The 118,421-nt window shown below is 26.6% G+C and overlaps 22 protein-coding genes and 1 long non-coding RNA gene across 56 annotated transcripts; 13 read left to right on the top strand and 10 right to left on the bottom strand.

The window, feature by feature from the left end:
- Positions 1-1,701: 1,701 nt before the first annotated feature.
- Positions 1,702-3,843, bottom strand: LOC107997898 (uncharacterized). Its single transcript, XM_062075585.1, is given in 6 exon segments — positions 1,702-1,891; positions 1,970-2,351; positions 2,354-2,550; positions 2,742-3,110; positions 3,261-3,570; positions 3,702-3,843. Coding segments are annotated over 6 exon segments (1,455 nt in total). The 3' UTR covers positions 1,702-1,836.
- Positions 3,844-3,926: 83 nt separating this feature from the next.
- Positions 3,927-21,369, bottom strand: LOC107997843 (steroid hormone receptor ERR1). Of its 12 annotated transcripts, none has more exons than XM_017056729.3 (9): positions 21,220-21,369; positions 10,124-10,270; positions 9,870-9,983; positions 9,673-9,802; positions 9,195-9,437; positions 9,055-9,090; positions 8,758-8,898; positions 8,462-8,664; positions 3,927-8,362 (listed from the first exon to the last, which is right to left on the bottom strand). In XM_017056729.3, the coding sequence occupies exons 1-9, from the start codon at positions 21,229-21,231 to the stop codon at positions 8,024-8,026; spliced, it is 1,365 nt and encodes a 454-aa protein (XP_016912218.1). In that variant the 5' UTR covers positions 21,232-21,369; the 3' UTR covers positions 3,927-8,023. The 12 variants fall into 12 exon arrangements, with proteins under 12 accessions (XP_016912218.1, XP_061931282.1, XP_061931281.1 ...); XM_062075298.1 differs by having other exon boundaries at positions 9,216-9,437; XM_062075297.1 differs by having other exon boundaries at positions 9,195-9,422; positions 21,220-21,367.
- Positions 21,370-21,444: 75 nt separating this feature from the next.
- Positions 21,445-29,309, bottom strand: LOC107997842 (DNA polymerase alpha subunit B). The gene is made up of 7 exons (XM_017056726.3): positions 28,769-29,309; positions 28,149-28,362; positions 27,986-28,034; positions 23,189-23,289; positions 22,320-23,114; positions 22,036-22,251; positions 21,445-21,973 (listed from the first exon to the last, which is right to left on the bottom strand). The coding sequence occupies exons 1-7, from the start codon at positions 28,842-28,844 to the stop codon at positions 21,655-21,657; spliced, it is 1,770 nt and encodes a 589-aa protein (XP_016912215.1). The 5' UTR covers positions 28,845-29,309; the 3' UTR covers positions 21,445-21,654.
- Positions 29,310-29,349: 40 nt separating this feature from the next.
- LOC107997841 (dipeptidyl peptidase 3) lies at positions 29,350-33,332 on the bottom strand. The gene is made up of 4 exons (XM_062075286.1): positions 32,051-33,332; positions 31,421-31,718; positions 29,604-31,356; positions 29,350-29,523 (listed from the first exon to the last, which is right to left on the bottom strand). Exons 1-4 carry the CDS (start codon positions 32,218-32,220, stop codon positions 29,375-29,377), a joined length of 2,370 nt encoding a protein of 789 aa, XP_061931270.1. The 5' UTR covers positions 32,221-33,332; the 3' UTR covers positions 29,350-29,374.
- LOC107997884 (DNA repair protein RAD51 homolog A) lies at positions 32,811-34,510 on the bottom strand. Of its 2 annotated transcripts, XM_017056813.3 has the most exons (3): positions 33,927-34,510; positions 33,516-33,771; positions 32,811-33,434 (listed from the first exon to the last, which is right to left on the bottom strand). In XM_017056813.3, exons 1-3 carry the CDS (start codon positions 34,014-34,016, stop codon positions 32,836-32,838), a joined length of 945 nt encoding a protein of 314 aa, XP_016912302.1. In that variant the 5' UTR covers positions 34,017-34,510; the 3' UTR covers positions 32,811-32,835. The 2 variants fall into 2 exon arrangements, with proteins under 2 accessions (XP_016912302.1, XP_016912301.1); XM_017056812.3 differs by having other exon boundaries at positions 32,811-33,771.
- Positions 34,511-35,322: 812 nt separating this feature from the next.
- LOC107997883 (neurochondrin homolog) lies at positions 35,323-38,791 on the top strand. Its single transcript, XM_028666694.2, has one exon. The coding sequence runs from the start codon at positions 35,938-35,940 to the stop codon at positions 38,173-38,175; it is 2,238 nt and encodes a 745-aa protein (XP_028522495.1). The 5' UTR covers positions 35,323-35,937; the 3' UTR covers positions 38,176-38,791.
- An 869-nt stretch (positions 38,792-39,660) lies between these two features.
- Positions 39,661-41,684, top strand: LOC107997786 (N-acylneuraminate-9-phosphatase). The gene is made up of 2 exons (XM_028666695.2): positions 39,661-39,901; positions 40,016-41,684. Exons 1-2 carry the CDS (start codon positions 39,661-39,663, stop codon positions 40,201-40,203), a joined length of 429 nt encoding a protein of 142 aa, XP_028522496.1. The 3' UTR covers positions 40,204-41,684.
- Positions 41,613-44,490, bottom strand: LOC107997787 (protein PFC0760c). 5 transcript variants are annotated; one of them, XM_062075294.1, is made up of 9 exons: positions 44,348-44,490; positions 43,987-44,123; positions 43,574-43,848; positions 43,145-43,430; positions 42,679-43,047; positions 42,510-42,596; positions 42,270-42,380; positions 42,085-42,192; positions 41,613-41,994 (listed from the first exon to the last, which is right to left on the bottom strand). In XM_062075294.1, exons 1-9 carry the CDS (start codon positions 44,388-44,390, stop codon positions 41,803-41,805), a joined length of 1,608 nt encoding a protein of 535 aa, XP_061931278.1. In that variant the 5' UTR covers positions 44,391-44,490; the 3' UTR covers positions 41,613-41,802. The 5 variants fall into 5 exon arrangements, with proteins under 5 accessions (XP_061931278.1, XP_061931279.1, XP_061931276.1 ...); XM_062075295.1 differs by having other exon boundaries at positions 43,574-43,806; XM_062075292.1 differs by having other exon boundaries at positions 43,987-44,222; positions 44,348-44,488.
- Positions 44,491-44,727: 237 nt separating this feature from the next.
- On the top strand, positions 44,728-46,280 carry LOC107997788 (solute carrier family 66 member 2). Its single transcript, XM_017056627.3, has 5 exons — positions 44,728-44,863; positions 44,948-45,269; positions 45,342-45,478; positions 45,602-45,818; positions 45,922-46,280. The coding sequence occupies exons 2-5, from the start codon at positions 45,073-45,075 to the stop codon at positions 46,112-46,114; spliced, it is 744 nt and encodes a 247-aa protein (XP_016912116.2). The 5' UTR covers positions 44,728-44,863; positions 44,948-45,072; the 3' UTR covers positions 46,115-46,280.
- Positions 46,281-46,451: 171 nt separating this feature from the next.
- Positions 46,452-49,839, top strand: LOC108002610 (mitochondrial uncoupling protein Bmcp). Of its 2 annotated transcripts, XM_017064383.3 has the most exons (8): positions 46,452-47,151; positions 47,246-47,393; positions 47,521-47,570; positions 47,658-47,800; positions 47,901-48,019; positions 49,183-49,243; positions 49,318-49,407; positions 49,523-49,839. In XM_017064383.3, exons 1-8 carry the CDS (start codon positions 47,079-47,081, stop codon positions 49,643-49,645), a joined length of 807 nt encoding a protein of 268 aa, XP_016919872.1. In that variant the 5' UTR covers positions 46,452-47,078; the 3' UTR covers positions 49,646-49,839. The 2 variants fall into 2 exon arrangements, with proteins under 2 accessions (XP_016919872.1, XP_016919871.1); XM_017064382.3 differs by having other exon boundaries at positions 47,521-47,800.
- Positions 49,840-50,366: 527 nt separating this feature from the next.
- Positions 50,367-55,121, bottom strand: LOC108002609 (protein FAN-like). Of its 2 annotated transcripts, XM_062075248.1 has the most exons (16): positions 54,862-55,121; positions 54,408-54,641; positions 54,136-54,334; positions 53,879-54,064; positions 53,740-53,811; positions 53,468-53,676; positions 53,235-53,397; positions 52,990-53,144; positions 52,560-52,738; positions 52,364-52,495; positions 51,943-52,146; positions 51,585-51,861; positions 51,217-51,447; positions 51,026-51,114; positions 50,669-50,920; positions 50,367-50,539 (listed from the first exon to the last, which is right to left on the bottom strand). In XM_062075248.1, the coding sequence occupies exons 1-16, from the start codon at positions 54,873-54,875 to the stop codon at positions 50,442-50,444; spliced, it is 2,694 nt and encodes an 897-aa protein (XP_061931232.1). In that variant the 5' UTR covers positions 54,876-55,121; the 3' UTR covers positions 50,367-50,441. The 2 variants fall into 2 exon arrangements, with proteins under 2 accessions (XP_061931232.1, XP_061931233.1); XM_062075249.1 differs by lacking the exons at positions 54,136-54,334; positions 54,862-55,121 and having other exon boundaries at positions 54,408-54,550.
- A 39-nt stretch (positions 55,122-55,160) lies between these two features.
- On the top strand, positions 55,161-59,217 carry LOC107997920 (ubiquitin carboxyl-terminal hydrolase 5). The gene is made up of 13 exons (XM_017056867.3): positions 55,161-55,594; positions 55,676-55,801; positions 55,981-56,157; positions 56,221-56,327; positions 56,402-56,929; positions 57,141-57,212; positions 57,267-57,459; positions 57,561-57,713; positions 57,780-57,961; positions 58,060-58,445; positions 58,575-58,787; positions 58,903-59,012; positions 59,080-59,217. Exons 1-13 carry the CDS (start codon positions 55,499-55,501, stop codon positions 59,143-59,145), a joined length of 2,409 nt encoding a protein of 802 aa, XP_016912356.1. The 5' UTR covers positions 55,161-55,498; the 3' UTR covers positions 59,146-59,217.
- On the bottom strand, positions 59,038-65,820 carry LOC107997915 (unconventional myosin ID). Of its 2 annotated transcripts, XM_017056857.3 has the most exons (15): positions 65,603-65,820; positions 64,376-64,482; positions 64,077-64,272; positions 63,707-63,926; positions 63,422-63,634; positions 63,147-63,350; positions 62,819-63,017; positions 62,588-62,757; positions 62,188-62,448; positions 61,878-62,122; positions 61,613-61,775; positions 61,193-61,525; positions 60,885-61,075; positions 60,541-60,789; positions 59,038-60,457 (listed from the first exon to the last, which is right to left on the bottom strand). In XM_017056857.3, exons 1-15 carry the CDS (start codon positions 65,689-65,691, stop codon positions 60,244-60,246), a joined length of 3,054 nt encoding a protein of 1,017 aa, XP_016912346.1. In that variant the 5' UTR covers positions 65,692-65,820; the 3' UTR covers positions 59,038-60,243. The 2 variants fall into 2 exon arrangements, with proteins under 2 accessions (XP_016912346.1, XP_061931231.1); XM_062075247.1 differs by lacking the exon at positions 64,376-64,482 and having other exon boundaries at positions 65,603-65,747.
- A 374-nt stretch (positions 65,821-66,194) lies between these two features.
- Positions 66,195-68,493, top strand: LOC107997803 (uncharacterized). Its single transcript, XM_017056649.3, has 3 exons — positions 66,195-66,541; positions 66,983-67,316; positions 67,462-68,493. Exons 1-3 carry the CDS (start codon positions 66,364-66,366, stop codon positions 67,544-67,546), a joined length of 597 nt encoding a protein of 198 aa, XP_016912138.1. The 5' UTR covers positions 66,195-66,363; the 3' UTR covers positions 67,547-68,493.
- Positions 68,494-68,781: 288 nt separating this feature from the next.
- Positions 68,782-73,577, top strand: LOC107997850 (tRNA endonuclease ANKZF1). The gene is made up of 13 exons (XM_017056745.3): positions 68,782-69,585; positions 69,711-69,856; positions 70,159-70,365; positions 70,451-70,767; positions 70,928-71,042; positions 71,114-71,259; positions 71,327-71,552; positions 71,624-71,893; positions 71,989-72,213; positions 72,276-72,552; positions 72,618-72,759; positions 72,845-73,018; positions 73,104-73,577. The coding sequence occupies exons 2-13, from the start codon at positions 69,754-69,756 to the stop codon at positions 73,278-73,280; spliced, it is 2,379 nt and encodes a 792-aa protein (XP_016912234.1). The 5' UTR covers positions 68,782-69,585; positions 69,711-69,753; the 3' UTR covers positions 73,281-73,577.
- A 520-nt stretch (positions 73,578-74,097) lies between these two features.
- On the bottom strand, positions 74,098-91,959 carry LOC107997851 (receptor-type guanylate cyclase gcy-17). Of its 10 annotated transcripts, none has more exons than XM_028666689.2 (16): positions 91,129-91,958; positions 90,215-90,450; positions 89,955-90,146; positions 86,453-86,720; positions 83,586-83,683; positions 82,662-82,814; positions 79,323-79,472; positions 78,691-78,930; positions 78,414-78,542; positions 78,218-78,347; positions 77,810-77,932; positions 77,656-77,745; positions 77,458-77,581; positions 77,165-77,383; positions 77,001-77,092; positions 74,098-76,939 (listed from the first exon to the last, which is right to left on the bottom strand). In XM_028666689.2, exons 3-16 carry the CDS (start codon positions 89,972-89,974, stop codon positions 76,799-76,801), a joined length of 1,977 nt encoding a protein of 658 aa, XP_028522490.1. In that variant the 5' UTR covers positions 89,975-90,146; positions 90,215-90,450; positions 91,129-91,958; the 3' UTR covers positions 74,098-76,798. The 10 variants fall into 10 exon arrangements, with proteins under 10 accessions (XP_028522490.1, XP_061931239.1, XP_061931237.1 ...); XM_062075255.1 differs by having other exon boundaries at positions 90,215-90,298; XM_062075253.1 differs by having other exon boundaries at positions 89,955-90,521.
- LOC133666118 (uncharacterized) lies at positions 78,770-85,904 on the top strand. 2 transcript variants are annotated; one of them, XR_009829789.1, is made up of 6 exons: positions 78,770-78,904; positions 80,269-80,716; positions 80,871-82,874; positions 82,999-83,045; positions 84,685-85,250; positions 85,313-85,904. It is a non-coding gene; the product is annotated as an uncharacterized LOC133666118 (long non-coding RNA). The 2 variants fall into 2 exon arrangements; XR_009829788.1 differs by lacking the exon at positions 82,999-83,045.
- Positions 91,960-92,248: 289 nt separating the features above from the next.
- LOC107997881 (ester hydrolase C11orf54 homolog) lies at positions 92,249-94,771 on the top strand. The gene is made up of 6 exons (XM_017056804.3): positions 92,249-93,193; positions 93,275-93,373; positions 93,456-93,634; positions 93,700-93,961; positions 94,043-94,209; positions 94,365-94,771. The coding sequence occupies exons 1-6, from the start codon at positions 93,115-93,117 to the stop codon at positions 94,536-94,538; spliced, it is 960 nt and encodes a 319-aa protein (XP_016912293.1). The 5' UTR covers positions 92,249-93,114; the 3' UTR covers positions 94,539-94,771.
- LOC107997879 (zinc finger protein 16) lies at positions 94,042-105,286 on the bottom strand. Of its 3 annotated transcripts, XM_017056802.3 has the most exons (8): positions 104,974-105,286; positions 103,646-104,011; positions 102,659-103,576; positions 102,369-102,491; positions 102,003-102,239; positions 101,605-101,932; positions 100,155-101,523; positions 94,042-95,275 (listed from the first exon to the last, which is right to left on the bottom strand). In XM_017056802.3, exons 2-7 carry the CDS (start codon positions 103,972-103,974, stop codon positions 100,183-100,185), a joined length of 3,276 nt encoding a protein of 1,091 aa, XP_016912291.1. In that variant the 5' UTR covers positions 103,975-104,011; positions 104,974-105,286; the 3' UTR covers positions 94,042-95,275; positions 100,155-100,182. The 3 variants fall into 3 exon arrangements, with proteins under 3 accessions (XP_016912291.1, XP_061931229.1, XP_061931230.1); XM_062075245.1 differs by lacking the exon at positions 94,042-95,275 and having other exon boundaries at positions 95,876-101,523; XM_062075246.1 differs by lacking the exons at positions 94,042-95,275; positions 104,974-105,286 and adding an exon at positions 104,738-104,895 and having other exon boundaries at positions 95,876-101,523.
- Positions 95,194-96,374, top strand: LOC107997880 (solute carrier family 35 member G1). Its single transcript, XM_017056803.2, has 3 exons — positions 95,194-95,505; positions 95,597-95,812; positions 95,881-96,374. Exons 1-3 carry the CDS (start codon positions 95,194-95,196, stop codon positions 96,361-96,363), a joined length of 1,011 nt encoding a protein of 336 aa, XP_016912292.1. The 3' UTR covers positions 96,364-96,374.
- Positions 105,287-105,435: 149 nt separating the features above from the next.
- On the top strand, positions 105,436-108,305 carry LOC114577548 (protein PFC0760c). 2 transcript variants are annotated; one of them, XR_009829787.1, is made up of 6 exons: positions 105,436-105,664; positions 105,729-105,810; positions 105,887-105,967; positions 106,050-106,127; positions 106,195-107,648; positions 108,167-108,305. XR_009829787.1 is itself a non-coding variant. In XM_028666734.2 (5 exons), the coding sequence occupies exons 1-5, from the start codon at positions 105,641-105,643 to the stop codon at positions 107,577-107,579; spliced, it is 1,650 nt and encodes a 549-aa protein (XP_028522535.1). In that variant the 5' UTR covers positions 105,436-105,640; the 3' UTR covers positions 107,580-107,849. The 2 variants fall into 2 exon arrangements, 1 of the variants encoding a protein (XP_028522535.1); XM_028666734.2 differs by lacking the exon at positions 108,167-108,305 and having other exon boundaries at positions 106,195-107,849.
- Positions 108,195-113,001, top strand: LOC107997925 (ARF GTPase-activating protein GIT2). 2 transcript variants are annotated; one of them, XM_062075251.1, is made up of 13 exons: positions 108,195-108,445; positions 108,836-108,969; positions 109,039-109,151; positions 109,243-109,429; positions 109,522-109,652; positions 109,740-109,929; positions 110,001-110,073; positions 110,579-110,776; positions 110,850-111,016; positions 111,430-111,600; positions 111,683-111,862; positions 111,957-112,187; positions 112,253-113,001. In XM_062075251.1, the coding sequence occupies exons 1-13, from the start codon at positions 108,388-108,390 to the stop codon at positions 112,448-112,450; spliced, it is 2,031 nt and encodes a 676-aa protein (XP_061931235.1). In that variant the 5' UTR covers positions 108,195-108,387; the 3' UTR covers positions 112,451-113,001. The 2 variants fall into 2 exon arrangements, with proteins under 2 accessions (XP_061931235.1, XP_061931234.1); XM_062075250.1 differs by having other exon boundaries at positions 110,841-111,016.
- Positions 113,002-114,079: 1,078 nt separating this feature from the next.
- Positions 114,080-117,809, top strand: LOC107997813 (nucleolysin TIAR). Its single transcript, XM_017056662.3, has 3 exons — positions 114,080-115,133; positions 115,281-115,577; positions 115,705-117,809. The coding sequence occupies exons 1-3, from the start codon at positions 114,546-114,548 to the stop codon at positions 115,996-115,998; spliced, it is 1,179 nt and encodes a 392-aa protein (XP_016912151.1). The 5' UTR covers positions 114,080-114,545; the 3' UTR covers positions 115,999-117,809.
- Positions 117,810-118,421: the final 612 nt, after the last annotated feature.

Here is a 118,421-nt window from a genome sequence, read left to right as displayed (position 1 = left end):
CCGCGCTTCCTCCGTGATCACGCTACTCTTTCCCCGGTTAAATGATTTCCGTGAACTTTCTGTCGGTCTGTACGTAGCAACCTCGACGTTGCTCTCGCTACCAGTCTATCGTCGCTACTCGAGAAGCTAAAGTAATCCTGACGAACGGTTCGAGCAACCAACATTCCCGTATTCTAGACACGAAGGCCGAAGGAGCAGCACAGAACCTCTTCAAGTTTCTCCGAAACGGCTAATTTGTTTCCATCCCCGTGGAACGATGTACGGATAATCCTTACTGGGCGAGTAATCGCGAAGAAATGATAAGTAATGAGCAAATTTGTTTCGGCTGAGTTGTACATTCGCTCGCTCGATTGATCGCCGCCATTTATCAATCCCCTCTTCCTCCCCTCAATGATTCCCTTAATTCGCTCGAGTTCCCCTCGAAGAAGGAAAAAAGAGAAGCGAACGTTTCGAAGCAGTTTATGAAGCGTGTCGATCTATCTAATACCGTCAAACGATATCCCGTAATACGAAGAGAAACATTGAATTTCCAAGCGGTTTGGTCGCAACTGTTAACGCAATTACGAACGAATCGCGTCAAAGCGCGACTGTTTATCAGCATGGACGTGAGAAATTGAGAAAAGCAGGTGCAAAGGGAAACCAGGAATGCTCCGCTCTCAACTGGAATCTTGGTGAAGCGAGGTAATTTGTTTCCTTGGAGGAAGGAGCGATGTACCGCTAATCCATTCTACAACGGGTAAAATTATTGAGTTTAATAAATATGGCTCGCTTTGTTTCTATAATTCTATAAAGAAAATAGCAATACACGTGTCACTCGATCTATCACTCGATGATTCTCGAATAAACGTAAATTTTACTAGACATATGAATAATAATACAAAGAGAAAATTTTTCGTTCGCTTTTTCTTTGTTAAAAGTTTCGATGTGTTTACAAAACATGTTTCTCGCACAGCATAAATAAAATTACATTCGATCCGATGATTCTCCGTACGTTTCGAATAATCAGTTGTACGCGTTACATTTATACAATATCGCGGGTCGTACATCGGCGGATGGATATTTTAACAAAAATATTGCGGAGTAATTTGGAACGACGCGGGGATGCTGATTGAACACACCTATTTGTTCACGTGCCTTGGACTGGTTATTAACCGCAACCCACTGATATGCTATCGTTGCAAATTAAACTGATCGGCTCTGCTATCTCGAAAAACCGTTATTAAACCATCGAGTCACGATAGTTTGCGTAAAGCCAATTATGAACTCATCGCGATCGTTTTCACTCCCTTCCCCCGCGAATAACGAGAACATTTTAAACAGTGCAAAACTGATCCCGTATCTTTTTTCCCCTCCCCTCCCCGCTACTTCGCGTGTAATTTCAACCGAATCGTAATCACATCCGAAACGCGATGCCCCATTCAACGTATCGCATCACAAACGATTCAACTGCTTACTGGACGATTCGAAAAATCTTGTGGATACGATAGAATAATGAGAGGACTGGACAGCTTGTAAAGCACGACGAGTGTTACCAGTTGAGTAGAGAATGTTACCTCGTGAATATCGGTCACCGGCACGGTGAATTTATGGACTGGACCCTGATAAGGTCGCCGATAAGAATCGGCAAATGTCCAGTCGTCGTACCACCTTATCCAATGTGCAAACGTGATATGATAAGGGAAATGAAGAAGTAGAGTCCAATTAAAGCGAGATTCGAACAATTTTATTATTAGGTAGGCAATGTTTGATTCGTTTCTTATTCTATTCGTTTTTTGTATTTTCGTAAAAAAAACTCTCCTGTTCGTTTCAGAAGAATAAAGTTGATAAGCTTATTTTCTACTCATTGTGTTTCTTCCCGTTGCGTTCGATATGAATACCTTGCCGATCATCACTGCGATTAAGAAATTATATTGAAAAATAATACGTAAAACAATATTAAAACGAGTACACGATTAAAAATATATCGTACCTGTGTTGTTCATCATCCTTCGTCGAACTTCCTTTAGATTTATTATCTGCATTTTTAATCTCCGATATTATCTTCGGTTCGAAAGGAGTAGTTAAACTAACATTTCGTGAAATTACAATGTATTTCCAAAAGTCGTTATCCAACGAAGGTTTTCTAAGTTTTTTATAAATCGGAGGTTTCTCCAGCTTATTCGAGAAATTCCATGGAATCTTTTCGAAGACTTGGAAGACGTCGTTTGTTTGACGATTCGAAGGACTTTGATTAAAACTTTCGCTCGAGTTAGTAGAGATTTTATTCGAATAAACGCGACTTTGCTCGCTGGTAGTTTTTACATCGAAAATCTCCAGACTATTTACATTTTCAATTCTCTCTAAATTGAACTTTGAACGACATAATCGTACGATACAGGAAAATCACTTCTATCGCTTATTTTTTTAGAATCACGTTCTTCCAGACCATCAGATTTCATCGTGCTAATTTTAGTGGTGAAAACTGATCTCGTCGTTCCTTCTCCCTTCGAATTTTTCATTATTGATTTTTGATTTGAATTAGAAATCGTTATTCCCGAAATATCTGTACAACTGTAGAAATTAAAAATTGGATTAAATCGGTTGCTAAATAATCTGTTAAATTCTATCGTTGAAAAATTAATATTCTTACCGGTAAAAGTGTCATCTTTATTTTTATTTAATCCTTTTTTTTTTTCTCTATAAATATTTGTACCACCTTGACCTTTTGTAAAATTATTCGCGAATTTCGATTGCGACGGATTCATTTGTTTTTCGATATTTCTGTGTAATTTTTTTTCTCGGTATTTATATCTGAAAAACCGGTAATATTTACCATCTTCTTTTTCTCATATCGTTCGGTTGTCGAGCGAAATACCATCCGATTATCAATAGATAAAAATTCGACGGTTGTCGAAGAATTATTACTACGTGTCGTATTGAAATTGTCATCTTTATTTTCTCTCGTTATATCCAAGCTCGTGGTTCGTTCGATTTTAATTGTGCCAATGGATTTTTTATCGTCAAAAAAAGTATTTGCAGTAAAATTTTTATTTATTTCTCCTAAATCGATTGTCGAGTTGTCGAATCTCTTCATTTCTTTTCTTTCGTATCTTTTCGTAGTGTTATTTACGCTTTCGAATTACAAAAGATGCGATTAGACTGTCGCGATATACGGATTTTATTTCGTAAAGTAAATAAAAAATAATAATAATAATAATAATAAATAAGTAAAAAAAAAAAAAAAACTTTACCGTTTAAAATTAGGTTTTATTATTACCAACCTGCTCAAAATTCCAGATTGAATAATATCGTAACGTTCTTCTATTTGGAAATAAGCGATCACCAAGATTCTGAAAAGACGACCTAGTTTCTTCGAGAGAATTGAATCCTTTGGTTGCGCTCTCTGCAGAAGCAGTAATCTTGCCCAGTCCGATTTCAAAGCACCAAAGGGCAAAGCTGCGACAGAACATTTGAAACCACCGATCATCATATCGATCGTCGGCACATTCTCAATATTCCGAGACAAGTAATCCTCGAGCTCAACCACATCGAATTCCAAACAATTGTCTCGCAGTACATACGAACTTGCTTCTGCGAGGGAATGGCTTTTTTCAATTTTGCTTTACATCGACATTACTCGTTATTTACGGTACAAATATTTACTTATGTATGTAAGTACGTATATATTTAAAAAAAATATATATATATATATATATACTTACTGGAGAAATTAACAAGAAAGACGATTAACAAATAAAGAAGCACACGTGAACATCCTTCCTCTCGCAACATGATTGCTGCGCCAACTGAGGCCACTGAGGCCAGGTATAGTATTCTATTTCGTTATAATCGGCATATTTTCATACGTAAATATTTTACGCGAATTTCTTTTCGACACTCGAAACTTCGAAGAGGAGCTCGTACATTCAAGATTTCAAGAATAAAAATCGAGCTTAATTCCTATTTTATTTTCGATCGACTTATTACCTAATGCTCACGCACACATACGTATCCTTTCTTTTTATATAAAAATTATAATTACATGTATCTGTACACATATTCTGTACACATATAGAGGTCGCAGAAGCAACGTTTCTTCGCAGCAGGTACAATTTACGACTGGTCTGGTGAGTCCGACGAACGAACGAGAAAAGGACTTTTCGAAGAACCACTTTATATTGTACTTTCGAAGAAGAAACAAATCGTAAACACTGCACGCTATGATATATGAAACATTTCAAATCCACGATCCATTTGTCATCTTTGTTGGCGCACGCACGTTTCGCTAGAAAAGCGGAAGCGTTTTCAAATTGTGCAATCGTATATACCGTGCCAAAAAAAATACAGGAAGTGGTTGAATTTATTGATGTAAATTTTCACGATACGAATAAACTATGTATGTACAAATCTTCTTCCTACCACAGGGAGAAAGATCATAAAGAAAAAGTGACATTAGAATTATATTTCTTTCGCACTGGATACATCCAGTATGCAAAACAAATGCGTAAATTTCGTGTTACAGAATATACAAGAAACCACGATATTGCGTTTCTTGTTTTTTTTATTATCATCATCGTTATCATCATTAATACTAATGTTAATATCCTTTATCATCATTATTATCATCATTATCATCCTCATTATTATTACTATCGTAATTATTATTATAATGTTTTGCTCCACAAATATACGCGCGCTTATTTATTTATATGTATCTAAATTTGTATCATTTGTTTATTTGTTGGTTGTTGGTTAAAACCCTGAGACTATGATTCTATCGCCACGGCGAATCGATGAACATGTTATAAAGAAAAATGCTTGTAAAATCCAACATCCAACGTTAAGTCTAATTCGTAAAAATATTTCCTAGCGGCTTTTTTCTTGATCGTGGCACGCATACCAAAGAATGAATCAAATCGTTGATTAAGATAAATTTGATTTAATGGCGAAGGATTGTATCCTATTGTATGGTATTTTCGATCATCGTATTTGTGTATGTATTAAAATCTTGAAAATTAAAAGAAAATTAATGTATGTGCCAAGATATTTTTAGGCCTGTTTGAAATTCATTCGAAACTTTCACTTTCCCAAAAATTTCATAAAGAGAATCACATCTCTCTCTCTCTCTCTCTCTCTCTCTCTCTCTCTCTCTCTCTCTCTCTCTCTCTCTCTCTCTCTCTCTCTCTCTCTCTCTCTCTCTCTCTCTCTCCCTCTCTCTCTCTCTCTCTCTCTCTCTCTCTCTCTCTCTCTCTCTCTCTCTGTCCGTCTCTCTCTCTCTCTCTCTCTCTCTCTCTCTCTCTCTCTGTGTGTGTGTGTGTGTGTGTGTGTGTGTGTGTGTGTGTGTGTGTGTGTGTGTGTGTGTGTGTGTGTGTGTGTGTGTGTGTGTGTGTGTGTGTGTGTGTGTGTGTGTGTGTGTGTGTGTGTGTGTGTGTGTGTGGCGCGTGTGCGCGTGTGTGACGGATAAAAAAAGTGGATCACAAATTGATAGCACGTGAAAATTTTACATTTTCTATTAAAATGTAAAAATATATATGGAGTTGAGTTAAACAATCAACACAGTTTCAAACACAATATTTCCAAAATATCCAACGGCTATAATAATTAAACAAAAAAATGTCGACAAATTTGACAGGAATAAATTTGAAATGTTTAAACTATCAAGCCTAATCGTTTCTATAGTACACGATCGTAACATCTTCTATTATGGACGGTACAAACAGTATTATCGTCTGATAACTAAATATTGATATTAAACAACTTTTTCTGGAAAAAAAAAACCGATACTATCAACAGGTGACAAACGCCATCGAAATATTGATTATTGGTTCCCTGATAAATATTCGCATAAACTAAAACAAACGTTTCGACAAATCATTTCTAACACATTTTAGAATCATATTCGATCAACATCATTTACTAATAAATTAACATTTGATTTTCTTCCAAAATTTACAACCTGAAAGGCAGTGTAGCAAATAACATGATTTCTTTTATTGCAATTCGTAGATGGGGAAAAAAATGCAATGAAAAAAAAAAAGAAAAAGGAGAAAAAAAAGAAATCATATTATTGAAAAAAAAGAAAGAAAATGAAACAAAAAAGACCGAAAAGATACATGGAACAAAAATTCGCCGTGGCTTAACAGCGATTTTCTTCTTTCTTTTTCCTCATCGCATTCGTTGCATTATCTGTTTTCATAATGAGGAATGAACCGTCGTGGATAATCGAGAAAAACTAATGGAGAAAGGACACGCAATACGTAAGCGTCTATCAACTAGTTGCATCGTGTATTTAAATGCAGGAGGTTTTAAACAAGGATTCAAACGTTAGAAGAACGAAGACGAAATATACAAATAAAGGAAACTTAAAAGGACGTCGCGATCAATTGACCAAAAGAAAAATGTAATCGCATGTCCTGATATTATTGCACTCTGAACGTCACATGATTACATCGCATTTTAAGATCACAAGGTTTCGAGCGACTCGATCCGCTTAACGCTTAACGAAATCTAATATTTATTTATAACTTTGAATAAAACAATTTCTTTCTTTCATTGATATCGAGTAATATCGTTAATATCGAGTAATCGCGAAATAACAAAAAGCTGATCCAAAAATCGATAGAAACCTTGCCTTTTGTTGCGTGTAATCGACAAAAAAAAAACTCCATTAATTTGTTATAAACGGTTTTCCCTCCTTTAAAAATGAACCTTTTATGTGAGTAGTAGCTCCTATACGATATTTTACGATTCTTCGCTTCGAAAAAAGCGATATTATGCGCAAGATCTATGCACAGATCTCGTAACAATAATAACTAGATAATAAAGATCCCTGAATACATATAATATAATATAATATAATAATATAATATAATATATATTCTCCTACGCTCTTCGTGTGGCACGCGCGAATAACATTTCGCAATCATTTCAACAATCGATTAAATTTTTTTCTGCTCTTCCTAAGAACCTGGCAACCTGGCCAAAGGTTCGTTCTCGAAACATTTTTTTTTTTTTTTCACAATATCTCGTAGAAAACAGCATGGCGCTAATTAGAGAACGATCCAGCCATTCTTTTGCTTTTCCTTGTTCACTGTTCACAGCTCTGTTCACGTAATTGGTTCGATTTGTACAATAGCACATACTAAATTCATTTGCTGAACTATAACTATGGATGTTCAATGCAGTACACACATCGATTTACATTTATCGATCTTTACACTTTATATTTAATAGTATTAAAATGTGCAGTTATTCTATGTAAAATGATATCATCTTTTTATCAACACTCTTAAAAATATAGAGTCTGCGTTCCTCTATTTTCAAATTGACTGGATTTTTTTTTTTTCAGAGAAAAGACATAACTAAAATAACGTTCGAATCGGAGCTACATATAATTTTGATTGAACTGGTAGTATTTGGTAACACGATGCTCTAACCCTATAACGTCAAACACCCACAGTTAGTACATTTGCATTTGATTTCTACGATCTCACCGGTTCGGTGTTACGATCTTACGTAAATGAAAACATTTTATTTATTTGGTAGGTTCTTCTGTCTGGCGACAGGTTTTCGTAAACTATCCTAAAATGAGAGCTCCAGAAAAAGCATCTCGCATCTTGTACTACGTATCCTATCTTGAAATAACATCGTATTTTTCTTTGTACCTGTAAATGGGGTACTCGAAAAGGAAAGTTTGGTTATTTCGACGAAACAATGTGCCTGCTATCTTAAGGTGTTTCGTGAGTTTCAACGACTGCTGGAATCACTGGCCAACGCTCCACGCTCCAACACTCTTGTGTTTGAAAAATAAAGCCTTTTCTTTTTTTTTTTTTATAAGTCTTTCTCTTACAGAAAATGAATAAAACTGTACAGTCTCCGTTTCTTTTTCTCATTTCACTATCACTCACTGTCTTCTGCTTATATCTTAGGAACACAACAAAATGCGTGCCTTTAAGTCATTCTTAATGTGCGAGTGTTACTTAATAACAGCGATTCTATGAAGTCCTCAATATAGATATTAATAAATCGAGTTCGAGTTGATATTTCATCGATAATAAGCAGCTTCTAACATTTCTACAAAGAGCTTATTCATTGGTACTTTTCCCGTTCGATACACACTAGACCAAAATCGTCTAACAATTCCATCGACCTGCCTGAGACTGGGTAACACTAGGAACATATTTTGAGTGGCACGAAGCGCTTGTCCTGGTCTTACTGCGGCCATACAGTCTGATAATGAATTTAAGATAGAATCTCGAAAGCGGTATAATGCCTGTGGTTCGTCTGATCTTGCGTCACTGTTTGCTAATATCAATGCCTTCAACACATAATATTCTTCTCTGGTTAATCCCAATCTTTGAAGCCTTTCTACTATTTGGATACACTGTTAAAAAGAATGATACATATATGCAAATATAAATACATAAAAAATTAAAGTTAACAAAACGTACGATGAATCAAAGTGTATTCAAATGATACTCACATGCGTGTATAACTCTGTACAATGACATTCGCGGGCAAGTCGTTCGTCTAAAGTAAAATCTTGTGCAAACCTTAATCTACCATTATTTGGCATGCTTCTCCACGCGAGACTAAACGTCAATATCTCAGCCCACGTACTTTGCAGAAGCCGCATTTGATCGTTTAAAGCTAAACTGCTGAATCCTGGAATCTGTTTTGCCCAGCCTTCGAACGAATAAAATTTTTAAACAATAAATTAATTAATCATTTTTATAGTAGAAAAATTTTTATTAGCACAAAAATTGCGTTATATATTACCAATTATTCCGACTAATTCCCGATCATATAAATCAGATAATTGTCCAAGTACTCTTTGATCTGTGTCAAGAGTATGAGAGATATTTGATACTTGCAGCATGTCGGGTTCACAGGCAGCCAAAGCTTCCAGCATTTTATTATCTACCAATAAATTAAAAAATTTACCGTTTGAACATCTATACGGTGAACATCTACATTAGATGTATGATGATTTCGTGTCAAGATGAAAAAATTTAGCAATGAATCAACGTATCCGACTCGAATAAAATAAAATGGAAGGAGGACCCGATAGCTTACTTATTATTTCGTTAGAAGCTCCTGTTGCTATGTTTGCTAGAAAGAATAAAATATCAGAGATTTAATCGTATCTGTCAAGATACGGAACTATGCGTTTTATAATGATACGATCGTGATCGAAACGTGATATTTATACTAACAAGGATTATTAAAGAAATCACCTTCCAAGGGAGCTGGTTTCACTGGCGTATAGGGATCGGTGGATCTTCTATATTTTTGTCTCCCTCCTCGAACACGATCCAATCGGACTCCCTCTTTTAACATGCCTTGTCTAAGACACTTTTGAAACCTACATGCCTGACACGCTTTTCTCCTGCGTTTATTTATTTCACATTCCCCATTTGCGGGACATGTATACTCGATATTACCTGTAAAATTACTCGCTATTTTATTGTAATATACATGGTTCTCATCCAGGTAGCACCAATATTATCATGAATATATATACTAATAATAAGTGAATAACGATGATTAAAATGTTCTCGCATTAAAAAATGACGAAGAAGCAAGAAAAATTTATACTAATAATATTTGTATTAATGCAATTACAGTACCACGGTGCTACCTGGAAAATTCTTCGAAAAGAAATATTTGTAAATGCGAAGGAACTTTTCTTACCTTGTATGGTTCTTTTGAAAAAAGCTTTACACGCTTCGCAAGATGCAACTCCATAATGAAATCCACTTGCAACGTCACCACAGACTAGGCAAAGCCTTCTAGGTATCATATCTTCCTCTTTAACGCCTTCCTAAATAAAAAGATTCATTGAATCTTATTTAAAAATTGAAAAATAACTTTTGAAAATTCTTGTATACCTCAGACGTTCCTAAAGGTTGCGTAGTTGACGAACAATGGTGCATTTCTGGACTTCCAGGACTACCTTCGCCTCCACCATAATCTGGCGGAACTTCTATTTTACTACAAATCACCTGAAATAAATAACAAAAAAAAAATCACTTGATATCATTCTTATTGTAAAAATACATATTTGTTTCAAATTATTTTACATTTTCGACAACTTTCACGAATCACAATGTTTTTGACCGTAAAAAGTACATGTCCAAAATACCTCTTGATGCTGAAGTGTAGTGGTCGGTGAACAAACTTGATAATTTTGCGTAGGCGTTGTAGGATTTTCAATTTCTTGTTTAATGTTCGCCATAGTCCTATTATTTCCAATCATATTTTCGGTGCCGCCACCGGGCATCATACAAACCTAAAACAATTAACAAAATATCTTGTAATTTTTCACTATACGCTGTTCCAGTTATTTATTTTCTATAAACGCCATAATTTGATTCGTTTTTAAACAAATTGTGGCAAATATCGAAAAGCAGAAGAGACAGTCTGCTTTGCAGTCAGCTGCACTTTTTTTCTGCTGCTATTTTTAAGCACGACCAACGCCTCAAGCATTTTTAGAATTGACTTCAGAAAATTCGCGATACATAGCATCGATGTTCTTGGAATATTAGTTCACAATTTTTTCGTTAATTCTATAATTATGCGGCTATCTCTTACTTCTCACCGTTCAATTTTTATTCTTATCCATTTTATACCATTTTTTTGATTTTCTTGCAACAATATCGTGAACAAAAATATAATTCGACAATCGGCAATTTATGAGAAAAAGTAAAAGTAGTCATATGAAGTTACTGAAAAGGAAGGTATCCTTAAAAGAACGTTGAGCAGAGCGATAGTGAATAAAGTAACGGTGAAAGGATTGCGTAAGCCTATTCCTCTGTCGCCCTCCTGCCCTCGGTATCGTATATTAAATGCACGCAGAAAGGGGATCGAGGGGAAGAAGAAGGAGTGCAGAGTATCTGGTTAGCCTTGAACTTGGCTTTTCTGCGAGATGCAGTTACGATCGTTCGCAAGAACTTAGGACGCGTGTCTGGAGATTTATGCTCTATCCAGGCACGATCTGTCTCTCAAAGACGTATCCTTATCATTGCAACGTAACCATTTTTTTTTTATAACGATACCATTGCTCAATTTTCAATCTTCGCAAATTGTCGTACAACCATTCGTCTCGACGGAATAACGAAGAAATGCGTTCGAATGCGAATTATCGATTTTATTAGAATTTCGATCGCACGCGTTCTAGTCAAAAACTCTTTCTGATCGTGCTCCATTTTAACCAGCCGTTTATTTCAATAGTAGAAATCGATAAACATCGAGAATTGTGAAATGTATGGTGATCGAGGGCAGACGGAAAAAAAGAGGAAAAACGATATCAAGGAATTAAAAAAGGAAAGAAAAGACAAGGCACCGAAGCAGCTGGTTAACCTCGAACTTGACTAGTCGTGCGAAGTGCTTCACGTGTACGTCTCCCACGTTTAGATTAATGAAATAAAAACCGACACGGTGCGCGGAACACTCGGCCACGATACATAATGACGACCATGACGAAACTATAACGATACAATTCCCCTCAAATCCCGAGCTCAAATTCGTCAGAAATGATGATATCCAAACAATAGGAAAAAGAATAAAATGGATATGGTCGAATAAAAGAAAGTTTAAGAAAAGATAGGGAAAAGAAGAGATTGCATAAGCGTAAGCATCTATTCGACTCGACTCGCTCCCGAGTCGTCCAGTATTTTTAATTTTCTCACTTTCTCCACATCCCTCCATAATCCGTTCAATTTACCAAAATGCAAACGGAAGGAAGAAATGGAATGGAAAAAGAAAGAAATAAGCGTATCGCGATATCTGGTTAGCCTTGAACTTGACTTTTCTGTGAGAGAAGCGGCCACGTTCGCGAAGGCCGCAGAACCGCGCCAACGCACAATTTTAGCCGCCGAACTTCGACGGAAACAGCCGACTCCGGCGACCTTGAATCCCTCTGTCTGATTCTCCTCTCTCTCTTCCTCTTTCTATCTCTCACTGTTTTTACTTGTACCAATAGTATACTAGCTCCTCACTCTCTTTCTCATCTCTCCCTTCTCCCTCTAGCTCTCTTTATCTTGTTCTGTTTCAGTTTCCTCGTGTTCAGATGCACCTCGTGTACGTCGATCCACTCGTCTCATTCCCTTCTACATTAGCACAACATCTGACAAGATTGGGCTTGTCCATCATTAAGAAAAAAATCCGAATCAAATCGAACTGGAGAAAACTTTGAAAATACAATACAATGTATTACGCGATGTCTTTAGTGATCATTCTACTTGATAAAATCAATGCTTTTCTTCATTGAATACTTAAGACCCGCATACCTTGAAACTTACGCGAAATCGTTGACTATATTACTTCATTTTGCGAAAGCGATCTTTGCGTATGTAACACGACAAAGAATCAAGGTCATTAGTTATTCTATTTGACAGAGAATTTCGTGCTATTTCACACATATATATATATATAGGCATATATATATATATATATATACACACACGCACACATATATATATATGCGACCCCAAAAAAAGAGAAGAGGAAAAGAAAATGAAGCTTTTAATCGAGCGTCCATTTTTAGAGGAAGCCATGACCTGAATATCGATTGCACTCTGGCTAGTCGTAATTTTATTTCTATCGCAATAACGCGGTTTAATTACGATCAAAGATGTCTTCTTAACAATTGCTATTCATTATTCAACGATGATTGACAACGATGGTTGATACGAAATATATCTTTTCATGCTCCCTATCGTACTAATTTTTAAATTTTAACAGAATAAATAAACAGAAGTATAATTCCAACATAATGGAAGTTTTATATTAGCAAACAACAACATTATAATGTCATTATAGTGCCGATTCAAAGTCGAAATTATATATTTATACATAAAAGGTATATAAAAATTTTTGAGATACACATGGGACGAGTTCAATCGAATCTTTCAAATCCATCAGTCGAAATTTTTTTATACAAATTAATTATGTAAATGAAAAAGATATTTAAATGATATATAGATATAAAGAAAAAGAAAAAGAAATCATCGCTTATTATATACATTTATTTGCAATTATTTTATTTCGAGACATTTTTTCTCGATCACAAATCTTTAAAAATTGGAATATCTCATTTGTGTTAGCGATAAAAAAAATGTCATTGCTCGATGTACACAAATCTAAAAATACACGTTTCGTCGTTTGCCTATGCAAATATACGAATCAATTCGAATCTTTAGAAACTAGAGTATATAACCGTTGAACACCGTCAAACTTGACAAAATGCTATAAACGTCAATCGAAACAAATAGATTATTAAAATTCAAATGAGTTTTACGTTTACGTTATACTATTTTTTTTCACGTAATATACGAAAACGAAACCATTGCAACATTTAATCAAAGTGATTCGATTGGAATAAATAGTTAATATAAATGAATCGATAATGAAAGAGGAATCTTTACCGATTAGCTAAATCACATTTAATTTTTTGAGAAATAACATGTAAGTAATCTCATCCAACGGAAATGTTCCTGGATTGTGCAATCTTCTTTTCGATAACTCGAGACTCTGGCACGAGATCGAAGACGATGAAAAGGAATCGGACACCATCTTATTTTCTCGAGTTACGACGAATGTTTATTTCCTTCGGATAAATTTCCGATAAAAGAAAAGCATTACGATGTGCATAGTATGTCTGCGATTTCGCAACAAGTCGATTGCGATGACCCTGAATTATTACAATGCTCACGGAGTAGCAATATTACAGCTATATACAGGTGGATACAGAATTAGAAGTTGAGAGAACGAATCGATATCCCGAGGATGAAGACCCTGGGTCGCGGTCAAGGCCAGAGCTTCGGTAACAACTATGTTCCGATTTTGCAGCAAGTTTACCTAATGAAAAAAAATAATATCATAACGAGTCAGCATAACAACATCGAGACTATCGCTATAAACTAATTTTAGAACGGCGCGACGCTCTTTCACTTTTTAAATCTTTTTACCTTCATCAACAATTCAACGCAAACCGCATTTTTTCCATTTTTATTTTTATTTTTCAACATTGATTTCTCTCTGAAATAAAGACTTGTAAACGTCCGATACTTAATACAATAATACTTCCAATCTTTTTCTCTATCCTTTTCAATACATATTATTAAAATCGTATATTTCGATGAACTTTACAATTCGCATTATTTCGTAAAGATTCTAAACGCATTAATTATTCACCAATTATCGCCCAATGTACTGCATAATCAACTTGGATTTCAACAGACAAGAGAAGGAAAAAAAATAATAACGGAAATCACGTTGTACGAACGTGTGCTTTTTTCAAGATAAAAATCACACATAAGAGAATTTATTTCGCGTATTGTCCAAGGTTATGGCTGGCCCAGCTTTGAGATGACGTCACCGACGTGTCTCGTAGCCTGAAAACTTCAATGCTCCCCACCCGAACCGAGTTCGGAAAGCCGATGATTATCCAAGCATGTTCCTTACCAAACCAGACAACGCATCATTGGCACAACCTGCACGACCAATCATCAAACACGCCTATCGACGAATACTCCATCGTTTCATCATTCGATAAGAAAACGATTTTTGCGAATAATTGCGATTCTATTATCAGATCGCCTCTACCAATGTCTTTCGCTTCATCTCGATACATCATCGAGCCATTTTTCTATCGATTTATGTAATTTTAATGCCCGTTTATGTAGATGAACTTATTTTGCGGAAATATACGTATACAAATAGAAATATACTTGTGTACTCTTGTGTATTCAATGAATCTTAAAATATATATTCTATCACAAAAGTCTATCATCATAATGCAAATTTTTTTTAATCAATATAATACTTTACTTATCTACAAAATATATACGAAACATCGATAAATGTACAAACATATGCAGATATCACACGTAATTTCATGTACAATGTATAATAAACAAGATGCAAAAAGAGAAAGAGAATTAAAGTAAAACAAATGTCATCTATATAGCAAGTGTGTTCATAGTACGTATAAACATCATTTTATAATCATGTTATTTGATCACAGAAACTTCTTAAACTTTTCTTTTTCTTTAAAATACATATTTTATATAGAAAATTATGATATAAAGAATTTATTTTGGTATGCAAATAAAAAACTCAGAAAAAAAATGCATTCGCTGAAAAAACAAACGCATCCTTATCATATTAAAGATTCATAAAAATCTAAAAGTCATATTTGGATCATCGATTTCAAAATGTTTTGAAAATTTCTCTAACATTAAATAAGAGTAAGGAAATCCGAAAATATCGACTGACACATTCTTGTAACGAATATTTTTTTTTTTAATTTTTTTATTAATTTTACAATAATCTTCTATCTATTAAACTTCTTACGTAGGAATCCACAATTTTATTTCCATTGAAGTAGCCTATCTCAATCCATTCGCTATGTGCGTCACATGTGATCGAATCTGAAATTTTGTGGGAAATTTTCTTTCGCAAACAGTACGAAATATTGATTAGCTAATACTTATTTTCAAAATAAATATTAATAAGAATATTAATAAGAATAAAAAAGAAACTATTTTTAACAAAATCAAAATTGAATAAATTCAAAATAGTATTAGTACAAACATATTTTAATTCATCCATTATAAAAAATGTTAAATATTAATAAATAATAAAATTAAAGATGAAATAAATATTCCATGTTTTCTTATGTTTTATTCATACAGAATTATATAAGATTTATATGATAATGTTATGTGATATAATTGTATGATCATTTTAATATATTTAAATTATTAAATATAATATTAAAAGATTAAATATATGTATATATATATATATATATATCATATATATAAATCACAAAAATATGCCATTATAAAATTATCATAGTTTTTATATATAAAAATAGTTAAATACAGGGGGGAAAAAAAGATGATTTTATAAAAATCATTCTTTTTGAAAAACTTTATACATGAAATATTTGTTTCTAATAAAAATTCTAAAAAAAATATGTATTATTGATAAATATACTCATACTTAATGATTAATAAAATATATCATCTTTGAATGAACATAAATTTCCTCCATTTTGATTAAAATTAACTTTGAAAAATTTGGAAAATTTCCATATGATTTAAATTTCTAAATAGATTGACGTAAAATTATTACATTCTTCTTATCATCAAAAATCATTTATATATATCGGAGTATACAAAAATTAATTATCGCAAAACAATTGAAATGATTTCAAAATAAATAATTGTTTTTAACAAAATAATTATTTATATATACTTACAAATATTTCATATGATAATCAAACGATATTATCTATATTTTTTTACGAAATATTATCTACATTACCTATATTTTTTTCCAAAAAAAGATATTAATGTCATAATTAGTATATTTTCTTCAAATTTTATCGATCGTTATCAATAAAATATATCTTTTAACAAAATTGCAAATAAAAAACAAAAATTAAAAGAAATTTTTAGGAACAAACAAGAAAAAAAACGTAGATGAAAAAGTATTGATAAAAGTTTCTAACTTAAGGTCGTTCGATTTAGTTGTTTCACAGTCATCAAAATAAACAACTTTTTCATGACAATGTTTGTATGTACATATATATACAAATGATGTAAAATATTTTAACTTATATTCAATATAGAATTTTAAATTTATTATCTATTTAATATCTTAAATTTATCATATTTATTCAAATATGATACATATTTTACGTATACATTAAACGTAAAATTTAATTCAAATCAATTGATTAACTTATCAATTAGCAGAAATAAAGATTACAAAATCGAAGTAATCATGAATCAACGGTAACGTTAAAAACCGACAGACGTGGAAAAATGATCAGTAAGTTACAGGATAGATTACCTAACAGACACGTCGTAACGTAATAACCGAGTCTGTTGTCGCTAAAGCTGACTGACGGTATGTACGCGACAAAGATAATACATATGTATTCTTATTGCATTGAAAAACAAGCAAGTTCGAACAACACAGATGTAATTAACATGATCTATGTAAGAAAAATCATTGAATTTGTTGCATATTAATAAAGAAAAAAAATACAAATTTTTGAAGATTACCAAAGCTAATTTTTTCATGAACTCCGGATTTGATCATATTATAATGATCAACACATGATCTGTTATAAAATAAATTTTTTATTTGATTATTCTTCAAAACGAACGTTAAATATTTTCATTTCGAGATAATCAAAACTTTGCTCGATATTCGATCAACGGATTAACGGAAAATAGCAAAGAACGCGCGCGCAGCAACGTAAACAAAGCCACGAGATGGAAAAGAAGAAAGAGGTTATGTATCGACAACACCTACCACATCGTACATCCATGAATCCATGATCGTCTCTTTTGTCCAAATGATATAAGAACACTGTATTCTTATTTTCCTATTATACTTTTCCTAGATGAAAAGCGAAAAAGACCACAATGTCAAGAATTGAAACACTCATGAAGACTACGAATAAAGCACACACACCAGTATGTATACACTATCCCCCTACCACGACGTTGACGGCGCGACGAGCCGTACGCGACTGACGGCAATTCTGAGGATACGGTAATACACGGAGATGGCCGATCCTAATACCAGGCGCCACAAATTCGCAAAATATATATTTCTTATGCTAATTACCTTATCGTTTAAGGAATTTAACCGAATTTTCAGACAAAATATGTCAAATATTTTATCTAATTGATCAACAGATATTCAATTTTTTATGATTATGATTTATATATCTACACATGATCTGTTATAAAATAATTTCTCATGAATAGATAAAAATTTCAACATTTATATAATGATTTATTATTATTATATATATATTGTTAATAAATTTATTATTATATAATATTTATAATATTATATATTTATTGTTGTATTAAATATAAATGTTATTAATAAATTTTTTTTATTATTAATAAATCTGATTTATTGTTATTATAAAAACATTCCAAAAATAATTTCTATTCCAATTAAATATAAACAAATAATGTTCTTGAGATTAAAAACATTATATTTTATATAATATTAATATTAATATTATAAACATATATTATATGTATGTATAGAATATAAGTAAATTTTTCAGAAACATTAATATCTTCAAGATATCTTACAACAGAGTGCATTTGCAACAGATTTGCATTTGCAAAGAATTAGATCGGTATTTATCGATGATGATAAAATCATCAACTTCAATTTAAAGCATAATAGTTACCACGTTGTATAAATATAAACGAAATTGATAAAATTACCGTGAACATTATCATGGTCATGACCAATCGGTCATTAACTCTTGGCCGTGAAGCTATTTTGAAGCAGGTCTTTCTATAAAGTGAACCTCTTTTTACTTCAGTATTCTAAACACGATGAAGAAACAGGAAAAGATGTTAATTGAATAAATGATTCTACGAAGTAGAAGAAAATAAATGTTATATGAATGGTTTTTTACACAGAATAAATATGATAAAAATACGTGAACAAAGAAACGTATAAAATGGCATTGAGTCCATATACAAGCCAATTGAATTTTCAGGCTAGCAGGTAGATCGATCGAGCTCCAAAACTCTCCCTTTACCCCCATAGTTGAAACAGGACCTAAATAGGACCTAAGTTGATACGTTACTGGCGTAATGCGTGCAACATATATATTGCTATGGAAGGGTGAGAATAAGAGGGAGGAGAGAAGTGGAAGATGGAAGGTGGGAGGTGGAAGATGGGAGGCGGGGGCGGAGGCTGTGGCTATATTGAAAGCACTGGCGGCGGCTAAGACAGTGGTGACGATGGTAGCGATGGTGTCGCAGCAGCAACAGTGGCACAGGAGGCGACCACTGCTCTGCCGACGAGGAGGGAAAGAAAAGTAACCGATGGTGGCCTTGAACTTGACTGTCGCCGTTTTTGCGTACAGCCTGCCCAAAACAGCCCACCAGCGTAGACACTTCAATTTTCATCTACCGTTAGTTATCTTTCTAAAATTCTGGCCTCTCATCAAAAGATTTTTATTCTTTAATTCAATTTTCATTTTATGATTTCCTGTTTTTAACGTTATGTGCATATATATATTATGTGTATAATGTATAAAATGATGTTTTTAAATCATCAATGTAATCATCAAAATATCAAGTACTTTAGTTGAAACAAAATTTTTATACTTAATGAGAATTATTCTTTATTTCTTTTTAATTCTTATGCACAGTAAAGAAGAAGAAAATTAAATAAATAACATGAGTAAATATAATCGCTTATGCGTATATCATTCTGATAAAACTATTTTTGTCAATTGTTTCTCAAAGGATTATAATAAAAATTATTATACAAATATACATTTTTGTTTGTTTCTTTCTTTCTCATTGCAATGATCACTAAAGATTTTTATCAATTATACATTAAAATTTTAACTAGTTTTTTATATAGTTTTTTTTATATATAGTTTAGTTTATTTTTTTATATATAGTTTTTTAATATGCAAAAAATTAAAAAATAAACGATAAAAGTAAATATATAATTGAAATATTGAAATATTAAAAATTATCGAAAATACACAAATTTAAAAAATAATATTTCCATATTTCATTTCAAAGATCAATTAAGAAATAAAAATAAAAATTATACCAATGAAAATAATAAATAAAAATAAAATTTAAGTTGAAGTAATCAATTGAATCGATGACACTCTTATTTTCTTATATTTGCGATACTGTATCATGTTCATATCTAATAAATACATTAGATATTCTATATGCAAATTCCTCAAAGTAATCATATTAATTTATATTAATTTATATTAATATAATCATAAGTAATTTATATTAATATTTTTATAAATATAAATTATATAAATATAAATTTATATAAATTTATAAAATTGTATCAAAAAATGTTAAATATATTTGCAACATCATTTTCAAATTCATTACTACTTTCAATACTATCTATGAATAATAAACATAAATTCTGAAACTATTCTAAAGATTATAATATATTAATATCTTTTAATCAACTTTTTTGAAAATGATTTCAAACTTATCATTTTTAACTTTTTTGAAAAATGTAATAAAATTTAATTTTTTGAAACATGCACATTTTTTTTATATATTCAATAAAACGCTATATCAAAAATATTTACAGAAATAATTCTTTTATTTTTTGCTATATATAATTAAACTAATATATTGTAATAATAATACAAATATTGTAATAATATATAGTTTTAAATATTCACAAATAAAATATATATCTATAATAACAACAATAATAACAACAACAATAATAATGCGAAAATTTTATCAAATATTTTGAAGAATGAAAAAATAAACAGTCGGTAATAAAGAAATTTCTAATTTCATCCGTCGATATCATTTTATCAACTATTTAAATCAATATCTTGCAATTTTATTCATATAACTTATATTTAAAAAATTAAATATACATTGCATATATAACACAATAAAATAATTAACAACATTAACTATAAAATTAAAAATCATCAATAAAATCATCAGTAAATTGATATAAATATTTTTAAGAATATACAAATTCTATACAATATAAAAGATACAGTAGAATTAAAAAATAATATAAAATGATGATATATTTTAAATTCATACATATTTTTCTTTAAATTTATTCATTCTTATAACATATCAACATTCAATAAAAATTACATATTCTTGTTGTTTGTTCAAAATATATATAATTTACTTTTGCAAAGGCATATAAAACATGTAAATATTTACTTAATAATTGAATTTTATATCTTAACAAGAAATAGATCACTATTGTTTTAAAAATAATAAAAAACTTACTTAAACAAAGCATCATATTCTTATATATATATATATATATATATATATATATATATATATTTATCATCACATGTCTAATTTCATAACTCGTTTTTTTGGACTAAAAAACCAAGGCCATAACAGTAATAGTAGAACTCGCGCAGTTAATTTGAAAATTTAAAAATAAATATTAAGAAAAATTTATTGAATTCTAATTTTTAATATATATAAAATTAATTATTTAAATGTAAATTTAAAATGCAAAACATAAAATAATTATAAAAAATATAACACATATAGTAAAATGTAAACGAATTTGTAACAAAGATGGCGGACTAAAATTTGGCAGATCGTTGATATTCAATTATCTTTACTTTTTTTCTAGAAATATATCACAAAAGAAATGACAAATGTAACAGGTAATTGAATAACTTACCTCGGTACTCATATACACTTTTGTATTTCCATCAGAGATTAAAAATTTTCAATCACAAGAAAAATATTGGAGCAATGGCCGATTCTACAACTCACTAGAAGCAGAAAACTCGATGGCTCCGATTGTTGTTCATGTGGCGCCATCATACGTTTACAATACAGACAAGAATTATAATCCTAAATACGATAAGTGCTAACCTCTAACGGAAAAATGAAAAAGTACTAATTTTAATAATCAATTTTTTTATTTATCCACTTAAAAAAATTATATGGGATACATGTATTATGTATGCAAAATTATGATAAGAAAAAATATAAATTATATAAAAATTCTTTTCATTATTCTATAACTTCGTATTTCAAATAATAAATATATAAACTTGTATTTTTTTATCTTTTTATGATTTATTTTGCAAAAAAATAAAAACGCTTATATTTATACTTTTGCAATTTCACAAGATATATTGTTTGGATCCCATTTCCTATTATTCACTGATCGTATATATAATTTAGCATAGATATACTTTCGCAATCGCTCTGGATTTAAAACGAGAGATTCATTTAATAATTTGCAATAATATTTCACATCGGAAGGTAAAATCAATATGTGTGGTTGCCGTTCAAAACAAGCGTATTTTGTCCAAAGTGTTGTATCAAGATTTAAACCAGAAAGAGGAGGATACAAAGGATAGAATGTAGTTTGAGACAATATATGATCAGCTAACCGACCGAGCCTATCCATTCCAGGTGTATTCCTAAAAGAACTTTCTGTTATAATAAAATTCATATCTTACTAAATAGATTCTGCTATACTTACGATACTTCTTGTTGTCCAAGATGTCTAAGAATATCAACTGATGTTATTCCTATATGTAAATTATCTACATTTATTATGCAAGGATCTGGCATGGAATAAAGATTCGCCGCATTTGATCCAATTTTATTTGTATTTATAATAAATTCTGGTGTCGGAAAAATTGAATCATGATGCGCATCGCGATTAGAAGATACTAATACAATACGTGTTGATTTCCTACATTATAAAAAATTGTTAATAATAATTTATTAAATATTAATAAAATATTATTAATCGATAATAACCCTTGTAAATATTGTAGAATCTTCATCAAAATTGCATCAAAAAAATCTTGATATGTCTCTTTCAAGGTACACTTTTTAATTTCAGGATGTGTATATTCTATAAAAGGTCCAATTAATATTAATATATTTGGTTCTTCTTCTACAACACGATTCATAAGATCCCATAATGGTTGATAATTTAAATTATCAGAAGGTGTAAATGGGCCAACCGCAACATAAATTTTTATATCTACTGATAATTTTGGTTCATCAAATAATTGTGCATATCCCTTAACAAATAACTGTTTTACTATTAGAGTATCTCCAGTAGTATTAAAACCTTCCACTGCAATTATTTGACCAGGAAACAATGAATAATGTTTAACTCCACTAAGATCCAAACGTATAACAGGAGCATTTTTTTCACCAACATTTGTTTTAGAACCTTCCAACATAACAATTTTATTGCCAGTAGAAGTATCATCCATTATAAATATTCTACCCCATGTTCTAAATGTTGTTTGACTTATACACATTATGTTTCTCACGTAACGCATGTTAGAATTCGAGGGTCCCATTTCGTTCCAAGTATAACATAGACGCTCACCAAAACTTTTACAACGACTGCTGAGAAAGACTCCTTGTTTGAAAAGCATTTCATACATATACACTGCATCTTTTGGTATATGAGGATTATCAGCTTGAACGATCGATACTTCGTGATCGTTTTGAGTTTTCCAATTCTGAATATTTGGACCAAAATGCAAAAGAATTTTAGCTTTAACTGTACTGCTCGGTGAACGAATAGGTACATTTCTGCAAAAATGATTGAAATTTGCTAATTCCAGTATCGAATTACAAAAATGTAAGTTATAATATAATTTGCTTACAAATTTGATGTATATATTGATGGTGGAAAAATTTGTTCTATTGCCCGTAATTTTGTATCATTCTCTAATTCTGCTGATGGACTCCTTGCTCTTTTAATTTGCTTAAAAAAAAAAAAAAATAAAATTTTATATAATAATAATATGTTCATCAAATTATTTTTACTGAAAATTAGAAATATATTATTTATATATATTTCGCATACACAACATTCTAAGAGTAAAACAGATTACCGTAGACGAGTATGTATCTAGTCACGAAATAAATCAAAACGTGCACCACATTCATACTCGCCTATGGAATTATCTGTTTTATATTATCTTAATTTATATGTGAATAAAAAACAGTTTTTAGTAATGAAAAATTGTTAAAATTCATATTCATACTTTAATATAGAAGAATTTTCATAATCACCAATAAAATTGTGATGTTTAGACCTGAACGTACTTAATGAGTGTGGATCTAGTCACAATTTCATTTTCTGTGCACTAGACCTTCACTCATTTGGCAAATTCAGGAAATTTTTTCATTTTCTTCTTTTTCTCTATCCTCTTCTTTCTCATATTGCATCATATAATGAGGCACGTTCCATTATTGATACTTAGAAAGCAAATTGTTTTCTAAATATCGAATATGAGAAACTGTTACGATTAAGAGAAAAAATTTAAATAAATAAAGAAAGGACAGAAACAATAAACATAATTATTTTATATTCATAATATTAAAATGATAAAAACTATATAGCATGATCTGTATTCAGAAGTCAACATAACGAGAAAGGTTAATTGTTATTAACCTGATCATTCTTGGCACTGTATTACGTATTGTTTCGATAAAGTTTAAACTATTTTTTGTACTTTGCGTTTAATGCTTTTAAATTTAATAACAATTTGCTTTTCTTGTAACTAATTAATACTAATAAGATATTTTCAATTCTTTAGGAATGGTTTTTTTAAAAAATCGTTTTTATATTTATATATACAATTTCATTAAAATATAAATTATATAAATTATAATTTATTTATAAATTAATAAAATAAAATTTACAAAAATTACAAAATATGTGCTAAATACATGCAATATTCAATCAAATATAAAAGAAATATGAGAGGAAATTTATTTGAATGATACTTGCTGTACCAGATCATGTAAAACTTTAGGTCGATCACCGAGCTGTCCTCTTTCCCCCTCTTTTCTGACGAATATGCACAGAGTCAGGAGACTATTTCTCCTTCTACCCCTCTCTCCACAACTATCCGCCCCTGGCAATCTTTTGCCCCACTATTCACAGAGATACCGTGGGAAATAACATGGTGCTTTTACCAGTTATATGCCATGCCATAAAAATCATTGGCATTTCTTTTATTTTTCAATAAAAATATCAAAATATATATTTTTTTTCCTCTTCATAAAAAATTTAAATTTTTTACTTATTTTATGTATAAAAAAAATTAAAGATTGAAGCATAAAAATAAAAAAGATTGGATTGTCAATTGTTGAACAATTATGCTTAATTAATAAATGTAAACAACTTCTTAAAAAAGATCTTTCAACAAAATACTTTCAAAAAAATTAAATTTTATTTATTAAACAATTTTCTATTTATTCAATTTAAAAATTTCAGATATTTCATTATTACTATAAATTTCATTTATTTATATAATTTTATTCAATTACTTTTTCATATTTTCATGTATAAAATGATATCATCAATGTTCGATACTTTTTTATTAAAAATTAATAAAAAAAAATTAAAACATACTAAATATCAAATAAAAAAATATAGAATTATTAGTTATATATAATTTTAACAAGCTAATATGTACAAACTATAATGTACATTTGGAGACATAAATGTATAATTTAAAAATTAAAAATGTTAAACAAAAAAGTTTATCATATAATACCTTTACTTATATAACCAGAGAAACCATTTTTCGTAGAGTATTTAAAAGATATAGAAACACTTTCAAAAAAGTGAGTATACTCAAAGAAACATGCAACATACTCGAAGCAACAGGTTGTAGCGACGCGACGCTTGGAACTCTCAACGAATGAACGGTCGACGACATTCGCGTATACGCACACTACTATAATCCACCTTTTTTCTCTCTCTCACATATAATACTATTTTCATTTCATACAATATATATGAACGCATATATATTAATATGAATAAGGTTATCCATAAACTTTTCTATTGTTAATTACATTTATCGCATATTTCTTATAACAACATCTAATAATAAATTCAATATGAGCAAACAACTTTACATATATATGAACAATTTTTTCATTTTTATATAGTTAATCTAACAAGTTTTCACGATAAACATAAAACTTTATCGTAGAAATTGATAAAAAAAGCAAAGAAAAATTGAATGAATTAGAACGTAGTAATAGCAATAGCAACAGGTCGTTACTTATAACGCGAATCGTTATACGATTGGCCGGAATGACTTTCGAGTATGAAATTCACTCAAACCGAATTCCGTAATGGCTGACGCGTTACTTGACCATTTCAATATGTAATATACACTGACACTCCCGCATATATGTGTATAATATTATTTTGCACGAATTATTTATTACTTCACAATATTTACACATAATTTACAATTTATATACTATATCCACAATTAACCGGTAAATCACTGATGATAATACACTTCGAATACGTGTAACTAACTGACAAGCAAACGGTAGCGTCTCAATTCGACGCCATCGAGATATTTGATTATAGCTACTGATTTTTAAAAAATATGAACTATAATTGCCTTGTACACAAACAAAACAATTACTTAGTAAAATAGTATTCGTAAATTTCAGTAGAATTTATGAATTAAAGCATAGAAGTACATAAAAAACACAACGTTTTGTTCGGAAAGCTGTAAGCGCGCGCGCACGCGCGCATCAGGATGATAATGGAGTCTGGGTCCTTGAAAACTGAAATCGTACCCTTTGAAGAAATCTGGTCAGCTCTCTTAGATGGAAGAAGAACCCCTCTCTCTACGATACGAGAATGCACACTATCCTTTTTCAACCAATAAGAATGAATCCAACATTCCCCTCCATAATAGAGTGTCCTTTGTGGGAGACTGAGAAAAAAGAAGAGGGGATAATGGCGGCGATCTACCTGAACGATTTTTGTGGCGGGAATTACGGTGTTTCAACAAGATCTTACAACACATCAGAACAAGAAACCACCTGCCGAAAAATAGTATTGGAATTTCTAGTACTCAATAACAATAATGTAAGCATAATATTAATATTATATTTTATATAATAATAATTGTTAATAATATCATTTTAAAATATTCTGTATTTATAATAAAAAAATATTACTTAAATTTAAAAAACAAAATTTAATTATTGCAGAATTTTATTAAAATATATATAATATATAATTTTGAAATATGTAAAACTTTGAAATATATATTTTGAATTTAAATTAAAGAAAATTGAAATATATAAAAAAAAAATCATAAAGAATATTTAACCTTTTTATTAAAATAAATATAAAATAAATAATTCAATTATATTCAAAACTTTATTTTGTTAATTATAAAGAAATTTCAAAATTAATTTATTCCATAATATATAATATATAATTAATTCTAATATTAAATGTAATAATAAAATTTAAAAATAATTAAATATATACCATTTAAACTATATTTTTTATATTTAATAAAAATTATTGTATAATATGTAATTTGTCATATTTTTAAATATAGATATATTTTTAAACATAAATTTGAAATTATAATTTACAAAAAATCAAATAATATATTAATGAATAAAAAAATATAAATAATATAAAAATAATTAAAAATTTTATCTTCGTATTTTGTTAGATACAATTTTGAATTTTTTTATGTAGAATCTTCAGGTAGAAATCTTACATCATTGTTACTGTACTGTAGACCATAGATCGACCATAAAGAATGCAAAGCAATGTTGCCAAATCGATGTAAATCATAGAATTGCCAAGTTGAGACAAAATTTAATATTCAATTTTAAATTATAATATTTTTAAAATATTTTGAAATATATTATATTTTAAAAATTATTGAATATTTTTTTATGCTTTTTAAAAATTATATATACATTTATGAACATTAATCTTAAAATTATTAATTTGATAAAATGTAATATATTTTACATAACTTGTGAAAATTTTAGTCTTATGTTAAAATAGTATATTATATAATATTATATATCAAACAGTATATAATAATATATTATATAAATATAAATATTTATTTTTAAATATATTTTTCATTGAATAAAATATTTATATATATATTAAAATATAATAAATTAGAAAAATTTTCTTGAAAATGCAAATTATAATTATGCAATAAACTTCGATTATATTATATATATATATACATATATATATATATAAATTTCAAATATCCATTTTATTAATGAAAAATAAAATTGATAAATCTGGCAACAATGTTAGAAGATCATTATAAGAGTAGAAATCTTTCCTCTTGAAAAAAAAGAATAATGAAAACTAACAGATTTTAAAATCAAAATAATCCATTAAAAAATTCAATGAATATTTTATGAAAAAAAAATAAAAAATCTTAATTTCAATCAATAAAAAAAATGCGATTTTTACAAAATAATTAGTAATGAAATAAATTAAAATATAGTATTAAATTTTTTTTACTAAAAATTATCATTTATTGATAAATAATAATTATATATATATATATATATATGTGTGTGTCAAAAATAAATAAATATATATGTTAAAATAAAGGATAATTAAAATAAAAACTTACCTTTGATGTGGAACATTCTCCAGTGTTATAAAGTTCCAAAACATTATTACTATAATTATATTAAAGGAATATGTAAGGATAATATATAAAAATATCATAAACACAAAAGAATAATAATAAGAATTTTCTAAATTTGATATATGACAAATATATAAAAGGATACATAATATCTTCTTTAGATTGAATATCGAGAGCATGTACATTTGACATGGTTTGTGTTATAACACATTTATTATTTTTTTTAAGTTCTTCATCCTCAAATTGAATAAGATTGTTTATTGTTGGATTAATATCTAATGAATGTGTAATAGTATATGCTACCCATAATTCTAAAAATTTTTCTTCATCTATATTATAAACATGACAAAATTGTACACCTAGACAAAAAAAAATTAATTAAAAATCTGTTAAATAAAAACAATATATTAATATATTTTATATATTACAAAAATGAATGCAAAATTAAAAATGTCAAAACAAAAGTCTAAACATATAAATACATTTTATTAAAATATAAATAATAGTTCATAATATATAAAACAAGTTTTCTAAGATAAGGTTAAAAAACAGATATATTATAATTTTTTAAATATATATATAATATTTAATAATATTTAATATTTAATAATTTAATAATTATTAAATATATAAAATGTATTTAAATTAAAATTGAGTTCTATTTCTTAAATAATAGTATTTAAATCAAGAATTAATCAAGAAGAATTCATATAGGTTAGAAATGAAATCTATTAATTTTAAAGTATAAACTTATAAATAACTTACATTTATCGATGATGGATTTATCGAAAATATCACAACCTAAATTATAGAAACATAAACTTAACGATTCTTTTGACATTTTAATATACTATACTTTTTAGTTTTTTCCCGCCAATAAATATAATAAAACAATATATGTACATGCGCAGAATCTTCATTCATATTCAGTGCTACAATGCTTTGTGAGTATATGCGTGTGCACGCGCACGCGCGTGACGTGTATGTTATTATAGAGAAATATTACATATTCAATGACGTAAAAAATCACAATGAATATAAATGTATATTGATGAACATATATATATCGATAATATTATTTTTATTATATATTATATATTATTATATAATATTATATATAAATAATATATATAATATATAATAAAAAAAATGTTTTTATATTTTTGAGAATATATTTTATTTTAAGATATATTTGTTAAATATTTGTAATAAATTTATTTTATACAAAATTCTTATTCAATAAAATATTTGTAAAAATAATAAATGGCATTGTTTTTTATGATTATGATTCTTATCCACATATACATATACAAATGTTACAGTATATATCAAAAAAACAAAAAATATTTTTGTAATACTTGTATTAAATAGTTAATCTTCGAATATAAAATGTTGTTTATCTTTTTCCATAATTTCAATAAGTGTTTGCGAAATATCTGTAGAAGGAAATCTTTCTATCCAAGATTGAATCAATCCAGCAAAATTGGGTTCATAGTTTTTCAATTGTACTTCATTTTCATCTATTTCCACAATAAACAAATTATTTAATAGTAGTATAATTGTAAAATTTTGTAATATATATTACTATTTAAATACAAACCATTAACGAATGTATTAGATTGTACAAATATCTTTCGGGGTTCTTTGTGAGCTAAAACTATATCCCTCCAACGTGCCCATGGATGTGGTTCTATGTCAGGTACTTCACTATATTTTTCATACATTTTTCTGGCTGCTTCAATATCACCTGTACTTTTATAAATTTGTAATTTAGTTAAAAAATCTCCAATTGCTTTTTTACCAACTGTTAAAATTTTTGTTCTATTAACAGTTAATAATAAATTCTTTCCAGGCTCAGATTCTACAACATTAACAAAATCATTGCCAGCTTCTAAACAAACTCTAAGTAAAACATATCTTGCTTGAGAATGAGCTTGTAACCATTTTCCAGTTGATGGTTGATACATTTCTAAAGCTTTTGCACAACCAGTCCATAATAGACATAACCAATTTACATATATTATATCATCTGCCTCAGAACCTTCATATCCAAATATATTTAATATATCTTTTTCTAAAGATAAATATAATCCAACTGCTTCTGCTCTGCATTCCTCATAAGATGATCCCAATGACCCAAATTTCGAATCATATGTTTCACCAGGTAAAAAATATTTATTTATTAATTCTCCAGTAAAAGGATTTTTTATTTTTCCAATATTGAAATTATATGAACCAGATTCTAATTGTTTCAATAGTTTACCTGTTCCATGACCAAGAAGTTCATGCAAAGCAACTTGTACTTCAAAGCTAGCTACTCTATAAGTATTCATCAAAGTTTGATCATGTTCAGATAAAAATGGTATTACATCTAATTTCATATTTGCAGGAATTACATTACCCAAAGAAACATTTTTAAATCCTTCTGATTGTCTAATTTCATCATAATTTGGAATATTTATACCTGCAGGAATACCAGATCCCGAAAATGTTAAAACATCCAATGAAGTAAAATCAGGTCTTAGAAATTCATCTTTTTCAAAATCTTTGCCCCAAGGGAGTTTTGGTATAAATTTTTCTGCATTAGTTACCAATGTAGCAAATTTTTTGGACATTTCCTTATTTACCATTGCTACAAATCCTTCAAATTCTCCTCTTTGACCTGCTGGATCTCTATAAGTTTCAATAAAACCTATATAAGTTTCTATAACTGGTCCTTTGTCTTTAATCCATAAACGAGAACCATCCTTGTGATCTTGTAAAGATCCAGTTTGAAAGTGTTCTATGTATTTATTTAACATATTTTTTTCAATTTCATTTACCGCATATTCTTTTGCTTTTTGAAGATTATGAACAACTGGAATCAAAAGTTTACTGTAATCTCCTTTTGTAATTCTAAATTTTGCATTTTTAAATACTTCTTCTGATAAAGTAATATTAGAATCATTATTGGTTTCCACAGAAGCTAATCTAATTTCATATGTATCAAATTTACAATCATTTTGATAATTTGCTATTTTAAAGCATCTTGTATTATAACATTCTAATCCTTTACTTTGCATAAAATCATTAACTAACTCTGCATCTTTTTCTGTGCAATTAGCAGAAAAATAAGTTGTAATTCCCTTTTCATTCAATCCTAGAGATTTTAATTTTCCTTTAATAGAATATATTATATTTTGAATTTTATTCCAAATTTCTTCAATGTTTTTGGGATTATTTTTATATGCTTTTGAAACTTTTATTATAGTTTCAAATTTATCCTTAGGTAAATTTGGAATTATTTTACTATCACCAAAAGATTTATAATTACCAGCATTTGCAAAAATTCCACATGAATACACTAAAAATGCCTAAAAATATGAAATATATGTTTAATATTTAAAAAATGAAATTACTATTTGATATAAAACTTACTGTAAATTCATCTTCATTAATATTAACATTAAATGCAGAATTTTTTAATTCATTTATTGTTTCAGATATAAAGATTTTATGTAGTAGAGCAAATATTAATGGTGATTCTGGAGAAGTTTGGACAAATACAATAAGACCACCATTCCATGCAGCTTGACTTAAATAATGTGCATATAATTTTTCATTTTTCGTTAAAGCATTAAATGCAGTATCACATTCTAATGCAATTATTGGTTGTTTATTTGGTAAAGTAAATAAAGAAATATCTTCACTCATATTCGTAGACAATAATTTTACACTAAAATACAATGTTATAATTTAATAAATTTATTAATTATATTTTAAGTTCTATATAAATTTGTATATAAACAATATTTGTATATAATGTATTTATATATAAACAATACGGTATTATTACGGTATTAAATTAATAAATTTAACAAAATATTTTTCATTATTATGACATTATTTAATTATTTTCATAATTATGACATTTTAGAAAAAATATTAAAAAATAAACGTAATAATAAAAATATATATATACATACACTAAAATATAAAAATAAATATATATATATATATATATATATATTCTATAAAGCAATGACAAATCAAACGCACATAACCCACCTTGAAATAAAATTATTTTCGAAATACTTAATTTTTTTATTTGTATTTAAAATTATAGATCCACTTTTTTTTATTTTAACAGTTATATTAAATGAAAAAGTCCGTATGAAATGTTGAATCTTAGTTTTCGAAACAATCTTCTGCCAATAAAATGGCCACGTGTACAACATATCTCCGCATTTATTAAATTATAATTTAAACATTACAATTTATCCAAAATAATCAAAAAATGTTAATAAAAATAACTAATTGTATTTTTATATATACATATGTACAAAATTAAACTTATTTATAATTAAATTATTACATAATAAATTATCATTTTTTAAATCTTTAAAGGACAATTATCAAAATTTCCTAGATAATCTAGTTCTTAAACTTATCAAAAGTTACAAGTGTTTAATAATGGATTTTAAATTATTTTTTTTAATTTAAATTTTCTAATTTTCCTTTACAATATATAAATATTTCATATAAAATTCAAATTTATTACTAAAAATATAAATAAGTTAAAGTTTCTCATATAATATGATAAATTATATTATATATTTAATATATTCTTTTTTTATATTTAATTTTTTTCATTACAATTTTGTATATACCACAATAGTTATTTAATAATAATGTAATTTATTCATTATTTTTATAAAATAAAACAAATTAGATAACTTTAAAGTTTAAAGTGTAATTATAGTAAATAAAAAAATTAAATTATTTTTCTTGGAAGGCATATTTTAAACATTTTTTTTACAAATATAGATTTTCATAGAAAAATAATAAATCTTTTATTCTTTAACATCTCCAATACCATCTGTATTTATTGCAAACATTGCTTCGCTTTCAGGCAAACAAGGTGAATCATAAATTTTACATATTCTAGTTTCACCTCTACCTTTACGTAGATATAATCTTGTAGTACTTGCATGAGCTATGATGTGACCTCCAATTGGTTTTTTTTGATCTCCTCCAAACATACTAGCTGCACCATCAACTTGTGCCACAACTTGATTGGTTATAACAACAGCAACACCATGTTCATCAGCTAATCTAAGTAACATTCTAAGAAATCTGCCTAAATGCATTTGTCTAGCAGCTAATTCTCCTCTTCCAGAGTATTCAGTTCTATATAAACCAGTTGCACTATCTACTATCAATAATGCATATCTAGATTCTGTCATCATAGCGCTAGCTTGAATTAATAGTTGAGTTTGATGATCTGTATTATAAGCTCTAGCACATGCTACATTATCTAATACAGAATCTCCTGCAATTTTATATCTTTCAGCAACAGCAATTAATCTTTCAGGTCTAAAAGTTCCTTCTGTATCTATATAAAGACATTTTCCTTCTGCACCTCCCATATCTATAGGTAATTGACAATTGACTGCAAGTGTATGACATAACTGAGTCTTTCCTGATCTAAATTCTCCAAATATTTCTGTAATAGAACCTGTTTCTATACCACCTCCTAATAATCTATCTAATTCGCTGGAACCAGTAGTTACAAAAACTATATTTGATCGAGTTTGATGAATTTCAGTCGCACTTTTAAATCCCATCACAACTAATTTTGATGCTTCTTGTAAAATTTTATCTGCTTTAGCTTCACTAATTCCTTTGATAGCAATTAAACATTTTTTGGGAGCGTATGCTACAGCTTCCACAGTATAATAACCAGCTTCTTCTAATTTTTTTACATCTCCTGCTGTTATGCCATTTCCCTAAAAAAAAAATATATTAAATAATTTCTATAATTTAATATAGTTAATTATATAAATTCTGTCATATAAATATTTAAATATTTAAAAATTATAATGAAAAAAAATATATAGGTTATATAAATATATGATATATATAGGTTACAAAAACAAATTACTTCTAAAGTTTTTATTAATTTTGCTTGTGGATTATATTCTTCAAATTCTTCATCTCCTTGAAGACTAGCTGTAGATGCCATAGCTGACATTTTATGATATAATATACACTTTAAATGATAAAAATTATTAATGCAAAAATAAGAATTCAAAGCAAGTATTAACTTTGCGCCAAAATATTATGACGCCATCACTGATGTCAAAGTAGTTTTAATTTATGTAATTTGCATTATTTAATATTATTTATTATCCTAAAAAATAATATACTATTTAATACTAAATTATATAATAAAAATAAATATAAATAATTATATTAAATAAGAAAATTAATATTTAATAATTTATTGTAATTTACAAATTTTTCTAATATATTTACTATTATTAATATTATTAATATTTGACAATTATGTTATTAATAATATTATTATTATATTCCATGTAAATATATGAAGAATAAAATAAAAAAATATATGAATAAAAATTTATATTTTTAATTAACTCTGTTGATAATACTTTATTTTACTGTAAATCTATATCATTTAATCTGAAAACTAGATTACGCATTTATCGACAATCAACATTATAAGTTTCTATTAAAGATGTCTCTTCATTCGAAATGAAATCAAGGAAGAGAAAAAGGTCAGGAACGAAAGGCATTAGGTCGAGACGAGACAGATTATATCTGTTCTGACGTCTGACCATTAAGATAATTGTATATTTATCCCTAAAGTGTTCTTAAAAGGGGACTGTTATATGAACACTACATGTTTTCATGCGCGATTCTTTGTTGAAACATCGTTGGACTGACAACATATTTATTATATACAATAAAAATGGCGACTTTACATAAGAAGCATTTTTGTTCATCAAACATAACTATAAGCGCTGTGTTTTTTGATCTGGACAATACTCTCATCGAAACCAGAAAAGGCGACAATCAAACATGTCGAAAGGTATGCTAAAATATTTGAAATTTTATTGGTGTCAAAAACTGTATGCGTGTACATATATAAACGGTCAGTATTGGTTAATATACTATGTGTGTATGTGTATATATATATACATATATATATGTTATTCCTGGAGAGTGCGCGAAAAGTAATTCAATTTTTTATTCGAAATTAGAAAAATGTAAAGGTCACTCATTTTGTTAATTTATTAATTATTTTATATATTTCTTCTTTTATAATAGATTTTGTATTGTTCCAAAAAAATATCTTATGGTAATTAAATTTATATTTAATCTCTCAATTTCGTTTGGATACGAAGATCGACGAAAATAGAAACTTCTGTGTAATACGAGCCGACTCCCTGATATAGTGCTTTCTCTCGGACGGTTATTTTCGACCGATCCTACTGTCCAGACGCTCAACATAACGTAGATAAAGCGTGTAAGCACGTTACTAAAGATTTTGACGTTCTTAAGATATCAATTAGTTGTATAACGCAATTATATTCACACGTTGTATTATGCGGAAAAGGTTATGCTAAGATTATATATATATATATTTAAAATCTTTTTCCAATGAAATTTTATTAAATAAAATTATTTTGAATAATTTTTAATATTATTTTTTACTAAATAAGCAATTGATATTATTGATAAACTAAAAATTGACAGTAAATTAAAAAACACTAAAAAAAATTGTTAACCTTATACTAATAACAATTCATATTTGAATAATAATTATACATGTTTGTGGAATAGTATTTGTGGTAGTACAATTTTATTTCTGTCTGCTTAAGTGAGTGTGTCAAAGGGCAAGGCTAGTCTTAAGGGGTTTGATTTGGAAGTTTGGGAGTACTGCCAGTTGGCTTTTAGCTGTGACATGTGAAAGATGCAAGTTTCATTAAATCTTTGTTAAATATTATTGGGTAAATATTAATATTCTAATACTTTATATTTTATTTGGGAAATTGTTATCATACAAAAAAAATTATAAAAATATTTAAATTATAATTACATTTTAAATTATAATTACATTTTAAATTATAATAAAGTAAATTATAACCATGAGTATTTCAAAGAATGTGAAAAAGCATGTGACTATTTTAAAGTCTGTTGAATCTGATTCAGAAAAATTTGCTGCTTTATTTATGATTACAAAATTGGTGGATAGTAAAGATTGTACAGTAACAGAAAAAAAAATGTTATTTGAAGCTATTGGAACTAAATTTTTAACAAAATTGTTATCTACACAAGTAGTTCCTGTAGATTGTCCTCCACAAGTATATAAATCTGTAGCACTTTCTATACTTTCTGCATTTTGTGCTGAATCAGAATTAGCTTCTCACCCTGACATGATTGTTCATGTACCTGCATTACTTGAAATTGTATCAAAAGCTGATGAAGATGCAGATGATAATATGTTAATTATTGTTAGTGAAGCATATATATGTTTGCAAAATATTGCACAATATTCTCCTGGACAACAAGTTTTAATTGAACATAAAGCTATTGCAAAAATGTGTGATATTTATTCAGAAAAAAGCTTTCAAACAGATAAGGCCTTGAACATTTTAGTTACTTTAGTTCAAAGATTTAGTACAGAAGCATGGGATGCAACAGATACTGCACCTTTTCATGCTATAATAAATAAGATTGCATTAGATTTTGAAACAGATCATACAGAAAGAAAATTTGAATTATGCACAATTTTACAAGCTTTACTAATGTCTTGTACAAAAGATATAATTAGTAAAACTGCTAAAGAAGAATCTTGGCCTTCTAGCATACATAAAGCTTTATCTGATATTCTTGGATCAAAAATAGGCAAAAATCAACGTGATCCAGCATTAAAACTTGCTTCTGTAATGCTAGATTTATTAGGAGCAGAATGGACTTTATTAGATAAAGAAAAACCAAAAGTATTTTTGTTATTATTAATTCAACTAACATCTATAGAAATTAGAATGCAAATAGAAGGAAAACAATTGAAAAGTATAATGACAAATGCAGATTTAATAACATCTTGTTTTATTATTATTGAAATTTCTCTTGCATATATTACCAATGATCAGTTGGACTTAGATCAAAAAGAAAAACAATCATTATATACTGTTTTAAAGGGAGCATTTGCTGCAATTATAGGTTTACTTACAGCAGTATCCAAGATGAAGGAAATAACAGATATTAAAGAAAGAATATTTATTTGTGCTGTAGTAAGAGTACTATCAGCATGGCTTGCCCAGGAAACAACAGCTATGCGTTCTCAAGTTTATACAGTTTTACCTTATGTTTTAACTATAGCTAATGATACATTTTATGCATATAGAAATAGAAAATTAACAGAAAAGGCTAAAGCAAATGCGAAACTTAAAAGTGATGAAGCAACATCATCTGGAGAATCAGTTATTCATGATCCTTTAAGTGAAATTGATTTATTGAGACTTCTATTACCAGCATTATGTTATTTAGCTGTAGAAGAAGATGCTAGAAAAATTTTAATTCAACATAAACAAGAAGAAGTCTTGTTTGAATGTTTATCTTATCATTGGACAATTGTTCATCAAAAAAAACCACCAATACCAAAATCAGAAAGATTAAAAATTTTAAAAGAACCAGAAAAAGAAGATTTAGAACTTCATCTATCAGAAGAAATAAAAGATTCAAGAACAGCCATGGTTTCTGTGTGTAATGTTTTAATGAACATTACTGTATTAGAAGCAAAATTAGTAGAAGAATCACCAACATTTATTTCTTTATTGAAATTTATTTTCAATAATCTTCCAGAACTTAAACAAATTCCTGAAAATCTAGTATTGCATGGTCATCTTGCAGTTTTGGGATTGTTATTATTGAAACAACAAGCAATACGTATTAAAAAAAATGATTTTTCTATTTGTCGATATATTCAAGCTACTATAAGATTTTTATGGGATGCATATATAATTGATGAAAGCAATGATCCAACTGAACTTGTTGTTGCCATGTCATATAAAGAAAAGTGGTTGGAACTTATGGAATTATGGTTTCTTGGAATGCAAACAATGGCTGGAGTCTTACAAGTCATACCTTGGCTTTCACAATTTACTCTTGAGTCAGGTTGGGTAGAAGAAATTATTGAAATCCTCAAGAAAATAAAGATAGGAAGTCTTCAACCAAATGTAAAATTTGCTTTTGAAGATCTTTTATGTCATTTAGTTAAAGCAGATGAAAATGTTGCTTCTGTTTTGAAGAAACGTGGAGCTTTAACTGTATGCAGAAATCATCGTATGATGGAATTGGGAAAACATCTCTTTGGAGACTAAAAATATTCTATTATATTTTGAATGAAAATGTTTATATTTATATATTGATAAAATAGCTGAAATAGTTAATCCATTCTTATGTTATCAAATAATGTGTTTATTTGTGTATACATATTATATATGTTTTTTACATTATATTGTTTATAAAATAAAATTATTATCAAGTTATTTGAATTTCTAAATTTTAAGTATATATATATGTTCATATTATAATAAAAAAAAAAATAAAAATAATTCATTTTATTAAATAGTAATATTTATATTTAAGTAGTTAATTTCAGTAACTACAATTTTGCAATTCTGTGAACTAAAATTTCATATATCAAATATAAATTTTGTTAGTAATCATATGTAAAAATAGTTTTTTGGCAAGCAAAAGATTTATCAACTTCTGTTTATTAAATAATTTTACGAATTTAAATATTGATATAATATATGTTGAAATAATTTTTTTTTTTTACATTTTATATTCATCATAAAATATAAATTATTTGAAAATTTATATAAGTTTGATAATATTTAAAATTTATATACTTTAAAAATGTACATATTTGATAAATTTATGTATACATGAATGACATTGTAAAATAATAAATGGTTTTTTTATTAAAATAAATTGTTTTTAAAATTTTATCTTTTAAAATATTACCTTCCTTTCTATTTAAAAATTATTAACAATTAAATTAGATAAACTTCCTAAATCATAATCATATATAAGTTATCTCTTATTTTAACATGATACATGACAAAATCTGCAGTAATAAGTATAAATGTTTAATATTCAATTGAGTAAAGCTTTAAAAGTTGGAATAATATAAATTTGTTGTTGGCACAACTGATTTTGTTGTGATTACAGCAACGACCGCGGGTGCCACTTCGAGTGTCCACTAATCGGCTCGAGTATTTCAATGAATCAATGCATTTTCTAGGTAATCATCAAAAACTGAATTAAGTGACCTAAACTCCTAACTGATCGTTTGTATCCTTCTTCCCAAGAACTTGGTTTAACCATTAAAATCCACATTCAATATGTGATTTTTGAATATATTTATAAAGTTTATTTTTAACATTTATAATTTTTTCTAATTATTAAAATATCTTATTTTAGACTATGTTGAATGTGGAAATCATTCATTTCCCTTTAGTGTGTATTTTGTATTTTGTTCATTATTTTATACTGCTTGATTTGTATATCATAAAATGAATAACATCTAATAAAGGATATTTTAACTTTATCTGCAGTTGGCTGAGGAACTAACACAAGAATATGGTATTCCTGAAGATATATCTATAAAGATTACAACAACATATTTGAAGCTCTTTAGAAAATGTCCTGACAATGTAGTTCATACTTTGGATATTTGGCGCATAACTTTATGGAGTAAAGCTCTTGGAGAAAAATACTCATATCTAGCAAGAAAAATTTATGAACGATGGTTATATCTGCGATATTATTATTTGACACTGGCAGCAGATGTAATTTCTATGCTTCGTCAGTTGAGGATAAAATATCTCTTAGGTTTGATTACAAATGGTCCTTCTAATGCACAATGGGAAAAAATACGAAAACTTTCACTCGAACAATATTTCGATATAATTCTTGTATCAGGAGATTTACCATGGGAAAAACCTGAAAGAGAAATATTTCGAAAAGCATGTCGATTTTTAAATGTTAAACCAGATAGTTGTGTAATGGTTGGTGACAAATTGGAAACTGATATCCTAGGTATTATATCATATATTTTCATTATACAACGTGTTAATTATTAAAAAATATTATATTTAAATATCAAATTTGCATTTTGAATTAATATAATGTTTTGTCATTATTTTTATCTAGGTGGAATAGAAGCAGGTTTAGGTAGTACAATTTGGATTCCAACAGTGGATAAACCATTCTTATTAAGAGAAGATCCACAACCAGATTTTACTATAAGGCATGTCACAGATCTTTTAAGTATAGTAAATAGAGGTCCTGATGCTCCAGAACTTGAAGATTCGTCTTCAAATGCATCTGATGGTAGTTGATAAAAAACATATTTTTTTTAGGTTTTCTTTAAAAAATCACAGCTGATAGATATAAAATTTTTATAAAACTTGGTAATTGTTTCTTCATAACTAAATAACTATTATTATAGCATGTAATATATTTTATTTTAAAAGTAATTTAAATTTCTTATATACAGCATGTCCCGTATACTTCGATGGATAAACACATGAAAATAATAAAAATAAGTTCATATATTCTATTTGATTTTGTTTTCATATAATAAATTTCTTTTTTACGTTTTTATTTTTTTTTATCTTTATTAAAAATATTCAAAATGATTTTGCATTAAAATGTGAGCTAAATGTTTCATCATCAGCTAATTTTATCTTCTTTATTTCTTCAAATATTATTTTTTAAAAGCCTTAATTTTTTCGTTAAATTTATTTCGATATTCAACAGATATTTTATATACAATAAATATCTGATATTAAGTTTCATTTATAAGTAGTTCAATTAATTTTTTGATAAAATTATTTTAATATAAAATAAATATAACTCAAAAACAAAGTCAAATAGAGCATGTTTGTATGAATTTTTTTTTATTTTCATATATAGAATATATGAATGTATAGAATATAAATTATCTTCTTAAATTTTAAAATTTTTTCGATGTGATAGAGCACTCTGTATAATATTTTATTTTATTTTTACATTATTTTTATCTTATATCAGATTAGTTATTATCAAATCTTAATATTAAGAAGAAAGAATAATAGAATATAATTCTATTAATAGAAAAAAGTGATACTTACTACATTATTATATTATTACTATTAAGTTTCAAGAAATTGTCTAATTTTAATATCTTTTTATAATTTAGATTTCTTTTATTATTTTTTTTAGATTGAAAATGAATTTTATAATATATTTACATGAAATAATTATATTTCTTAATATAGAATCAAAAATTATTAATTTACATTTTTAAATTTATTTTAAATTTATTTTTTCGATATTTACTATTTAATTATATAAATTTTTAATTTATATAATATTATTTAAAGTCAAACTTTAAATAACATTATAAATATATAAATTTGTTATAAGTAAAAACGTATATTTACATTTAAACATATATTAGTAAGAACAAATAAGAGCAATAATTGTTTTAATTTTGTAACTAATGTATCATATGCAATATATGCATTAAATATAATGATCTTTACAAATATTGTAAACGTGTGTATATATATATAAAATGTTTATATATATATATATATATATATATAAAAGTATATGTTATAATTGAGATATATATATATTTAATATGTGAATATTGCAAATGAATCTAATTACATATATTGTAATTATATATGTACATCTGTAAAATATACTTTTTCATAATATATTTTATTTTGTTTGAATAAGGTAAATAGAAACAATTATATAAAAGAATCAAGTGAAAATATTTATGTAATACTTATTTTTAATAATAAAAGAAAAAATAACTATATTTAAATTTTTTTGTCAAAATATAATATCTTTATAGAAAAACCAACATGATTATTTAAATTTATATAAATATATTTTAGAAATTGTTACTTATTTCCTTAGTTCAGCATTATATATCTATTCTTTTATATTTGTACTTTTTTATTCTTTAATATTATAAGATCATCAGTCATAGAAGCTTTTTCTTGTTCATTTATTTGTACATCGTGTGATTCTTTTAAATTGAAATTAAGTTGTTCGTCTTCTTTCACTCTATATTTTTTCTTTAAATTTTTATCTTTAAATTGATTTTCATCTTTTTTAATTTTCGTTTCAATCTAAAAAATATTTATATTCAAAATGGAATATCATATTTTACAAGATCATCAGATCATCAGAAATCTTTTGTGTTCATTTATTTTGCATACCTCATGCCCTGTTAAATTAGAATTAAAATTATTTTCTTCTATTCTACATTCATTGTTTGAATTTTCATTTTTGAATTGATTTTCATCTTTTTCAATTTTCGTTTTGATCTGAAAAATATTTATATTCATAAAATGGAACGTTATATTCTATAAGATCATTTATATTTTTTATTTATTTTATTTACCTCATATTCTGTGAAGTTGGTATTAAATTGTTCGTTTTCTTCTATTCTATATTTATTATTTGAATTTTCATTTTTGAATTGATTTTCATCTTTTTCGATTTTCGTTCCGAACTAAAAAATATTTTTAATATATTTTATATATTTTATATATTATATATATTCATAATAATAGAATGTAATATTTTACGATTATCTAAAATTGGTTATAGACATTTTTTCTGTTCACTTTATTTTACGTACCTTATATGATTCTATTAAATTGGAATTAAATTGATTGCTTTTTTCTATTTCATGTTCATTCAAATCTTGTATGGTTTTCGTATCAATCTAGAAAAAATTCACATTGATAATGAAATTCTAATGAAAATTTTTAAATTATATATGTAACTGTAGTTTATGCTGAACAAACCAATAAATTATCTTTGCTTTTGAAGGAAAGTTTTTTATAAATTTTTCGAGCTTGTTCAGGATCGATATCAGCTTCTATTAATGATGTTAAGACATCTCTTTCAGTTACACGTAATTCAGGATTAGCATCAACTAATAAAACTGATTTTTTGCCTATTGAATTATTTTTGACTTTATCCAATTTTTGATACCACATTAATTTTTCAGTTACTCTATCTTCATTTAAAACTTTCGGTGGTGTTGGTGGTCGAACTTTGCTAATATTTAATAATTGCTGAGCATATGCAACATTATTTATATCTTCTTCTTCTGAATTATCCGATATATTCAAAGCAAGTTTCAATTGATAAATTTCGTACAACATTCGATTCTATTTAAAAATATATTATATTATTTTATATTTATATATACATTATTATATTTAATATTATTTTGCAAATTTAAGTAATAAATAATATAATCTTAACCATATCTAAAATTTTTTTGTTTTTTTCGATGTATTTCTTGAATATCTTATTTAATTCATCATCAGTATATAGACCATTTACTATTATTTCGTGTGTAATTTCATACATAAGTTTAGCGTATGTTTCTTCTTCATCTTTTTCATTGATTTTTGGATTATCTATTAAATTATCATAAAATTGATCAGGATTTTCATCACTTCTTGTGCTAATTTCTGATGAAAGATCATCATTGATGTTTTGTGATAAAAAACCACAAGATTCACATAATATTGAATTTTCTTCATATCTATGTATATTTATATTAATATAAATAATTAAATAAAATAATTAAATAAATAAATGATTAATATAATAATAAATAAAGTAAGTATATATAATTAAAATGAATTTAAATAACAAAATAAATTTTTTTATTGCAAAATTTCTTACCTATCATCATGAAATTTTAATGCATCTTTCGTATTTATAGGATTAAATATTTTCCTATAATTAGTATTTGATTCTGTGCATTGTTTTCTTATATTGCTATTTGATATAAATGGCTCTGAAGTATTTATTTTATATATTGGAGAATTAATATAAGCTAGATGATTACGTAATTTTGGTTTTGAACAGATTGCATTACAATCATAACAAGTAGTAAAATATTTCTGTGCTTGACACTGGCAAAAATATTTTGAACCATTATTCATTCTTAAAAAATCCTATTGATTAATGAATGAAACAATTCGAATTTATTATTTTTTCTTATATATATATTATATATATATATATATATAATATATATATAATATAATATTTTATGCATAATTATTATTATAATATTTATAAATAATTTTTACCGCTGGATGATATGAAGTATCATATGCCAACTTATCAATTATATTATTTGTAATATCTGTTTTTGCACATTTTGGTTTCCAGCCAATTTGTTTACATGCTTGCTTTTTTTTACGCATATAGGTTTTGTTTCTGGCATCTACAACACATTTTGCTAGTAAAATGCGTCGCAAATGCGCGCTCATAGAATTGTACGCTGTTAATTGCTCAAAATAACTTTGTCCATTTTGATTGTACACTATTCAATATAAATTTACGGGTTACAAAGATAATTTTGCAAAATATATATCTGTTGAATTATTTAAAATGACGATATTTCAATCAAATTAAAAGATATAGAACAATAAAAAAATATATTTTTACCAGTGCTTTTAAGATTAACTTCACTCTTATTACATCTTGTCATTTCTTGAAAATTATAACAAGTTTGCTTGCCTATGAATTTTTCTTATCTTATACTTAGTGTATTAATTTAAAAGATATTACAAAAATTTTAAATGATTAATACGAAAACAACAAATTTATATTTTATGAAATGTATAATGATATGAAAAACACTGTAATGTACACGTATATATAAATTTAAAGTTGTTATTATGGGTTACTAAGCAACAATATAATCATTCTTCACTTTGTCGTATATTTATCGAAACTATTCTATACTTCATTTATAATTATATCTGTAGTCATACTTAAATTCTTGAATGTATCACAATTTATGTTACCTATTGTCGGTAACTAAACATTGTATCAATTCTTTAGTTTATCAATGTTCATAATTATAATAAGAAATTTTTTATGCATACATATATATATAGATTTAATAATATATTTAATTGTAATAAAACTATATATTAAATAAAAGTCAGTCGTTATAAGGTATGTATATATGTACATATATATATATTATCGCTTTTCAGATAATATGTATTTACACAATTTATCATTTTTTTTTACTATCAGGTTTATTTGATTTTAATGATTCATTGTCAATATGATATTTAAAAAGATTGGAGCCATAACCTAGAATTAAGTATATACTGCAAAGCATTATAGATAATAAAATATGAAAATAGAACAAAAATATTATGATGTATAATGTTTATGAGCAATTAACTATTAAGGACTTAGGAAATTGGGTTGCTTCTGGAGCAATGATATTTGGTGGTATTATTCCATATGTACCACAATACAAAGAAATTAAAAAAAGAGATAGTGCAGAAGGATTTTCTCTTTATGTATGCCTTACACTTTTAATTGCTAATACATTACGTATTTTCTTTTGGTTTGTATATTTGTTTTATATATCTGATATATTTTTGTCATATCAAATAATATATTATATATTTTTTTACAGGTTTGGGAAACATTATGAAATACCTCTTTTATTACAAAGTATATTTATGATTGTTGCTATGTTTATAATGATTAAACTATGTATAAGTGTACAAAGTAGAAATCAAGTAATAAAAGTTAGAGAACGTGTATTTTCAGGTAAATTTAAATGACAAAATAAATGAAAATAATATATATATTATATATATATATTATATGTAATAAATATAATGTATATTATATACAAAATTTATAACTTATATTTAAATTTAATTTGTTTAGATTTTGATGCAAATTTTTTTTGGAAATGGACAGATTTTCAATCTTATTTAGATTTTATGCTATTGTTTGCGGCATTAATAGGAATATTAACATATTTGTTAATAGATATACCAATATTTGTTGAAACTATTGGATTATTTGCAGTATTAACAGAAGCTATGCTTGGAATACCACAATTTCTACGTAATTTTTTTAATAAATCTACTAATGGAATGAGGTAATAACAAGAATAATAAAAAATTAATAATAAATACTTATTTGAATAATATTAAATTAAAAATTAATATTTATATTTTTAAATTATTTTTTTATAATTACAGTATTTTTATGGTTGTTATGTGGACATTAGGTGATGCATTTAAAACATGTTATTTTGTTATAAGAGAAGCTCCAATTCAATTTGAACTTTGTAGCACTCTTCAAGTTATAATTGATATTGCAATTTTAACACAGGTATATATTTATCAAAGCAGTACAGCAATACATACAAGAGTCCCAGTTCGAATAGATTGAAATACTTTACATGTGAATGATATAATATACTATTTCTATACTTTTTATTGATTAAAAAATTTTATCTAAAGATTTTTTTATTATATTGAATTTTTTATACATTTTAATTGTATTTTATTATGTATCAATTTTTTTAAATAAAATTTTGTTAATACAATAAGAAAAATTAAATTTAAATTAAATTATAAAGCACATTACTATTTTTATAATAGAAATTATTCATAAATCGTATATATTTAAACGTAATTGAAGATAAAATTTATTTGTTCATATAACTAGGAAAATTTTATATAGGAACTTTCAGAATTTATACTATATTTATATTTGCAGTAAATTCACAATGATTGGTTGTAGTTTTCAATTTTAATTTATAATTTTTTTTTAATATCTTTAAGAAATAATGCTTAGATTAATCTATCTTTTGAATTTAATAAAAATAGATTTTCAAATAAAATAAAAAGAGTGATATAAAAAATTACTATTTATTATTGATCATTACTTATACTTAAAGTTTATATATAATATACTTTTAGACATTTACGGTTACAAGTATAGTGATTTTTATTAACGAAGACATTAATTTTAGTAAAAGTTTTATATATTATAAAAATATACATACATACACACGTACACACACGTGCACACACATACACACACATATATATATATATAAATATAACGTTTTTCATATTTATATTATTATATTTTTTTAAATATTTTTGTATAATATTATTTTAGAATTCTGAATGTAGCTCTTTATTTTCTAATCAAAATACATAACCTAGTTCTTTAGTTTCTTAATTATTTTATAATATATTTTATAAACTCTATCATCAATAAAATATCAATAAAATATCAAAATTAAAAATTACATTAGATTTATAAATATTTTAAAAAAATAAAAAATTAAAAAATAATTTATATTTATTAATTTATAATAAAGTACCAAATCACTAAAGTTGTAATGGGAGAGAGTCAGTGGAATGATTGGAAACCTTTTATTTACGGAGGTTTAGCTTCAATTTTTGCAGAGTTAGGTATGTAATATAATACAATTAATTTGTTGTAAAAGTTTATTTATAAATCAATAATTTATTTATTTATTATTTCTATAAATATATTTTTGAACAGGTACTTTTCCTTTGGACACAACAAAAACACGTCTTCAAATTCAAGGACAAAAATTAGATCAAAGATATGCACATTTAAAATATTCTGGTATGACTGATGCTTTATTTCAGATATCAAAACAAGAAGGTTTCAAAGCTCTATATTCTGGGTAAATGTAATTTATATAGACAAAATATTATTTTAATATAATGTTATTTTATTATTAAAAATAATCAATTATTTTAATATTATTAATATTATATTGAGTTAAATAAAATTATTTTATTTATATATAGAATCAGTTCAGCTATTTTAAGACAAGCTACTTATGGAACTATAAAATTTGGTACCTACTATTCTTTAAAAAAAGCAGCAATGGATAAATGGGAAACAGATGATTTAGTTATTATAAATATTATTTGTGCTGCTTTAGCTGGTGCTATTTCAAGTGCTATAGCTAATCCTACTGATGTAGTAAAAGTACGTATGCAAGTAACTGGAATCAAGTCAAATTTATCATTATTTGGTTGCTTTCAAGATGTATATCAACATGAAGGTGTTTGTGGTTTATGGAAAGTAAGTTAATTATTTATAAATTTTAGAAATATATATATATATATATATATATAAACACATGTATACATAAATATAATTTTATATTAAAAATTTTATATAGGGTGTAGGACCTACTGCCCAAAGAGCAGCAATTATTGCAGCTGTAGAACTACCTATATATGATTATAGTAAAAAAAAATTTATGATTTTATTAGGAGACAGTGTTAGTAATCACTTTGTGTGAGTAAATCATTTTTACTCATGTATTTAATTCTATATTTTATTCTTTGTATATATACTTATTATATATTTAATTTATTAATATTACCATAATAATATAATTATTAATATATATATTTTAATTTATTATATAACAAATTTATTCAAAAGTAAGTTTATATTGTTAAATAATTTATTTAATATCAATACCAAAATAATAATACCAAAATGAACCCTTATCCGGGCTATTTCTGTTTATGTAACATGTTTCTTACATTATTATTCTACTAATAAATATTTCATAATTGAATTTCTGAAGCAAACAAATTTTATGCTCTTTTACAATATGTGATGTCATGTAAGTATATTTAAATAGAAAAATATATATTAATTTTATTTAAAAATTTTTTTATTTATTTTAATATTTTTAATATTAAAATTGTTTGTTTTTTAAGTTTATGTTTTAAAGTCAAATATTTTTTTATTTTATGAATTTTAATAATTAAAAACTTATTAAAACTTATATTATAAATGTAACTAACAAATAAAAATCTGTATTTTAATTTTGAAGTTTATTTTTATATTGTATATATAGTATAGATGTTTTTGTTTTTAAGAATAACAGGTAATGAGTTAAATAAGTCATATAATTGCTGTAATGACTTATATTTGTTAAAAAGGAAGTAACATTTTTCTAAAAATGAAAAATTTTATTTCCAGGTTCTTTCACACCATGTGCCATGTGGTGCACATGGGCACGTGCAGTACGTGGACATGGAGATGACCACAGAGAATCAAAATGGAAGTTATGTTTAATATTTCTTGTTTTATATAAAATTATTAAAATTATGATCTATATGATTAATTGCATTATAAATTATTTTGATTAACATGTCTTTCATATAGATTTATTATTTATAATTTTCAAATGATAAAATATAAAATTACTTATTTTGTTTTTCTTTATATATTTTTAAAAATTTGTTTTATTATTATTATTTTTTAAAAATATAATATATTATATAAAATATTTAAACAAATTATTTTACGTAACATTGTAGACATCACAATGTATAATTTATAGTGCTTGGATAAGGGTTGGTTTAATTCAGTGTAACAAAATAAGATTTTAAAATTAAATTGAATATATTTTCTACATATACATATATAATTATATATTTCAGATCCAGTTTTATAGCTAGTATGGGAAGTGCAATTGCTTCTACTCCTATAGATGTTGTTCGTGTAAGTAAATGACTTATAAATATTTCGTTTATATTTTTATCTAATTAAAGTATTAAATAATAGTATTATTATAGACACGTTTAATGAATCAGAGAAGGATACGTACTACAGGTGGTACATTACCACCACATATTTATAATGGTAGCATAGATTGCTTTGTACAGGTATATAATGTCAAGTATCAAACATATATATATATATATATATAAATCTAAAAAAAAGTGTGTATATTTTTTTTTATTCTTTTTAATAATAATATGAATTTTATTCTTTTTATAGACTTTTAAAAATGAAGGATTTTTAGCTTTATACAAGGGTTTTGTACCTACTTGGTTTAGAATGGGACCATGGAATATAATATTTTTTATAACATATGAACAATTGAAAAAACTAGATGAATAATGCATTGGATTATTCAAGTAAATAATAATAAATGAAAAAATATGTATGAACATACGATAAAACAATTGTAACTAGAGTTTGTAATGAATATTTGTATTATATAATTTATTTTTATGAAATTTTATTTAAACATATAAAAAAAGCTATGTAGAAAAAATAACAAAAATAAATAGAACTTATTTTTTTTAATTATATCCAAATTAGATTAATGAAAATATTTATAATAAAAAATATGAAATATCGAATCAATATTAAAAAATATTAATTATTTAATATATAATCAAAATTATAAATGTAACTGTATATTACAGTTGCATTTCATAAATTTAATGTAACTTTATTAATTTTTTTAAATTTAAATATAATACTACATATTAATTTTTTATATTTCTTATATTTAGATTTGAATTTTTATAAAAATATAAAACTGGTATTAAAATTTTTTAAAATATATCTAAAAAATTAAAAAAAAATTATTTATTACGTATTATTATTCATAAAAATTTGTTAAATTTGCAAAAAGTATATATTAAAGAAACAGTATTTGAAACGTATGTAATTTTATATTGAAATTTTTTTTATAAACTATTGGGAATGCATAACAGTATGACATATTAAAATATTATAAATATAAATATATGCAACAAATATTAAAATATTCAACAAATATTATAACAATTTCAAATGAATATAGCATGTATGTATAATTTTTTGCTGTATGTTTACTAAGTTAAAAAGTTTTATTATAAATTAATAATGAAATTTATAATTAAAAGATCTTTAAAAATATTACTAATTATACATTTTTACAATTCCACACAATTATCTTTTTATCTTTTCCACCAGTTAAGATTATATTATTTTTTGTTGATACTGATAATGTATTAATTGGACCTAAAAATATTATTAGCTTTTATTAATTAATTATTAATTAAACTAAATCAAATATTAGAGTAATAGATTTTTATGATATATAATATAAACAATTACAATTAATTAATATTAATATATAAAATACTGTACCATCATGGCAATGTATTTGCGTAATAAAAATTGCTCCTTGACGATTCCAAACATTAATATTACCATTGTTATCTCCTATTAATAAAAAGGTTTTGAACCATGTTAATGTTAAAGGTTCATATTCTATAGTCGTACGATAAATCTGAGTACTTGTATAAATATCAATAATGTTTAACATTTTATCTGCTGCACATGATATTATACTTTTTCCTTCTTGATCAAATACCATTGCATTTATTTTACAATTATGTGCTGTAGAGAATAAAATAATCATACATTTTAAAATAAAAAAAATAATTATTTTTTAATTATTATAATTATTTATAATTATTTTTTATTTTTTTTATAATTATTTACCTTTTACAGTGAATTGAAGATTATATGTATCCATATTCCATAAAAAAATTTCTCCATCTTCTGTGCCAGATATCAATAATGTTTCGTCTCTATAAATATTTCAAATATAAAAAGATAAAAATATAATATTAATATTAATAAAGTTAAAAATATATTTAATGCAATTTACAAAATATAAAAAATAATTTTACCCTGATATATTGATGCAAGTTACTTTTGAATCATGATCTAATTGTGCTATAAGGCACTCAGCTGGTTTAATTTTTGTCCCAGAAGAATAACTTTGCCAAACTTTTGCTGTACAATCCCATGAACCAGAGATAATAATCTGACGAGTAGTACTTAATGCTAAACAAGAAACAGCATCTTCATGACCTTGAAGTACATCTATTATTCTACCAAATTCAATATCATAAAATATTCTGTAAAAAAAAATATTAATTAATAAAATAAAATACACATACACATACAAATATATACAAATATAAAATATTATAAAAATTATAAATAATATAAATAAATAATATAATATAAATAAAATATTACTTAATATACTCACAGTGTATTGTCCCAAGAACCGGCAACTAATATATTGCGATGAGAAGATGTATAATATGATATGCAAGAGGAAAGTGGTAATGATGATAAAGGTACATTACGCGTTAATTTTTTATTTTTTATACTATACAATTTAAGCATTCCATCTTGTCCTACTGATATTACTTCATTTATTTCTTCTCTATTCGTTATGATAATACTACTTACACTTTCTTTATGAGAGTGAAACATTATTAATTCATGTAATTTGAAAATCTCTATAGGATTTTCTTCATTTTCTGAAAACAATATTTTTATTAATCATAATAAATAAAAATTTATATTTTAATAAATTTATCAATTAAAAAAATATATTATACCTTTTCCATTTTTAATTGATATTGAATCAATTTCAGTATATAATTTATCCAAAATAAACATTGAACGTTTTGGATGTGGTAAAGTAAAAATTTGTTTTGGTATTTGACCAAACTCCATGATTTGTATTTCCAAACCATGTCTATCATTAATATCTCTAATAGTATCTAAGTCTACTGCTCCTTCATAACATAGATGGAAAAATACTAGAATACAATATTAATACAATTTATATAAATGATTGAATATGATTTATTAATATAATTTATTAATATAATTTAATAAATTATTATAAATTTATATACTATATATATACTATATATATAGTATATATATAGTATATAAATTATATATTAATATAATTTATATACTATAGAATAAATATTATTTACATATTAATTTTTAATTAAATATTTAATTTACCGTTATTAGCTTTCTCTGCTTCAATTCCTCTTTGTTTATATCCAAAAATTAAATCAATCCAATGATGAAGATTTTGAGAAACATAATCATTCTCTAAAGCATTTCTTAATATTTGTACAAAATGAGCTGGTCCTAGAATTCAATAATTAATTTACTTGAACTTTAAATAATTATTTGTAAATTGCAAATTACATACCATTTGCCCATGGTGGTAATTGTACATCTCCTATTTTTGTTCCATCATATCGATAACCAAAATCAATACCATAACTATTTACTAAAAAATCACCACCATTGTTTATGTCATAAAATTCCGGGATCAGTTCTTTAAAGTCAGACATGTTCACCAAAACATTTTTCCATACGTCAGCTACACTGTTAGGTGTTTTTGTTGGTAAGAGTGAAACAAAAAATCGATTCTGCAGAGTCGACAGAGTAATTATGTATTTTTATGGTACAATAAGCAATTACCATAAAATTTTGGCTTGTCTGTGCGATTAAAAACTTTATTCACATACTCTTATTATCATTACTAAACTGAATAATACATACATTTTTTTAATGCTTATGAATTCAGTACTTTGAAAAAAATTGTAGTAATATATTTTTTTATAAAATATACATACCTATTAAACATTCTATCTGGATGATCAAATCTTCCATTTTGTAAACAAAGCATGTACTGAGGATACTTTCGTACTAAATAAAATAATACAAATCCTGGTGCACTATAATGAGAACCATACAAAAATTTTGGTTCTGACATTTCTAAATATCGTTCCTAAAATATAATATCAATATTTCTGACATTTATAAGTCATTATTATTAGAAAAAATAAAAATAATAAATATATATATGAAAAAAATTAACCTTTAATCTTTCTAGCCGATTTGATTCAAGAGCTCCAATAGGTTTTGAAAGATCTCTATATATTCTAGGATCTTTTAAATCCAATGTAGTAGATGTATAATCTTGTAATACCCATGGCATAACTGGATATTGGGTTAAATCATGAAAAGTTCTATCTGCTAAACTGAAAAATAATATTTAAATTAATTAATATTGTAAAATTTGATACTATAATTATAATCAATATAAATTACCTATTAATATACAAAAGATAATCATAATTTGATAAAGAACCATTTTGCCATCTCATAGTCATTTGATCTTGAGGTACTCTTTCTAAAGAAATTGTAGGTTGATTTAATAAACTTGTATATAATTCATCTCTATCATTTTGATTTTTTAATGATATAAATAAATGTTCAGCCTTATTTTCAGGTTGACGTAACCATTTAATTTCAAGCCCCTTAAAAAAAATTAATATATATCAAATTGTAATGATTATATTAATTTAAAAGAACACACTTACAATTTGACTTAGAAGAAATCGTCTTTTATTGATATTAATAATATCTTTCAATTGTATTTTTAGAACTGGATGCTAAAATCATAAAATTATTTTTTTAGTATGAATAAAAATTATTTATAATTATCATTAAAATACATACTTGATCTAAATTATTATAAGGTTGAAAATAAATTCTTGAAGTTGTTAAAAGTATTCTTCCTGGATTTATAACAAGAGGTAATACTTTATTTGCTTGAATTTCTAATACTACCTGTTCATATAAATCCTCTAACCATGAAGTATCAAATGATACTCTAGATTGTCGAGAATGTACAATAGCCATAATCTATATAAAAATAATAATTTAATACATTTATATTTTAATGTAATAATATAAATAATAATTTTAAAAAATACCATAGCATTTTGTTCAGCAGTTGGTAAAGTAGCTGCTCTAAATAGTTGTAGAATATGTGGAAGGTAATCATCTATTTTTGCATAATTAAAGAAAAAATGAAAAGTAGCATTTTGATGTATAAATTTATATGGTGCAAGTATATTCTTCTCTAGCATCTTTACATACTGCTTACATTGAACCAATAATATATTGCCACATCTTGCAAATAAAATAAAATTTGTTAATAAAAAAACGTAATTATAATTATGTTAAAAATCAAAAGTATACTAACTTTGCTATATCATTGTTGGATTGACATTGATCAATAGTTAGAGTTTCTTTAAGTTGAATCTTAATTAAAGGTTGATTAATATCTTTATTTACAAATACTAATGATTTTGAACATAATTTTAATCTTCCATCTTTCCAGTTTTGTTCTTCTGAAGTGGAATTATCAAATAATTTCATTTGAACACTATAATCTTCAAAAAATATCTCCCCAGGTTCTAAAAGGAGCATAGTGAACCTGATACATACAAAAAATTTTTTATTAAATGATTATAATATTAAATTTATTAAATGATTATAACATGTCATTAAATAATTTGTTTATTAAAATATTTGATATAAATAATAATTAAATTAGTGTATATATTTTAAATTAATTTATATATATATTTAAATATATTACTAGAAAGTAATTATATTTTTATAAATAAACGCATATAATTAAAAGAAAATATTACCTTTCTTTTTCCATTGTTACAAAAATAAATATAAATTATAATGACAGTAAATTATAAATGATACGCATAATTAATACTTTTTATCAATCAAATTTTCGTGATCATTTTTCATTAAATAAAATATAAATTTTATTTTAGGTTGTATTAATGACAATATGAATCATCATATACGTTATATATATATATATATATAACATTTATGTATATATCTTTTCAGATGGCTGTTTAATGAAACAATAAGGCTTGTTCTATTCGATGTATTTCTATATATATATATATATATGTATATTAAAAAATATAAAAATTAAAAACTAAAAAAGGAAAATATTTTTTATTATTTAATTAAAAACTAAATATAAATAAAATATAAAATTTTTTCTTTATTTCATTATTTTTTAAACAATATTAATATACTTAAATATATTATATTAAATTGAAGTATAAAAATCGTGTGACGAAGCTTGAGCACCACTGATTTTTAAAGAGAACCGAGAAGAATCGAATATATTCCGGTTCTTTCGTCTCATTTCTCAAATCACGTATATCATCAATACAACAAACCGGTGTTCTTTAAATCGGTCATTTTCAATTTATTCAGATATTTTTGTTTCTTTATAGTGATTACATTTTGTTTATAATGGAGAAATTAATGAAACATTTATCCAAAATAAGGATACCGCAAAAAAATGATAAAATATACAAGGATGAATGTGTTTATTCTTTTGATACACCAGTAAGATTTCATGATGATTTTATAATTAAAGATGATAATATAATCTGTTAATTGTATTATTATTTTCATTATTTTTTTAAGGATACTTGTACTGGTCTGTATATTAATCTTACTACATTCTTGGGATTAGGTCAGGATTATATACAACATTATTATCAATTAACAGAAAATCCTATATTTTTACATATTAAAAGAAGAAGGAAAGAAGTAAGCTTTTTAATTATTAAATTTTAATATTAAAAAATATATTGACATAAAATATGGGTTGTTTATATATAATAATTAATGTTTTATATATATATACATATATATATATATATATAATGTTAAATATATATATATATATATATATACATATATATTTAAATATTAAATATAAATATTAGATTCCTTCTAAACACCAAGGAGATGGTCCTGAAAAGAAAATTACTAGATTAGCAATAGGAACAGCTGATGGATTTACACCAGATCAGCAAAAATATACTTATCATGAATCTTATCAAATTATTATTTTACCAGATTTTATTACGATACCATATCCAACAGATAATTTACCCCAAGAAGTAAGTTTTATATAAAAAAACAAAAATAATAATGAAAATAAATTATACATAAAATTTATATAGGTTGAAGTTACAATTAAATATATATTGGAGGCAGAATCTGCAACAAAAGTAGCTGAAGTAGAAGCATTGACTGGAACTTGGGATGGAGAAATAAAAGCAGTTTCAAAGTAAGAATTAAAACTAAAATATTTGTTATAGTGTAAAACATTATTATCATCTTATATAAATGTCAAATTTATAGACATGCAGCAAATCTTAAACAATTAGATAATGGAAAAAAGATACCACCCAATGGATGGAAATGTGAAAAATGTGATTTAACTCAAAATCTTTGGCTTAATTTAACTGATGGTAGTATTTTTTGTGGACGTAAATTTTATGATGGAACAGGAGGAAATGATCATGCAGTTGAACATTATAGAGCTACAGGCTATTCCTTAGCTGTGAAATTAGGAACTATAACTAAAGAAGGAAAAGCAGATGTATTCTCATATGATGAAGATGATATGGTTGAAGATCCAAATTTAGTATCACATTTAGCTCATTGGGGTATTAATATTGCTCAAATGGAGAAAACTGATAAATCTATGATAGAACTTGAATTAGATCTCAATCAAAGATTTGGAGAATGGGTTGCACTTCAAGAAGCAACAAGTAAATTAACACCTTTGTATGGACCTGGATATACAGGACTTGCTAATTTAGGAAATTCTTGTTATTTAAATAGTGTCATGCAAATGTTATTTGTGATTCCAGATTTTATTAAAAGGTTTGTAATTTAATTTCAAGCAGATAAATTATACTATAGAAACTAAATATAATACAAATATATAGTAGAAATATACATAGAAAAAAATTTTTACTACTATACTACTATATTACAATATTGTAATAATTATTCAATCAATATATTTTTTAATAAAACGTTATGTCTTTCTTCATAATAGGATCAGTATTTAATAATCGGAGGTGAATTTCAGATTTATAGATGGTGCATCACAGATATTTCAACAAAATTACACCGATCCAGCTAATGATTTTAATGTTCAAATGTAAGTAAAATTATAATATGTAAATAACTTCAAAATACAAGATTGATATTGTAGGGCTAAACTTGGAATTGGTTTACTTTCTGGTAAATACTCTGATCCATCAGATACAAACAATGAACACGAATCACGACAAGGTATTCCGCCTCGGATGTTTAAAACATTAGTCGGTCGTGGACATCCCGGATTTTCCTCAAATCGACAACAAGATGCACAAGAATTTTTTCTTCACATCATAAACATAATAAATGTAATCATATTATATTTTACTTTTAATCAGATATATAAAAATAATTTACTTCATTTTTCATACGAAGTTACAATACTAATATCAGGAAATTGATCGCACAGCGTCACAGTCGTCGTCAAATGAATCCAACCGATTGTTTTAAATTTCAAGTTGAAGAAAGGTATCAATGTAGTCGTTCTAACAAAGTAAAGTATACTTATCGTACGGAATATTTATTACCACTACCAATACCTATAGAAACTGCTGTAAATAAGGTAAATAAATTATATAATTTATAAATTTTAATTTGAAAATTATCTTTATATATATATTTTATATAGGATGAAGTCACAGCTTATGAAACATTGAAAAATGAAACTGAAGCAAAAGGACAAAAATTGGATTCGAATACCCTTGTCAGACCACGTATAAAACTATCATCTTGTTTGCAAACATTTATTCGACCAGAAATAGTGGAACAATTTTATAGCTCAGCTTTAAATGAAAAAACAACAGCACAAAAGTAATATTGTAAAATAATATATTATAATATAATGTATAATGTATAATAATATATTGTACATAATTAATACTATATATATAATAATATATTTTTTATAGAACAACTAGACTTGCTACTTTTCCGGACTATCTATTAATTCATTTAAAAAAATTTATGATGAAAGAAGATTGGACACCAGTTAAGTTAGATGTAGCAGTTGAAATGCCAGACATATTAAATTTAAGTTCTCTTCGAGGATTTGGTTTGCAGCCTACAGAAGAATTATTGCCAGAAACAGTTGGGACTGAACCTCCACCACTTGTTTATGATTCCGTGATTTTGAATCAATTGACAGATATGGGATTTCCACCAGAAGCTTGTGAAAGAGCTTTATATTTTACAGAAAATCGTGGTTTAGAAGCAGCCACAAATTGGTTAATGGAGCATATTGCAGATTCAGATTTTGCAGATCCTTTTGTACCTCCTGGAATCGATATCAAACCAGGTAACTAAATGTTTTTACAAATTCTTTTATAAATATATTATCAATCTATATATATTTTTATATTATATATATTTATTTATTTATTTATTAATTATTAATTATTAATTATATATATTTATTTATTTTTAGAAAAAAATAAATTTGTAGCAAATGAAGATGCTGTAGCTATGTTAATGGGAATGAGTTTCACAAGAGAACAAGCAACAAAAGCTCTTAAAGCGACTGATAATAATTTAGAACGTGCAGCAGATTGGATTTTTAGTCATCAAAATGAATTGGATGCTTTAGAAAGTGAAAATGAACCAGAACATTCCAAGGAAATATTTAGAGATGGAATCAATCGTATGTTTATATTTTTATAATATTTCATATTTATACAAATTTATATATTTAAAAACTAATTTACTTTGATGTTTATTCTCTGTACTATTAAATATTGCATTTTTATATTTTATAGAATATAAATTAGTAGGATTTATATCACATATGGGTACATCGACAATGGTAGGACATTATGTATGCCATCTTCTGAAAAATAATCGATGGGTGATATTTAATGATGATAAAGTATGTATAAAAAATATAAAATAAATTAAACATAATAAAATTTATTTATTTGAATCATTTATTACAGGTTGCATTATCTGAAAATCCACCAAAAGAATTAGGATATATATATTTATATCAACGCATTGATTAGATTATACAATTATTTTGTATAAAAAATGTATTCTATTACACTTCAACAATAAAAAATATAATAAATAATAAAGTTGTGTTTTTTATTTTACAAAAAAATATTAGAAATTTTGATTGCATATAAATAATTTATTATTTATTGCCCAATTATAGTTGCTGATACAATTTGATATAAATATGTAAAAATATGTAAAAACGTTGATTTATTTATATAATGGCACTATTTTATAACGTGTTTTACATTTTATATTTCAATTCGTATAACATCATTTACATAATATTAACAAGATTAGAAAATTTTAAATCTAAACAATATAACAAATTCTTTAGTTGTATTTAATTTTTTGTATATTTAATATTTAGAATTTTATTAATCTTAATTGATATCAATTTATCAATTATATATATCAATTTTATATCAATTTTAACATGAATATAAATTATATATTTTTTATAAAATTAAATTTATATTTTTAAAATATTTTATAAAATATAATTTATAAATCTAATTAAATTTTTTTATAATATATAAATATTTAATACTAATGTAAAAATATATTTTCAAAAATATTTTAAGTAAAATGCCACATTGATAAACATTTAAGACTACTGTATCAAAAAATGATACATTTTTAAAACAATACTGTGTTACTTTCCTATTTTATTATTCTATGTTTACTCATAATATTCTAACATTTCAATTGAAAAATTTACAACTTATTTCACTTAAGTAATACATTATTTATTCTTTATAATTTAAATGCATTACTTGTAGTGAATTTTGTATGTATTTACATAAAATTTAATTAAGCAATGTTAAACTATTTTTATATAGTAATTACTTATTTAATAACTTTTAATAATTTATTTATTTGCATCAAAATACTTTTTGTTATTAAATTAATATTGTCACTTGTTTTTAACTTACGATTCTAATTCATGTTTTTAACATTATTTATAAATTTGTACATTAAAAAATTTATAAATAAAAAAATATTTTCAAAAAATACTTTTGCAGAATATTATTTTAGTATATGTAATAATTTAATTGTAATATTTATAATAAAATATTAAAAAGGCAGTTCAAACATTATGTACTTTAATTAGTAGTTCTAGAATGAAACCTTGTAGCAACGCTTCCATCAATTATACCAATTGACGGCGGAATGGCATATATAATATTTTCACCATCTTTTTTAAATGTTGGTTCATAAACTTCAGGATTTACTTCTAATCGTAAAACTTTGCTTTTATTTCCTAACATACATTTAAGTTTTACATCCACTGTAACTTGTAAATCAGCAAAACGTAATCTAACATAAAATATATCATTTTAATTTATATTTAAATAATAAAGTTATACAAACAAAATTTTGAATAATCAATATATACTCACTGATTATATTTATTACTTAAAATACCAACAAGTTCTCCAATTCTATCATCTTTAGCAATAATTGACATAATAAAATCATTTCCTCGATTTGAATGAATTACTATAAGTTGATCTTTTCCAGGTGATACACTTAAACCTGTTATTTCTGTTATTGGCATACCTTTTTTCATATTTTTGAATTTAGAATTTTCAAGTTTATATATTGCATGTTCGGTAACTACTAGTACACGATCTTTTGATTTATTAAATCTGTAATTAAAAATTTAGAATACAATTTATATTACAGTTAATATAAATTAATATAATAAATTATATAATAAATTAATATAATATTTCATACAAACCTATTGGTTTTTTTAATAAATGCACTAAATAAAACTGCTTTAAAATGATCAGTATTGCGAAGATTATTTATTGAAGAATTAAAAATATCACTATGAGCATTTTCATCCGGTTTAGAAAGATAATTCCCTTCCCATCGTCTATCTTGTCCCCAATGAAATCGCTTTGAACGTAAAACTATTCCCGCGGCCATCTAAGATAATATTAATATAAAAAATTAAAACTTAAAGTTAAACATTTTAAATTAGATAAGTAGATTTAAGTTAGATAAAAGTTAAGCTAAATATTTTAATTAATAAATATAACATACTTTTAATCGTAGTTGAGGCCAATCCTCTCTAGGGATAAGTCTAAGAATCATCCATGCCCACCATCTTTCATACATTATTTTTAAAACAGATATTATATGTCTTACAGCGAAGTTTTCACGAGGCCAAATTAAATGTTTACCATAATCTCGCATTGTTTTTGCATTTCGAAATATTTTTTCTAGTTCCTTGATATAAGCATATATTTTATATTTTCGATAATGTTTCATTATAACAAGGGCAGCTTTCATCTTTTTATATTTTTGACGACATAAATATCCTCTCCATTGTTTTTGTAATAATATTACGATACCTGGAATTAAATCGCTACGTGCCTAAAAATAAACATATTTTAACAATTGTTTCAATAAGCAAAAATTTTAAATTAATAAATTAAATTAGATAAAAATTAAATAACGAACTTTCTCTAATTCAAAAAGTGTTTTAGGTGAACGAATAAATATTTTAGTATGTCCATATTCCACGTCATTACTGAATCCTTTTTCATCCATTAACATACGCACACCATCTTTATCATTACCACCTTTAAAATTTGGCCAAGTATATTGTGATATCATTTTATATCTAATAAAAAAAAAATTTTAATAATATAATTGAATTTCTGTAATATAACAATATATAAATATATGATTAATAATCATATTACATTTATATGAATATAAATACCGTTTTAAAAATGTATCATATCGTCGACGGTATACGAAACCTGCTCTTCTAACTAATACATTTTCAAGAAGACCTAAATATCGTACTTGATGATTGACTCTTTCTTCGTCAAATACAACCGGTGATTTAACTTCATTAGGTTTTATACATCTAACATAAAATGGTTCTTTGCTTGTTAAATTTTTAACTAGTGCTGTCATGGAATTACGAAAAAGAGTTCCAGCTGTTAAAGGCCTTTTTGTTGTCTAAAATAAAATAATATAATAATAAAAATATTTTTATAGCAATTATAAAATGCATATTTACATACTTTTAAAATATTTTGAGCACCTTCAGGCCACATTTTACTAATTATTGGATTACTACTTTTATAAAGTAAACGTTTAAAATCTTGAAATAATGTATCTTTATTTTTATCTAAAAAACCACTAATATTATATATTACATCTCCAGCATAATGTTTAATCTTAAATTGAACTTTATGTTGGAGTTCTTTATCCATTGGTTTTAATTGCCGAGAAGTATAATGTTTATGATCAAGTAATTTTTGATCCATAGCTTCCAAAAGCATCTAAAAAATTATTATATAATAATTATAATATTTTAATAAAATGTTATAATTAATTTAATTTTATAGTAAATATGTAATAAATATAAATTATTAATATATATAAAAAATAATATAATAAAGTAATAAATTAAAAACTAACTTCATCTGTAACTTTGCCAACATTAAGACAAGCTTCATCCATAATTGCTATAATTCCTTTATGAGGTTGTTCTACTAATTCACAAATTATTTGATTATTGAAATAATCAATATTTTGCCATGCAATACCTTCTCTTTCATATTCCTCTTGTTGTTGTTTTAATACTAATTCTGAAATATTATAAATATTAATTTTATTATAATACAATAATTTTATATAAGATTTTCTTACCAATGAACAATTGTTGTAGTTTTTCATTACAATAATTAATACAGAATTGTTCAAAACTATTTACATCGAAAATTTCAAAACCATATATGTCAAGTACTCCAATTACAGTTCTATATCTTTTATAAGTTTCTGTATCATTTACATTAATTGCACTATTGACGCGAGATACAATTTCAGTAAATAATCTTTCATATATAGCCTGAAATATAATTTATTTTTCAAATTTTAAATAATATTCACTTACTCTTTATATATATTCATATACATTTTTATATACATTTTTTTATATACATATATATAATGAAAAATTATAAAAAAAAATCATTACCTTTGCTAAGGCATCTCGACCATATTCTGCCTCTGTTGAAGTATGAGTTTTTTGCATAACTTCTCCACCAGCTGCAATAACTCTTTGAGTAAGAGCCGTACTTAATTCTTGTATACTAATAGAAAATAAATTTGCTGTATCATTCAAAGCAGCTCTATTTTCAATAAAAAGTTTATCCTCAATAAATTTAAAAGTAATATTACCCTATAAATCAAATGTCAAATTAAGAACAATCTAATAACTTTTTAATTTTTTTTATTTTAATTATAACAAACCAAATGTAATATCCCAGCAATAATATTCCAAATTGTTTGCATTTCATTTTGAGTAAATCCAAGAATAGACATAGCAGAGGTAACAGTTTTATAATCACTTTTATCAGTTGGACTTGCTTTATTACAATTTCCTGCACCAACATAGAAATATGCAGCTGGATCTCGTACCAAACGTAATTTATTCAATTCTCCTTCACTACATCCATTTATTAACTAAAATTTTGAATAAAATATTTTATATTCATAGTAAAAAATAATAAAATAAAATTAAATTATTGTAAATACCTGATAAAAACAATGAAAATTCCTTTCACCATTTTGCTGATATACAACTCTTGATTTTTCTAATAAATAATTAGTAACATGCCCACCAATTGGATCCCCTTTGAAGTTAAAATCTATATCCATATATTTTCCAAATCGAGATGAATTATCATTTCTATTTGTTTTTGCATTTCCAAAAGCTTCTAATATTGAATTGGATTGTATAAGAATATTTTTTACTCTGAAATATAAAAAAAAATAATTTTAGCTAAAAATAAAAAATTGCAAAGATAAATAAAATAAAGATAATTATTTTATTATATTTAAAAATAGAATAATTTTTTAAAAACTTTAAATAATAAAATATATTTTTTATGAATAATTTATGTACCTTTCTATTTCTTGTTGACCACTTAAATTTGTAACAGCAGCAATATATTTCATAATAATTTTACTTGCTTCTGTTTTACCTGAACCTGATTCTCCACTTATTACTATACAAGTATCACGTCGTTGTTGTTTCATTTCTTTATGCACTGCATCAGCAATTGCAAAAATATGTGGTGGATTTTCAAATAACTCTCTGTCTAAAATATAATTATCAAATGCAATTATTTTATATTTATATAAAATATTTGACAATTTTTTAATATTATTTAAACAACAAATATTTACAATATAATTTTTTACCTTTATATTTATTAATATGTTCATTATCATATATATTTATATTCCTATATGGATTTATACTGACACATACCTCTCCAATGTATGTATAAATTTTACCACCATTATATCTAAAATTATATATATATATAAAATAATATATAATAAGTATATAATAATAAGTGAAATAAATAATATAAATAATAAAAAAATCAATCAATCAATTAATTTAAATCAATAAAAATTCAATATATAGAATATTATATTATTGAAACTTAACTCAAGAAAAATTTACAATATTAATTACAATACTATTATCTACAATACTAATTTTTTTTTTAAGAAATAAATATTATCTTTTCATCAATTATCTTCTTATCATTTACTAATATCAAATGACTATTACTGATACTATTATTATCAAATGTTATAATAGTTAGTTATATAACAAATAAATATGTATATATGTATTTATTTATAAAATATTGTCTGTAAAATAATATTAATATATAATTGAATAATATATTAGAATTATTATTCTGCTAAATTATTTATCAATCGCGCGCTTAAATTTATTCATTTTTCTTAAATAATTTGTATTTTAATACGTATATACTTGAATAAAATAAATAATCCATCTTTAAATATAAAATAATTAATTACGTTTTATATATATATATATAAAATAAAAGGCCAAAACATCTTGATTGTTAAATACATTAGTTGAGTTAATGTAAAGTTTAAGTTACAAACCGATGACTCATAGAATACAAAACGAGATAAGATTTAAACATTTCTTATTATAAAATTAAATATATCGTTCTTGAACATATATTAATTTTTTTTATAAAAAACATGAAAGTTAAATATTTATAATTATAATGTTGAATATATAATTATAGATTTTACATAAATATAAAAATATAGAATATATAAATTCATAATTATTGATATTTATATATAAAATTATATTATCAATTAAAAGCAATTTTAATTTTGACATAGTTTATTATCATCGATTTTATAGATCGAATTCAAATCCAAATTATGAAGCCGAATTATAACCACCTGCTAATATACGGTTAGCCACGCCCTCTTGGTGGATGATCTATGAAGTATTTACTAAGATCATCGGAATACAAAAAAGGACACCTGTCATGTTCTTTAAGAAACAAATAACTTATATTCCTAATTTCCCGCCAATTTCCTAATTTACCGCCTTATTCACCATTAGTCAAAATATAATCTTACCTAATTCGTAAATTATCCACAATCTTTTCTAATGTGATTTCATCCAAAAGAACCAAATCTCCGATACCAATTTCTTCTTGCATTGCCATTTTTTTTTAATAATACATATATACACGTTTATAATTTTATATAAGTATACACAATTCGTTTCTTGTGGAGTCCAGCTCCCTTACACAACCAATCTTCGCCGTTAAACGAATGACGAATGCGGTTAACTGGAATCTCCAATCTATCATTCACCCCTCCATAATCTTATAATTACAGTAGCGTTACAAAACATTGTCATCTGTTTTTATAATATAATATATTAAATATATTATTTTATAACTATATAATCATATGATACTATTAATGAAGTTATAGAAAAAATAAATTATTTTGAAGAACATATAAACCTAGAACAGGAAAATTTTTCAAACATTGTTTTTATCTTTTATTTATTTTATTTGCTATAATAATATATTTTTTAAATTCTTTTAGAATTTGTATATATTTTTTATAAAGATTAAATTAATATTTAAAAAATTTTAACTCTTGAATTTTTATAAAAATTAATAATGATACAGTCCTGAATAAACGTTTTCCAAACGCATGCGTAGAAATTTTATGTGTGTCACATATGTATGAATCGTATATCTATTTATATATTATTATTATTCACTGTTATTTTTGGTAATACATTTTGGTAATATCATTTGTTATTCTATAATCTTGTGATTATCCAATGCAGACATATAAGTATTTATTAATTGTAAATTAAAATGGGCGAGAAGAAATTTAATTTTCGTTTAAATAAAACTAATGATTTAGTAACAAACAAAAATTGCATTGTACTAATGAGGTTATGGGAAAGATTACAAATGAATGAATGGAATTTTATTTGTTTACTCTTTATAGTATCATTATCTATTGTTTTGGGAAAATTATATATAAATTATGGTAAGTGATATTGAGAGGAAAATAATACTTTATTCAAATCTTTGTTTTGTAAATTTAGCGTGTTTGTTAATAGACATTGCATGTGTTTATACTCTGTACATACATATCTTATACATTTGATCAAGCATAAGGAATGTATTGTTTGTAATAATTTTTTCAATATCTTCGTATTGACAAGCTTAAAATAATAATTTATGTTTTAATGGAATATCATACTTATGTAATAGAGTCATTAAAATAAATTTATGAATTTAATTTAATTTTTTTCATTTTTAATAGATTATGCTTTTTAAATTATATATTTGACATAACGATAAACATTTTGTATATAACTTTTAATAAGTTTAAAATTATAAAAACAAATTTTATTGCTGCTTTGCATGTTGGATATTTTATATAGTATTGTAAATTTTTTATTGATATTTATATATCATCTCTTAGGTAGTATTTTAGAGCCACAAAATAGTATTAAATATATAGTATCAACAACATCTATATTTTCAAATATATCCAATATATTTGGTTTATTATATGTACCTGATGTATCAGAATTCAATATAAAACAATTAACAATTATAAGTGAAAAATTTGTTAATAATAGTCAATACGATGATGTTGTAAATGTAATGACATTATTTTTTAAATCATATGGATGGCTAATAAAAGCAGCAATATGTGGTCTTATTATGATGGGTTTTACTTGGTTTATAATTTACAAAGATAGCAGTATTCCTGGAATCAATCCACCTACTCCTTTTAGTCCTTCTAAACAAAGGTAAGTTGAAATTTAAAAAAATTTACTATCAAATTATTAAATAACACTATAACAATTAATGTGAATTTATATATGTGAATTTTTTATTTTTTTCTTCTGAAATTTTATTCTTTTCTAATTTTTTATATATTTTGTTTTTTTTCAGATTTGCAAAGACATCAGGGATACAAATGAATTATTTGATTGGAATACTTAATGGTATATTAATTTTTGTCTACATGTGTCTTTAATGTTTTAACATTATTTCTTGAACAAAATAATATTGATGTGAAATGATTTGAAATAATGTTTATATAATTTATAGAAGATTGTATAATGTTGTATATACTTATTATTACTTCATTCATTATTATTGTTAATTAATATTGTATTTAATTTAATAATTAATAAGTAAGATAAATAATTTATAATATATGAATTTATAAATATTCTTGATAAAAAAAAGAGCAATTTTGTATATTAATATTTAAAAAAATAATATTTTTAGATAATAATATTAAAATAAGAAAAAAATAACAAAATAAATGTTTAAATGAATGTTAAATGAATTATGTTTAAATCAATTAAAATTAAAATTAAATAGATTATTATTTTAATAGTTTAAACTATAAAAAAATATAAATTTTAATTCTATATAAGAAAAATAATTAAATGTGACTAATATATATTAACATTATAATATATGAGATATATATATATATATATATATATATATATATAAAATAATGCATATTATTTTATAATATTTTATAATATGCATTATTTTATATGTAAAATATTTTATAAAAAGTACAAAGTTAATGTATTATTACAAATCAATTATTTATGTTTAATTATGTAATTATTAATTTCTTTATAATTTAAGACTGAAATTGTACATATAATATTTTTATTTATTGATAAAGTAAAATTAAGTTCAAAAAACTAAATATCAAGTATTAAATGTGGTACCTTTTAACATTAATTATATTATGTGTAGATATATATGTATACATATGTATATGTAACACATGTATGTGTAAAACATACATATATAATATATAATATCACTAAATTATAATATTAAGAATAATTTTTTATTTGAAATTGTTGAAGAAATTTTTGGAGAATATTAATAATTATTGTTATATTGTAACAATTTTAACATTAACAAAATAAATTAAATTTAAAATCTTTATGTTATTATTTGTATATTTTTAATATTAAAAAAAAATAAAGTTAATTAAATATTGAAACTGATTTTTTAATATAATAAATTTATAAATTTTATAAAACAATTATAATAGATAATATATAAATATATAAAATATATAAAACAATTATAATAGATAATATATAATATATAAAACAAGTATAATAGATAAGGAAAGGACGAAGATAGAATTAAAATATAAGATTTAGTGCCATTGTTTATAAGAAAAATATTGTAAATAAAATTTATAAATAAAAAATATATAGAGTAAAACCATGAACCATCAATCCCATCTTTTGAATATCAAAGATTTTTTCAAAAGCATAAAATAGGTAAAAATTGAAAATTTTTGAATTGTCTCTTAAATATCATGAGAGATGGCGCAAATTATCATTTTCTATTCTACTTTATTTTGTTTTTAAAAAATGTCATTGTTTCTTAAGTAACACTGACAGTTAATTTTTATTCTATCTCTATTCTTTTTTTATTATTTGCTATCCTTGTTTATGTGAATTTCATTTTAGCAGTCTAGAGATGGCGTTCTACAATTTTTAATCTATTTCTATCCTTCTTTCTCTATCACCTTACTTATTTATCTATATTCAATTTGCAAAATTTATATATTCAAAAAACAGTTTCTATATTTCATTAATTTTATTGTCTTTTTTATCTAACCTATTGAAGAATCTAATTAGAGTCTTTTTGATCGAATTAAAAAAAAATGTATTGAATGTCTATTCTCTGATTTCTCATCTCTTTTTTATTAGTACCTTGTTTCCATCTGCGATAATACATTTGATGATGTAATTTTGTATCAGAGTTAAAATAAAACTGTATGTGATGTGATTAATGAAATATATTTAAAATCGAAAGTGCATATATTGTTTATTATAACTTTAGAATTTTATTTTAATAAAATTATTTATATTTTTTTCAATAAAAAAAACTAATATTAATATAATATTAATAATATAGTATAAATTGTTTCTGACATTGCATGGGATTGTCAAGTAGATGCTATTCAATTCTGACATCTATTTAATTATCAAAAAGTATTTTATACATATATGTGAAAAAGTTAGTATAAAATAATATTAGAATTTTCTATTTCATCATTAAATAAGTGATAGTATGTCAATTAAAAATTAATTTTTCAATGAAAATTTTATTATTTTACTGATGATTATATCTTATTTTTTCAGCTTCATACAATTTTTTTAGTTCAAAAATTAAAACATAACGTGAATGATGGATCATCAAATATTTAAAATATACAATCAAGAAGACTTTAATAGAATTACAAAAGGAATTAAAGTAGCACAATGCATGCAATCACGATCGTCATCTGGTAATATTTATTTTGAATTAAAATGTTATTTAATATGAATTTATGTTCGTATTAGAATGATTCTAATTCTAAAATTATTACTTTCATATTAAAATTAAGAACATTTATCAAATTTCAATTATTTTATTTATTTATCGTTTTATTACATCATTTAAATTAATAAATTTATAACTTTCAAATACAGAAAACATATTTGAGGTTATAATATCTTATTTTTATAAAGTTGAGAATGATATTTAAAAATAATATCTTATTTTTATTATGAAAATTTATAAAATATTTTTTATATATTTTTATATTAGTTTCAGAAAATGAGAAATTGTTGAATCAACTTGATGATTTAGTTGTATCCGATTCTTTAAGTTGTTCATTTTGTAACACTATATTTGAAGATAAAGCACAACAAAGACTTCATTATAAGTTAGATTGGCATCGATATAATTTAAAACAGCGTTTAAATGGATTAAAACCTATAAATGAAGATAAATTTAGCCTTCTTGCTGATGAAGGTATTAAAATTAAAATAATTAAAATTATTCGACATATAAAATTATCACATTCAATATGAAAAGTATTATATTATTAATATTATAGGTAATGTTTCAAGTTTATCTGGTAGTGATGTAGATTCTGAAAATGAAGATGAAACATATGTTTCGGAAGCTGGAATTTTACCTAGTGGACATTGTGAAAATAGAAATCTTATTAATAAGAATAAGAAAATTGAGAAAAAAGGAAAAAATATGGAATCAATTTCTGATAGTTCTGATACAGAATGTTGTGATGATATTATAAAAGAGAAAAAAACTGAAGATTTATTAATCACTGCAAGTCGTCATTCAAAAGTTTTTTTTGAAAATGATGATGGAAATATATTTAGTATATACAGGTGTTTACTTCATAACAAAAAGGTCTGTTCATTTATAGTAATAGAGATATAGTTTTGTAAGTAACTTTCTCTGAGTATAGACATACTTGTCTATGATTTTATCTTGTAATTTAATCTACTTTATTAGAATCACTTGGCGTGTCTATACTTGCCAGATCAGGAGAGATGCAATTACATTTTAGGAAATTCCAGAAGTAGACAATGAGATGATTGCTCAGGCATTGGACAGTGGGAGGAAAACAACATGGACTGTTATCATGATTGGTGGAGGACATTTTGCTGCAGCTGTATTTCAAGGTATTAATATTAATATCTAAGAAAATATTCTGTATTATTATGAATATTATCAATATATTTTTATATTTTAGACGGAGAACCCATTGTACATAAAACATTTCATTCCTATACTGTACGAGCAAAACAAGGCTTTGCCCAAAGTTCACGTACAACAGCTAATCATGCAAAAAGTGCTGGAGCTAGTTTACGTCGTTATAATGAAGCATCTCTTCTTCAGGTATTTAGTTTATAAATTTAAATAAGAATTATTTTCACACTATATTTATTAATTTTTTTTTTTTCAGCATGTACAAGATATACTTGAATCATGGTCATCTTATATTAATAATTCCTCTCTAATTTTATATAGAGCTGTTGGTCCATATAATCGAACTGTATTATTTGGAGGAAAAAATCCACCTTTAGATAAGAATGATTTAAGATTAAGACCATTGCCTTTTCCTACTCGTAGAGCAACATTCAGTGAAGTTAAAAGAGTGTATGATATATTAAGTACAATGGAAATTTATGGTACAATATTAATATTGATTCTAAATATTTCAATATGTTTAGATTTACTTCATTAATGCTATATATTATAGGTTCTGCAGCTGATTTTACAGATTCTTTTCCTATTTCACCTCGTCAACCTCTTAGAAAAAAATTGTCAAAAACTGATGTTTCTGGCGAAATTCCAATAAAAACAGAAAATGAAGAAAACGATTCTAATGCTTCCAGTAATATCCGTAATATACAAGATAATGACAAGAATAAAGTTCCTGCTCAACCATCTCCTGAAAGACAACATAGAAATTCTCGATCTTATATAGATAGAGCAAAACCAAGAAAAAGTCCATGCCGTCCTTTACCTGGTATAAAATTTAAAATATCATTATAAATATCTAATAGTTATAATTATAAAAAATTAATATAAAAATAAATTATTATTTGTAATCTTATCTTTCAGATATAGTTGCTAAGTTAGCACAATCATCTTCAGAATCAGAATTGGATAAAGTTGAAGAATTGGATAATCAAATAAACACTCCTAATATTCCAATGGATGTTTCATTAATTCAACAAGAATTAGAAGTAGAATTTCATGAAAATTTACTCGCTTTTCAAGATACTGTACCAAGATATATGAAGAATAAAAAATCTCGTCGTCAGAAGAAAAAGACAAAAAAAGATGGTGAATTATTATTATATTCTTTTAATTATATTTTTTATATTTATTAAAATATATTTTTCCAGAATGTGTAATGAATGAAATATTGGCCAATGCTAAAGTTAAATTATGGTCTGCATGTAAATTAGGTGATAATGAATTACTGACATCTGTTATTAAAGGTTTATTAATTCAAGTAGAAAAAAGTTTTGAATTAGAAGAACAAAATAAAGAAGATGTAACTATAAGTTCTCATTCAATTATAAACAAAGATGATATAACAAAATTGGTAAATGATTCCAATGAAGATGGTAACACAATGCTACATTTAGCAGCCTTGGGTGGACACTTGAAATTAGTGTGGTATATCAATGTTAGCCTAATTTTTTTTTATTTTATAGAACTTTTATCTAGTTACTCGATTTTAGGCAATTATTGGAAATTGGATCAGATCCTTGCAATAAAAATAAGAAATTGCAAACACCATATGCAGCGGCGAATGATAAGGAAACTAGAAATATTTTTAGAAGATTTATGGGCGCTAATCCCGATAAATTTAATTATAGCAAGGTATTTATTATTTATTTTTTTTTTATTCATTAAAATTATTTTTATTTATTACTATTATAAACTGATACATATGTCTATTATAAAGTCTCAAATACCTGGACCACTTACTGATGAAATAGAACACGAAGAATCAGAAAAAAAAAGACAACAAAGAAAAATAAAGCGAGAAAAAGATAAATTGAAGAGAAAAGAATTTGAACTTAAAAAGCAAGAAGAAGATGCAAAACAAAGATACCTTTGTCTCAGTGATAGAGAAAAAGTATATCTTTTAAAAAATAATTATGAAATATATAAATATTGTATTGATAAATTAAATTATTAAATAATATGAATTTCTATTACAGAGAGCATTGGCTGCAGAACAACGTATTTTAAAAGAAGGAGGTTGCACTATAGTTTCACGATGTTTTCAATGTGGTGTGGATATGGCAGGTCAGGTGCCTTTCGAATATAATTCTAATCGTTTTTGTTCTATGCCGTGCCTAAAAGAACACCGTCTTCGTAACAAAGTAATTATCTGATCGTTTTTACATTTACTATTTTAAATGTATTTCTACGAGTTGCTCTTATTTGTTCATTATATAATATAATTTTCGTCAATAGTGGAACTTTTTAAAAAATAATTAAATGATCATGATATAACGATTAAAATTTAGATATGCTATGTTCATAATATATTATATTCAAAATATGTAAATTTAAAGTGCGTTATGTTTTGCAAATTTATGGTGCAAATCTATTTATTATATAATTCAGGTAAAATTTCTTGCATGTATTTTTCAAGTTTAAAAAAAAATTATAAATTATTTTAAAACTTATGAATTTGAATCATTTTTCCATTTGATAAAAATTAATTTGTAACGAGATTCAAAATATGCAAAGATCTCACATTTCTTAAAAATTAAATACATGTTATATACTTTTCCTTTTGATTATATCTTTGGTATAACATCTTTAATATATTAAATGACTAACATATAAAGGACTAACAATTTTATGATTACGATAACTTTCACGATAAGTTTCACATTCATGACCGTAATATTACATTCATACTGAGTTTAAGATATTATAACGTTACATCAATTGCGTTATGCTGTTATAATATCATAACACTGTAATACATATCAATATAATTGTATAATGTTCAAGCGAAATACAAATTTTTTGAAATATTTTTATAAGGCAAATATTTCGTTATATATATATAATAGGAATTTGAGATGAAATTTACATGAATCTCATTGATGACTAGCATAGAAAAAAAATATAAATTTCTCGATACTTATATTATAAAACTGTAGGAGTGTCGGTGGTATGTTGACAAGAAAATGAACATTTCATACAATTTATATATTTGATGCGATAGCTAATTTGACTATATTTTTTCTGATACATTTTCTTTCATTCACAGCAAGCATTAAAAAATTTTATATTTTAAATACGAATTACGAATAATAGTGACAATAAAATACCAAACTATGTCCTGAATTTTACTAAAAATTTCTTAACTATATATCGCAATAAGTATAACAGAATTAATTCAAATATTTACAAGTTGTTTTAATTTTATTTTAATAAAAATAAAATTTCTCGTTTGAATGAAAATAATACATCGAGATCCAAAGATCATTACAAATATGAGAAAATAAAATTGGGATCGGACATATCAGTTTTCGTTATTTCGTTTCCAAGATGTACTTTAGGCTAATCAAACTGTTATCTAATACATATCCTTGACTGGCAACTAGAAAATATCAATTTTCATAAAATTCGTAGCATTTTATGCTTTAAGTACACAATATGAATTTTTTCTTTAATCTCTCACCAATTTACAAATATCATTATAAATTAATTGGACAAAATTTCTTTGTTTTATCTATTCGATTAGTATCGTTAGTTTAATTTAAATGGACGTGGAATCATCGGAATCCGTATCCTCACATTCATCACCATATAGTCCGTGAATATTTCCATCGATCCAATTATTCTCTATCTTTACTTCATATCTGTTTTCTTGAGTTTTATTCGAAGGAACGATTCTTACGTATGTATTCTTCATATTTTTCAATTCGGATTGTATACCGGTGTTTCTTAGCATCGGACTCCTTTCACCGCTGCTCACTGATTTCGAACGAACTTTATCCGTAATTTTCTCGCTTTCCATCGATTCCAAAGAACTTTTCCTCCGACTATTCCTTCTGTTAGTTTTCTCCTTGTTGCTTGCCATCTTTCTTCCTCCTTTCGGACTTTCGCTTTCTAAATATTTTCTAATCCATTTTGGGGTTTCGCTCGAATAAGATGATTTTTTTACATATTTTGGATTGGCTATTATCATTGGTACATCCGTCTCGATCACTGTAGTAATTACTTGTTCATTTTCATCAAAATTACTTTCTAAATATTTCTTCTTTGGTATCGCAGACATGCTTATCTTTCCAAATATCGAGGAACTGTCATCGGTACTTTCATACGTGTACGAGTAATGTTTTTGAATATGTTTAGGTTCATCGACAATATCGAGAAAAGTTTCTGAATTTGAAATTTCGTTCTTTCGATTTTCTTCTTTCTCATCCTTTCGAAATCTTTCCAGGGCTTCTTCGAACAAATGCTTCGGCGATTTCTTGCCAAAATCGAGAGGCTTAATCGGAAGGATTATACTCTGTCTTAAATTGCCCGTAATACTGTGCCTTTGCCTCATCGGTGGGTCAAGCAATCGGCGTAGACTCGAATTTCTTATTTCAGGCACTGACATTCTTTCCCTAGTAGGAATAGGTGAAACTGATCTATGAAGTTTGCTCGCTCTAAGCGTCGTTTGATCCTTCTGTTGTTGTGTCGAATTAACAACCGCAGTTGTTATTTTACTTAACTCGGTTGACAACAATTCTCTTTCATTCGGTGGTAATATTGGAGTTGTACTTGCCACGAGCACACTTCCAAGGCCTTCTCTAGTGGGGCTTTTAAGTTTACCTCCTGGGATACCCGTTTGTTCTTCAATCTTAGTTTGCTGGTGTTCGTTGATAGGTGAACTAGCGATTGGCAATAATCTAGACCGAGTTACATCTTGATTACGCGTCAATTGACTATCTAAACTAAATCTCTGCTTCGGTGTGCCAGCTATCAATAACTTAAGATCATTTTGCGTTTCCAGTTCGGGTATTGAAAATCTATCCCGATTGAATTTCGTCGCGGCGGATTCTTTGAAATTTCTATACTTAGCACCAATATCTAATTGCGAAAGGCGTTCTCTCTGACTAGCGTGTATGGCAGGAGAGAATCTTTTGTGTTTAACAGACGGCGGAGACGGAGAGTGAAAAACCATTGTGGGTAAGTTAAGATCTTTCCCTGTACTTAGGCAAGGTTGGGATAATCTCTGTTGACCGCGACCGGGATGATAATCACCGATAACTAGAGTTGATTGAGAGAGACGCTCTCGTTTCGCCGGCACGTCCTGCCTCAAGATAAACCGTGTCACGTCCGATTGAGATAATCTCGAGGAACCTTGATCCATCCAACTTCCTCTTGAACTCCCGCTGAAACCTTGTACACTTCGCGCCGATAATCTTTCTTCCTCGTTGATACTATTATCCCCAGAAGCTGCTCTAAGACTCGGATAAGACAGTCTGGAACTACGATTCATTCCGGCAAAGTTGATGCCGCTGAAGCTGGAGTTCAACGTAGGCTGAGACATCCTAATACGGCGATCGGCCGAACCCCCAGATCTTTTTTCGTGGGATATCAAAAGAGTAGGTAGATTCGGTTGGGAGTAACGACTGCGTTGACTTGGAGAGTAACTCGGCGGGCAGGGTGTCGTTGATTGGGTTCCCTCGTATGTCGCGGAGTCTTGCGACTCGATACTCGACTGAGATTGAGGGGGTGGCTTAACGGGGGTAATATGAAGGTTTGGATGAGACAGTCGATTTTTACGAACTTGGGTGGGTTTCTTTAAGTGGTCAATAAGGTTAGGTTGCGAAAGACGAATGTAAGGAGTAGGTGGTCGGTTCAGGTACCAGAGGTCCCGTCGGGAATACGGTTCGCATCAAAGGGTACCTTCCTCTCGTAAACGACGTATGAAAACTGGTCGCACGTCCTCGAAGAACGAGGGCAAATCTAATTCCGCCGCACGAGCGATACCACCGTCCTTACATTCCAGCCAATATGTATCCATTAGTCCCTTTCCCTGAAAAAAATTTTCTTACATAATGGTATATATATATATATATACACCTTGAATTATTTACCTTAACGTCGACTAAACCACGGCGTACAATTTTGAAACCTCCCACGGCATCCAAAGCCTTTTTCATTTCTAGACTGATATGTATTCTCAGGGCTTGGTGGGAAATGAGTAAAAATTAAAAACGTGCATGAAAAGTGTACATGAATAGGAAAGTTGAATGGATACCTTCTCCGGTTGATTCCATGCGACTGGCCGTATTTACGGTATCCCCGAAAAGACAATAACGAGGCATTTTGCTGCCCACAATTCCGGCGACGACAGGTCCTGTATGGGCGCCGCTTCGTATTTGAAGCCGTTCCCCGGGTCGCTTTGGTACTTGAAACACCGACGAAGCTGCTAAGAGATCAAGGGCCATCGTTGCTATTTCAGATACGTGTTTGTCTCCTTCGAAATCATCGCTTTGGATTAAAATACATTGATAATTTGTGCAACTTGGATCGAATGGGATGAAATTTTACCGTTTCTAACGGGCAACCCGGATGCAACCATGTACGAATCGCCAATCGTTTCAACCTTGTATACATCGTAACATTCGATGCGAGCATCGAATAACTTGTAGATCGAATTCAGGAAGGTGACAACCTAGGATGATGCGATAACTTAAAGTAAAAATAAAATCGGGAATTACGTTGCAGATAGTGATATAAGAATTTTACTTCTAAAGGAGTATTCTCTGCGGCAATTTCTGTAAATCCAACAATGTCGCTAAAATATACGGTCACCGCTTCGTAATATTCTGCTGGAACCTGGACGGAACGAAGGGAATGATTATAAATCAACAGTATAATAATACTTTCAAAGCTTAATTACCTGTTGGGTTTGTTTCAATTGTTGAGCAACGCTGGGTGGTAACATTTGAAAAAGCAATGTGTCGCTTTTTCCTTTTTCTTGTTTCAGTTCCCGGGCTTTCTGCGCCAGATTAGCCGCATACATCTAAAATTTTCAAGGAAAGAAACTCCTTATTGTTATTGTTTACGATCAAATACCAAAATTCAAATCGCGAAATTGAATAAAAAAATGAATAAAACGAAAAAAAATCTTTAACTTCGATATCTTGCTATTGCGGATAATGTGAGTAAAATAATTATATAATTGGTAAAATAACAACATCATTCGTAACTTGTTTTGAAATATGTCGATAAATTGAATCGAGTTTTCTAATTTTTGCGAAATAAGTAAGTTGCATAAAAACTACATCGAATAATTATATTTACTTACTTGAATCGTGGCAACCGCGTTACGTACTAGTATTATAATGATGGGAGAGACGACCAACACTAGCACAACTATAGCTATCCCAGCAGCTTCTTTGTTACTTGCGTCTTGTAAAGTCGAGTTCACGTAATCTCTGTTAAAAATATAATTTTTCGAAAATTTCAACGATAGAGAAATTGTAACCATTGTGAATATTTACCTAATCATGTGACGCAATTCTTTCTGAAGTTTTCGCAATTCGTCCACGTAAGTCGCCATTGAATCGAAATAAGCGATCGCGTCTTCGACATTCGGTTCCCTCTTCCGGTTCTGGAGGATTTCATCTCGTCTGTAACGCATGTTTTCCGAACAAACCTATCTCCCTTTTCTATTTCATGCATTTTACACTTTTTCCCAACAGACCTTCCTCTCCCCCTTTTCTTTTCCTCTCCGTTACAATAATTTTTTCTTCTTAAATACGTAATCGTTGCGCCTACCTGGACTTAATCCTCCCATAATCTGGCATGGTGCGGGTGAGTTCGGCGTAAAAATGCTTGAGAGAAGGCACGTATGTGAGAGATCCATTGAGGAGATCACGTCCAAGAGCTTCGTGGCGAACGTAGCTGACGTAATTGTCCCCCAGAAGGATTCCACGCCCAAAGTAATTGATTCCGTACACGGAGGCAATACCCAAACTCTCGATGCTTCTCAGTAAGTTTTTAAAAGCTATCAAATACCTGAAACGATACGATATATTTCCGTATTTGCGCGAACGTATTTTTAACGTGTAATAAGTTCTATGATAACTTGTGAATATATCCACGAGAAGAGGAAGAAAAAAGGAGAAGAAAAGTTGACTCGAACTTTGAAATTGATTTTTATTTTAGAGAAGCTATGGGCAACTCGACTTGCTTCACAACTCTTCATCCCACTTTTGCAGAAACTTTCTTTTTCTGTTAACTGAAAAATCGACTTACTCAAACGAATCCACCGAAGTTAACTATCTTCTCTTCTTTTCCGTTTCATGTCTCAAATAAGATAATAATAATATTTTAAAAAGAAATATTATTTACCAAATCATTTTCTTTCTTTCTTTCTTTCTTTTTTTTTCTTTTTACCAAAGACTCACCTCCAAACTCCGCTATTATCCGTTTCTTTGATCTGATTAGTTAGATGATCTAGCATAGCCGCGTTTACGCTCGTGTACCATGTCATCACTTCGGTAATGCTGCTCTCTTCCGAACTTATCTTCTGCCTAAGAAACGAACAAACTTTGTACCTGCAAAGACCTCCGTTAAATCTCGTTGCTCAAGTATCAAAAATTGAATGATGGTATATATCCATTCCATTATAAAGTATATGCTCTAAAAAGGGTAAGAAACTTAACGAATAACAATAATATTGTAAGGATATAACAAGGGATTTCCCGAATTCCTCCTCTTCTTTTCTTTTTCTTTTTATAAAATAGAAGAATTTGCAGTTTATTACGAATAAGAATAAAACTCTGAACAGAGAATCTTTTCGCAGGATATACTTATATATATATATGCGAAGATTGATTCGAGTCGATGAGATACTAGATGTATTCATTGCATCGAGGCAGTTTTTAGTTAGAGACGTGATAGTCATAGAACGACAAAGAGAAAGCAGAGGAGGGGTGGAAAGAGGGAGGCGGGTAGAGGGGTCTAAAAATATTGTCTACTGCTCCAAATGGGCGGTCACGCGCTCATGTGTGACAACCTCATCCATTGCTCATAAAGGTAGTTCGACAGAGAAGGCCGAGGCGCGACAGAGGCAAAATGACGTACGATTTCTTTGAGAGGGAATTTATTACCGCTTCTTCGTACTTATGTGTTATTTCCATTTGACATTTTAATAAGGCAGATACGATTCATTAGAGGATTCAATTGCATTTTCTTAAATGCTTTTTTCTTTTTTTGGCTTTAATCGTAATGACATATATATATATATACATATTGACACTTTTCATGTTTACACAAATGCGATATTAGTCATCAAGATAATTCTAATCTTTAAAAAAGTATTTCGATAGTTCGATAAACGTATATTTACAGGCACGTTGCATAAAGGCGAAACGAATATCATTAGAACGTTAATTGGCCAAAATGAAACCAGCTATAGCGATAGAAGGTTGTTAAAACGTTGAAAATAATCAGCTAAATAACTACGTTAATTAATTTAATTGGCGACTGATCGATCGATCGATCGGCTGAAGATTAATAAAACTCCGGGAATCGGCTTTTTTTCGATGAGATGACACGCATTCTTTCCTTCCCGTTATCTTTGTCAACCATGTGGGTAATATCTTTGGTGGTAAAGAAGGGGATTGTTAGCTCCTTGTTACGGGTGTCCCCGCTGACAGAAATGCGTTCTATTATCCGACGTATGCTCGTACAATAGCCAAAGGCAAAAACTATAAACCTTAGGATCGATCAATGGAGAATTTCTTATTAGAAGAAAGTTCGGAATCAAACGATCTTGACATTGTTGACATCGCGATACGTGAGTAAAAATTTTATATATTTTTCGATCGACTTGCTTCTTAATTATACCTTTTCTTTTTTTTTTTTAACAAACTATTTTTTTCGCAAAATATTTTACAATATTTACAATATTTTTTTATATTTGTTTACAATAATTTTTAACAAATTTTCAGAAAATTTTCCAAAATTTAGAGAAGAAATTGAAAACATCGATCGTGGGGATCGAAAGAAACGATCCGTTTTGCTTAACGAAAATAAGTGTTCAAATGGAAATAACGCGTAGATAATATACACGTGCGGTCACGTAGATGAGAAATTTCCATTGCATTAACATGTCACCCTAGATAATTTATGCGGGAAGCATAACGTCCTTTAATTAGTATCGTTTGCCAGACAGATTAATAAAATGTCAGTACTAATATTCTAAAATTAATCCTTTCGTTTATCTTTTATTGATATTTCGACGTTGACAAGACGTCGTATATATTTTTCAAATTTCAAGACTCGACGAGTGCTCTTTTATTTCAAATCATTGTTAACACAATCAAGAATTAAATTATAACGAAATTATCGAAATTATAATAATGATACTTGGACTCTTGGCCTTTATCGATAACGGATATTATACGTAAAGGATGACATATAAAATTGAAGTTCTCTCACCAGTTTTCAGTTCGTCAGAATATGGAGTACGTAATTTTTGCATATATTTCCGATCAGAGACGTATTAATATTCAACGTGTTTTCAATCTAGCTTTGGACTGTAATTTGAAGTGTTCGACTAATCTCCCTTTTGCGTTTCGATAATTTTAATTAATAAATTTGACAACGCGAAGAAAGTGAAAATATTAAATTTCCAATAAGTCAAGTTCACACTTATTACACGTATTTCGACGAGATGTAACGATAATCGGTCTCGGTCTTGGAAAAACCGGATCCTTGCCACGTATTTTTATAATCGATCGATATGCCAAGACAAATACGACGACGACGGTGCTATTATAAAAGCATACACCATTTTACCATACCATATGTATCTTCTTTGCCGCGCCTTTTGGCTCTCCCTTTCTAATTAGATGATCGAGTACCGCCATTGGACCATTATACACGTTGCATCCGCACGTGTATTAAAATAATTTTAATATCCTAATCTTCTGTGCGATATAACGCGAGTGAAATTAATTAATATTAACAAGTGAAAATTTGTCGATCATTTTTGATTGATTTTTCTTTTTTCGATTTCATATATCATATATCATTTGATGTGCGATCGATTTTTCAAAATGATATTCCCTCCGAACGATATTATTAAAATTCGCTCAACAATATTTTTACCGATAAATATCAGTTATTACATATAAATTATAATATATATGGAAATGAACGTTGAGCTGAAATACCGGATTTATCGGGGAGAAGAAGAAAAAGTTTCTATATTATCGAGCGACGAGGAGAGATACGCGGAAGAAAAGAATCGTCCACTTCGAGGTTGAATGGAAATTCAACAAGTGTCGGAACGAAGGCTTGAAGGAATAGAGGATTCTGTCGTAACTTTCCATCCAATCCTCAACGAAAGGTGAAAATATTAGAATTAGCCAAATTTTAATTCGATACATTTTATCGCCCTATTCGACGTAATTTCTTTCTTTCCGCCTTTACTTTGATACGTGTCACGAGTATAATTAATTCCAAGATTAATTTCCATTTCAAATTTCAAAAAAGTTCAATCCGAGTAATCGTCGTAAAAGGTGTTCGCAGAGGCAAGGATGAAGAAAATCGTGTTACTTGACCAATAACGTGAAAAAAAGAAGAAAAAGAAAAAAAGAAAGAAAGTTACAGTGATGAAGAGGGAAAGTCGTGATGCATATAAGGGGAAGTTCTGACGTCATTCATCGTGCGATACACGTGGATTCTGTCTGGAGTAAAGAAGAGAGCCGCCGAGTATTTATTAATCGATTCGTTACCTGAAATCCTCGAGGCGTGCTTGAAAAGCCTCTTTGCTGACCACGTCATAGGCTTGCGTCTTGCTCTCATCCCTCGGCACCGAGACCAGGGGCCACGTAGTCATGTTATGAAGAGCTTGATCAGTTATGGCGAACCTCTGCGTCAAGTTTGACCTTGAACAAATGCAAGAGACCATGGCGTATTAGCGTTACGTCGATAAATTGGCGGAGAAGGTTGGCTTATTTATTCGTTTTAGTTCACGTTCGCGCATTCGCAAAGCCGAGACATTTTCGTTCACCAGAACGATTCTCCAATTTATTTTTGTAACCGGAGAAAATTCGTTAATATTTTCAACAGAGTTTCCCCCCCCTGCTACTGTGGAAGAATCGAAGCGGAAGGGTCAGGTCAATATCTTACGTTTCACTGATCATGAGACTTTAATCGTTACCTCGAACCTTGAATTTCCGAGTATCGATGTGATAATTACAAATCGAAGATAAGTAACTCGAGATTAAATTTTCCCTCTACTTGTTACGATGTTACAATCATTTCACCCTAGGCGTGAATCTTTATTTCGAACGCAATTCCCTCACGCGGAATTGTTTTCTCGAAACGCCAAGGAACGAGCATTTTCAGCGGTGTCTCTGATTAAACAATACCCTGTTGCCCATCTGTTTTCATTGACCCGCGCGTTAAAGGGTTCTTCTTGTTTAAAAGAACGAGTTTTGTTACTGAGTCACGTATATCGGGAGATCAAGCGATTTTAAAATTACCTGGGAAACAGTGAAACCTCTACGAAACCGTATACGTAACAGGGACACGTCTAATGCGTTTCGTACGAATGAACAATGTGGGTTGCAACACAGGTTAGATCGTGCGACTCTGACCTTTGATATAACGAACGCTTTGAGAACTTAACATTACATTACGTTACGCGCTAATACCTTAGAGTGTTCCCATTGGTGTAAATAAAGAACGCAACCTCGGATCTTTCGAGCTGCATCCGCGTGACAACTTTTCCCAAATCAGTGGCGATTGTTACCTGTACAAGAAATCGATCATTACGAATTGTATCGTTCTAAGCATTTGAAGGGAAAATAGCGAAGGAATGAAAACAAAAAGAGCTTGGTTAAAACATTTTATCGAAAATTATTATTGTTATTAATTGGAATAGAGTATCGCAAAATACACGGATCGAATATTCCGCCAGTTAATAACCAATTATTTTCCGAGTTCGTGAAACTTGTGAAAGGAGATAGAATTGATCGTAAGGGGCGGAAGGGCAAAGTGGATACGATAGGATGGGTGAATATCTCCTAGTTACACATCGTGCGGTCACTCCAACTTCTAAGTACCTAAATGGCCTTCTGTTATACTTGTGACGGTTCCATTACGTTTCATTCTCATACAGCATTCTAACAATTATGTGTCGGCCGTCGTGATGAAACGTTGTAAAAAGTAGTAGTAAAATATCATCTCTTTCTTTTTTTATTTCACGACGAGAAGAGCAAATCGTTTTTATATGCAACCAACGAATATCGAAATTTATCGCGATTAATGTATAATGGCAGAATGATCGATGAACGTCTGGTAAAATTAAATTAATCTCTTGATCAGTTTTTGGTATCTTTTATATATAATTTTCAAATAATAATATACGTTGATGCTCGTTCGATTGAAAATGAAAATGGGAAACGTGGAATAAAATAATGTCAGCTTTCCACGACTCTAATATACACGTTATCCCAGAATTAATCGTGATAGTAAACATTTTGCGAGCGTATTGATTGAATGAATACAAATCTTCGTCACGATTTTATTTTATATCATTGAAAACGAAAGTTTATAGAGATTTGAAAAGAAGGAAAGAAAGAAAGAAAGAGATCTTTTATACTTTTATCAAGAAATTTAACGTTTAACGCCAGGGTAATCGATATAATTATTCCATGGTATTGGCGAGCAATTTAATTTTGACCAACAATGTAGAAGGAAACGGCGTACTTTTAAAAGGCAAATTAAGTTTCTTCTTTGGTTTTCCTATAGATTTTAATTATGGAGGGCGTGGCAGAGCAGCAACGTGAACGGGTATAAAACTCTCGACACGCTTAGCAGAAGGACGCGACGGCAAACACTGATGAAGATAGGGACGAGGACAAGCAAGGAGGAGAATACGTCCATTCTTTTCCACCTTTCCTCGTGCCGTGCCACCGTGCTCGTCAAACAAGTAACTCGAGATCGAACAGTGCACTCGAGATTACACCCTCGTTTCGATCAATTTCGATCTATCACCTCCACCTCCTTCTCCTCCTTATCAACCCTTCTGAACGCACGCTACAATATAATAATCATCCACAAATGGCGAGCGACACTATTTCATTCCGATATGGAAATTTTCTTGGACTTAAGTAAGCTAAGAGTGGTATCAAAGCACTTGTTGTTCCTCGTTGTCCGTCCATTTCCCTTCAGTTATATGCGCAGTGATTGACTCGTTCTCCAATTGTTCGAGACAAAATCTTAGATTCGAGCGAAGGCGGAGATTGGAAACTCGAAATACCGGAAACGTTTGAAAACGATTTGATACGTCGTACGTCGCGAGTATGAATTTAGAGGTAGGTAGAAATAAAAGAATCCTGTTGAAAGCTGTGTTGTTGTGAATTTCTCTTTTCAACAGAGAGAATTCCATTCTATTTTCGAGGATCGATCGCTTTACTGGTAACAATATGATACCGTATGAAGAACCATTGTGAAGAACTTGGACGCAACATGAAACAATATCGATGTATCTTTGTTGATGACCAATGCATTGTGTTGTGATAGAATGAGTTATTGCTTAGTTATTTACATCACAATGGAAAATATCATTTCTAATCATATTTAATCGGTAAATCGATGCTGTCAAATTTATCAACGTTGTAATATTACATAAATATATGTATATAGATTTATCATAAATTCAAGTATAGAGTATCAGAATTTTATAATCAATCGTTTAATTTGTTATTCTTAAATTCGTACGAGCGCGTTAAAGTCGAATTAAGTTTCATTAAAATTTAGCATGCCCGATATTAAGAGAAGCGACTGTACATTAAAGAAGGCATTGAACTGGAAAATGAAGAAATCGAGGTCAACCATAAAATATACCGATTTAGTAATCATCGTGTGCTTCGCAATAGCAAATCTTTTTTTTTTTTTTCATTTAAAAAGAGCGATAAATAAAAATGTCGGAAAAAAGTAATAAAAATGTATTGAATTACACAGTTTTACATTTGACAATTTATTTGATTTTTAATTAAAATCTTGATAAAATAACATCTAACTAATAATCGTATCACTCTTGATCGTGTGATCACACAGTGATACGATTTAACGTACCAAGTTTAAGAAGAAAAAGGGAGAAATTCATTTTTCAGAAAAATTATCCTATCATAAATAAACCATAAAATCATTATAAATCATCGATAAAGTGTTTGCAAATCAATTCGTTGTCATATCTATATACGGGGAAACAATCGAAGAAATGGACAGTAGGATCGTAGCACTACGATTGAAAGAATGAATGCGTAGGTGTGGCACATGTTTACTCACTCGTTCGTTCCTTTGACATAGTTCATCGATCGATTATCGTTAAATTACACGTATATTTCGTGACGAAAATTGCGAAGACTTTATTTTTCGAAATCTTTTTTTAGAAATTTTATTTGACTCTCGGATCTAAGAGAGAGAGAGAGCGCACGAATGGAAGCGAAAGTAGCAACAAATCATCAAAAGAACAAATTATTCAATCGAAGAAAACATTTGATTCTTGGATTACCTGCGTTTCGATGTCAGAGACCTCCTGCCGATAGATCAAGATATCGTGGAGAGTATTAGCCGTCTGGACGATCAATGCTAGGATCGGTATGAATGGCAAAACCAACATCTGCAACAACTGAATTCGACGTCCACGGCGATGAGCCGGATCCGTAGCACGTGCCCAGCAGGATTTCTTTCGGTTCGTCTTCGTCGCCGAGACATCGTCCGACGAAAGACTCCTCACCGAGCTTACTTCCGCCACGCACGAGCCATTACGCGGTGACATGCTGAAATAACGTGACCATTTCCCTGAATTTTTCCCAACCGAAAGCGTTGCCCGCTTACTTGGCGCCGTTCCGGCGATCGTGCACAACGAACGTTTACGAACCGAGATGTTTACGATTACGTGTGCGTCTCGTTACAAAGTATCACGATGCGCTTTAATACGGTAAATTCGAATTTTTATCGATAGAATATACCGATGATGGTAAACACTGCATGGTAAACTGGTTACAGATATATAAAGCATGCGTACACATTGAATTGTTTGTACGTGAGTAGAAAGAGAAGGGTGCGAGGGTGTAGAGATGACAAGCGAGGACAAGCTCTTTTAATTAAACTATGCGAGCTATTTTGCATTTAACTGCATTAAAGGAAGAGTATTTACTTTTAAGTGCGCAGCATGCGAAAGTGATTTTTTTTTTTTTTTTTTTTGATCAATCGATCGAAACTTTAACCTGTTAAAGTTAAAGTAGAATATGAAATACTTGTACATAGATACACTCGTACATCGGCGTGTAATATTATTTTTCAGGGTTAGGTTGAAATATAAAACTACAAATTTAATACGTAACAAGATATGTAACGATACTTTAATCTACGCGATATTTTCCATCCATTGAACACGACGATACACATGTATTCATGATTTTCCGATGCCACGGGTTTCCTTTGTCTCCCTTCCATTCACCAGGGAAATTAAATAATCGAGCAAACGAGTAATGAACGAGCAAGGCCTCGGGAAGAAAGGAAAGCCTTTGACATCGATGTGCACGAGAAATTCCTTTGATACACGTGTTTTTCTTCTACACGTAATGAAAGAAAATTAAACGTCTAAGGAAGGGATTGAACAAACAACGGTCAATCGTTGAATAGTGGTTGATTTTCAAGTGTAATTTTAAACGCAAATTAGTAAGCGCGTTCACTTTCTTCTTCTTTTTCATTCCCAGTGAAATCCTTGCGATCGTCATCTTTTTATATCTTCTCTCGCTGCGAAACGCAACGATTAATCGAATAACGAAAGAACGATAAGAGGCACTGAGAACAGGATTGATATTAAAGTTTCTTTTTCATCTTTGCAATTTATCTTCACCATCTTAGACGTCTTGAAATTAAATTAATCCGGAAAATAACGTTTCCTATTTAAGTTTAATAGAACGCGCAACTAGGAGCAGAGGAGGCGCTTGCCTACAGCTGACTTCCGTAAACCGCAGCCAAACAAAATGATCATTGGTGACGCGCATTGCCTGTTGTTCTCTGAATACGAAGTAATAATCTCGCAACAACCGGGCGGCAAGTTTAACATCCTTTTATTTCTCTAAACTTTCGTTCATTAATGAAATCTGTCTTAAAATCAAATCTTTCGAAGTGAAAAGTTTTATATATATATATATTTGTCGTTATTTCTTGTAATTTGCGGGAACAATTATAAAACAGGATTCGTGTTAAACGGATTATGGGCACCGATTTGTTTCCCTTATGAAAATCTCTTCCTTAAAAGAAGATACACGAGTGCCAATTAATTACAGGTTGTTATCGAGTTGTTATCTTAGATAATACGTACTCGATAAAATTGCATATTCCGACAAACGAGTATGAGTGGCATTGTCTATTAATCCGAATGTATCACGCGATATACTTGTCGAGACGCAGGCAGCTACGACTCGCGAGGGATTCGAGGAAAGTCAAACGGCCATGACACGATGTATGTTTAATGAAAAACAAAGAGTTCGATGCCAGAAACGAGGAATGGCAGGAATTTTTAATAAAAAGAAAATTGAATTGTAAACATTAAGAAAAGAAACGATCGTGTAAGACGAATGTCGGAAAGCAATCTTGCGAATTACTTTTATCGGAGATCGCTTTTACAGTACATTTCGCACATAGGAACCTGTAAAATCGTTGGAATCTTTCACGAATTCGAACGAATTCCGAGGCAAAGATTCCCATTTATCGATGTTGAAATTGATGTGCAGCAAACTCGATTTACGTGCATGAATTGTCGGTTATAATGGTCGATTAATATCCTCGCCGAGAAAGAAACTGGAAAAAAGATAAAACAAAGGAAACTCGTAGGTTTCTAGGGTTCCCTTTAAGAATGTAGGCATTATTGTAGACACGTGTGTGACGAGGCTTTTTCTCTTTCAACCCCTGGTTGTTGTTGTCCCGCTTGGACGATCGGAATAACAGCACGCTAGTCGAGAGAGCAAGCTGCAATTAATGAACCGCAGAGAGGTACGAAGCAAGCTGTCCCATACTTAACCCACCATTAGATTATGCATCGTTACTGTAGTGGTTTATTGCCGTGTTGCTACACACGATGCAAAGGGACTCCACGTCGATCCGAGGAACCACGTCACGGCATCTACCCGGAACCGCACCTTCGTAATTGCGTGCATCGTGTCACAGATTTCGCTATAAGCAAAAAGCTCTTCAAACGATTTACATACGTTCTCTTTACATATTTTTACGATCTTAGAACGTTCTTACGAATGGATAAAAGATTCGCTATTCGTGAAATCGTATACGTAAAATACGTAAAATATATTAAAAATACGAATAGACCAAAATTCGGAAATCTGTAAGAAGATTCGAAAATCGTTCGATACTATGTTTAATAAAGTATATACGTTATGTACGTCGTTTAAAAAGTCCTATTGCTATAAGCCGTATAATCACCATGAAACCGTTAACAAAGAAGGTGAAAGACTATGATTCTTCCATCTGAAAGAAAGTTTAAAGAGTGGATGAATGTATTAAGCCGAGCGACGCTGCTTTATTCTTTGGTGAGATGTCGGGGGAGAAAAGAACCCGAAATTATAAAAGCAGGATTTTCCATAAAGCGCGTATCACTGGAAACAATATATAGATAGATAGTGTTCAAGTTCATTTTAAACGAATGAAAAGATTTAGAATGCGTTTAACGAACGAGACGCAACGTGCGAAAATTTAGAAAAATAAATCGATATATGTGAGAAATCATCGAGGAGGTGATTTGAATCATGAAATATTTGTTTAATCCTGGAAATGTATAAGATATAATAATCGCTGTCACTGAATTGAAGGGCGACTTCTGAAACTCATGATCAAAAGCTCGAAGCGGAAATGCATCGGCGTGGCGGTGATTTCTGGAAAGCTAGAGAAAATGAAAAAGCACGGGAATGGCAAGTATCCACGGATGCATCGATGAAGCTGAAGAGTATCGTGTGGCTACCCAATCGCATGCAAACCGATATACTCACTCGTTTTGTATGGTGAGCATGACTGCAGGGGCTTACGGTGTCCACCCTCACCTCGCGCGATCTCTCGCGATTCGATGGATCCGACTTCAGGCCTGAATGACTTAGGTACAACCAGGCGTATTATCTCATAGAGGAGGCTGCTCTCTCTGTCCATTCAGTCTCGATATAAAGATATGCGCGAGGAAGGGGCTACTATCAAACCATCTCAATAGCAACGACTACAAATAATCTACGAGCTGCAATCTTACGTATATACATACGGTGCACATCCCTGTCTTGTGACTACGACTAAACATTATCGGATCATCGTCTTTTTCATTTTCATTCAAATGATTCTCTTTCGCCTGTATTAAGCACAATTGATCGATCGATCATTATCATTATCATTTCATTTCCATTGAATATTATTAATGGAAAAAATTTTTCTTCTCCTTTCTTCTTTTTCTTCTTCTTCTTCTTCTTCTTCTTTTCTTTCTTTCAATTTCTCTTTCTTCTTCTTTTTAATGATAATAATTTTAAAGAAAAGTCGTTAGATAAAAAAAGTATTAAATAAATTTTTATCTGTGCCTGATGATATAATATTAGAAAAAGCAAATAATTTAATATAATCGATTTAGATTTGTACTATTTTTAAAAAAAATTCAGAATTATTTTCAATCCGAGTCAATACATTAAGTTACATTTTGGAGTTAATTGTAATCTTGGAATAAAAAATTATTCCAAGCTTTTTATTTTTTTATATTATAGAGAATAAGAAACAAGAAATCGCCTAGAATCGCATAGATAAAAATGATTTGCATTTTTTTATTGCAACTAATTTACCAAAATATTATTATTATTAACCGCGAAAGAATTTCGTGAAAGAAATTTTATAAAATAGATAAAAATAAGGAAAAAACATTTCATAAACATTAACAAGGAATGTAAATTTTTAAAATCCAGTTGGAAATTAACAATTACATTCAAATTAATTGCATGCTACAAAGAAAGAAAAAGAAAAAATGACGAAATAATGGTTACATTAATGTTGAAAAAAGATGCATGTGAAAAAAAAATTTTTTAAAAATTGCATGCTGGTTTCTATCCGCGAATAAATTCGTTGCAAAGAGACAAAAGTGTCAATACGAGCAACCACGAACAACCAGCGTACGTCAATAGAGAAAATTGCTCTTACGCGTGTTTAAACGAGGACCACGAGATACACGTGGTTGAAATCACGAGGACGTTCCTCTCTCGCGGTTAAAACTCTTCTTCTCCTTCACTCTTTCTCTCTGTTTACGTTTCGTTTTCTTCCTCCACAATATCTTTGTCCTTATTTCTCGTTTATCACACGGATACACCAATATGCATTTAACGGTGCTTTCTTTTCTTTTTCGATCTCAATCGATAATTTCAAAATTATTCTATTAATCATTTACTTAATTATATTTATTTTAATCATTTTTCTTAAACATTTAATAATATTTTAAAATTTCTTAATCAAAATATTTTTCTTATTCTTTCTTTTTTTCTCTTTTTTCCTTTTTATTTTAACCCAAGAATATTAAATATAAATATTCTCTAAATGTTTCTATTTATTTTTTTAAAATATTTAACAATTATGATTAAAAGTTTCTTTTTCTATTTTAGATGTTAGACAAATGTATAAATATGTGATATTCAACGCGATTTAGGACCGAAAAAACGGTAGAGAAATCAAAACAACAAACAGGTGTTTTCGCATGGAATGCGCGACCGCATACTGACGATACGATCCAGGAACGTTGACTAGTACTCGCGATAGATTTCTCGCTGTCCAATGCGCATCCACAACCCTACCGAACATCGACATATGCCAACCCTCTTTTCAATTTTTCACATCGCATCATTTTGACATGAAATTGAAACAAATTATATTATAAATTATCTTGCAAATTTATTTTGTTAAGAGTAATATATAATAAAAAATAAAAGATATACCGTTTTTCAAATTTTGAATTTCATTATTATTATTAAATATTTACTTATTTAATATATATATAACATATAAAACATCATGCAAAGAAATATATTAAAAACTATCTAAAATGCATAATTTTTTCTTTGTTTATAAAAAAAAATGTACAAAAAGAAAAATTTATTTGCAAGATAATATAATTATTAATAACAAATTTCGTTGAAAATATTAATGATTATAAAGTTATTTAGATTCTCTTGGCGCGCGCGTATATTTGATTACTTGAATATAAGTGCATCGTGTTGCCATCTCTGAAGAGAACTATAAGTAATTTCTAACTAGTAAATATCTTTGACGTCAATTGAAAATTTTATTATCGTACATGTATATCTCATACTTGAAATTTTTTTTTATAAAACATATTTATTTATCTTATTTGCACTTATTAAAATTTTCCATAGAAATATAATTATTTTATGAATTCTAAAATTAAAAATTATTTTTTTGATTTTAATCATTTATTATTTTATTTATTATTTATTATTTCATTTATTTTTATTATTTATTTGTATTAATGTATTCTTAATTTTTTTTATTTTTATTTAATATAATATTGTGTATTAATATATTAATTTTTTTTTGTTTCTTAGAATTTATACAATAATAAAATTGTTTAAGAATTTTAGAAAATAATTCGTAAATTGATTATTTTTATTTCATTGCTACATTTTATAATATACATATAATTATATTAAATTATTTGATTTATCAATATTTAAATTTATCAATATATGTATACCTTAATTAAAGAAAATTTAAAAACTTAATAAAAATGCTTGTATATCAAAAAATACGCAGTAAAATATTTTGAATTATATATATATATATATATTGTAATATATTGAATTATATATAACATTTGTAACTACTAATACATAAAATAGAGATTATATAAAAATTATTGTAATTAAAAATAACATAACTGATATTAACTCTTATGAAATAAGGTCATACTCAAACATATGATTAGATAAAGCAAATCTTGTGATTTTACACAACATATTTAAGTTTTTGTTAATTCTTTTACCATTTCTCAATACTATAGTTCTTATATAAACTATATTTGCATAATTGTGAATTATTTTAAATTTTTATTAATATATATTATTAATTAAAAACAAATTTTCAATTAATTTTATATATTTATATATAAATATATTAAATATGACTACTTTGAATATCAATGAACTTACCATAGTAAAAAGAAATCTACATGTCCCTTCTCTTGATGAAATAAAAGATGGTAAATTTTAAATAAAATATATAATTTAAAATTTTAAGAAAATTATATTTATATATTTTTTTTCTTTTCTTCTTGCAATAGTGTTAAAGGAAGGATTAATTAAAAATTTTGCAAATGTTGAAGTAGAAATTGTTGATTGCCCTGATTTAACACAAGAACCATTTGCACTTTCTGCTCCAGGTAAAATAAATTATATTATTTTTTATATATAAAGTATTTTTTTTGTATTACTTTAAGTTAATATACGAATTTTAATATTTAGGATTAAGTGGTAATTCAACAGTATTAGAAATTGGTGGTCCATCATTTCTTCTTCCTATTGTACAAAAAAATAAATTATATGATATTCAACAACTCTTAAATCATTTAAATTATAAAGAAGATTCTTTTGTTATTGGGGCAGGAGCTGGCCCATGGCCACATATAAATTCTAATTGTGAGGTAATAATCAAAATTTATGTATATGTCTCAATTGATAATTAAAATATAAGATAAAATTTTTATAGCTTATAATGAATACGGTTGTTTCATTATCTAATGTACAAAATGGAACTCATATTTCATATGTCAATAAAGTAAATGGAAACTGTGAACTTCAAAATTTACCTAATAATGAAACGAGATTTGCTTTGTTAGCCAATTTATTTGTTACTGAAGGAAAACCTGGTAAAGTCTTAAAAATTCATGTTAAAAAACGTATTGGAAATGATGATTTTATTGCATGTATGCAAAAAGCAATTGCTCAAAATTATCACAATAATCTTGTTGGTAAGCAGAATTTTTTTGATTAATAATTATATCTAACAAAAAATATAATTAAATATTTGTATAACATTTTTTCAACTATAGGATTAGGAGGAACATTTTTAATAAAAAATGGAAAAGTCAAACAGCATGTTATGCCAGATTTCTCAGTAACTCCATTACGTACTGAAGCACAACTTAATAATTGGTTACACTTTTATAACATGTCAACACCTTTAATAGCTGTTGGTACATTTGTTAGTTCTGAAAGTGTAAGTAAAATCATATGAAATTAGATATTTTATAATTGTAGGAAAACGTTTAAACTGTATTGATAAAAAATAATTTGAAATTGTCTTTAGTCTATCCTACTATACATTGTTACATGTATTGTTCCATAACATTGTTTCATTATTTATAATTTTAGGATCTAGATCTTCGTGTTCAACATTTTCACAGTTTTTCTCATCATGGAGAAGGTGGTCATTATCATATTGATACAACTCCAGAAACTATAGAATACTTGGGATATTTCAATTTAGGTACTACACTTTATCGTATAGATAAACCATTAACTGGTGTAGAGTTTGGAAAGGACTAATTTTTGTTACATTATTATATGTACATTCTTATAATATTCAATATTTGTAATATTCAAACAAAAGTTATGCATAAATAATTATAATGTTGTAATAAACTTATAAACATATTTCTTTTGTAATTAAATAAGATAAATTATATTAATTTTAATAACAAAATTATAATATTACTTTAATTCAAAAATAATTATAAGGAAAAATTGAAGTAAATAAACGAATCTATTAATTGCATAAATATCATAATATACTTAATATACAATTCATTTAACAAAAGATCTAAAAATCCCGATTACTTATATGAAATTATAAACTTATTTCAGTTATATTATTATTAATTAAAAAGTTAATTAATAAATACATTAATCGAAAAATTTCTTTCGAGTAAAATTAAAACAAATAACGTCATTTTAACAAATTTGATCTTATAATTAACATTTTTTACTTTAACATTCAGAATCTCAATCCAATCGTTACATTTTCCAAATCTTCCTACCAGTATTAATCTCTCATAAACTGTTTGATATGCAAAGCTGTATATTAATTCTATCAAACAGCAGATGTACTAGTGATGTACATCTAGATGTATTAGATGGTAGTATACAGCAAAAGTCTCATTCAGTATTGTATCACGGATCATAACTTTAAAGTAGCCCAATAATGAAGTTCAGCATTGAATCCACTGCTTCTTATAATAGTATACATCCAGCATACCATTACACAGAACAATTTGCTAATAATGCTGAAACATATCAAGAGGGTACTAAATGGTTTGGAATATTTTTGGCATTTTTATCAGGTACATTTTTTACAATTAGTTCTGCCTTAGTCAAAGCAGTACAAAATGTACATCCTATGGTATTGCTGATTATCAGATCTGTTTTACAAATGATAGTTATGGCTGTTGTAGCATTTAAAGTTTCTAAAAATCTTTTTGGACCCAAAGGACAAAGAATGCTTTTACATTTACAAGTACGTTAATTATGAATAAGTTAATAAGATTTATATTTCATATATTAATAAACACAAATAATCTGATAAAGTATTTCATCTTTTTTCTCAGGGAATAATAGGTGGTGCAACATTATCATTGTTATATTATAGTTTTCGCAAATTACCGATAGGAGATGCTACAACAATTATATTTAGTTCTCCAGTGATTGTAATTGCATTATCTTTCATTTTTTTAAAAGAACCTTGTGGAATATTGCGCGTAATAGTTATGTGTGCACTTTTTGCGGGAGTTATTTTTGTATCTAAACCACCTTTTTTATTTCAGGTAAAAGAATAATATTTTATAAAATTTCTATAAATCAACAATTTAACATAAAATATTTCTTTCTTTAGATACATAGAGCTGAATCATATAATGTGATGGGATATGTGTGTGCTATTTTAGCAACTCTTTTTACAGCTCTTAATATAGTAATTATGAGAAAATGTTCAGAAATTCATTACTCAGCAATTATCTTTAATCTATCTTGGTGGTCACTTGTTACTGCAGTATTTTTTTTCTTTCTTGTATCAGATAATCAAGAACAAAAATCAAAATTTTCACATGATTGGATTACTTGGAGTAAAATATTGTTAATAGCACTAACTGGATTATCAGGTCAAATTTTAGTGACTAATGCATTAAAAATAGAAGGTGCTGGAAAAGTATCAGTGACTAGATCTTTAGATATTATTTTGGCTTATATTGTACAAATATATTTTTTTGGAGATCAACCTACATCAACTAGTATTATTGGAGCATTTTTAATCATAATCTCTGTTATATGTATGGGATTTGAGAAAGAAATTTATAATGTTTGTGATTTTATTCCCTAATCAAAGATACAGTATCTTAAATTATTTACCTGCATAAACATAGATAATATACATATTTTTATGAATGGTGAAAACGTTATTATATTATACTATTATGATTTTCATAATATAAAGTTTCAAGACTTTATACAATATAATATTGAATTATATGAAAACTACCATTCATTTACATAATTTTTTAACCGCATGAATTTATATACCTTACATAAATTTTCATTCAAACTAAAAATAAAAGTATCAAGTTTAATAGTTAACTCAACAAACTGATTATATTTATAATTATAATCTATATTCTTTTCTAAAATTTATCATGAGATAGAAATGACACAATTTTTAAAGTATACAAATGAATACATATTTACAATTGTACACACATCGTTATTATATGTACTTCGAATTATCCGTGACTTTGTGCGGACGTAATTAACTGTACCTTTATAATTGTTAACGCGGTTTTTATTAAAAAAAAAATATATATCTACGATTAACAATAAATCACCATACCATATCCAAGATAATAGTATGTACACTTTTTTTTCTTAGCTATTTTATCCCTGCTAGATACAAACAATTCTATCGAGAAAATGCTAATTTAGAGCTTATAAATCTATACATATTCTTAGAGCTTACTTAGTTTATAACTGAAGTAATACATATAAGAATTCTTTAGTAACTGTTTAAAACGTTATCATGCAACATAGTATCATATGCTACACTAATTATTTTAGATTAATTATCATTAGAAAGAAGCCACGGATACTTACATGCAATCAATCTTCTTGTAGTTGAAAAAAACGAAAAATTTGTGTACGTGTCTTGTCTGTACTTCTTTTTAAACATTTTGTTCCTAAATTTCGTCCAATTTGCATTTTTGCAATTATTGCCACCTGCACTAGCTGCTCTATGCACGCGTTAATTAAATAAATTTTCACATTTTTTAAGATACGCTTAAATAATATTAAAGCTACTGTTAAACAGGAATGTAAATGTGTGTAACATTGAAATAAAAATTTATACATAATATACCAATTTTTGTTAGTTTCTGATATTTCTTATGTAAATATATATTTACATATTTCTTATCCAAAAGTTATAACTTTACATTGGTCATATATAAATTTTTCTGTTTCTAAATATCTTATATTAATTTTGAGACTATACAAACTCTGACTTGTATTCTGTTAATTTAAATAATTTTAAATCAGTATAATTTTAAATATTTCTTTAGCATTGTAGTATAAATACATTATATATATGTATATTACTAAAGAAATAAATCATTATGTATGTATTTTGTATACAACATACAAAATATGATGCTGTCCTAAGAATTATTAAACTTAATTTGTATTATTTGAATATATCTTTTTTGATGCTTCTCCAAAAATATTTTTCTTATTTTTAAATTAGATTACCAATATTTTTTATTTTATGAAATTTTTTTAGTGTAATTTAAGTAAATATATCTATTTATAAAAATATAGAAACAAATGAATAATGGGCATTGTGTGCCATTCCTAGAGAAACATAAGAATATTAAATAATAACAATATATATATATATATATATATGTATGTATATATGTATGTATGTATGTATAATATATATATATATATATATACATACACACACACACACACACACATATTTCTTGCAAAATGTTACAAATAGTACCAGAATTTTCATTATATTCTTCATTATATATATTCAAAATATTTCTTACTTATAAAAATAGAGCACATACTGTTTTTGATTGATTGCCTCATATATAATGCCATTGAAATACTACTAATTTAACTTTGGAATATATACACACATCTCCTCAAAGATAAGAAAAATACTATAAAGGTATTACAATATTTTATGTTAAATATAATAAAATTATAATAAAATTAATGCATTACATTATACAAAAAAAAGTATAACTATATTTTAAGTAATTTTAAAATTAATAATAATATTCAATTAAATGATTTTGAAAATTTTAAACAATTTGAAACATTAATTAGTTCTTTTATTATAATTTAACATAATATTAAATATTAATTTGTAAGATATAGAATATCAGCAAAGTAATAAAAAAAACTTTAATATTTTTAACATGAAATTTAGTAAACATCAACATTTTATATAAAATAATTTTAAATCTAATTTAATGTAATTTTTATAATGGAATTTATAATGTTCTTATTAGTAAAAATTATATTTGCAATATTTAAATGAAGAGATAAGAAATAAATATGATAAAAATTAATTCAAATATTTTTTTTGAAAATAAATAAAATTATGAAATCTTTTACTAGTAAATAGAAATGATGTTTAATATTTGTAATTATTTATTGTTATGAAATAAAGATGCAAAGATAAAAAAACTTGTCAATATATCTAAAATATTTGTATGAAAGTATATACAGTATATTTAATACTTAAATTTTTACTCTGTAACATTAAACTTTTATGAGCCTATGTAATACATGAATTTATATTATCTAAAATAAAATATAATTCTGCTCTTTACTTCATAATATTTTTTGATGTAATACTACAATAGCACTCATCAGTTATAAGTAATATACAATGATGGATATATTACATCCAATGAAACATGTATTTTCAACATGTAATATAAATAAACAAAGATATGTTTTGAAGATCATTTTTTTAAAATTAAAATCAGATCTGATTGTGCATAATTTACTAATGTTTAAAATAAAATAATTTTGAAATTCATAATTTAAGTTTTAATGTTTCATTTCTCATAAAATTCTACACATATTTCATACAATCAAATATAATACCAAATTTTATAAAAACTATTGAGATATGTTAGTGCAAACGAAGTATACTATAATAATAAGCATATTTTATTATATTATGAATACTATTGTAACAATAACAATGCATTCGTGTTCCTTGTATCACAAAATGCTCCAAAATACGAAATTAATTTTTATAAATGTTTCCTATGCAACCTGTGCAATGTGTATTATTACTACTTTACAATTATTTGATTTAAGGCAAATTTAAAAGTTTAATTTTTTTTTTAATTATAAATCGATCAATATCTATTTTTCAAATGTGTTATGTTGATTTTTGTAAATATTGTTATAAGTAAAAAATATAGGAAAAACAATCTGGATTAATAATATAAATTGTTTATCATAGTACTTCAATGCATTGGCTATCATATATCTAATTACTTAGAAGCTAAAAGCAAACGTACAGAGTAAATTTAATTTATATAAACGAGTAATATTATAGAACACACTCGCATTAATATTTAGAATATCTTAGTATTTTATGTACACAACGTGCCATTATTTCATTTTTTGTTAAATTTTAGTATAAAATTGTGGATGGCAAAAAAATGGTCTAAGATTTCAATTCTTTGACCAAAGTAACTGACTTCATAAATTGTAAACATATAAAATATTTGTAACATTACTCATTGTATCATGATTCAATATGAATTTTGAGCCAAATAGTACTATTTTTTAGTTTAAGAGAAACACGAATAGTATAAAAAGGATATAATAATAATGATAAACGAAAACGAATATGTTTGAAAATTTCTATATACCTTAGAATGATATAATAAACTAAAGACAGCATCAACTTTTAAAATATATGTTAAACACAAAAATCTGGTACACTTCATAGAGCAACGAGTAGAGGACAATTTGGCATAATAACATAATGTCAATTCAAATAAACAGATAAACTTTCATTGACCATGTTAAAATATTGCTTAATTAAACAAATATTTTTTAAAATTGAACAAATATGCATACCTCCTTTAATTTCATTAAACAAATTAAATCAAATGTGTATTGGAACATGGACCAATAATTCTGCTCGACTGGAAAATACTGCGGAACACATTTCGCAAGTATATTCTACAGCATCTGGTACTATAGTTTCTGGAATATCATCTACAGGTGCTATAACGGTATGAACAGCCAACATTCGTTGAGATGTCGATTCAACTTTTACACTAAGTTTTACATTCCCAGTTCCTACATCTTCGGTATTATTTACTTCACCTACATCGGGAAGTATATTTTCTTCTTCGGTTGTAACACTTGCTTCAAATGCAACTTCTAAGTTACTTCCATCTACTGTATGATCCATTAATCTCGCCGAATCTGTATTTTCTGTATTATTATTATTTTGTATTTCTTCATGATCAATATCCATTGGTTCTTGTTTAATTTCATCTTTCTGTTTTTTAATTTTTTTCAAAACACCTGATCTTTTTCTAGGTGTTGATTCCATTTTTTCATTATTAATAGCAAGAATATTACCATTATTATTTCTGTGATTGTTATTCGGCGTTTTTTGTAAATTAGGTTCTATTTTTATATTAGTTAATGGTGATTGACGATGTGCTGGTGTTAAAGATGTTGGAGGTTCTTCTTTTGGTTTTGGGAATGTTGCAGGTGTTGGTTGAAGTTTCCCTTCAATATGATAACTAACGTTTTTTGTTCTTGGTCTATTTCTTTCTCCACCAGGAAAAATACCTAGTTTATGTTCTTGTGGCATCATTTTAGGAGTCCTTGTTACCATCGTTTTCGTTTTCTGTCCTTTCTTTACTCCATCACTACCAATTTCAACAGGCACTCTTGTTTTTTGGGTGTGAATCATTTTTGGTCTACCAGGTTGACACGAAGCTTCAGCTTCATTCTTTTTTTCTTCTTTTCTAAGCTTCTTCTTAGAAAGTTTGGATTTTCCAGGATTTAATTTCGAATTACTAACAATTGAATTTATATTTTGTAAAGAACTTTCAAAGCTCTTAAGAACGTTTTGATATCCTTCTTCAACATTCGACCGATGTTGTTTATTTTTTCTTCCAAGTTTTCTTTTAGTATTGTCGTCTGAATCAGAAGCTCCTTCTATCATATCATATTGCTCAGTCATACGCAACATTGTGCTGGTTTCATGGGGTTTTAATTTACGTCTTCTTTTGTATTTTCGTGGTCCTGTTTGCGGTTGACGTTTTAATGCAGTATTATCATCACAATGTTGCACAATATGAGCAACTATTTCTTCTGATGTTGCATATGTATCACCACATACTTTACATAAATATGGAGTAAGACTACCTACACGTCCTGGATCAGAACCTGAATGATGAGCTCGAACATGTTCTCTAAGAACAACCTAAAATAATAATAAAAAAAAAAAAAAATGCATTAAAATATAATGAAACAATTGAACTTTATTTTAATTAAAATATCTTACTCTTTGATTAAAAGCACGTGGACAAATTGCACATCCATATGGTTTTTCTCCTGTATGAATACGTTCATGTTTTCTTAAAGTACCGCCATCAGCAAATGCTTTCCAACAAAATCTACAACCATATGGCCTTTCTCCAGTGTGAATACGAATATGAATTTGTTGTGAACTACGACTTCCGAATGTTTTACCACATTCTCGACATGGAAAAGAACGACCACCTAAATCTTTATTATGTGAATGACGATGACTAACAAGAGCTCTACCATTAGGAAATTCTTCTCCACATTCATCACAAGCTACCATTTTATTGCGATGTGATACCATGTGTCTAAATAAAATCACATACAATAATTAAAAACCTAATTAACAAGTAACATGAAAAAAATTGTAATAAATACCTTCGTAATCTAGCTTTGCTATGAAAACGTTTACCACATTTTGTACATCCAAAAGTTTTATCAACATTATGAACCCATGAATGCTTTAATAAACTGCGTTTGTCTTTACATGTTTTTCCACAAAGAGTGCATGTATTTGGTGGAGCATCTTCAGCATGATTTTGCCGAACATGTTCAGCAACTTCAGCATCATCACGACATCTTTCACCACATAATAAACATCGGCGACTGGGTGATCTGAACAATCAAATAATGTTTTTATCAATATTCATCGAGATATTTAAATAAAATGATTATTATAAAGTTTTAATTTTTATAATTATAAAATAATTTTAAATTATTCTTTATTTTATAACATATATATACCTAGCATGAAGTTCAGCATGTGCTAATAATGCTAAAGCTTCTTCAAACCATTCACCACAAACATTGCAAACATGATGTTGACTTGGACCTTCTACCATATCAGTTTCTTGTTTAACATGAATCCTAATATAACCAATAAAATTAATATTACATTGTTATTAATTTTTCTGAATATCATTGGAGAATGAAAATAAATAAAATGGAATTTTAATTATTATGAAGAATCTTAGTATATAATATATAATATATAGTATATAATATTTTTTTCTATTGTTATAAAATTATCTTACTTTTGATGACGTTTAAGTAAGTCCAAACGGTGAAAAGGAACACCACAAGTATTGCAATAGAATTCTCCAAATCTTTCATCTCCTGTATATGTAGCATCGTTATCATATTCTTCTGTATCAGATTGTACTGTACCACCATGTTTGACACGAACATGTTCTCTTAAACTATTAACATCCCAAAACATGTCACCACATGATGTACATTCAAATGGACTATCACCACCATGTATACGTGCATGAGATGCAAGTGCTTTTTCTCTTGCAAAACCAACACCACAATATTGACACACATATGGTTTTGTTGGATCAGTTATAGGCCAACGTGGTGCTTGAGGTTCAGTTGATACAGGTGACATTTGTTCAGTCCATCTTGAGCTTGAAGCATAGTTACCACTGCGCGCAGAATTTCTACTAGTCATTTCTTCCAAAAGGCGCATATCCTCGTCAACATAATCATAAGATTTATTGACATATTTGCCCATTTCCATTTTACTATCTTCCATATTGCGTTTAGAAATAGCAGAGTTATTTTTACGTTTTCTAGGTACACTTGATTGAACTTTTTTACGTCTACCTTTAGTAGTTTCTTCTTCTTCTGGTATTAATGAATCATCATCATTTAAATCATCCTCTAAACCATCTCTAGATGGTGCATATGCATGAATCTTTAAATGATTCATAAGATCACATTTTCTTGCATAACGTGCTCCACATAAATTACAACCATGAGGACGATCTGTCTGATGTGCTACCATATGATTCATTAAATTTGCTTTTTTTCTAAACCTTCTGCTACAAAAGTCACATGGATAAGGTCTACTATTTGTATAAGAATCTTGATCAATTGGCAATGGTATTTCCATGTCATCATATTCAAGCAGATTTTCATGGGACACTTTTGTTTCAGGTATTTCAACCCTTCAAAATATAAATGTATTAATCATTAATTTAATTTAAAATTTAAAAAAATATTTTATTTAAACTTACCCATCTTCAGGACCAGATCTATCCCAATTATCTGCAATTACTTCCTCTGTAACCTGTATATTGAGATAGTCATGACCTTGATCTTGTGGAACTATATAAATAGATTCCATATCGTTCGATTGTGGTACCATTAATATTTCTGATTCTGTCGTAGAAGTTACATTGGGAACTGATTCTACTGTTTCCTCTATTGCAACTTCTTCGCAAGCCCCTATTACTTCTTCTTCTGCTCCAACAAGCTGTGCCTCTAAACCATATATTACTTCTTCGTGAATGACATTTCCCACCTCCTCCACCCATTGTAATGTCAAATCTCCAGCAACATCCATTTTGTTATAACATAAAATTATTTGATCACTGAAATCACTGAAACATAAGAATTATTTTGATTTTAATTATTATAATAATTATTTTGTTTATTTTTTACTTTGATTTTTATGTATTATTAAATAAATATTATTAAATATTTATAATAGCATAATCATATAAATAAAAGAAGGATGTAAGTTAATATATATATACATATAAATATAAAAAATTTATTATACAAAGTTAACTAAAATTAATATAATTAATTCAATTACATTTATAAAATTAAATTTCAAATTATTAATTAGATATAATTAGATATAATTTTAATCTAAAAAATAAAATTTTTTTGTATATAATTATTTATTTAATTTTTAGATAAATCAAAATAATATGAATTAAAAAATTCTATATATTATTATAATAAGAAAATACTTAGTTTTACTTATTAATTATATATACATATAAATTTGTAACAAAAAATTTGTTTCTATAAATTTTTTAATAATAATAAATTAGGTCTATTTAATAAAATATAATATTGATAACATAAAATGCAATATTGAAGAAAATTGCATATAAAACTAACTTAGATGACACACATTACATAAATTTAAAATTGTTTGTCAATTATGATTTTAAAACTTTCTAAGAACATTTCCACTAAATTTTTTAAACAACGAATATTTAATATGTTGACATCTAAGGTTATATTATATAGGTTATGACTTTAGAGGTTATAAGAAGTATTTCGAAATAGAAAATTGTTTTGCACGAACGAACCAACTGAAAGAAGTGCCAAATAAATCAGTAATGAAAAACAAAGGGTGGCCGATCGGGTAACAGTATTTTACATATGATCAAAGCAGTAGCCATAGCCTCTCTTTATTCCAAGCCTCCTTCCATCCAATTACACATTACGAACTGTATTAAAGTGGTACTTCTTCATGAACGCATAGAAATTTTTTACCTCGATTCAATATTAATAGAAATAGACGTAATCATAATAATTTACTTACTGTTAAATATCCTCTATACAGCTATTAACCTAACCAAAAATACTTTATCGAGATCGAGAACAGCGTCAACCTTCGGTTGTTTTCAATTTGGAGGGGATACGTTTAGAAATAAATTTAACAAAATGGCCGATAGATGTGACTTTGGGGAATAGCTAACTATAGATAAGAAATCTGCGCAAAACTTTTTACATTTTCTATAGCATTTGTTCATAACAGATAATAAATCACGCAATAAATATTATATATATATAAATTTCCACCAAAATTATCATTACTTAATGTTTAACTCATATTTGTAACTTGTACATTTAGAATCACAAACTAAACGCGCGGTATATGAAATGTAAGTTCACTCTTTTCATTGGTATATCATATATTTATGCAATGTAAATGCACCATTTCATATAACTGAAATCTAGTTTGTCGTTTACAGATCTATTCATCGTTATATTTTATGATTATAATCCGTTAAATTAGAAGAAATTTGAATTTCTTTATATGTTATCTTTATATTTAAATGTTATATATATTTATAATTTAATTATTAAAAAATATTTTATTATTATCGTATATTATAGTGATTAATAAAATGAAAAATAATTTAAAATAAAAATTTATGATGTGAAATATTATGGAAATTATCTTATTTAATTAAAAAATAAAAATAATGTTTGTTAAATCTAATTCAACTGTGAGTATAAAAATTTTTAATATGTAATTCATTTATAAATATCTTCATATTCATATTTTCTTAGGGTAAATCTAAAGATAAACAATTACAGTTAATTAGAATGACAGAATATTCAACATGTTCAAAATTATTGACAAATAAAACAGGTAATTTCGATAAATTTTTTATTTAATTTTTCTTTTTTTGTTAATTTAATATAATTAAATGTTTTTTATTTCATAGATTATAAAAGGCCTCAACCAATTAAAATTGCACAATTACTTGGACAATCTGAAAATTTAAAAACTATTCAGAAAGACAGTGGTAAATATATATATTTATTAGTAATTTTTAATTTTTTTTATATAAATAATTAAATATTTATAAAAATGAGTATGTATTTCAGTACGTAAAAGAGCACAACCTGAAAGATTGGGAACATTGTCAAATAAAAAATATTCAGGAATAAATAAAGAACAAAGTGGTTAGTATAAAATTGTATTTATTTGAATATTTTTTAATAAATTAATGTATAATTTTATTGTTATTAGAAACAAATACTTGTATTCAATCTTCTAAAAAAAGTGCACGTAGAATTCTTAATTTTAGTGCAATTTCTACAAACACAAAAGACAACAATGAAAATAAAAATCAATTAAATAAAATTGTAATTAATGAACAATTTCATAAAAAAAATTCTAAACCATTAAGAAAAAGTTCATTAATTCCACCAAATACTATAAAAGATAAATTCATACAAAACTATTCTGAGAAAATAAATAAGAATTCAAAAAAAATTAAAACATTAAAAAAAACAAATGAAGTAAATGTTGATCTTACAGTTAAAAATAAAATCATAACTGATTTTTCGAACATCAATATTAATTTTATTAACAATGAACAAATAAATGAAGAGAAAAATATTCAATTTTCTGATTATTCAAAAGTTAATGATATAAATGTCCAACAACATGAAGCATTATTTGTTACTCCAAAGTCTCCAATTTTTTTTAACTATGAATCTTCTCAACAAGTAATAACAAATAATAATGAATCCAAAAGAAATTCTATAAGTCCAAACAAAAATATTTCAAAATATGACATATCCATAAAATCTCCTTTAAAAAAAGATGATTGTACTCAAAATTTATGTAATTATATTCAGGATACAAAGCTATTGGCTTCTGGAACTAATATGAATGTGGAACATGAATCATCTGAGATAATCTGTATAAATAAAGACAAAATTATTCATTTAGAGTGTGAATTAAAAGATTTATTAAAAAAAACAGAAAAAAATATGATTAAATTAAAATCAACATTAGAAGAAACAGAAGAAAATGTGAATAAGTTGAAATCAACATTAGCATTTGTCACAAGATTATTATGTACAAATGATAAAGAGATTACACTTTCCAACATTGAATTAAAAGAAGAAAATACTGCAACAAATAAAGAAATTAAATTAAAAACTTGTTGTAAATCAATTCAATATGCAGAAGAACAATTAAAAACACCTATTTTACATATTTCACAAATTACAGAGTTTTCAAATAAAAATAATTCAATTCAAAATGATGAAAATAAAGAAAATAAAGAAAATAATAAAGAATGGAATATAAGATCTGATATTGAAACAGACAGAAGTTTTCTAGAATTAGAAAATCAACTTAATATTATGCATGCAAAACCTATTCATGATTATTCAATTCAACCAAATACTCCTATAATTACAAAGTATAAACAAAAACGATCATTTAGAGAATATATGGCTTTAAAGTCAAGTATAAATTTCTTAGAAACTCCAGATGGTAAAAAATTTAAATCTTTATGTCAGATGGATGATGTAGATAAATCTGTTCTCAATGTAACATATATATCAAATAAATTGCTTACAGATCTTCATACTTTATACTCTGAATCACCAGATTCTTAATTATGAATTTTTTTTAATAATTATAATGAATTGAAACATTGTAAAAATATCCAGTTAATTTATTTTAATGTGAGTACAAATTCTATATGAATATTAATGTAAAATATTATTAACAGTACTATATATACATATACAAAGTATACCATTAGTTACAGAACCTGTATGATTATATTATTGGTTAATGTACAATTTGCATAATATATTTAATATTTTTATTTATATATATTAATGTGTATTTTTAAGCTTAAATTTGAGCTTAATGTATGTATATATATATATATTTTTTTTTTATTGAATAAAAATTAATATATATTTTTATGAACGTATATTTATTTGTATTTAATAAAATACCAACTTTAAATTTTTAATTATAATTTAATTATAATTTAATTTTTACAAATTAAGAATATTATTTCTAATATATAAAATAATGTATATAATAACATTAATTTTTTATCAAAAACATATAAATATATAAACATATTTATAATAAAATTACCAAAATATTTTTAATATAAAATGTAATTAAGATAGGTTAGAATAAAATAATGTAAGTAAAAATAAATCGTATGTTGCGTGTCTTTTAGGATACTCAATCAATGGTACAACTACTCTCACATAAGCTCACTAGAGATGGTTTCTGTCACAATGAAATCATTAACTGTATAATGACGTTTAAATTAGGGGTTCTTATTTCTAAATTAGTTCTTTATATTATTTTTAAAACAATTTGTGCATTATGTTATGTCTCTTAAACTTCTTATAACAAATCTAACTCTCATATTTTAACGAAATAAATGTAAAGAGAATGGCTCGACCGAAGCATAGAGTTAATACGGATATATGCGCTGACTGCGGAGCCTTTGGTAAATGCATTCTTTTCTTCTAATGATTTATTTAATACATAAGCTTTATTAAATTTTTTTAATCTTTTACCAATATTTCATAATTTTATATCGATAAAAAATTGTTCTTTAATTGATTAAAACTAACTAAATTACTTAATGAAGGTTAATGTTATTTACTTATTTATATTAGTAATATATATATATATATATATATATATATAAATTATATAAATTAGAAAAAAGTTATATTTTAATCATAATTTTTATGCAATTATTGTATTTTTTATAATATTTAGAAAAAAATTATTAAAATTTATTATTTTATTATACTTACTATGTTAATTTATTAATAATAATTTATTTGGAAACTTATATAAAAATAAATATTTTTATATAAACTATTTTTAGAACCAGGATGGGCTTCATTAAACAGGGCAATTTTACTATGTGATGATTGTTGTGGTGTACATCGTAGTCTTGGTCGTCATATATCTCAAATAAAATCTCTTCATAAGAGCATTTGGCATACAAATTTACTTAATGTTAGTAAAAGTTACTATTAAAATTATATAAAATTTATAATTTAAAAAATAATGAATAATATCTTATAGATGGTGCATACATTAAATGATAATGGAGCAAACAGTATTTGGGAACATTCCCTTTTAGATCCTAGTAATTCAAAAATTAATAGGAGAAAGCCACAAGCTAAAGATCCATTACAGTTAGTATAATCATTTTTGTAAAATAATATTATAAAATAATATATAATTTTTAATGATTAAATTAAAAATATAATTTAATTATTTTTATAGTCCAATAAAAGCTGATTTTATTAAAGCAAAACATCAACATTTAGTGTTCATATTACATCCAAGTAAGGAAGAATGTTGTAGTGAAGAAGAATTAAGTAGGCAGTTACATAGTAGTGTTCGTACAAGTAATTTAGAAACTTCTTTAAGATTACTTGCACAAGGTGCTAATCCAAATTATTTTTATAAGGTAATTTTGAAAAGAATTTAATTATTATATAATTTAATTATAGAAATATAATATAATTATAAAAATATTTGATAAAATATATAATATTATAGGAAAAAGGTACAACACCTTTACATGTAGCTGCTAGAGCAGGTCAAGCTTTACAGTTAGAACTTTTAATAGCTAATGGTGGTAATCCTAATATGGTTGATTCAAATGCACAAACACCTGCTGAAATTGCTAAGTATGTAATAAGAGAGAAAGTATTATTTTATTGATACAATTATAAAAAAGAATATTATTTAAATTTGATAACTAAATTTTTATTTAGAATGGCAGGACATATAGATTTATCTGATCGTTTAATTGAATGCATGTACGAAGTAACAGATAGACTGACATATTTTATATGTTTACGTAAACCAAATCATAAAGTGGATGAACATATTATTATTCCTGAATGTACATTATTATTGGAACAAAGTGATTTGTGCTTAGAAGGAAGAAATAAATTACAAATGGTATGTATATATATATAAATAAAAATTTTATATAAATATGAACTATAATATATAAACCTTTTTTTCTTTAGTTATCAAATCATTTATTGGAAGAATTGGCAATGGATGTTTATGATGAAGTAGATCGAAGAGAAAATGAAGAAAGTAAGAATAAATTATATATAAATATAAATAATAACATATAATTGCTTTATATAAATAGTGATTTTAAGAAATGAATAGATTAGTATAAAAATAATTCATAATTTTTTAATTGAGTATATATTTTTTTGTAATGTATACTATTAAATAATTTTTTAGAAATATTAATATGTTATATGTATATTTATATTATATACATATATAAAACATATATATATATATAAAAACATGTATTCAAATCATTATATGTATATATTATATTATGTTAATTTTTAATTTATCTATAATGTTATTAATATGCATGCTTTTTTTATTGCATCATTTTAAAGGAAAGGTAAGTTGAATTTAAAAATTTCGATTTTTCAATAGTTTCTAACTTTAAATTATATTATAATTAATTTAAATATATAATATATGATTTTTAAATAATAAACTATTGTGAATATTATATTTTACTCATTTGATGAATAGGAATATTAATTATTTTTATTTTATATTTTTTAAATAGTTTGGTTTGGAACTGCATCTTTACCAGAAAAATGTACTGTACCTTTTCTACCAGTTAATCCACAATTATCATCCACAAGGAATCAAGGTAGACAAAAATTAGCAAGATTTACACCAAAAGAATTTGCTACACTTATTATAGATATTCTTATTGAAGCTCGCAGAAGACATATGCTTGCAAATAATGCGCCCTTACAAGGTTTATATAAAATTATTCAAATTATATATTTTTTATAATTTATATATTATGTCAATATATATAGTATTTATAGATCCAGCTATTTCTATACTTCGTAAAGAACAACATGGAAAATATGGGTCACAAATGTCTGATGATGAACCTTTGTATGATAGTGTAGCTTCTGATGATGATTATGCATTGACATCGGCTGACAATACAATGCCTGAATATTCAACACAATTTAAAATGGATAATGAAGTAGGTATTAAACTGCTAAAATAAATTAAAGAAGATGGTATAAATACAGAAATCATGAAATAAAAAAAATTGAATAATTTATTATATTTAAGAAATAGATAAAGTTATATATAAAAATAGATAAAGTGGTAACATATTAAAGGTACCAGCTCTAATAATGAAAAGGAGCATAAATACATGACTCTTCTGTAGACAGTGTTATTAGGCAAGTGCACAAGTCTGTTAGTGCATGTGCAGCCAGAGGTGTTTATGCAGCTTTTATAATATACAATTCACTAAAATTTATAATATAAATATTAATCATGTATTTTATTTTGTAACAACCGCATAAAATGATTTAATTATAACATTTTTTATTTTTTTTTATGCAAAAATAAAATTTCATCATTAAATGATATTTAATGATATTGCAGGAAGCCTTTGCTCCATTAGCCAAGGGGCTTCCATCTGTTGTAGAAGTTTTGAAAAAACAATTAACTCTCTCTGAATCTACCGTCAGAGATCTTCGTGAACAGATTTCTACATTACAAAATACTATAGAACAACTGACACATGAAAATAATGAATTAAAACAAATGATTCATGTAAGATAAATATTTAATATCACATAAATATTTAATATCACATATATTATAAATTGAAATCTAAAACATATAAAAAATACAGTTAAAAGGATCTACTGATGCAGTTATTAATGGTCATGTTAGTGGAGAACAAGAACCAGAATTAGAGCCAGTACTTGATATAAAAACATCTCTTAGTCGAACTAATCAACGACCTGCGTCTATGTATGAAACAAGAGAAGGTCTACGAAAACCAAATTCATGGTCAACATCTATTTGCCAGGTATTAATATCAATGATAAAATCTTTGGTTTATAATTATAAATTTTATTTTATAAAATTTATTTAATATTTTTATTTATAAATATAAAATATAGTCAAAACGCGATTCAGAGACAGTATCTCGCGGCAATACACAAAGTCTATGGGACTATGGAGCTCCTAATCTTCCTTCTAGCGAAGAAGTTACTAAAAGAACTGAACAAGTTACAAAAAGAATTCGGGAATTATGGATGGCCATGCAAGATCCAAAACAACGAGAAGCTTTTGTACCTTGTGCAGAAAGAATTCGTGTTGCTGTTGCTGAACTCACAGCTATATTTCCTCAAGTAAGATATATAATATGCATAATATAAATAAAAGTTTATATAAAAACATTTAAATTATATTATAGAATCCTATTGAGGAAAACGTCAGATCTGCTCTAAGACAATTAAATGGTAATACAGGTAGACTTCAAGCAGAATGTTCTGGTCTTCAAAGATGTACTAGTGATACAGAACATATGGATAGATGCCTCCAACAAGTACGTTCATGTGTTTATGATATTGCCAAAGCAACAAAGCTACTTGTTACCCAATTTCAAACATAACAAATCAAAGGCAAAGTATTATAGTTTAAATAATTTTTCCATATTTGATGTATATATAAGTTGTATAGATACTTAACATCATAATACTCAAAATCATCACAAATTAAAATATTTAATAAGTATTTTCGTTTTATATTCCATAATAATAATTTGTTGTTTAATATTCTTATTTTTATGTAAATAATGAGGAGATTTTAACGCATGAATAATATTATAGTTTATTAAAAAAAATATAAAACAAGACATATTTCATGATTCATATAATATTAATGTAATTTTTAATATATTATAAAGACTGAATAGCCACAAACCAATGAATTTTATTACTATACAATTTAAGTTTGTATATTTGATTTTATAAATGTATTTTTTGTTCGTATAAGCTGGCATGTAAAAAGAAATTATAAACGTGAAAAAATTAATTCTGTTTATATAACTATGAAATATATGTATAAAGTGCAATATAAAAAAATATCTTTTACAAAATATTTGTTAAAATTTGATAAATTTTTTGCATTTTTAATGTCAATAATAAAATTTATTTTACCTTATGAACATATGATTATTTACAGGATAAATAGTTAAAAAATCAATTAATAAAAATATTTTTATATTTTGTTTGAACAATAATTTGTTCATACATAATAATAATTTATAAGAAACTCATTTTATGAATTAAATTTTACTATGATTGGCTCTCATTCTTTTTCTCTTTCTCTCTATCTATCTATATCTACTTTTCTCTCTCTTTAAATAGAAAAAAATGTATATATATTTATATTAAACATTACAAATAAGTAAAAATTTCGTTGCCAGTAAAAAAAAAGTGTTTTCTTGTTCATATTATCAATAATAATGATTATACAATAATTATTGTATATATAATGATACAACAATTATGATGCATTATTTTATTTGAAATTTTTTTCATCAAAATTTTTATTTTAATTTTTATTTATATTTATAATTAATTTATAATTAATTGATATTAAGTATAGAATATAAGTTTAACAGTTAAATAAAATTTAAATGTATTATTAGCAAATATAATTAATAAAATCGTTCTTCAACATTTTATTTATTTAAAAATATTTTGTATATATATTAAAACAAATGACAGTTATATTATAATAATTTAAATTGAAATGAAAAATCATTATTATTTTTCATAATATTTTTTTTCGTTCTTTGATGTTGAAATGTTTATTTGTAGACGCCATTTGTCTTAATCTAAATAATAAAATAATTTTATTTCAATATTTTTGTATTTAAATAATACTTATTATATACTAAATAATTATGTTTTATTAATTAAAATATAAAATATGATCTATCAAATTTATAAAAATGACAAAAAAAATTTCTTTTAATTCTAAATTTTAATTATAAATTTCTATTTTGATATAATAAAAATAATATGAAAATAATTAATTTTATTTTATTTTTCAATGTATGTATTTTTTCTGAATAAATATAAAATATATTTATAAATTTTTATAAATATATCTATTGTACGTATTTTTAATAGTCATTATGATTAATTATTGTCACCTTGTGAAGGATAAGCAAGTAATATTAACATTGGAAGATTTTATGAAAATCAACCTTAAAAAAGTGATTGTCTAGTGAATTTTGTAGGCCAATGATTCACAAGCGTTTTCGCGCTACCTGTTATGAAATCTTCGACGGATGATACAAAAACACGTGTTCTTTACACTTTAGCTAATAAAGTTTTGAGTTATTCAAGTCAATTTAATAAACTTTAGGTAGGTAGATAAAAGGAACTGAATAGGCGTGAAGAAAACATAGTTTTAAGTAAGTTAATCGGTAGAATACGAAAGTTTACGTGGATGATTGAAGGGAAAGTAGTGAAGCAGGAGAGCGGCCATTTTATGTTAGTATGACGTAGAGGCTGGGTGTAGCTTCGCGTTCAACCGTCCGTGTTCTTTGGAAAAGGCGAGAAAATCTGAATTCTGATGCTGGGGTCGAGGTAAATGCACGTATCACGCACTGAACGTGTGAACCATAAATTAAGCCCAAGGAAAGTAAGGAAATTAGTTAAATAAGGAAGTACAGGGGTTCTGAAAGAGCGAGCATGAGCGAAGAAAGTAATCCGCGAACGCTCTATGTGGGAAATCTAGACACTTCGGTGTCGGAGGAACTCTTGTGCGCACTTTTTTCACAAATAGGTGCTGTTAAAGGATGCAAGATTATACGGGAACCAGGAAACGATCCATATGCTTTTGTTGAATTTACGAATCATCAATGCGCGGCTACAGCGCTAGCCGCCATGAACAAGCGATCCTTCCTGAATAAGGAAATGAAGGTTAACTGGGCAACGAGCCCTGGAAATCAGCCGAAGTTGGATACGAGTAATCACCATCACATATTTGTCGGCGATCTTTCGCCAGAAATTGAAACACAAACTTTAAAAGAAGCATTCGCGCCTTTTGGCGAAATTAGCAATTGTAGAATTGTCCGCGATCCACAAACCATGAAAAGTAAAGGATATGCCTTTGTATCATTTGTCAAAAAGTCTGAAGCTGAAGCAGCGATAGCAGCTATGAATGGTCAGTGGCTTGGATCTAGAAGCATCAGGACAAATTGGTCAACTAGGAAACCACCACCACCTCGATCTGAAAGGCCACGACATTCAAATAATAGTAAACCTAATTATGAAGAGGTATGTTTTAAATTTCAAAAAATTATACATTATACATTAATTATATTTCTTTTATATATAATGAAAATAAAATATAATATAATAATTCAATCTATGAGGATATAAGTTAATTAAATTTATTTAATAATTGTATATTACTATTAATAGGTATATAACCAAAGTAGTCCAACTAATTGCACAGTATACTGTGGAGGTTTTACAAATGGCATTACAGATGACCTGATAACCAAAACATTTTCTCCTTTTGGTACCATACAAGATATAAGAGTATTTAAGGATAAAGGATATGCTTTCATAAAGTTTACTACTAAGGAAGCTGCTACTCATGCCATAGAATCAACACATAATACAGAAATTAATGGTAGTATTGTCAAATGTTTTTGGGGAAAAGAAAATGGAGATCCCAATAGTGTGGGCCCAAATGCAAATCATCAAGCTCAACAGGTAATTTTAATACATATATTCTTTTATTTCACTTATATATTTTATCATTAATTTTTTTATTTATATTTTATGATTGTAATAATTTAGAAAAATATTAAAGTATATTTTGTTTTTTTTCACATAATAGGTTACAGCTGGGGCTGGACAGTATGCATATGGATATGGCCAACAAATGAGTTATTGGTATCCACAAGGATATCCACAAATGCAAGGTCAATTTTTACAGCCTGCTCAGTACTATGGTCAATATTATGGACAACAGGCTCAATATATGAATAGTATGCGAATGCCTGCTCCTGGTGCAGGTACATGGCAACCTGCACAAGCGACTGCTGCACCACCGACTGCAACTGCACCATTGCCACCAGGTCAGCAACCTGCTATGGTAACATACACCATGCCACAATACCCCACGCAATGAAATTGATCATTGATCAACATCAACTAATTGTTACATATGATACATTTGCCCCTGGGGCGTTTGCAAAAACTGTTCTGTCATATACCTGTTCCAACAAGTTTATTGGTATTTTGACTGCAGCATCATATGTACAAATTTTCCAGTTTTACTTCAATTGAAGTATAATACATGGCAAGAAGAAGCTCCTAAATTTGGTTGTATTAATATTGACTGATATTAAGTAATATATCAGAGACCATACCATCAAAAGATCAAGTGATATATATATACATATATACACTTACATACATTTAAATATACATTTTCTTAATACGTTTCTCTTGCCAAACAATAGAAACGTATATTATTATAATACATGCAAGTATATCTTGTAATGTTCATTGAAAGAAGAAATATCATAGCAGTCAATCCATCAGTGTAATATAACACTCTTTTCAAAACGATTTATATTCTAAGGTGTTGAATGAGGTATATTTCTGAACTTAAAATTGCAGCCCCTTGATGAGCCCTGCATTCGTTGTGCTGCGTAAGGTGTATGTATGTATGCGACCATTACGTTGTTATATTTTTAATATTTTTGCCACAATTACCAATCTTTAGTTTATTTCAAATCATTAATGAACAAAGATAAATGTTCATTTATGGTAAACACAAAGTATGACATTGAACATAATATAAGATAGAGAGTATAGGTAGACACGGCGCCTGTGATGTAGCTAGATTTGGATGCATGCTTTGACGTATGCAGGGCCCTTATTAAAATAAACTATGCGAGTCGATAAACGAGTTGTAAACTTCCCTCGTTTTGTGATATTTATCGTCGGTGGTAAATGTACAAAACATTCTTATAAAAAATTTTAAAGAAAATATTTCTGGAAGTGTCAAAAGTGAAATATCTTATGAAAATATTGAATTTGACTTATTGAATATACTTTATATTGCATAGTGACTCCTCTCCATCTGTACAAAGAAATAGCGAGTCTTGGTGTAATTATTATATGTAATTTAAGTATAATGATAATGATAATGATAAACACTTCCACTAAGAGTTGGAGTCACTATTGTCTTATCTTTATTAATTTATACATTGATAGTTAAATTACATTTCTTTTGAGTATATTATAAAATATTAATTTTTTCTCTTGTAACAATCAGTATATCAATTGACAATCATATTTGATATTATTCGATATTTTAAAGTTATTGCAATTATGATATAATACAATACTTATATCTTCATATCTTCTTCTAATTATTATACAGATGAAAAATTGTTGCACAATTTAAATGATATTTTATTCTTTATTTTTCAACAAAATTTAGTTTTATATTTATTTTCTTTAAAAAAATTTAATTCTAGTAATTTTTTGAATGCTTATTTTTTAAAATATGTTTCATCAAGTTAATAAATTAATAATAAAAGAAAATTAGAGTGAATTAGTGTAATAAAAATTTATCGATACTTCGCTTCACCACCGACGATAAAAAGCCATAAACCTTTCAAAACCAATTTGTATAAAGTCAGTACTGAATGTAATAACAGAAGAAACATAAGTCGAATATAGCAATGATTAATTGACTGCGATAAGTGATATCGAACTACGGAGAGCCAATTTAAGAAAAAGAACTTGTCTATGGATTAATAATAATCAGTGAACCGATGGAAGACATAAAAAAAAATGTTATATAAAAAATAATTTAGGTACAGCAGGGTGTGGAACCCTCGAAAATGCTTAGGATAATGTTATCTTATAATAAAAACAAATTGTCCTTTGAATGAAAAAAAAGGAATAAATATTTAAAATACACAATATTTTGTATTATTTCATAGCCCACGTTATTATAAAATATAAAGTTATGAAATAATATCAAAAGTGATTTTTTAAATTTATAAGGAACGTAGTACCTTCGTTTATAACTGGTTAAATGTAAAAATAATATAAGTTTTTTAAGTACATAAACAAGGTAATTTTATTTTACAGCCGACATACTTTTACAATAATCGTTTAAGTTAATCGAAGATATTTTTTTCTGCAAATTATCGCGTCAAGCAGTTGATGACTGAATGACTAATGTAGAAGACATAATTCTGACTGATTTTTTGACACAATAAAATTGAACTTTAAGTACAAAATTTGCGATTTATTGAAATTACACAATTTCGTTTTCTGTATAAAAGAAGCGTTGTTCAATTTAAAACGGATTCTTACTCAATTATATTATTATTATTACTAAAAATTAAAAATTTTTTTCACGAATATTAGTAATGTCAAGTTGGAATATTTTAACACTATAATAAAAAATTATAATTCGGTAAAATTGTGAATAATTTGATTGATTTTCGCTTGAAAGTTGCGAGCATTCCTTTTTTTAAATAAAATGCGCTGAAGAATAATTTGTACTGTACACTTTATTACACACAA

The sequence above is a fragment of the Apis cerana genome, linkage group LG5, assembly GCF_029169275.1.
Source record: "Apis cerana isolate GH-2021 linkage group LG5, AcerK_1.0, whole genome shotgun sequence".
In the NCBI taxonomy this organism is placed as follows: Eukaryota; Metazoa; Arthropoda; class Insecta; order Hymenoptera; family Apidae; genus Apis; species Apis cerana.
Note: the sequence above shows the minus strand (reverse complement) of the source record. Positions and strands in the feature narration are given on the sequence as shown.

What these genes read in the sequence shown, in the direction of transcription:
- LOC107997843 (XM_017056727.3), bottom strand. Translation starts at nt 17,337, where the DNA reads ATGGATTCATGGATGTACGATGTG. An exon ending in AGCTTCTAACGAAATAATAA is followed by an intron (nt 8,899 to 9,054) that starts GTAAGCTATCGG and finishes ATTTATTGGTAG; the next exon opens with ATAATAAAATGCTGGAAGCT. An exon ending in GTACAGAGTTATACACGCAT is followed by an intron (nt 8,363 to 8,461) that starts GTGAGTATCATT and finishes TCTTTTTAACAG; the next exon opens with TGTATCCAAATAGTAGAAAG.
- LOC107997842 (XM_017056726.3), bottom strand. Translation starts at nt 28,844, where the DNA reads ATGTCAAAAGAATCGTTAAGTTTATGTTTCTATAATTTAGGTTGTGAT. An exon ending in TCAATATATACATCAAATTT is followed by an intron (nt 23,115 to 23,188) that starts GTAAGCAAATTA and finishes TCATTTTTGCAG; the next exon opens with AAATGTACCTATTCGTTCAC. An exon ending in CTTGGACAACAAGAAGTATC is followed by an intron (nt 21,974 to 22,035) that starts GTAAGTATAGCA and finishes AAGTTCTTTTAG; the next exon opens with GAATACACCTGGAATGGATA.
- LOC107997841 (XM_062075286.1), bottom strand. Translation starts at nt 32,220, where the DNA reads ATGTTGTACACGTGGCCATTTTATTGGCAGAAGATTGTTTCGAAAACT. An exon ending in TTAATGAAGATGAATTTACA is followed by an intron (nt 31,357 to 31,420) that starts GTAAGTTTTATA and finishes TCATATTTTTAG; the next exon opens with GCATTTTTAGTGTATTCATG. An exon ending in ATCTAATACATTCGTTAATG is followed by an intron (nt 29,524 to 29,603) that starts GTTTGTATTTAA and finishes TTGTGGAAATAG; the next exon opens with ATGAAAATGAAGTACAATTG.
- LOC107997884 (XM_017056812.3), bottom strand. Translation starts at nt 34,016, where the DNA reads ATGTCAGCTATGGCATCTACAGCTAGTCTTCAAGGAGATGAAGAATTT. An exon ending in AATTAATAAAAACTTTAGAA is followed by an intron (nt 33,772 to 33,926) that starts GTAATTTGTTTT and finishes TTTTTTTTTTAG; the next exon opens with GGAAATGGCATAACAGCAGG.
- LOC107997883 (XM_028666694.2), top strand. Translation starts at nt 35,938, where the DNA reads ATGAGTATTTCAAAGAATGTGAAAAAGCATGTGACTATTTTAAAGTCT.
- LOC107997786 (XM_028666695.2), top strand. Translation starts at nt 39,661, where the DNA reads ATGCTTCGTCAGTTGAGGATAAAATATCTCTTAGGTTTGATTACAAAT. An exon ending in ATTGGAAACTGATATCCTAG is followed by an intron (nt 39,902 to 40,015) that starts GTATTATATCAT and finishes ATTTTTATCTAG; the next exon opens with GTGGAATAGAAGCAGGTTTA.
- LOC107997787 (XM_062075292.1), bottom strand. Translation starts at nt 44,390, where the DNA reads ATGACAAGATGTAATAAGAGTGAAGTTAATCTTAAAAGCACTG. An exon ending in CCAACTTCACAGAATATGAG is followed by an intron (nt 42,193 to 42,269) that starts GTAAATAAAATA and finishes AATATTTTTCAG; the next exon opens with ATCAAAACGAAAATTGAAAA. An exon ending in CTAATTTAACAGGGCATGAG is followed by an intron (nt 41,995 to 42,084) that starts GTATGCAAAATA and finishes AATATTTTTTAG; the next exon opens with ATTGAAACGAAAATTAAAAA.
- LOC107997788 (XM_017056627.3), top strand. Translation starts at nt 45,073, where the DNA reads ATGATGTATAATGTTTATGAGCAATTAACTATTAAGGACTTAGGAAAT. An exon ending in ACATTACGTATTTTCTTTTG is followed by an intron (nt 45,270 to 45,341) that starts GTTTGTATATTT and finishes ATTTTTTTACAG; the next exon opens with GTTTGGGAAACATTATGAAA. An exon ending in TAGAGAACGTGTATTTTCAG is followed by an intron (nt 45,479 to 45,601) that starts GTAAATTTAAAT and finishes TAATTTGTTTAG; the next exon opens with ATTTTGATGCAAATTTTTTT.
- LOC108002610 (XM_017064382.3), top strand. Translation starts at nt 47,079, where the DNA reads ATGGGAGAGAGTCAGTGGAATGATTGGAAACCTTTTATTTACGGAGGT. An exon ending in AGTGTTAGTAATCACTTTGT is followed by an intron (nt 48,020 to 49,182) that starts GTGAGTAAATCA and finishes TATATATTTCAG; the next exon opens with ATCCAGTTTTATAGCTAGTA. An exon ending in GCATAGATTGCTTTGTACAG is followed by an intron (nt 49,408 to 49,522) that starts GTATATAATGTC and finishes TTCTTTTTATAG; the next exon opens with ACTTTTAAAAATGAAGGATT.
- LOC108002609 (XM_062075248.1), bottom strand. An exon ending in CCAGATAGAATGTTTAATAG is followed by an intron (nt 52,739 to 52,989) that starts GTATGTATATTT and finishes AACACCTAACAG; the next exon opens with TGTAGCTGACGTATGGAAAA. An exon ending in ATTACCACCATGGGCAAATG is followed by an intron (nt 52,496 to 52,559) that starts GTATGTAATTTG and finishes ATTGAATTCTAG; the next exon opens with GACCAGCTCATTTTGTACAA.
- LOC107997920 (XM_017056867.3), top strand. Translation starts at nt 55,499, where the DNA reads ATGGAGAAATTAATGAAACATTTATCCAAAATAAGGATACCGCAAAAA. An exon ending in ATTCCAGATTTTATTAAAAG is followed by an intron (nt 56,930 to 57,140) that starts GTTTGTAATTTA and finishes GGTGAATTTCAG; the next exon opens with ATTTATAGATGGTGCATCAC. An exon ending in ACATCATAAACATAATAAAT is followed by an intron (nt 57,460 to 57,560) that starts GTAATCATATTA and finishes TTGATCGCACAG; the next exon opens with CGTCACAGTCGTCGTCAAAT.
- LOC107997915 (XM_017056857.3), bottom strand. Translation starts at nt 65,691, where the DNA reads ATGGCAATGCAAGAAGAAATTGGTATCGGAGATTTGGTTCTTTTGGAT. An exon ending in ACATATTAATAAATATAAAG is followed by an intron (nt 64,273 to 64,375) that starts GTAAAAAATTAT and finishes ATTATATTTTAG; the next exon opens with ACAGAGAGTTATTTGAAAAT. An exon ending in TATGATACATTTTTAAAACG is followed by an intron (nt 61,776 to 61,877) that starts GTATTTATATTC and finishes TTTTTTTATTAG; the next exon opens with ATATAAAATGATATCACAAT.
- LOC107997803 (XM_017056649.3), top strand. Translation starts at nt 66,364, where the DNA reads ATGGGCGAGAAGAAATTTAATTTTCGTTTAAATAAAACTAATGATTTA. An exon ending in AAAATTATATATAAATTATG is followed by an intron (nt 66,542 to 66,982) that starts GTAAGTGATATT and finishes ATCATCTCTTAG; the next exon opens with GTAGTATTTTAGAGCCACAA. An exon ending in TTTAGTCCTTCTAAACAAAG is followed by an intron (nt 67,317 to 67,461) that starts GTAAGTTGAAAT and finishes GTTTTTTTTCAG; the next exon opens with ATTTGCAAAGACATCAGGGA.
- LOC107997850 (XM_017056745.3), top strand. Translation starts at nt 69,754, where the DNA reads ATGATGGATCATCAAATATTTAAAATATACAATCAAGAAGACTTTAAT. An exon ending in ATGAAGCATCTCTTCTTCAG is followed by an intron (nt 71,260 to 71,326) that starts GTATTTAGTTTA and finishes TTTTTTTTTCAG; the next exon opens with CATGTACAAGATATACTTGA. An exon ending in TCCATGCCGTCCTTTACCTG is followed by an intron (nt 71,894 to 71,988) that starts GTATAAAATTTA and finishes CTTATCTTTCAG; the next exon opens with ATATAGTTGCTAAGTTAGCA.
- LOC107997851 (XM_062075253.1), bottom strand. Translation starts at nt 89,974, where the DNA reads ATGCTCACCATACAAAACGA. An exon ending in ACCAATGGGAACACTCTAAG is followed by an intron (nt 82,815 to 83,585) that starts GTATTAGCGCGT and finishes CATTTGTTCAAG; the next exon opens with GTCAAACTTGACGCAGAGGT. An exon ending in GATAATAGCGGAGTTTGGAG is followed by an intron (nt 78,931 to 79,322) that starts GTGAGTCTTTGG and finishes GTATCGTTTCAG; the next exon opens with GTATTTGATAGCTTTTAAAA.
- LOC107997881 (XM_017056804.3), top strand. Translation starts at nt 93,115, where the DNA reads ATGACTACTTTGAATATCAATGAACTTACCATAGTAAAAAGAAATCTA. An exon ending in TCTTGATGAAATAAAAGATG is followed by an intron (nt 93,194 to 93,274) that starts GTAAATTTTAAA and finishes TTCTTGCAATAG; the next exon opens with TGTTAAAGGAAGGATTAATT. An exon ending in CATTTGTTAGTTCTGAAAGT is followed by an intron (nt 94,210 to 94,364) that starts GTAAGTAAAATC and finishes TTATAATTTTAG; the next exon opens with GATCTAGATCTTCGTGTTCA.
- LOC107997880 (XM_017056803.2), top strand. Translation starts at nt 95,194, where the DNA reads ATGAAGTTCAGCATTGAATCCACTGCTTCTTATAATAGTATACATCCA. An exon ending in GAATGCTTTTACATTTACAA is followed by an intron (nt 95,506 to 95,596) that starts GTACGTTAATTA and finishes CTTTTTTCTCAG; the next exon opens with GGAATAATAGGTGGTGCAAC. An exon ending in AACCACCTTTTTTATTTCAG is followed by an intron (nt 95,813 to 95,880) that starts GTAAAAGAATAA and finishes TTCTTTCTTTAG; the next exon opens with ATACATAGAGCTGAATCATA.
- LOC107997879 (XM_017056802.3), bottom strand. Translation starts at nt 103,974, where the DNA reads ATGGATGTTGCTGGAGATTTGACATTACAATGGGTGGAGGAGGTGGGA. An exon ending in AGATCTGGTCCTGAAGATGG is followed by an intron (nt 103,577 to 103,645) that starts GTAAGTTTAAAT and finishes TATATTTTGAAG; the next exon opens with GGTTGAAATACCTGAAACAA. An exon ending in TTACTTAAACGTCATCAAAA is followed by an intron (nt 102,492 to 102,658) that starts GTAAGATAATTT and finishes TGGTTATATTAG; the next exon opens with GATTCATGTTAAACAAGAAA.
- LOC114577548 (XM_028666734.2), top strand. Translation starts at nt 105,641, where the DNA reads ATGTTTGTTAAATCTAATTCAACT. An exon ending in TTGTTAAATCTAATTCAACT is followed by an intron (nt 105,665 to 105,728) that starts GTGAGTATAAAA and finishes ATATTTTCTTAG; the next exon opens with GGTAAATCTAAAGATAAACA. An exon ending in ATTATTGACAAATAAAACAG is followed by an intron (nt 105,811 to 105,886) that starts GTAATTTCGATA and finishes TTTATTTCATAG; the next exon opens with ATTATAAAAGGCCTCAACCA.
- LOC107997925 (XM_062075250.1), top strand. Translation starts at nt 108,388, where the DNA reads ATGGCTCGACCGAAGCATAGAGTTAATACGGATATATGCGCTGACTGC. An exon ending in CAAGCTAAAGATCCATTACA is followed by an intron (nt 109,152 to 109,242) that starts GTTAGTATAATC and finishes TTATTTTTATAG; the next exon opens with TCCAATAAAAGCTGATTTTA. An exon ending in ACACCTGCTGAAATTGCTAA is followed by an intron (nt 109,653 to 109,739) that starts GTATGTAATAAG and finishes ATTTTTATTTAG; the next exon opens with AATGGCAGGACATATAGATT.
- LOC107997813 (XM_017056662.3), top strand. Translation starts at nt 114,546, where the DNA reads ATGAGCGAAGAAAGTAATCCGCGAACGCTCTATGTGGGAAATCTAGAC. An exon ending in GTAAACCTAATTATGAAGAG is followed by an intron (nt 115,134 to 115,280) that starts GTATGTTTTAAA and finishes TACTATTAATAG; the next exon opens with GTATATAACCAAAGTAGTCC. An exon ending in CAAATCATCAAGCTCAACAG is followed by an intron (nt 115,578 to 115,704) that starts GTAATTTTAATA and finishes TTCACATAATAG; the next exon opens with GTTACAGCTGGGGCTGGACA.